At 37.9% G+C, this 144179-nt stretch overlaps 1 protein-coding gene across 5 annotated transcripts; it reads left to right on the forward strand.

The window, feature by feature from the left end:
- Nucleotides 1-15742: 15742 nt before the first annotated feature.
- On the forward strand, nucleotides 15743-116991 carry FAT1 (FAT atypical cadherin 1). 5 transcript variants are annotated; one of them, XR_008483994.1, is made up of 30 exons: nucleotides 15743-15829; nucleotides 23756-27044; nucleotides 51387-51701; nucleotides 66634-66695; nucleotides 69465-69794; nucleotides 70304-70514; nucleotides 72688-72756; nucleotides 74725-74864; nucleotides 82285-82560; nucleotides 82765-82975; nucleotides 85463-89530; nucleotides 90109-90305; nucleotides 91661-91814; nucleotides 93228-93461; nucleotides 94696-95085; nucleotides 96272-96486; nucleotides 96887-97024; nucleotides 97323-97466; nucleotides 99855-100052; nucleotides 104087-104888; nucleotides 105844-105975; nucleotides 106084-106247; nucleotides 106805-107267; nucleotides 107784-107937; nucleotides 108169-108279; nucleotides 108493-109124; nucleotides 109371-109508; nucleotides 109990-110043; nucleotides 111561-111620; nucleotides 114362-114385. XR_008483994.1 is itself a non-coding variant. In XM_054290683.1 (30 exons), exons 2-30 carry the CDS (start codon nucleotides 23777-23779, stop codon nucleotides 115912-115914), a joined length of 13935 nt encoding a protein of 4644 aa, XP_054146658.1. In that variant the 5' UTR covers nucleotides 15743-15829; nucleotides 23756-23776; the 3' UTR covers nucleotides 115915-116991. The 5 variants fall into 5 exon arrangements, 4 of the variants coding, with proteins under 4 accessions (XP_054146658.1, XP_054146666.1, XP_054146674.1 ...); XM_054290683.1 differs by lacking the exon at nucleotides 109990-110043 and adding an exon at nucleotides 115292-116991 and having other exon boundaries at nucleotides 114362-114397; XM_054290691.1 differs by lacking the exons at nucleotides 72688-72756; nucleotides 109990-110043 and adding an exon at nucleotides 115292-116991 and having other exon boundaries at nucleotides 114362-114397.
- Nucleotides 116992-144179: the final 27188 nt, after the last annotated feature.

The raw sequence follows: 144179 nt of genomic DNA on the forward strand, positions 1-144179 counted from the left end.
ACTTCTGCAACTGTATCCCTTATTTAGAGGAACAGTATGTGGATCTGTAGCCTGAAAACAGTTGACCTTAGCAGAATGCTGTTTACAAGTCTGCTTGGTCAGTCTTCTCATATTATTCACAACAGGCACTTAGGTCACATGGTGCTTTTTTGCATCTCGCTGGATGATTTGAATTTATTTTAAACAGGAGGATAATAATAAACATCAGGCAGTAATTAAGACCAAATGCTGTTGTATCTACTAGTTCTTTTAAATGTGAAAATCAGATATGTTTGAACTAATTTGTATTTTGAAGTCTTAATAAGTTACTTGGATTCTAACTACACCTTTTCACCTGAGGCGAAAGAATATATTGTCTAGTCTTTGGGAAATATTTATTTCTACTTAGAATTAAACTATAGATTGAAAGTCTACAGATCTCAGTATTTGTACTGGAGAAGCATTCATTTTTCTAACATTCATTTTTCTCTTCAGAAATCCCATACTTGTTAGAATCATGTCTGTGAAGTCTGTGCTTCTCAGTGAGACTCTTCACTCTTCAAGATCTTCCTTCTAATTAAACTTCATATTAACAACTGAATGCAGACAGGTTTTCCTGCTTCCAGTTAAATGAAGTTAGTAATTCACTGGCTATATGCACATTAATTTACCTAGAACCTAATGGAATTTGCCTACCCAGTTTCAATTGATACTCACATTCACAGAGCTTTGCTGAAACTCCATTCACATTCCATATATTCTTGCCTGGTGAAAAAATAGTTGCACATGCATGTGATTGCCTCTTTGGATCCTTTTCAAAGCCTTCTTTAGGAATCTGAATACGCCCTTCTGTGGGAAAAACTGCAGAAACAAAAAAAGGAATGAAAACTCTTTAAGACCATCCTTCCTCCCAGAAGTTTCTCAGAACCTGACTGAGGGCTTCAGATATAAGTGATTCTAAAAGAGCAGGAACGATCAAAGCCTCCAGCATCAAAACATTTTGGTTTCACCTTTCACTGCACCTCCTACTTACAGCTACTGGTGTAGAAAGAGTAAAGCACAGAGATGGAGGAGATGCAGCTCTGGGAAATGTGTTTAAATGGGTATTCCAGCCTGGAGGAAGCCTAGCAGAAAGGTTATCTAAGCTGTACTATTTTTCTACTTTGATCCCTGCTGGGAAAATACACACCTTTCACTTTCTCAACGCCTGTTGTCCAGAAAAGCTGCAAAGTATCTGTAGCTACAAAAGAATTGTATGTTCTGTAGATGCATACACACAAACATTCTCTAACACACTGAGAGCATAAATCACAGTGATTCATTCACTGTGAAATCATACTCAGCCAAATCAATGAGTTACTGCACTGAGGGTAAACTTCACTCATTGTGTATGATTAATATCTATTGGGTTTGGCAGGATTATGTCAAAGAGTAATTGAAAAAAAATTGTGTATTATGCATGAATGGTATTGTAAACATCACAGGCTATATGGTGAAGAATATCTTAAAAAAATTAGTTCTGAACCATTGAATTTTGGAAACAGTGAAAGAAGTCAAAGCATTTGGCTACAAGAAAATTTTCATTAGAAAAGTGGTTTATTGCATACTTCCTTTTATACCTAGATCAAAGAAGCATGTGATGTTCTTCTTGATTCTAAATAATATTACATTTGTCCCCAAGGTGGTCACTTATCCCAAGGGAACTGGCAATATAAATCAATTGCTGTATAGGTGTAAAGCATAATAAATGGATCTCGGTGTACCAACTATTATAAATTATTGCTCTGAATATTTTACTGACTGGGATGAGAACATCTATACTGACTTATACATGAGACTCAGGGAAGTGCATGTATATTCTACCTGCTTATGAGCTGAATTTGAAAAGCTTTTGTAAGAAGAGTGCTTCTCAGACCTCACATAGCATAAGGAGCTGTGAAGAGCTCAGACATTTAGGCTCTTTCCTTATGCTTGAACTGTAGGTGTCTGTGTTTTTGCATTTGGAAGGGATGAAGAAAAAACAAACAACTGTTCATCCATTGTTATTAATCATTTACAGTGAAGTAACTATCCCACATTTGTATGAGCTAAATCTAGGCAATGTGCAATTAATTAGATGTGAGGATCAAAGCTGCTTGTTCCTTCTCATGTATTATTTTTATAATATATTTTTAAACGTTCTGTCTTTTCTTTTTATGCCATCAAAGACTAATAGAATGGTATGTGACATGTGATCATTGATGTTCACACTGTTTCAATGCAGCACATGCAGAGGTTGAAGCTAACTAAGAAATTTTGTAGTAATTTATTCCTTATGTAATTTACAGAAAATTCTGGTAAAGAAGGTCAATCAGAAGAACATAAATTTATTTCTATGAACTTAGCTCATAGGTTAGAATTTTCAAGGAGATTTAAAGGACAAAAGTGCTCAGCAGAAAAATTAAATAAACAACTGGATATTCATGAGATCAGGTTGGGGATGTTGGGTTTTGCTTTCGGTGGGGGACAGCTTGTTTTTGTTTTACGTTGTTTTAGTTTGGGGATTTTTTTGGCCAGGGAATCCAAAACATCACAGCTTTATTACTTTCCCATCTTTTTGATATCAAAGAAAGGGCACATTGGTCCAAGTGGTTCTCATTATGTGTTTGGAATATGATTACAGAAAATCCCTCCATGGCAGTTCTTGCTTTGCAGGCCTTGGGGGATGTTTGGGAGGGCAGATGATCTTGGGACTATCTGATTGAAAAACCATCTCCTTCTACCTTAGTTAGTAAGAGAATAATATAAGAATGGTCTTAATGGATCCATCTGGCCCAGCTGTCTGTAGTCTAACTGTGAATAGAGATGCCAAGGGAAGAACTGATTAGAATGAATTAAAAGAATTAATATCAGGCAACAGCTGAACAGGTGGGCCCAGAGGGTTGTGAACAGCAGTCCAGCTGGAGGTCAGTCAGGATATACCTGAGAGGCTGATACTGGGGCTATTGCTCTTTAACATGTTCATTAATGACCTGGTCACTCCTCAGGTCAGGAGAGGTTGAGAGCTGGGACTGCTCTGCCTGGAGAAGAGACAGCTCAGGGGGGAATCTTATAAATGTGTGTAAATGTCATATGTTAGGGAAAGATGAGGGAGACTAGTGAAAGGACAAAAGGCAGTGGGTGCAAAGTAAACACCTGAAGTGCCCTCTGAAAACAAGAAACACTTTCTTACTGCGAGAATTGTCAAACACTGGCATAGATTACCCAAAGAGGTCATGGAATCTCCACTGTTGCAGGCATTCAAGACTCAATGCACACAGTGCTGGACAATCAGCTGCAGCTTGCCCTGCCTGGCCAGGAGGGTTAGACTAGGTGATTTCACATCCCCTTCCAACCGCTGGGAGACTCTGTGCGATTCTGTGACAACAGAAATGTCTTGGGAAGAATATTAGTGCAAGGTAAGCATATAAAGATATTTCTCCTGACAGTCTATCTTAGGAATCTCTTTAAGGCAGAAGTGATGTTTTGATATACAATAGAACAGCCATAAATTTCATATGTTCCCAGAAAATTCTCTCTCTTTCTTTCTTCCACCATTCAAACAAAGATTATTTAACAGTCTAAAAAGGCACTAATTTCAACCTCCCTGCAGACTTGTAAGAACCACTCATTAATTTCAGTCTAGTATTTTTAACATTATCCCTGCAATCTGTAAGTATGTTTACAGTAGAATACAATTTATATATGTGTGTATGGATGAGTTCAGGGGCAAATCGCCATTTGCATTACCTTTTGAACAAGATAAATGCTTAACTTGCTATGGTACCTTTGGGTAACAATTCCTAATATCTTAGATAAGAGCATGCTAGAAAGCAACACATAGCAAACTGCACTGGCTTGCTGGCATAGCCTGTTTATTTAATACATATATTTGTGTCAAGAACACTTAATCTACTAGATCTATTCAAGATCGGTTATAGTAAAACCAAGCTTTATCAATCTGCAAGACTGCAAGTTTTTTAAAAGTTCTTAGTTTGAGAAAATTTTCATGGAATCTAAAATATTCTCTAGGGATTAATACAGAGTAAGTCTGCAGTAATATCTTGAGGTGTAGGTGCTAAGAAGGCAGACAATGTTTGATTCTTGCTCTTCATTCTTTGCTTTTTCTTGAATTATGTCACCCTTTAAGACTCCAGCCCCCAAACCATAAACCATCAGCAAAAAATGATGTTATTACACTGGAATAGCACATTACCTTCCTAAGTGATGGTAGTATGCTTTTCCAAAGCACGAGAGAAAATGTTTTTATTAAAATTAATTTATTATTTTATTAAATGTTTTATTAATCTTCACTCTTACATAAAAACATATAGAAACATGTAGTAGCTCCAAAGTTGTCTCCCATAAATGTTAATTATTGTTGTTCTGACTTTCCTGAATTATTTTTGGTGTCTCAATATTTCACAACTAATAATTTAGGTTATGGCCCTTAGGTGCTTGAATATCAATAGTATTCAGTGACATTTTGGCATTGAAGTAATTGTCATATATGACCTGGGCATGCTAATAAAAGGTGTTCCTTGTATTTCTCTTTCTCACAAAATGAATATACTGAAACCTTCTAACCACAAAGTGTTATTACAAAAATAAGCGCACTGAAATTGTGGAGTAAACAATGGTTACATAATATGTCTGATGGTGGTTACATGGACTCTTAGCACTGGATTTAGAGAGGGATCAATGATGTAGGACGGTTCCATGGTGAAAGGACTTATACTAGAAGGGTAGCTTTGCTACATTTTGTACTTTTCTTCTGCAAAGGAAAAGCAGAAGAAAAACTGCAAAGCTAAAGTGCCAATAGCATCAGACTCTATGCTACTGAAGCACACTTATTTTATCTAATTTTCCAATGAATTTAAAATTTCCATTCTTAAATCTTGCTATTTTTAGTCAGATAAAGAAAATACTCAAATTGTAAGTTTCTTTTGCCCAGATAACTTTCTATCCCACATATTCCCTAAAAACATTCAGGAGCCTTGTATCATGCTCAGGTAGTGATTTCATCTGGGTTCAGGGAGTAATGAAGAAGTGTGTTTCATGGCCACAGATCTAGGAAAAACAATGCAATGAGAGAGAATTAATTAAAACAGCAGGAACTGAGCTTCTCAAGAAATTGAGGGTCTTCTTGTTCAGATAGATCACATTAAAAAAAAATCTTGTCAAAGCAGACAATATATCAACCCAGCTGCAATTAGAAGAGCCAAAGGAAAACTCTTCACACAGACCAAACCATCCACTTCTTAATGGACACACCCAGGCCAATAGACATACCCAGGCCAACCATTAAATCCTAATCAATAACTGCTTTTCCTATGAGGTCACTGAGCATTACAGTGGTAGCAGTGAATCCTTGTCCTTATTTCCTGCATGTTCCCTGTCATGAACAAAACCCATTTGTATTCTGGAATTAGTTGCAAAGCTTTCATCAGTGGCATTGTCTTCCTCTTGGTTCCTCTCCTTTAAGTAATTTCTTCACCTTGATGACAGAAACATGGAGGAAATCATGGAGGCATCTCTTTTTAGCACTTTAGGACGAGGACCAATTGCAAATTCCATGTAATATATTGTTGCTTTTACAAACACTCACGCTGTCCTCTGGAAGGCAATGCAGGCAAAGGGAACACAATGAAAAATATTTCAAAGGACAAGCATCCCTTACGAAGTTTCTGGGATGGAGGGGAAATAATCAAAGAAAGCAGGGGTTTGATTTTCTTAAAAAAAAAAAAATTCCTGACACTTGAACTGCAAGGAGGAGCATAATTGTGTCTGTCTTTCTGTTATTGTGTCAGGATATATATTAACTAGTGAAAGGGTCACCATGGCATTAAGAAGACAAACAAAATATTTCTTTAATAACTGGATGAACTGCATACACAAATAAACTATGGAGGTCTCACTTAGACTAGAATGTATTACATAGACCAGCTTAAAGAAATATTTCAAGATCTTAATCAAACATGAAAAGGAAGTTAAATAAAGCTCAGTCATTGGCTAACTCCTTTTGTTTTTAATAATTCATTACTGGTAATCTTATAGATGTCATCTCAACAAATAAATCATGAAAAGATTTTCCTTGGGCTTGTATGTGACATTTTTCCTGAATTTACTTTAATCAAGAAACATTGATTTTTCTATGGTTTAAGACCATAATGAACATTTTTTGATCTTGAATTTCATTTAGGGTCTAATTCTGCAAATGGATTTTTCTCATGGAAGGAGCATTGTCCAGTAATAGATACAGAATTTCTCCTGACATTCAACCAGGTAAGTTTAAGAAAGGATTATTGTCTGTAATGATCTGCAAATAGTTTGAAAACTCAAGTCCTTGATGTCCAAAGCAACACAGAGGTATGGCAGCACAGGCTTCACTCTATTGCTATTCCCCATTTATTTGCATTTTCAGCAAAAATTTTAGTCTTTTGATAAAGTCTCTAGAAGTATCCCTTTTTGTCTTCTGAAATGTTAAACATGTATAAAGCCTTTTTTTTTGCATCCTAAACACACATCTACACAAAACTAGATTAATTCACAAACAAATTTCTTACAGCCAGTGATGAGCTACCAAAAGGTCAGTATAGTCAGTCTCCACTGAAATGGGCCACATTCAAGCCAGTGACTTGGCTGTAAAAATTCCATTCTCACTCCCTGGAGTATCCTTCATCTCAGATAGCCTTTTTACTATGTAATTATTTTTTTCCACTAAACTCTAAACTACTGAATGATGACTGGGAAGATACAGAAAATTTAACTTCTATATTTGATATTTCATCAAAATGCAGAAAAACTCTTCCATGATCAGAGCTTTCACTCTTCTGTGCAGTGATATTTGCAGTTCAAACACAATTGGAATAAATACAAAATAAGAAATACAGTCCACTGTGTTTGAAGATACTCTAGCAAAATATTTTAATCAAAACTGAAGAGAGAAGTCAGTGCTCCCAAATATTAAAAAGCACAAAATCTTCATAACATATTTTACAAACACAGTTAACATAATGCAATCAAGTAGTGCTCTGTTATAGCCACTGAAATTTAATTATGTATAATCTTTTTTCAATGAGCCTGCCTGATTGAAAACATTTTCATCAGACAGAAGGACAAAAACAAACAAAATTTTAATAAGTACTTTTATTTATGCAGTTAGATAGTTGTACAGCCCTTGTCACCACATAGACTAAGCAGTTTAACAATGTATTTTACTGTTTAAATCATGCAAGATGAGAAGACTTGAAGACAAGAAGGCAGCAATACAGTTTCACATAATGTAGTTTCTGCCTGCTGCCTCTGGTAATGAAAGGAGATAGACAGAATATTTCAAGCAGTTCGGTAAAAAACTTATCTCCTTCCAGCACAAACATAGTTACTTACTGAATAAACAAACTTTTTCCATTGCTGGGAAAGTAGCAAGTCTTTCCAGTCTGCATTTTACTTTCATTTTGCAAAGGACTATGAGAGTATTGTGGCAGTTATTTCTGACAGATAATCACTCAACTGCTTTTGATTTCCTGACATACTTCTACCCTGACATGAAAGTAAAGGTGATGATAAATTCTTGCATTTATTTTATATGGTTTTCTTTGGGTCACCAGTTAGAAATGCTGCTGTGAAAATGCTTCTAGCCAAACACATGCAATCCTTTCATGCATGAATTGTTTCATTTGAATGGTGTGTTGATAATGTAACACATAAAAATGGAAGTGATGGGCTTTACAGCTCAAAAATGTTAAAAAAAATCAGAATTCAGTGCATTTGCAGGAAGTTTCAAAACCAACACCTCCTGTAACAGAGAGGCTCTTATTTATAATGAGGAAACACTCGATAAGATATTTTTCTGATCTCAGTTAGATTTTCAGAAAAAGTTCAAATGAAAGTGCAATGGAGTGCCCTATTCCTGAACACTTATGGTGGTAACAGTAATAGGAGAGAAAACTAAGCAGGAAGAAAAGTCAATAACTTGAGAGCAGAGAAGGAGTTATCATCAAAGCCAGCCTTCCATCGTGTACTCGGATTCCTATTACAGTTATAAAGTGATAAGTACACAGAAAAGTTGAGATAGACGGCATTAGCAGAAATATCCTTAAAACCTGTTAGAATGGAAAGAAGGGTGGTTGAAGAGAAGAGAGAAAATACAATGCCAAGCCATGAAAAACAGGTTTAGGTATGAGTTTTCTTCAAAACCATTTTATTTTACACAATGCCTTGAAAATGCCAAATGTAAAGTTATCTTCTTCTTTATTACTCTGCTTTATTGGACTGATCTTGATTAACTGAAATATATTTTATTATTATTATTAATTGATCAGCTTATGTTGGATAAAATACATGTGGAAGTACTCTTTCTTCCAGATTTTGGGCAGCACGGCAGCACTGTGATTTATTTGGAATATTGTGATGGGCCTGGTAGAGCATTTGACTCATCAGCCTTGAATAATATATCTAATGCTGCTTCCACAGGTCTGAAAAATTCCATCTGTGCAAGATGCACACAGACGAATGAATCACCACAAGAATTTATTACTGGTTACATCTGCTTTCAAGGTACAAAAAGACCTAATTACATTGGCTAGTTGAAATATCTGCATGAAACCTGCAAAGATTCCCTAGTAAAAAGGTAAGTTCAAACATCTTAACTGAATGCCCAGCTCTGTAGCTGACACAGTGCCTTTTCTGAAAGTGAAAATATTTCCCTCTCTCTCCCCCAGGAAACTCATCTGTTGAACTCTACCCAGTCTACCTCACCAATCTAACTTACTTCTTTCTGCTCCCTATGTAAGACCCTCTTGGCAGATATGTCTTTCTCTGTAGTTTGGACTAAAACAAGGACAATTTTTTCTGAACTTAAAAAAACTGCTAAGGAGTTGTGTTTAGGTGGCATGCAAGTTTTATTGCACAGCTTCAGCTTCCAAGACACTAGCTTTATAAAGATTGTCAATATAAAATAATAGCACAGTAGAATTTTATTTTAAGGGCAATTCATGCCTGAAGGCATGCTCTATAACTCGCTGTGGGTAAGCAATGATGTTGCAATTACAAACAGAAAAGGACACAATATATTTCTTGTGACTGACACACTTATATACACTTATGTTGTGAAAATGGGATACATTGATATTGATTCTTAGTTAGATCCTATTTTGATATATGCATTTATTCAACAGGCATTGCCCTTTATGTGATCCCATTTATATGAAGGAATTTTTCCATACATTCAAAGGGATACAATATTGGGCTGAATGAACACTTCTATGGCATTCATTATTTGGCTAATTTAAATACTAATAACCTATCTGATGTGCCATAAGAATACTAAAGTTAGCAGAGAGTACTAGAAATAGCATAAACTAGAACTCAAATATGGCATAGCTTTATTATGGAAGATGATGCGTTACATTGATTTTAGACATTCTGTGAGGCTTTTAATGATTTAGCTATTTAAAATACAGAACTTTGGGGAAAAAATGAAATTGTTGAGAAGGCAGCAAATTATATTCTCTTTTTTCATTATGAAAGAGAGACAGAAGGTTAATGTGTGCTGAAATATAAGAGAAAAAAAAACAGGTTGTCTAGTCCTACTGAGTAATACAAAGCATATGAGACAATAGATAGTTTTTATATGGAATATACATATTCATCCTTTTATTTTGAAATTTTGTTTTGGCAACACAATTCCTTTGCATATACCAGAAAAGAAATTACACTGCTCTATGACAAGAATTGTGATGGAAAGCCAAGTCAGGTAGAGTGAAGAGACCAAGACTTTTTCCTTACACTGAGCTGCCAAAAATGGATAGTAAATTACCTTCAAATACAGGAAAAGTAGATTTTATTAGCTTTTAAAATAGAGCAGTTGACTTAATGGTGCCTAGGCAAGACAGAAAACAAATAAAAAGAGTTCATAAAAGATTCTTTCTCTGCCCATTGTGCTGTTGTCTCAAGGAGAGGTTCTTGTTTCACGGGCTGGATTTATTTCAGCTGGAGGAGCAATGTTTCCAGAAGTAGAGAACCACCCTCAGTACTCCTGGAGCCATTATTCTTTCCATGAGTCACGATGGGTAACTGTGTATCCTTTGGATAAACCATCCTTACAGCATGGTTTATCTTCTCCTTGCTATGACACTGTGCTTGAACTAGACAGCTGAAAGGAAAGGGAACTTGTCCTGCTGAGCACCTTGTTTTTGTCCCTTAAATATTCAGGTACTTCCAAGATCCAATAGCCTTTCATTGGACTCAGATTATTTTCATTGATTTAAGTTGGATTTTGATTAATAACATCGAGAAGAACACCATATAAGCAAAGGAAGAATGGATTTTTTAACATATACACTCTTTCTGGGCCAGACAACTCAGTTTACAGCAGATAGGATATCATGTGGAATGGGAATGTCTAGTTAGGAGGGTCCTCTGTTACACTGGATGAAATAATATTCCCAAATACATCGAACTTTAGAAACTGGATGCACATACCCAAAGCTTTATCAGAAATTAATCCTAATATTAATAAAATGGGATAAAAACTACCAGTAAAGACCTGGAATCTTAATCTTGACGAAATCTAAGGGCTCTTAGCTGTATGTCCAGATTAATTGTAGCAGAAGAATCACATATAATATTCTATTCTGTGGAAAAAACATTGAGCCTTAGTGACAACAGAAAACACCTACCTTTCTATCTATCAGATTTTTCAAAATTCTGAAGTTATCTAGGTTTTAACTATTTGGATTTGCAAATCCTAAACCAAACCTTAACCTAAGATTAATTAAATTTGGACAAATAAGCTATCTAGACTTAAAAAACCATGAAGTTTGTGACATGGTGGATGGCAGCACAATTAATATCTCTTTGAGACACACAGTAAACTGAAGTCAATTGGATTCTAGATATACATACTGTATACACTAAAGCTATAGATTGATAAGCTGTAAGCCTACAGCTAGTCTATTAAAAAGGACTGATGACCAAAATAAGAGACATGACTACTTGGTCTCAGTAGAGACCTATGCCTTTCCTTTTTCTTAAAACCTGAAGAATTTTGAGGATATTCAGAGTTTTACATTCCACCATTAATCATCCTATGCTAAATTAAAGCCATCCTACCAACGAAGGAACTTTAGGTAATTCCATTGCTTATGCAGAGTCCAAAATAATTTCAGATGTTTATGAGTACCAGTCACTTTGTTTCTCTACTTTTCTCCATAGTTCTTCACACCCTAATTTTGTATTTAGGAGCAAATTTTTTTTAGGACCGAAATCTTTTAAGTTTAATTTTTTTACCTCTGTTGCATTGCTCCAGGTTTACTTTACTAGTGCATATATGTGTATTTAACACATATCCACAAATAGTTCTAGCTTGTAGGCTTAATGATCGAGTAACCTCAGTAAACTCCTCTTCAGGTTCACAGGGCACACAATAGATTGTCAAGTAGCTGAGATTGCTTAGCATTTCATTATACCAAAGCTGATATATGACTATTATTTTGACATTGGTGCCTTGGAAGTCTTGAATAGCACTGTGAAAGAATACCTAATCAAACAGTCAGTGATATTTTACACAGTAATAATTCTCTAGGGTAAAAGAAAGTCAATAAAAATAATTAAAATATGAAAAGTTTAATATCCTTGCACAAATTCTGTCAGATAAAGAGATGTATGCTAAGGTAATCCTAAAGATTTTCAGGGTTTTTTAAAAAGTTTGGTCTATGTAAGAAAATGTCAGCACTCTCTCAAATGTGTATTTCACAGAACTTGCCCCCTTTCCCCCTGTAAATGGCAGATGGGGGGAAGGGAAGGGAAATCGACATTTGTAGTTCAACTCAAGTTTTCAAAGAGTAGACAAGAACTGCCAGAAAGACAGAATTAGTTTTTATTGCCCAGGTCTGCATTTACTAGACAGGAAACAAACTTGAGTGGTAAAGGAGTACATACCATTGACTGCAGGCCAGGGAAAGGATAATTATGAAGTTTTGGGAAGTTGTTTTTGTTTCGCTTTCCAAAGGCTACAACTAATTGAGGTCTGGGGAGCTCTTCCTAAGACCAGAAGAGGAAAAGGAAAAGAACCAGAACAGAAGTGTTACCAAACAGCCTCCTCCTTGTATAAATGCAGTTCAGATAGAGTACAGGTTTTGTGCTGGCCTTTTGTACTGTACAGAATTTAGTTCTTACTGTAAAACTAATCAGGTCAGTTCATATTTAACTGACAGAGAACTCACTGGAAACTGTGTCTGACCTCTTTCCTGAAAAGATGCTTTTGCCCTCTGTCACAGACAATCGATGTTTATGGCCCCTTTATTGCCCCTGAGTCACAGGCTGTTTTGTGTTGAAAAGTGCTTTTTTTTTTTTTTTTTTTTTGAAGCTGCACTTTGTGTAGGAATTGCAAGTGGTTTACCCTCACAGAAACCAAGAGAGAGTTATCCTTGCCTTGGCCATCTCTGAGCCGGTGCAATTCCAAGTGCCAGTTTTGATCTTCAAAGGTTTATGCAGCTGAAGTCACAACAACTTAAAATTATCTTCTCTTTAACAAAATGGGAGCTGAGAAATCAGTCCAAAGTACTTCAGATATCACTCTCCAAGTGCATACCTTGGGCTGGGAGCAGGAAAATTTCTCTGGAGGACACTTGAGTTTGGTGTTTACTTCCGATCTCACCCAGTTAACTCAATCAGCGCCTCTTGGTTAAAAATACAGCAAACAAGAGTTTAAATCTGCTAGGTTTTGAGATACATTATTAAGAAGAGTGTTAGTGCCATAATGCCTTAGAAGAATATGGTAATGACTATAAATATGATTATGTGGAAATGTAATTTCTGTTTAAGTGTTTGGGAAATTCCTAAGTTGAAGGATTCATATTTCTCTTGAAAGAAAACAGTCAAGACCAGATAGCTCTTTTTTTTTTTTAATTGACAGCTGAGCTGAAACTTGTTTCATCTTAGGCAATTTGATAAGGACAGATAAATGTTAATACATGACAGGGAGAACAAAACATACTTTGCTACAATGTTTATAAGATTGGAAGATTTTCAGCGATGTGGATGGTGTCCTACACACCCAAGTGTGATTTCAAGTATTGTCTTTAGTACCTTTCCTATAGGTTAGAAAAACATAACAGAATATATGAATTTTCTTTGGGATAACATATCACAAAATACCCTTTCTCGTTATAGTGAAAGTAAATGATAATTATAACAGGTTTATTGACATTATTTCCAAGAAAAAAAAATAAAGTGCAGAGAAAACACAAAATGAAAATGGAATATTCAGTAAGTATCAAAATGGCTTTGTCAATATTATTTAAGATGTTAGAAACCTGCTTTAGAAGGTAAACCTATCTATATTAAGCAGACTTATGAATACGCTTGCCTGGACATCATGGCTCCATGCCTTTATCTGAAGTGCTCAGCACCATTATCCACAATTGGACAAGGATGGCACATCCCTTTATTCTTCTTCTCAATTTCTTACTGTCAGCATAGCATGTCTCGTAGGAGATCCAAATCAGAAGCCTCTATTTTTCTGTTATCTTTACCAGATACTTTTCACAGATGTTCCTGTCCAACTTTCAGGACATTGTTGCAATTCTACCACTTCTCCAGGCATTAAGAATTAAAATTTAGACCAATATGTAAGCAATCTGTGGTCCTGACCTTTTATTACTTAACTCAGCATTCAACCACAATATGGTAATGAATCTGAAAGGTAGGAAATTTCATACTCCAAAATTAGAAAATATTTGCAACTGTAGGGAGTAGAAGTGTGGTTTACATTTGTTTCTAGCCCTTAGCTATAATGGTCTAAAGTGTTTCCCTTTTAGTCCTTTTCTGGAATGCTATTTTCAATGCAGTTTATTTTATGCAACTCACTTTGAAGCAGTTTTCACAGAAGAAAAGGTCATTTGGCCCAGTGGCACTTGGATAAAGACTCAGTATAATTCCATTTAGGGTCTTTAGAAAGAAGATGAGATGCTAAATAAATCCGTCAGCTGGGTCTGTTGTGGAAATCTATAAGGACAGAGAATTTTGACATTAAACTTTCCAGAGGTTTGCTCAAAGTGAACATTCCTAGACTGAAATGGCATGTATGCACTATTTGGAAATGTACTTAATATTTATATACTGCAGTTTGTATCTGCTCTTCCTATCCTAGAATCCTGCATGATCATTTGGCTGATAGATTTTAGTGGTGTATCTTATAGGAAATAATGATCCAATGTCTTCAGAAGTCAATTTGACTTCTGGAAGAAAGCCATGACTTTAAGGTCCTTAGGGATAAATAATTTAGAAAAAGAATATTTTACCTTGTGAGAATCTCGGAGTGCTTTACAAGTCTACTGTTACACTATGTCTCCCAGACAAATACCTTTTAAAGCATTTTCTGTAGTTTTCCCAAAATTTCATAAACCACACCATTCAGGACCTACTGAGGCTGCTCCTTTCAGCTGATCCCCGCCACTAGGCAATGCAGCATCTCCTGAACTTTGTCGAGGAAGAGTAATTGGTTGGGGCTGACTTTGGATGAGGGAGAACCACATTATAAATACATCGTGCTGGCTTGTGATGCATTATTTTAGGGAAGGAGATGCCATTCTGCACTTTTTTTTTTTTTTTTTTTTTTTTGCTGTGCTTTGAGAAATACACCTCCCTTGAAGAAAAGAGAAAGGAAAAGAAGAAGAAAAGGGGGGGGAAGAAAAAAGAAGGGAAAAAGGAGAGGAGAGGAGAGGAGAGGAGAGGAGAGGAGAGGAGAGGAGAGGAGAGGAGAGGAGAGGAGAGGAGAGGGAGAGGGAGAGGAGAGGGAGAGGAGAGGGAGAGGGAGAGGAGAAAGGACTGGTTTTGACTTAACGTGGCCGGGAGAGAGTGGGAAATTCCCGTGCTCGGAGCCTCCCGGGTGAGCTGGGGCTGTGCCCCGCCGAGAAGGAGCCGCCGGGCGCAGCTCGGGCGCCCGCAGCGAGCGGCGAGGGCAGCGCGGTCCCGCCGAGCCGAGCGGCGCTGCGGCGGCGGAGCCAGCGGGGCCCCCGAGCGGCGGCGGCCGCGGGGAGCTGGGGCGGCGAGGCCGTGCCGGGCACTGCGCGGCGCCTCACCTGCGGGAGGGAGGCGGGCAGGGAAGGAAGGAGGAGGGAGGGAGAGAGAGAAGGAGGCAGGGCGGCCGCGGCAGAGCCCGCGCGGAGCCGCGCAGAGCTGCGCGCTGCTCCCTCTCGCCCCGATTGCAGCGGCGAGGGCAGGGAGGGGGTGGTGCTGCCGTGAGCTCGGTCCGAGGGGGACGGACAGAGTGCGAAAGAAGACGGAGAGAGACGGAGAGAGAGGGAGGGAAGGAGGGAGGGAAGGAGGGAGGGAGGCGGGGGAAGGAGAGAGGGAGGGAAGGAGTCGGCGATCCGGCGCAGCGTCTCCACTCTCACTCTCTCCGCTGCTGTAACTCCTCAACTCTGCCCGTTCTTTGCCTGGACATGTCTTAAGAAAGTTGGATCTCTCCCTCCCTCTCGCCTTTCTTCATCTTCTTTTTCTTTTTATATTTTTATATTTTTTTCTTCTTCTTCTCCCACTCCCCGTGTATTTTTCCTTCCCCCCTCGTTCAAGTTTCAAGCAGCGGATGGGTCGGAGCCGACATGCCGCGCTGTGGCGGCGGGGCCGGGCGCCGCGCTGGCTGCGCGCCGGGGCCGCGCTGAGCGCCAGGGCCACCGCGGGGTTCACGCTCTAGAGGCGTGTGGGCACCGGAGCATTGCTCGTGCTTTCTCCAGAGGACAAAAAAGAAAGCGGGAGGAGGAAGCGTGCGGACATGAACTGAGCTGGAGCGGACTTTGTGAGAAGAGTGCCGAGTCCAGCTGGTCTGGTGAGTTCTTTGTTTAATGAGTTTATTATCAGCAGGGTGCTGAGAGGGATGATTCCCTTGAGAGTTCTAGTGCTCTAATTTGCTGCGTTACTGAAAACAGTAGGGTCTGCGATTCAACCCGTGGTTTTTAACTGTGTAGAGTCGGTATGTTTATGTATATATCTGTACGTGTATATATACCCGCACATCGACTCTGTGCAAAGCTACGTGTTCCTTGGAGCGGAGGTACCCAAGCTTTACCGCCCCCTTCACTTGAGCGAGGCTCAAGTTTCCCGACCCCGCAGCCGGAGCCGGGCTCGCCGCTCCGGGCTCGGCTGCGCTCCCTCCGGCGGAGCCGGGGCCGCAGCCGTGCCCGCCGCCCGTGCGCTGTGGCGCGGCGCCCCCTGCCGGCCGCCGCGGAACTGCACCACCGCCGCCGCCGCCGGGGGCAGCCGGGGCCGGGGCCGGGGGCTGCGGGGCCGGCCCGGGCAGGAGGCGCGGGGCTGCGGGGCGGAGCCGCCCGGCTGCGGGCTGGTGACCCTGAGAGCCAGCGCTCTCTGACCGGGTTGGCTCCTCCTGACCTGCAGCCCTGGGCGCGTGAGGCTGTGCTTGGAGAGGGGCTCCCTCCGCCGCTGGCTGTATTTATTTATGTGGCTAATGAAAGATGTGGCAGGGCTAATGCGTGGTAAATGCGCCCCCGCTGGCGGCTCCTACCTGCAACCCGGCTTCGTCGTGAGTCCGCTGGGACAGGATTCCCCAGACAAACATTTGATAGTTATTAAGTGTGATCACTAATTAATGAGCGGGGAATCCTTCAAGGACTTTTTCGGAGTATTAATCTTTAATGGGGGGCTGACAGACTGCCAGATATGCCTTCAGCATGAATCCGGCAGGGCGCTTTTCCCCTTGAGAGTACGGACTGGTAGCCCATACGGTCTCCGCGGGCCGCAGGGTGGTCGCCGCTGCGCTCCCCCCGCTGCATACCCGGCTCCGCGCTCCCTCTTATTGCCGCCGCTTTTCCCGACGCCGGAGCAGGGTGCCGTTCCTTACAGCGGTACCGGGGAACCGCGGGAGACGCCAGTGGCTTTTGGCCCCTGCTGAGACCTTCCTGCTCCGCCCGGCCGTTCAGCGGCGGCTAGCCCAGCCCAGCCCAGCCCAGCCCAGCCCAGCCGAGGTGGGGAGGCGTGAGCCCGGCCGCCTGCGGGAAGGGCAGCAGTCGCCGAGGCGCTCCTGGGTACCAGCGGTGCGGGCGGGCACCGCGGGACTTGTCCGGGCCACCCGCTGTTCCTCGGATAGCAGAGGACCGCGTGCGCCCGCCGGCTCTGATGGTCTCCCTTGCCATCCCCGTAAGACACCCCCGGCAGCAGCTTTCCAAAGTTTCTGAGTAGCCTTTCTACTCAGAAAGTACGCGAAGTCGCCCCCGTCCCTGGACCGGCACCCGATTCTCTGCCGCTCCCGTCGTGCGGGAGCGAACGCGGCGGAGGTGAGGCGTTCCCCGACCTCGGGCCACCGGGAGGAACAGCTCGCGGTTGTGGTTCGCCCTTCCCCCGCTGCTCTGTTCCGCGGCTCGTCCTTCCACGGCGGGGCCGGGCAGGGTGCGAGGGCTGCCGCCGCTCAGCCGAGCGCCGCAGAAACGAGTTCCGGAGGGGCGGCCGTCCAGCGCGGCGGAGGAATCCGGCGGCGGGGGGCGCCGCGGCCCGCGGGGGGCGGGGAGGCACCGGCGAGGCGCGCTGGTGGCCGGGGAAGAAAGGGGCAGCGGCGCGGCGGGCACCGTGCGGGGCTGGCCCCGGCCCGCGCCTCTCCCGCAGGCAGCGAGCCGCACAGAGGTGAGCGCTGGGCCGGCCGGAAAGTTGGGAGAAGTTCTGGCCGTGGGGGAGGGCGGCGCGGACCCCGGGGGAAGTTGAGCTCCGAGGCGAGGCCGGGACGGGGGCGAGCGGCCGCCTCGTGCTGGGCCCCGCTGGGACGGGCTGCGAGCGGCGCCGGCCCCTGCCCCGCTGCCCACCCTGCCCCGCTGCCCGGCCCCTGCCCCGCTGCCCGGCCCCTGCCCCGCTGCCCACCCTGCCCCGCTGCCCGGCCCCTGCCCCGCTGCCCGGCCCCTGCCCCGCTGCCCACCCTGCCCCGCTGCCCACCCTGCCCCGCTGCCCGGCCCCTGCCCCGCTGCCCGGCCCCTGCCCACCCTGCCCCGCTGCCCACCCTGCCCCGCTGCCCACCCCTGCCCCGCCGCGCATCGCATCGCGGGCCCCGCGCCCCGTCCCCCCGCGGCTGGCGGCGGCCGGCCGGTCTGCAGCGGGGGCCGCACTCCCCCGAGAGCCAGCAGGACTCTAGCGGGCAGGGTCTGCCTGAGCTGGGCAGAGGAAAAGAGCTGGCGGTGGTGCTGTTCCCCGAGGCAAGGTGTCTGAGTGCGTCTGATGGGCCATTGCAAACTTCATTCCCGGGTGAGCCGGCAGGGGCGGTTCGCGGCGGGTGAGAAGTACCTTAGGATGAATTTCTTCCTTTGTTTGCACTTCCACACCGCGTCCCTCGTTGCGTTCCTCGCCGGGTTGCTCCGAAAGGTAAAAGGCAGTGCCCGCCGGGACCCGGCGTTTGGCAGCGGCTCCCCGGAAGAGCCCGGCCGCACTCATCAGTCGGCTCCTGCTGCTGCTTTTATTCTTCGTTAGGGCAGTTGGAGCAGAACAAAGTTATGTTTGAAAGACGCACTTTTTAATCTCTCTCGTCAGTAAGTGACGCCGTGTTTTACCGCTGTTAGTGTCCCCCTGATGAAAACTTTTTTTCGGAAAAGCATTAGTAAGTTAAAGAATTGCTGCCTTCTAGCAGCAGGTTTTCCTGCGGTTTAAATACTTACATACAAGTTGTTCCTAGGGAGTGGCATAGGAAATACTACCTGTATTCTTTTACCACCTCTGCTGTCTCTATGTAAAAGAAAAGAACGTTGTATAGTAGATGTATATTTCCTATTTGCTTTTCTAACTGTGTGGACGTAATTCCACAGTATTCAGTGAGTAAATATCTTACTTGCACGCTGTAAGCTATTTTAAAACTTTTTGTTTTATTCACTGTGAAATCCTAAAATCTCGTTTAGGAGAATGAAAGGTGTGCCTTAGTAGTCATCCCAGAAGAACTGTGATCTGATTTTTTTAAATTAAGCATGCTAAAGAACTTTGTATGGCTAAGTTAGCTCTGCTATCAGTTCAAGTAAACAAGTGTAAAATGGTTTTAAACTCTGAAACTCTGGAAGATTTCCTTCTTTTTTTTTTTTTTAAGTTTAAAACTGAATTCAAAATCAGTAGAAATATTTTTGTTATCACAAATTTTAGGATGCCAGGCTAAATTTCAATCAAACTGTTATTCACAGAGATTGGAGGTTTGCTTTTCCTTGAACAGCTGATGAGTACACCAGTAAGTAACTGCCTACAGATAAACAGCTGAAATTCTCCATGTGAATCTTTGTTTCATTCTGGTTTCAGAATCTTTGCCTGCTGCTGGAGTATAGCTGCTGCATTTTCTTTTTAGCAGTTAATACTTGAAAACATAAATCAAAGTATCTCATGAGATTAACTCATGATGTGGGGAATACAAACATAAAACTTACTGGACTTTAGTCACAAGTTGAAACTGTTATGTTAATCTCTGTGACAATGTACATTTTTTGAATAACTCACCAGCTTTACTAAAGTAACACTACCATACACTCTCATCATGTGTTAATTTTATGAATGCCAAAACAGACACCTTCCCCCTCTGAAAAGCAAAAGACACTGTTAATTTGTTTGATTGGAAAGTTATGCATGTTGAAACAGCTAAACCTGGTGTTTCTTTTTTCCCAGCAGACTACATGAATAATTCCTTTTAAACAATTGAAAGGGTAGGTGTAACCACAATTAGTGCAGCTTGCAAAGTCTCACGATCTCTCATGGACTGCTACACTAGAAATCCTGTCATGACAGTTTAATTTCACAGTGCGTTTCTGTCAGACAGCATCAGTTGGGTGTGCTGATCAAAATTGACCTTTGTGGTAAATAAACATGGTTAATGTTTTGCTTGGCAGATAGGTTATTCTGGACTTAAAGGGTAGAGCTTGCACGTAGAAAAAGAAGAGCAATGAGACTAAGACTAACTTGGGTATATTGCCTGGTTTAGATAGTTTTTCTACCTGTGACTTCCATTGATGGGGGAGTCAATATCTCAGCGTATGCTGCCTATAGATACCTTATGTATCTGTGTGTGGTAAGTTGGTTCAATGTATCTATGGTAAGCAAGATAAGCCTGATTTGGTCTTTTTTTTGCTTGCCTGGCATCGAAATTGTTCCTTACTAAGTTTTGTATTTTATGCTTAAAACTTACAAATCTCAAACTATAAACTTTGAAATCTAAGGACTGTAAACTTCGTGCTAGGAGAAACAGTCTTTCTTGTGACTGCTGTCTTATCCAGTCATCTTAATTTGTAACTTATCACTTTGAGCTCTGCTTGCTCCAAAATTATGCTTAGACCTTTAATGTAAAGATAGTTCATATTTCTAAGTTGCATTAATACTTTTTTCCATGTACAAATTATGTTAATGTTTTAATACGTTAATAGTTTTGATGATGTTCTAACTAATTAGTAAAACTGTCTTACATATCCCAGTGCTGAATTTGCATATAAATAAAAATGACCTGGATATGCATAGAAATAAAAATTATCTGAATAATAATTTCCAGATAGGAAATCACAGTTTGTTTGAAAATAGCTTTTCAGAATAATATGGTGTGCATTTATGAGGTTAGGGCTGTGAAGTTTTGTTAAGCAAACTGTTGCCTTGTGTATTGAACATGGATACAGAAAATCCTGAACTGGTTGTATTCCAAAGATAATAAAAATTTAGGAGTTCAAAGTGTAGCCTTTGGCTAAAATGTTTCTGAAATTCAGTCATTTTGGCACGCTGTAATGAGCCATCTGAGTTTATATCTAACACATTATCACTTTATCTTAAAGCTTTCATACTTTCTCTTAGTAGTTAATAGTTTTTATATCTGGAGCTGTTTAATACTTTAGATATTTTCCAAGAATATACTATGTTGATTTTTGGATAATCTGAGTCAATGTTTTTTAGTTTCTAGTAACTGTGTAAATTGTGACAAGATGGAAATAGTGTTGTGTAAAGAAATTGCTAACTTTTTATCTGATGTGGTCAAGTGTTCACTTGAGAGATACTTTTACATTCTTGTTTGTAACTCAGCAAGTCATAGGGGTTAGTGCTGGGGAGGGGATTCTCTTACTGTGGTTGTGTTATTGTTTGTAATGGGCTGCCTGTTGCTGGTTCTGAGCAGACTTGAAGGTGCTACAAAAGAGCAGCAAAAAGTGCTCAAGGTATTATGGCACAGAAAAATATTGCAGTTATAGTAAAACCTACAGGTGTTCAACTTTGAATATTAATGAGAAGTTTGGATATCTCGATGCATCTTAGTGGTGTACCTGTCCTGTCTAATGTGCCTGAGATGTGAGCAGCAAAGGATAAGAGATACAAACAGATACAATGTTTTACATTATAAATCCACCACTTCAAATAGCCTGTTGCCAAACATAAACATAGGCAGTGAGTTAGGTGCTACAGCATCTGAAGTAAAGCTGGGTTTTGGACTTCAGTATAAATTAAAAATGATAATAATAAAAAATCCTAGTGTAACTGAGGTAGAAAACAGGGAAGCATCTGATCAGATCAACATAAAATTTGATCATTGAGTAATAGATCATTGGTAATAGATGGCTTCCAAAATTCCAGCAAGATGGAGGAAAAGCTGGATTTGTTGATTGCTTAAAACATCCTTTTTAAGCAATCTTTTTAACATTGCCTTTTAGGCCAGTTAGTGATACCAGTTATTTGTTGCAAAGATTTGGTTGTGTGTAAGAGTTTCTTTTGGTTTTTTGGGTTATTTTTTGGCTTTAAGCAAATATTTGTTAACTTGGCAGTATACTGGGACATAAAGCCCTGGAGACCCAAGTGCCTCTGTATTCCCAGGACATATCATAGCCTGGGAAGGAAAGTAGATGGGGGAGGAATAATACTGTTTAGCCATTGAAATGGTGACTGTTCCAACCTCAGCCATTTGCCCTCCCAACCTTTTCTTCATTCAGTGTTAAGACCTTGTAAGTATTGGTTCCAGCTAGTGACTAACTTCAAAGAGCTTTAATGCTTTTTATTGTTTGCTTATTCACTTTTTGTTTGCTGTGTTTATAGTTTTAATTGTGCAACTTAATGCCTAGATTTGGAAGACAGACACACTTCTTTTTTTCTCCTTCCAGAAGGATATTCCTTTTCAGTACTCCTCTACAATACTTCGTATGGTTTGTGTGAATCTGAGTCTTAAATTCCTGTCAAACTCATTGACTTAGGAATATCTGTGACTGAATTCCCTCTGAGGTTTTGAAGTGAACTGTTGACACAAGCAGATTAATTTGCTCTGATGTTTGCTAATGGGCAGAGTCAGTCCATGGAATGTCAGCCAGTGTGATCTTTCACAAATCTACCTGAGTACGTTGGAAATAGGGAAGAGAAAAATTACTGTAAGACAAAACATGAGTGGAGAAAGGAGACAACATGTGATATTATTGGTGAACAGAGCTAGCATGAACATAGGCACTTAGAGATTGACATCCAAAGAATAGGATGAGGGCAAACCAGGGCTTAAATGTGGGGAGAAAAAGGTCAGGAACAATAAAAAAATGACATAGTGAGTAATTAGTTTGATTTGTATAGCAGATTGGCCAGGGAAGAATACTCAGAACGAGAGTTAAGGGAAAAAAATAAAGCATAAATAGAGAAAGGAGAAATAAATGAATGTGTACTACTTAATCAAAGTAATCAAGAAAATGTTAGATTGCTTTCTACTTGCTGGGAAGAAATTTTGCCCCCAGGTTCTTGTTGAAAGCTTAGGCTTGTCAAGGGAGCCTTCTGAGGCTTTAATTTGTTGTACTGTGAGACTTGAAGGAGTGAAGACGGTTGCTGTAAACCCAGATGAAGAAGCTGGTCCCAGATGTCTTGTTCCTGAGGTTTCTGCCTTTCTTCCTGCTGCAATCTTGTCTAGACTTAGCTAGCAGAAATATTATACTGTCTTCAAAAGGCAAATCCAGTGAAGGTGTGCCTTTATGACTGTCTTGCTGTTCCAGGCTCTTTCTCTGTCATTTCTAGAGTGTGTTGGAGATGCCCAACTGAAATATTCCTCCAGTAATTTTGATAGAGTCTTGTTCTTATAGCTCTTGATACCTATTTGTTTCAGATCTGTTCTGAGAGGGGAATAAAGGAATACGTCTTATTCTTTATGGGCTTTACACCTTAGTGGTGCTTGACTTTTTTTTTTTTTTTTAAATGATAAGCACTACTCTTAGAAGGGCAGTTAGAGCTGCAGGGAATACAATACAGAATTATTCTCTGTTCTATTAATAATATTTATAATTCTTGTAAAGAATTGATGGTGATAGCCAGCCAACTCTTGCAGTTTACTTCCACATAGCTTCATATCAGTCATTTTACAATCTACATTTAATGAGGGAGGAGAATTTTCTACTAGACATAATTGTCATATATGAAGTAGAGAACTGGAGTGAATGTTCACTACTCCAGATTAGTTCTGACCTACTTTGTTTGCTCATAGCAGACAGCATTGATGTATTTCTTCTAGCATGTTGCTTCATGGGAATGTTCATTTGAACTTAGCTCTGTGTTCCTCTCGTGTTGTGTTAGTAATTCCTAGAATTTGATGTAATGGATTCTTGGCATTTTGTAGGAGTTTTTAATTTATCTGTGTTTCTGTTATTGCAAATAATTTTGACACTTTCTTTAAGAAAACTATATAGTCTAAATGTGTAACCTACAGTTTTCTTTCAAGCATGAATTCTGAACTAAGCATTATTGTTTATTTGATAAACTTCTGAACAATCATAAGCCTTACTACATCTCTTTCTTGTTTCAGGGTTTCTTTGTAATTGCTGCCATGGGAAGATACTTGACTATGCTGTTGCTGCTGTTGCTGCTGGTGCAGCATTTTGGAAACTGTGAAGGAAATCAAAGGCCACATCATGCTCCATCAATGCAATTTACAGAAATACAGTATAATGCCACTGTGTATGAGAATTCTGCAGCCAAGACTTACGTTGGGCATCCAGTGAAAATGGGCATTTACATTACAAATCCGCTGTGGGACATAAGATACAAAATTATTTCTGGTGACAGTGAGAACTTGTTCAAAGCTGAAGAGTATGTTCTTGGAAACTTTTGCTTTTTGAGAATACGGACCAAGGGAGGAAACACAGCTATCCTTAACAGAGAGGTGAAGGACCATTATATGCTGACTGTTAAAGCAGTTGAAAAAAATACAAATGCTGAAACGCGCACGAAGGTCAGGATACAGGTACTGGATACAAATGACTTGCGGCCTTTGTTTTCTCCAACATCGTACAGCGTTTCTTTGCCTGAGAACACAGCAATAAGGACCAGCATCGCAAGAGTCAGCGCGACAGATGCAGATATAGGAACAAATGGAGAGTTCTACTACAGCTTTAAAGAAAGAACAGATGTATTTGCCATACATCCAACTAGTGGAGTGGTGGTTCTGACTGGTAGACTTGACTACTCGGACACGAAGCGTTATGAGATGGAAATTCTTGCAGTGGACCGTGGGCTGAAGCTGTATGGTAGCAGCGGCATAAGCAGTATGGCAAAACTAACGGTTCACGTAGAGCAAGCCAATGAACATGCCCCTGTCATTACAGCTGTTCCATTGACTCCATCAGAGTCAGACCCAGATCCCACGTATGCAATTGTAACCGTAGAGGACAATGACCAGGGTTCGAACGGGGAGATAGCATCATTAAATATTGTTGCAGGAGATGTGCTTCAACAGTTCAAAACAGTGAGGTCTGTTCCGGGTGGCAAAGAATACAGAATAAAAGCCATTGGCCCCATTGACTGGGAGAGTCACCCTTTTGGATACAACCTTACCCTTCAAGCTAAAGACAAAGGGAATCCCCCACAATTTTCTTCTGTAAAAGTTGTTCATGTGACATCACCACAATTTAAGTCTGGTCCTGTCAGATTTGAAAAAGAGATATATAGAGCTGAAATAAGTGAATTTGCTCCTCCAAACACACCTGTGATAATGGTGAAAGCTGTGCCTAGTTACCCACATTTAAAATATGTATTTAAAAACACACCAGGAAAAGTAAAATTCAATTTAAACGCTCACACTGGTCTTATTACCACATTAGAACCCATAAAAGCACAATATGCATCCCATTTTGAACTTGAAGTTGTGACAAGTGACAGAAGAGCTTCTGCAAAAGTATTAATTAAGGTACTAGGCATGAATAGCAATCCTCCTGAGTTTACTCAGACATCTTATAAGGCCTCCTTCGATGAAAATGTGCCAATAGGTACAAGTGTCATGAGAGTGAATGCAAAAGACCCTGATGAAGGGGAAAATGGTTATGTGACCTATAGCATTGCCAACCTAAATCCTTTGCCATTTGTGATTAACCATTTCAGTGGGATTATTAGTACCTCAGAAGACTTGGATTATGAATTGATGCCAAGGGTTTACAATTTAAGGATTCGAGCCTCTGATTGGGGTATACCGTATCGCCGAGAAGTTGAAGTTCCTGTTACTATTATTTTAAATAACTTGAATGACAATATACCTCTTTTTGAGAAAATAAATTGTGAGGGAATAATCCCCAGGGACCTTGGTGTTGGAGAACAAATAACAACCGTATCTGCTATTGATGCTGATGAGCTCCAGTTGGTGAGATACCAAATTGAATCTGGAAATGAACTGGATTTATTTAGCCTAAACCCAAATTCTGGAGTACTTTCTCTCAAACAATCGCTAATAGATGGCCTAGGTGCTAAAATGTCTTTTTACAGTTTGAAAATTACAGCTACAGATGGAGAGAACTTTGCAAAACCATTGTATATCAACATAACTGTAGCTAATAGTCGCAAACCAGTGAACTTACAGTGTGAAGAAACTGGTGTTGCCAAAATGCTTGCAGAGAAACTCTTACAAGCAAATAAGTTGCACAATCGTGGAGAAGTTGAGGATGCTTTCTTTGATACTCACTCTGTGAATCTGCATGCGCCTCAGTTTAGAAGTACTCTTCCCAGTAGCATTGAGATAAAAGAAGACCAACCTGTGGGCTCTAGCATAATATCTGTGAATGCTGCTGATCTTGATACTGGCTTCAATGGAAAGCTAGTGTACGTTATTTCTGGAGGTAATGAGGACAGTAGTTTCATTGTTGATATGGAAAGAGGAGTGCTGAAAATTCTATCTCCCCTCGACCGAGAACTAAAAGATAAATATACTCTCAATATTACTGTCTATGATCTTGGAATACCACAGAAGTCTGCCTGGACCCTTTTAGATATAAAAATTTTGGATGCTAATGACAACCCACCGGAGTTCCTCCAAGACAGCTATTTTGTTGAAGTAAGTGAAAACAAAGAGCCCAACAGTGAAATAATTCAAGTTGGAGCTACTGATAAAGATTTAGGGGCTAATGGAGAAGTGAAATACTCTCTTCTTACAGATACAGACAAGTTTACTATTAATTCTGTGACAGGAGTTGTGAAAGTTGTAGGGGTCCTGGATCGGGAGGAGCAGCACATTTATTTGTTGAAAATTGAGGCTAGGGACCAATCTGCTGAAGAACCTCAATTATTTTCAACAGTTATTCTGAAAGTGGCTGTAGAAGATGTAAATGACAATCCTCCCAAATTTATTCCTTCAAATTATCATGTGAAAATTCGAGAAGATCTTCCTGAGGGAACAATTATTACATGGCTAGAAGCCTACGATCCTGATTTGGGCCAGTCAAGTCAAGTACGGTACAGTCTTTTGGACAGTGGAGACGGCACCTTTGATGTTGACAAAATAAGTGGAGCAATACGTGTTGTACAAAGACTGGATTATGAAAAGAGACAATTTTATAACTTGACCGTGCGGGCCAAGGACAAGGGAAAACCCATTTCATTGTCCTCTACCTGTTACGTTGAGGTTGAGGTAGTTGATGTGAATGAAAACTTGCACCCCCCACGGTTCTCCATATTTGCAGATAAAGGCTTCATAAAGGAAGATGCTCCTGTTGGCTCCTCAGTAATGACAGTTTCTGCTTATGATGAAGATGCAGGAAGAGATGGGGAGATCAGATATTCCATCCGAGATGGATCGGGTTTAGGAGTTTTTCGAATTGATGAGGAAAAAGGTAAGGTGGCTTTCTGTTACTTTTATACACTAAACAAAATCAAATGCCAGGAAAGAGAGAAGAGAAGCAGCATTGTCACAGTTGATGTAGGTGTTCTTGTTTGGACTAAAAGATGCCACCAACAATGTGTATAGTTCTGTCTGCTACTTAAGTGAAATTATTTTTCTACATTTAATAAGTAATTTCTCTCTAATACTCCCACTTCCATTCAGCCTACCTAGAGCCATGCTTAAGTCTTAAAATCTATACCACCCAGAAAAAGCAGGAATACTCTTGGTGTAAAATGGAGGTCTGCCTCGTGTGAGTGCATACACTCTCTGTCTTGTAGACAGTGGGGCTGTTATACTTTCCAATTAAATTACATTCAATTAAATAACATTATCTTTTGCTCCTTTTACTGGAGGTATGCATGGGTGTGATATTGCCATAGTGCTGTCTTAGTCAGTTACTTTCAGAGTTTACAGGTGCCCATCTAGAATTCAGTAAGCAGTGCCATCTTCATTGGAAGGCCTCTGCCAAAGATAGCATTGATGCAACCTTAGAAGAACCTCATGTGAATCAAGCACTGAACTGTTGACTTATTGCATAAATAATCCATACATTGATGAGCAGTGTGAGAATTTTTCCAGTGTCATGTGTTCAGAAGAAACATAATTTTATTTTCAGTAAAATTCTAGTGCTGTTTTTTGGCATTTTGGTGTGATGTCTATGTAGCTATCTATTCATTTATGTCTTTGATAAAGAGAGAGCATTGATATTTTGCAGTTATCTAAGCATCTTGAAATAAATTGAGGAGGAGTCTGGTGCACAATTTGTCTACAGGTTACATATAGGTAAATGATGACATATGTGATCAATGTCTTAAAGAATAAAAGCTTGTAACTGAGAATAAAAAGTGGGAATTATGTCTGATTCATCCAGTAGTCATTCGATGTGTTCTCTGTGCTTCCCACAATTGTGAATGTGGGTAATAGAGACTCATGAAGCCACTTTACTCTGTAGGGCTTTGGTGAACAAACTGTTGCTCGCTATTTTTCTTCTCTAGAAAGTCTGTGATTAAATTATGTGGTTTGTGGCCAAAGAACCAGCTCTACAGGTTGAAATATATCAATGCTTCTCTCAGCTTTGCTTTTAACAAAGCACCTAGTTAAGGTAGTGAAACAGACTTTGTAAAAGTGGAGAATTTAATACTGTCTTTCCAAGACCTTGTAGTTTAGCTTTTGGCCATTTGGTATGTGTGCAGAATATTCATTTGTGTATCATTATGCATTTCTTTTTACATAAGTATATTAAAGTTTCACTGTGTGTTATGGTATTATAGTTGTCCTATAGAATGAGTCTGAGTTGGGCAATGTGTTGTACATGTGACAGGTAACAGTAAGTGAGAATGAGCCTGTTTATGGGTATGTCGCCAGGTGTGTGTGTTTTTGTGATGGTACTACCATGGTATAATTTGTCTGCATGTGTTGCCTCTCTGCTTTTTTGGCACAAAGCTAGTTTACTTGACTAATGAATTGGTGTGAGTTTAAGTTGCTTTTTATCAGCTGGGTTTACAAAGCAGAGCCTGGGGCAAAGCCAGCTTCTGTTCAATAATATTGTCCAGAACAGTGGCTCTGTATTTTCAAGGCATGGGAGAGGCATTGTCTCTATTCATATCTGGTATCCAGTGTTTGCACTTCTTTGGGGATGGAAGTAGAAGGATTTGGTGGGAATGGGGTGGTGGTGGAGATAGGTTGCTAGTTTTTAATATTATTGAACAAATTAAACTTATGACACTGGTGTGGGGAAGAAAGTGTTTATTTTGGGTTGCTTGATGTGTTTATTCCATCAAATGGTGAGCTAAAGGAAAGAACATTGAGTATGTACAAACTTGACAGTGTAGCTTAAATTTTGGATTGACATTTTATTTTGGTGAAAAGCCATCAGAATTATTCTTGAAGGACTCTTTATACTGCCGTGTCTGAATATTTGTCATATTTTTCAAAATGGCCTGGCCTTGATACAGGGAGCAGACTGATTATCAGCCAACAAAGTACATTGAAGAATTTGTGAAAGAGAAATTTTTCAAGCAACTTGCTGACTTTTTCAGCTTGCTGAAAGGTTCTTTTGACTTTACCCCTGAGCTACATGTCTCATCCTGCTGTCTTTGAAGAGCATCATACTACACTGTCAGTTCAAAGACAGATAAATCAGATTTAAGAACTTATTTCAAGTCAACATTAAACTATTCAGTGGTTCAGAAGGGCTCTTTTATCCCTTGCTTATAAGAAATTAAGAACAACAATCATATTTGCAGGCAGACTGATGATAGAAGCATTGAATAGCTAGTTCCATGTATTGATTTTTGTTGACTTTTAGGTTGTCTTTCCTATGTTAAGTTTGTTTTAATTTTACAGTTCAAAAGGTAGGAAATAGTAGTGGTGTTTGATATTTGGACCTGTAATTCTGGTATTTTCACAAGGGACCTTAATACATCTTTGCCATTAAGTCTTGAGTTCTGTTTTCCAAGACTTACCTTTATTTTCAGTCACTGGTTTTCATAGGTTCTGTTTTCTGCAGTTGTGCCCAAACCATTAGCAGTCAATGTCTTAACAGGGAGCACCACGCACCAATATTTCCAAACTCAGAAGCTGCTTTGAATACTTAATTCCCTGCCTGCTCTGATGCTTTTCAAGTAGACATAGAAAAGTGTTTTCATGTTAGGGGTGAATTTGGTAGTCAGTCATATTTTAGCTTTCTTAGTATTCTTAAGCCCGAAAAGGCAATAATGGTCAGAAAAGGAGTAGAATAAAAGTCTAGAAAATTGCAATAGTTTCTGTAGCACCTATATCACTGTCTGTTTTTTGTAATGTAAAAAATAGGACACACACAGTTCACAGGTTTTAAAGTATTCTTCCTTTCCTAAGCTAAAAGGAAGTATTTTTCACATGAAGTGTAATAAAGTCGTGAAACCCATTTCCTCAGGAAGTTATAGAGATTTATAAAGTATGACTAAAGAAAATAAATTATACTAATGAGATTACTTTGAGGTTCAGCCTCATGCTTTCTTCAGCTCATAAACTGTTAACTGGAAGCCAAGGGGGTAAGGGAGAGAGATCAGAGGTCATCGCTCAATGTATGATTCAGAAGTACAGCAGTGCATTGTGCCTGATATTGTACAGAAATAAAATTTAAATTGCATGGTAAATGAAGACTTTGAGATATTATATCAGAGGAAAAATGTTAAAATGAGATTTTTGTGCTGTGAATTTATATAACAAAGCCATTTGTTTATCCTTTAGGTACGTATTCAGGAGAACTTGGAATTTAAGATAGCTTTTTATTTGTGAGTGGAACTGAAGGCTGTAAATTGAGATGATCAATTGGCTATATAAATTGCCTGCTAAAGCAGCAGTAAAATATTTTCTCAAAGAATTTGACAAGGAGTTGAGCACATTGGTGTGTATTAATAACAGAAGGCATTGTGTTGATGCAGATCTCAGTGTGCCACAAGAAAAACCCATGCACCATCTAAATCCCATTAGCACAGAACAGTAAAAGTGAGATAAATCATGTCAGTACCATGCTGCTACTTCGATTGAGAAAAACTCTAAAGAATTACAGAAGCAATTGCTGGAGCAGAACTGAAGCAGAAGCTCTGTGGGACCAAGGCAATACTGAAACTTCTTTGTCCCAGTTTTTATTCCAGTGGGCAAGGAGGGAAAAAGAAGAATGTCTTCCTGTTTACTTTTTGGTTTTCACTTACAAGAACGGAGCCTTTCCTTGGGTATTTGCACTCCTCTAAGGTTAACTGAAAGATGGAAGCTCTAGTTTGTAAAAACTGTGTTGGGAAGAGCTCACAGTACTTCTTCTAGTTGTTTAGGCAGGTGAACAGTAGCACTCACTGGGGGGGATGGGACATTATCATGGGAGCACCAGCATGTGCTGAGCAAATGTTCATACTGATTTTCACCTGTAAAAATGAGGCTGAGAAAAACTTGTAGCAGTTATCTGGCCTTCTCCAAAGAATTTTTCCAAGCAGATTGCTCTTTTCCTTGGGATATCAGGACTTCTAGCTTATGACTGAGTGCTGTTCTTATCATGTTTCAATGTTTTTTTTAAGGTTTTACTTTTCTTTCTAGTGCTCAAAATTTAGATAGCTAAGGGAGCCAGCAGACTCTGGATGTGTAGATGCCATGGGTTATTTTGCCTAAGAAAGGTCTCATTGAAATGCTTAGGGAAGATGGAAGCCCATCCTGGAAACTGATGTTCAGAAGTGAAGGAAGGTTTAAGTAATGAATTCCATCATGTCTGTTATAAATAAGCAGTTGCATTTACAATCCTTATACATGCAGACGCTGGATGTTTGATGTAGGGCCTGCACAGTAAGCTTTCAAGACACAGTGAATTATTATAAACTGATTATCAGAAACTTAGCAAGTAGTTCAACTTGCAAGGCTACCAGCAGGTGTTTTCTAAACTTCTGCAACTGAGGAAATTTCACTGTACATACCCTAGTTCCAGAATGGTGTGAAGGGTGAAGTGACAGTCTGAACCTCATACATGATAACCTTGTGTATGGTTACCTTATTTTTACAGTATGTAGTTACTTGATACCAGGAATCTTGCTGCTCTTTCATTAACCTGATTTGGAGTTATTAGGCCATAAGTGTTACAGAATAACAGTAATTCTGCTTTAACGATATGGACAAATTTTAAGATGATTAAACTAATTTGCTGACTTAAAAAGATGCATTACTGTGGTTTTTTAAAACAAAGATCTGTCTAGCCTGAGATACTGTCTCCAGTAGCACAGGCAGGGCTCGGAGATAATACTTTCTTCTAATACTTTCCCAGTCTCTGGTTATTTTGTATTTGGGGAATTTTCAAGTCACATAGTTGGTAACATTCACGTGCTTATCTTTCTCGTGTAGTCTTCCCTTGGAACCATATAACTTTGAAGTGTAACCTTGCTACTGTGATAAGGAAAAATGAATCGTTTTGGTAAAGAATATTAAAGGAACAAGTAAAAAAAAAATTAGCAGGGGCATATGGAAGAAAATTATTTTTATTGCACTATCTCTGTATGCATAAAATAGTGTCAATAAAGCTTAATGGCCATAGGATGCTATTTTTAATATTACTAAAACTATTTCCAGCTGGGAAAGCATTTATTAAGAAGAATGAATAGGATTTTAACTGTGTAGAGCAAAGTATTGAATTATATTCACAAAAGGAACAGAGCATGGCTAACATGTAATAAGTATGTCAACATTGCTTCGTAGTATTCATGTAAATCCATGAACTTAAATACAGGATATCATTAACATTTGTACATAAGGGATAGCTTCAGGCTCCATTTCTTCGGTGGTCCTTGGCTTTTGAGCTTTTCAAAGACTGGCATTAACAAAGTTTAAATGCCATGATCACCAGTGGAGCAGAACACATGAGCATCCAGTGGATAGCTGTTAAACCAGCACTATTTTCTGGAACAGGAACCAACTGGCCTGCACCTATACCAACAACTCTTGTACCTTTAGGAAGGGTGACTGTACCCAGATCATCTATTGGGAGTCCTAATCCTCAATTCACTCCTAGCTGTGACCCTTGCTCTTTGAAAAATGGTACAAACCAAAAGCAATTTAACAGTACACAAGTTCAAATGCTTAGGAATGTTTTCTGTCTGTTTCTTGTAAAGATATAATCATAAAATACTTGGAGATAGGGGAGACATTTCTAATCAAAACTGAGATAAGTGTGATTTGGTTTTAAGTTAATTGTAGTTAAGCAACCTTACAAATACAGGACTTTCTTCACATTCTCTTGTTGAATGCTTCATCTTGAAGTTGCTCCTTCTGTATACTTTGTCACTCTTATTGTATAAACCATGGATATAAACATCAGGATGTGCAAAAACTTAGTTTCAGTTTAAATTTAAAAAAAGGGAAAAAAAGACATCAAGAAGTTATTAATAATTTCCATTTTACTATACAAATTCCATGTTATATGTTGACTTACTGTTTATTCTGAATCTTTGAAGATCTGTCAGATTGTAGTCACTGAAAACTATGAACAGAAAAATATGTTGAGCAAATCTTATTGTAAGAAAGCAATGAAACATTAAATTAAAAATAGTAATTGATCAAGTGATGTTGATACTAGGGAAGGAATATTCTAGGTGGGTTTAATATGATTGACTAATTCTTAGAGTATCTTCACATCATAGACTAAGTTTGTTTACAAACATTGTGACAATGGCATTTCTGCCTGGCTTCTGCCCACCGATGCAGTCTCATTAGCACACAGGATTTGCAATTAAAATTCCTTGTGTGAATATTTTGACCAGTTAAAAGTGAGAAGTAACTAAGAAGAAGACCCTCAAAGAATGGGGTCCTCAGATAGCATTTTTTCCTGCAGAGCACAGTAGTTCTTCCCAGCAAAAGAGAGAGAAGGGTTGACGGGGTCTCTATTTCTGCAAAATGCTAAGTGCCTGCAGCCTTTTGCACAATGAGGTTTTACCCTAGCTAGCTCAGGTACAGTCATGAGTAAAGCTCAGAGCACAGACTAATCTTGCAGGTATCTAATTAGCTTTTCAGGCACATTTCTTTCATCCTACACTGCATTCTGTACAGCTGCATTACATTGTACTGAAGTTAATGATTTGCCCATGTAGCTGTAGCAGTTAAATTTCTTCAGTAGCTGAGGCATACGTGTCCTAGAATAAGAATTTAAATTATTCTGATGCAGTTTGAAGAAAACCCACAAAACCAACCTAAACTAAAAAAAATTCCCAAGAAACCAAACCCCAAACCTAAAACAACAACAAAAAATAACCTGAACAACCCTCAGCATGCAAAACAACCAAAACAAAAAAAAACCAAACCCAGAATGATTACTAGGTTCTGTAAACTCCAAGTTAGAGTTAAATTCTTAAGCTTATAAATGTTAATTTGGAAGGTTAATCGTTTAAATGAGGGGTTGCATCAGCACTTCAGTTTGCAATTAAGAGAAGACCTAATTCTAATGTATGCTGGAGATTTGAATGACATTCTAGTCAGCAGATGGGAGTTTTTTCATAATCAAAAGACTCAGATTATTTTTGGATTCTGGAGTTGGTGGTTAGTTGTCACACTGACATCTGGAACAGAATTTCAGGTCAACATCTGGAATTTGAACACAAACTGTTAAACTTATTTCTTTGGGAAACAGTACAAGGGCAAGGATCTATTTGTTTGAATACTGTGTAATTAAAGCTCTTGAAAGAGTTTGAGAGGTGTATTTTTGTGTGTATCTCTGTAAAAATGAACGTGGAGTTGGGGGTTTTTTTTGTGTTTTGAGAAAGTTTGGGAACGTACCTGTTCAAGAAGTTTTAGTTTATCTGTGCTAAATAATAAAAAATGCCGCTGTACTGGAAGCATTAAGTAGTGTAGATCAGAGATGCAGAAATAGTAATTTCTTTAGCCTTCTCTGTGAGGATAGTTTTGTAAAAATAGCACTACTTAAAAAAAGGGGGGGCAGGGCAAGTAAGGATTACTTTGGTAGTTAAGTGCTCTGGAAAGATATTTTAATGCTGATACATGTTAAGGATTTTTTTCTAGTGGTATATTTTGTTCTTTGTCTGGGCATTCTCTCCTTTTGGTGTTGAATTGAGAAAAATGAGCAGCATGAGAACATCTCCACTGACTCTAGACCAGGTCTGCACATTTCAACTCTCCTGCTGACACTTTTGTGAATCCTTGGCAGGAGAGTCCTTATCAAGCTTCTCCAGAAATACCAGAAAAAAAGGTTTTGTTGTGACTATAAATAATGAGGCCACTTATGGTACTGTGCCCACCCAAACACTATGACCTGTTTTTTAAAGCATTTATCTAATGTTTTTATGACCTCTGTTTCCTACCATAATTTTCAGTGGTAGTCAGGCATGCTATATATGGAGCAGAGGTTAAATTCTAGCTTAGTCTGCAAGATGGGAGAGACAACCATATCTGTGTGGGACACTTAAATTGAGGAGGCATACTTGTGGTTGTTAATTACAGATACTAAAAACTTGGGTAGACTATTTCTAAAATGGGGTATTATTTTCTGCTTTCTAATTAAGGATAACCCAGTGGGTTTGTGTTGTGTTCAGTATGATGTTGAAAAGAGAGTGAAGCTGATGCAGAAGATGGTCTGTTTAATTTTGTTTTTATGTATTTTTCTTCAGTGGCATTAAAGCAAACTTGTGCCATTATGCAAGAAAAAACAGTTATGTTTTAAAAAAGTAACTATGCCGAAAGTGAGTAGTATTTTGAGTTTAAAAAACATTTGCTTAAAATTTCATGCAACTAAAATATATTTTCCGCCAATTTGTTATGGTTTTAAAAATTAGTCCTTTGGCACATAGATTCTCTTTTATGAGACAGTACAAATAGTTGTAACACCAGCTTACTAATAATGATTTTTGAACTCCTAGATCTCCTCTAGTATTAGGAGAAATCTAGGAACTTTTAAGAGTATAGACCGAATTTAATACAATTTGTGTCTGAAATAAAAGAAATAAAGAAATAAAAGACCAAGGGATGCACTATCTGTTAGACTGAGGACAAGGCCTGAATTCGCTGCTATTCATAGAAAGCAATACAGAAAGTATTTTACTAGAAGATGACTAAATTCAGGTGTCAGATAGCCATGGTACCAGCAATCAAATAAAGTATCTCACATTCAAAAGTTAGTTTAAGTGTGTGTTAATACTCCAGTTCAGAAGAGGTTGCATGGTTAACCTGTCAGGGACCATCTGCTTTTGACTGCAGTGTGCAGTTTTCTCCTACTCTACTGAGGGTGTGATTATGTGCATTCTAAGGTCTAGAACTAATGGTGCCACTAGGTTAAACTGTGATATGATGCTGTTGCATTTGTGTTTCCTTTTAGGTGCATAAAACTAAGCCTGGCCTTTGGAACTAATGTTGAGTTTCAGTTTGGCAGGGGTTGAGGAGGCCTGGGTTTGGACCAAGGTCCTGAGCAGCCTGGAGCTAGGGAATTACTTTTCTTTCTTAGGCTTGAGGAAAACCATGTAATTTGCATTTGTGATGGTGGCAACTCCCAAAGTGCTATTAGGTTGTTAATGCAGCTTTTAGAATGTGTCTTTGGAAAAAGCTGAATTAGTTTTAGACAAACATATTCATCTTATGTTCTCTGTTGGCAGGAGCATCTTCCAAAGTAGTTTGAGTTTTCTTCGGTATCCTACTGAGTAAAACATCACCTTAGCTGCCAAATAGGGATCCCATACAAAAGCTGAGGCTCCCCTGCTCTGTTGCAGGCATGCTGAAAGTAAGGGATTGTTCCTTTCTGAAAGGTGTTGATTGGGTTACAGCTTGGTTTGATGAAAACAGAGCTGCCTGGGGCTATGTCTCTGTAGGAGATGAACTGGGGCTGAGCCACATGTGGTCCCAAAGATTTACCTTATAAACAGCAATCAGTTCAGGCAGCAGAATAGATACTAAAGGCCTATTAACTTACTTGGGTCTCTCTTTGACTTGAAAAGTACTTGTGAGCGGAGGAATAATAAAAGGGAACAGTCGCCAAAAGCTATGGAAGGTGCATCTTGCTATATCACTCTTGGGACATCTGTTAAATTGGGCATTTATTTCCTACTAAGCATCTGCTGAGCTTTTGAAGTACATATTAAGGTCAAAGGAGGGGAGCTTGAAATGATTGCATAATGTTTATTCTTTTCTTTGAAGATTTTAGACTTTAATCATACAGCATTTGGACATATTTAACAAAGGACAAACCTACATGAGCATTTGGCAAGCTTCCAGAACTTATTACATGTAGTAGTTGCAGCTTTAGAACTTGGATTTAAAAATACTTTGGGCTTTGCTGAAGCTAGGTTTTGCAGGTCCATTTTTTAATCCGTCTATCATTCTTACTGCATCTGTGACTTTATTACACTGGACATTTGAATGTGACCAAAAATGAATTTTCAATTCATCACTCTCCATGAGGCTCAAGAAAAGAAAATCTGTAGCATTCCAGTGCCATCAGAGAGGGATTTTTGGAAAAACTGAAGTATCCAAAGAATCTAGCAGCAGGAGTGCAACAAATCATTTCCATGTTCAGAAATGAGGTTTCCCCAAGCTCCTTGTGTTCTATTCATGATTCTAATTGCTGCTTCTTTTTAATTTAAAATCATTTGTGAACAAGGATAGTCAATATGTTAATGGTTCTTATAAGTAGTTGCATAGTTTGGATTGGCATTAGGGTTACAGAACAAACTGCTGGGTTAGTGGATATAAATTGACTTGACCTACTAGTAGTGGTGGTCATTAATAGTTTGTTTGGCTCAGAGTTCTGTCTTTGCAAACTTGTCAGTGTGGTATTGCTGATAACAGAACTGAATAGCTGCTGTATGTTGGGAAAGTTACACATAGAAAATACAGTAGTTGCATTGCTTTGTTGACTAATCTTCTACCAAGAATAATCTTTTCTGACATGAATCATTTCCAAAATCTGCATGTATCTTGAATCAATCATTTTGGGTGTTTATAATAAAGACAGTCTTTTATTTTGCTGATGCAAAAAGCCTGATACCACCTCTATACACCAGAGAGTGAAAATGACTGAATTTTGGTTTTGAAGTTGCTGATTATAGAGTGCTTGTTCATTTTTTTGTAGGATTTAAGGCTTAAAAGGTTCTTAGATTACAAATTTCAAAATACAAATTATGGATTAGCCTTCTAATTTTAGTGTTACTGGTAATGTACATGAGCATTACAGAATTGATACAGTCATGTGAGTGAAAAAATGAAGATTCCAGTAACATAATATGCTGTAAGTGAATAAGAGTGAACAAATAAAATGCTAAAAATGAATACAGACTTCCTGTATGTGTTGCCTGTAGTTCTGGTTGTATTTATGATAGAGAAGGAGTTTGGTAGCTCAGCTTGAAAGACTTTCAGTGCCAAGAAGTTTGTGATGGAGTTATGGATTATGGAATTATGAATGTGATTTTAATGTTGGTATGTTGTCCCCTCCAGTTCTCTAAACCTGTGAGAGTGACAGGTATAGCTCTTTCGCAGGGAATACATCTCCATTCTACAGGGAGTTTGTATTTATATTTTTTTAATCCTCCTCCCCCCTTTGCCTGTAGATTTGCCATGACAGGGTATATCCTGTCTCTATGAAAATTAGAGATTGCTGTGTAATGATAAGGGTTTAATCTGCAACGAATCAGACATGTGGAAACTTCTGTCTGTGGAATTTTCTGTTTGATCTGAGAGGAATGCCCTTGCTGTGCCCTTCCTGTAATGAAAGCAAGGTATAGTGAATCAAAGTGATTCTAGATAAGATTGGAATGTGTGCATTGGTTATGCCTCTATTATATTTGGTGTTGCAATTCTGGCCATATGTATTATCTTATTATTCAAGATATTAGCAACATAGTTCATCTTCTTCAAAGATATCTCTCTCTCTTTTAGCTGAAAGTGCTATAATTTTATTGATGAAATTTGAGTTAATTACTTAGGTTTGAACACCGAAATTCTTGCTTGCAACGACTAATACTGTCACCAAGATATTTAATGAGCTATGATAATACAGCATCTTTTTCTTACCATAAATAATTTTACAGTATTCACTTAATCTTCTGTTTTCAAGATTTTGTTGGTGTGCCGTTGTGAGAAATAGCTAACAGTTTCCCTCCATCATTATTTCAAAACCAGTTAATGATTAACAAATGTGCAGCTGCCTGTGCAAGGAATGTTACTTACTTTGGGAGGGGGGAAGGAAAGATTATTTCTTCACGTAAGAAGTCTGGTGTGATAGTTCACTTTAAAGGTAATTTAAATATTACAGGATCAATTTCAGCAGATTAATCAGAAATGGGAAAATGACCTGTGCCTTTCTTTGATTTTTGGTTATATCTATGTTGTTTCTACCTGTACTATTAGTTAGTATAGTAATATTTTGTGTTGCCTATGTTTGTCCAGACAGTAGTTTTAAAGTAAAAAACTATGTAAGAAGACATGGCAGTTTATTCTTAAGTGTATAGATATAGGCAGAACATGGCTTAAAAAAAAAAAAAGTGATAACATCTAAGCAGTTCATAGTCCAAGCTATTTTACACCATTCCTAATCAGATTTCTGAGTTGGCCTTGTCTGTTAAGTACAGAGACCAACAGATCAGGAACTGTGCTTGTAAATGTAAAAACAAAAACTATCATATATTTTGGGCTTTTCAATTAGCTTTTTGCTTGCTTCAGAATGTTCATACTGAATGGTGAAATTTTGTACTGAAATTTTGAACTGACTTGAATCTGTACAGTTAAGGTACAGTTAAGGAAAGTGTTCAAAAATTGTTAGTGGAAAATGAGTTGTCAAGTTGCCATTGACTCAAATGACAGATCAGCTTTAATGTGCATTGTTTAATAAGAAGTTAAGGGAGTGACAGAGTGAGAGCAAGATTACTGCTCATTATTGGAGTAAATGTTTGAGTGAATATTGATTCAGTATGTGATGATGGGAGGAAATGGAATAAGACATACATGCCATTCTATTTCTGTAATTCCAGGAATGATAAAAAATATTTGGAAACTGAGTCATTCAGTCTAGTCAAACACAAGAATGACCAACATTTGAGAGTCTCTTTTTGACAACAGCTATGGACAGATACAGAGATTTGAGAAGGTCTCCTGGTGCAACTCAGTCTACTTGCTGTGTATTCTGTGAATTTCTTAAACAAGGAAGAAAATCCTCAGTGGTGAGGACCAAAATGCATTTTGTGTCTAAATGGTCTACTAATTACCTACAATATAATATTCTTTCATTTACATTCTCCTAGCGTTGACTGAGTTGATCTACGTCTTTATGACAAATTATTGGTTTATGAAGCAATTATTCATTGTACTCATTTTATTTGGTATTGTTTTGAAGGATGCAGTTATCTTCAGCAAAAAATGTTCCTGTGGAGAATAACTAAAAGCTTTTTCCATGGAAATTCTGTCAGAGAGACTCTGTGGTCTTTGTTCATCCAAATGCTTGCAGGTTTGCCTAGTAAGCAATAAAATGAATTAAATTTATAGATTTTTATACTTTTTAACTGTAGCTTGCATGAATTTCTACTACCATTAGTAATTTTTTATTCTGGAGAGTGTTGATTAAGACTGCATGTGCAGTTGTCCATTGTTTATATGAGAAAAACTGAAACTATTTCCCAGCAAGCGTCCAGGGCCCCCACAAATAAGTATGCTTGACATCTGATAAATAATCTCTAGTTTTCTAGTTACAAGTCTTCTTTTTAGATGTTATGTATTGGTTCTTCAGTGTGCTCTAAGAATTTGCTTGCAAATGGAAGATTTCTCATTTGCTTGATACAGTAATCCTAACCAAAGAGAATAAGCATAATTTTATGATACCAAAACTCTTTGCTTTCAGGATTCCTCTGGCTTTAAAATTTTAATCAAAACCAGAGAAGTTCAGAAATGTTTCTCTGTATGGCCTTGTGTTTAATTTGATTCATATGCAAAGGCAAATAAGGCTAATTAAAAATTAGTTTAACAGGTACTCATCAATGTAGAATCCCCTCTGGAAACAGGACCAGAAATAAAGTCTGAATAAATAAATGGATACTTTGTAGGTTAATACATCTGACTTTGTCAGAGCAAGCATGAAAATGTCTTTTGATGTCACTGAATCCCAGATGCTTTCATTCCATGACTTTGTCAATTTGCTTTGTTCTCCTAGCATTAGCATGCCCAGAGGTGTATCAGATCTTCTTTGTCCACAGAAATCTGCTTGGGAGCAGCATTTCTGTTGGCAGTAATTACGTGCTTTTGTGTCTATAGCTACCTGGTGCAGTAACATGAACAGCAGTAATAGCCTGATTTCCAGAATTCCTCAACATGCTACCTCCTTTTTGATAGATATCAGTATCTTTTCTTGCTCAGAGCTGGTCTGGAAACTATCATTGCTAACCAGCAGTTTCTGCAACTGAAAATATTTTGGAGACTGAAAGCTTGAAGCAAAATTGCAGTAGTCCAAACCACAGCCATGCATAAATAACACACACATGTGCTAAACAACAGTTTTTTTTGTGGTGAGTTAGTCATGAGCCAGAGTTGTTGTGGAACACAGCTGTAACAGCTTCTTTCTGAAGGATAGGACTGCTCTGTTTGACTTGCTGGGCCTTCAGTGTTTCACAGAAGTAATAAGGGGTAAGCTGCAGTTTCAAATTTCCACCAAAAAGGGAATCTGAGAGAAATGCAGTGTGTACAGGAAAAGTATTCCTGGGATGCATGGAACAATTTTTCCTTATTTAAGATGGTCACTAACCCCTGAAATTTACAGAAAAAAACTGTAATCTGTAAAGTTTAATAGTTTCAAAGTATAGTTGTTGCAGAACTGTCCAGGTTTTAATAGCTTGCAGAGGTCTAAACAGCTAGATCCTTCTGGATCAACAAACCAGTTTCTGAACAATTAAATGTGTTGCTCTTGTGCATAATTGGCTTCCCATGCGTCTCATTATTTTCCTTGTAGACTCTTCTTCTGCCTAAGGGGGACCTAGGTTAATCTGTCAACTCCAGTTAGTTTTGAAATTCCTGGGTCCATTTGCAGAGGAATTTCCCCTTCAGAGGCTCCCCATTTCCTAGCTAAATTATGAGACTTACCACACTCATTGTCAACAATTCCTTAGTAGTAAGAAGACTAATAGAGAACTTAAGAGGGATTTCGCAGTCACTGGTGAAGCCAGAGTTCTAAAGAGCATATATTTTTTTCATTTGTGTGTTTAAGAAATTCTTATAAACTTTAACAAAGATTATAGAAATTCATCCTTTGTGTTTCTTATGCAGAGGCAAGTACACATTCTTTACAAAAAATTGATTAATTAATTTCCTTCTTTGTCCTTGATGTTCATAAGTAAACAAACACTGGACCTGTAAAAGCCTTTGCTTGTTTGTGAATCACCTACATTTTAGTAGAAATTTTCTTGGTCATGAAGGTAACTTAGCTTAAAACAGCTCAGCAATATTATCCCAAAATGTTTTGCTTAAATAGTTTCCTATTCTAATTTTATTTCTTGGGACATAGAAACTTGTTATGTCTTTATCTGAAGACAAAAAGCTGTCCTGAATAAGGGCTGGGTGGCCAGAGCAATGACTTCCCTCAGATCCTACAAACCTTGCTCGTGTAATGCAGAAACTGCTTTTGTGGGCTCTGAAATCCCACGTGCTGGCCCAGAACCTGCTGGCAGTTTGTCCTGCTTTTTCTAGTATTTTATGAACCTGCTGTAATGTTGATGTTGAAGTGCAGTCATGTTTTCTTCAACAAGTTTTCTCTCAAATCGTGATTGACTGGTCATGTTAACAGCAAAGCATGCTTTGCTTGCTGTCTCTTCAAGGCAGTGTAGATCCTATGTGGTTGTATTACAATAATTTTTGCTATTGGCAGAGGAGTTAACATTACATTTCCCTAATGTGGACGCATCAGGGGGTTTTTGTGTCTCTCCATATCAAGCTTTAGCAACATGGTACTGTTCCTCTGTATAGCAATTATATTGCCTGTCCAAAAGCTTGACGTACAAGCCGCCTAGCTGACAGAAATAAGCTGGAACTATTAAAATAACCATAAATGAGGCTGACAATGGGAGCTGTCTGCCATTGTCCCAAAAGATTTTTTGAACTGGAAGTAATCAGTTGAGTTCTAAGGCAGCGCCATCAAGGACCTTCTAATTGCAAAAATTCCCCCTCGCCAACCCCCAACTTCCTGAAAGGAAGTTTACAATCTTTGTGGACCTTAGGAGATTTATTGCTTGTAGCCCAGACTACCTAGTACCAAGTCATAATTTCTGGGCATAATATTTTATGTAGACAATTTTAGGAACATACATAAAAACTATTTTTCTTTCCTAAATGGTCTGAACACTGTGTTTTCTGTTCATTTGACTTGTTTTTTGTAGAAATGTGCAGCAAGTAAAGTGGCAGGAACTAGAAGTTAAAATGTTACTGCTTCTAATTATTTACAGTTCTCTTTTTGATAATTTCTTATTTGACTTTACCCACTTACATGATAATGGTACCTGATAAATCTGGCTTTTCAATGTTTTAAAATATAGTCTGTTTTTGGTGTAGCGCTTTAACTATGCACATCTTTACTTCTAGGTCTTTGTACAATCTCTAGATGCTTATTTAAGGGATAGCTGCACTTACCTGATGAACATTCTGTTTTTCTTCAAATCTGTCTACCTACCTACCTAGTTTTGCACATTGATATTCCTCAGATGTGTTTGCAGACAAGTCACCTCACTTTGAGGTATGGAAAACGCAGTATCGATGGTTTGTTGCCAGGTTACAGACTTTCTGTCTTTGCCTAATTAATGCTTCTGGAGAAGAGGCGAGTGAAAAGCAGTGAACATCTCTTGTTCATGTGTGGTTCAAAGTCAAGCAATAGTTGCTACAACTTTTCACTCTCCTTCAGAGCTGCAGGAAAGGATTATTTATATTCTGAGACAGTACTGTTTAGTCTGTGTGAATCTTCAGATGAAGAAGTCTGAGTAGCTTGCATTGTCACTGATAAGTTTTAAATTGCTATGGAGGTGAAAAGCAAATTGTATTTCTCTGGGTGGCTTTTGCACCTTGTTCCATAGAGGTGTAATCATGTAATGCTTCCTGTTCAAAGTGCACAAACAATAAAAGTAAGGAACTTTTCCAGCTCAGCTTATTTGTCAAAAATAATACTTTTCTTAAAAGAAGAGATTGTATGTACTTTTAAGAAGTTCACACTGCCTGCCACAAGTCTTTAATATTTCAGGAGTTAGATTGCTGTGCCTTTCTTGGTATTCTGCTGTGTTTATAGAGTGGATGAGCTGACATTTCACTTTTGCAAGAGGAATCTCATGCCATTCCTTCTTTAGAGGGAGATTGTTTCATGGACTTACCAGGATGGAGATTTGGGGCTTTTCAGATGGTGTTTTATGTACTGAATAGTTTTTTGTCTTTGTGGCAGGACAGAAGTAAAATTTTCAGTGCTTAAGGATAGCTGGTTTGTGTAAAATTAGGGCTGATGTGATATTGTGCTGTCTTTGTTTTGGTTTTACTAAGTGGTTATTTATTACACTTGAGTGATCAAATACTATTAAATTTTGTTGACATTAGCATTGGCTGCTATTTTAGAAGCATGGTAGGCTTAAGGTTTACTTGTCTCTTACTGGTGCTTGGTAGAGGCCTGAGTTAAAGTAGCACAGTGGCCTGGGGGAAAGAATAGTTTTTTTCTTCAGAGTTCAATAGGTTACATGTTTCAAAACCTTCAAATTATAAAACATTTTATGGTATATAGGGTTGTGACTGCTGTTTCAAGGCATTTCCCAATGTCAGATTACAGTCACGACCAGAAGCTTCAGTAGTTATCAGAAGGAAGTTGGGAAGTTAACAGAAACACAGATAGAGGGGTTTTTTTAATTGCTGTAAAAGTGGAAAGAATCTGAGCTATGACACTGGCCACAATTAGTATTACAGATGGATGTAGTACTTGTAAATCGTGCACTATACTCTGCTGTAGTCTGTTTTATCTTGCATAGGTATATACCATAACTATTAATGAATGCACTTTTTTTTTTCCAAGTCACCTTCCTCCTTCTTAGCATTTCTGACGGGGATCATAAAGTGGAGGGAAAAGAAACCAAGTGAAAAACCCTGTATGTGTAACACACAGGAGCACGCAGGGTTGCACTTGCCAACTGTCCTGGTTTGACTGTGCCTCTGGGAGTTACTCAAGGGGAAAAGGAGGGTAACAGAGTGTGGATGTGCTCCTCTTCAAGGCCTCTGGGGTCTGCTGAGAAACAGACAAGCACTGCATCTTTTCCTATGCCAGATGCTCTTTCCTGGTTTATTGTGGGTGCCAGTTTTTGAGGAGGGGGGGCAGGGACTGTTTGTTTTCTGGATTTTTAATCCTGTCTTCTCTGCTGTAGCCTCTGTGTTTATACAGCTCAGGAAAATGCTAATCACATCATGATAGGTAATAAGTAGGAAAAAAATCCAAGAAAAATAGAGCATATAAGAAGAGATGAATGGGAAGCAATTTGTGTTCATCTGTGTTTGATCTGGATGTGTTTGAAGAACTGCACTGTCACTAACAAAGTTATTGGTTAGAAGAGATGCTATTTCAAATAAAATGAGCTGTGCAAAAAATCAAAAGTTAAAAATACCAACTTTATAAAATATCTTTGTTTTTCTGGCCTGTTCTAGCCATGTAATTCTGGAGATTTTAGTAACAACCTGAAAACTGTCTGTTTTGAATTGGATAACATTAGAAGCTAAAATATAATAGTATTTTATTAAATAAGACTTTACTTAGGAAGGTAGCCAAACCACTAACAAATTCTTTGTTTTAACAACAACTTAAGCAAAGTTTCACAAAATTTAAAGCAGAAATTTTCTCAGAAAAACTGGCAAGTAAACTTCTGGGAGCTGGGATCCTTTAGACCCTTGTTCACATAGTAACTTCTGAAAAATATATGCTGCCTATCTTGAGGTAGCAGAGATTCACAAAGCAAGCTGCAGAATGTGCTGAGCAGTTTTATCTCTAGTTTAAAAGAGTGTGCAGGCCTTAGTGGTAGTTTACCCTGTAGTGACTCGCTGTTTGTTTAGAATTCAGGACAGTTGCAGTCTGGGTTGGTGTGCTGGCACTCTGGTGCCATTGAGGACAGCGTGTCTCCGTGTTTATAACAGGCTTAATCCACTGGCTTTTGAAACTTAGAGTTGAATTGGTTGTTTGTTGAAGGTCATATTTGATCAAAACTTTTGTTCGTGCAATTTGTAAAATACTGCTTTCCCCCTAGCCCTCAGAATGGCTTTTAAAGCAGCTGAAGAAGCTTTTTGATTTACCCAACTTATTAGAACTTAGATTAATTGAGTTTGTAATCAGATTTCAAGCATCATGTTCCAGGCCAGGGATTTCTTAGTTTGCTTCAAATGTCATTCCGGGGGCAAATTCTGCTAAACTGCATTTTCATGCTTTGCTGAGAAATGATTGCAGGTTTTGATTTCCATTATGGAATCATTAATATTGTTAATTAGAGTTCTTATGGATAAGCACACTTAAGGAGGATCATCCCTGGGAATTGGGAGTATTATAGTTTGAGCATTTGTTAATTAGATACAACTGGCATATATAAGAGTGTCAGATTTGAGGTGTATTTTAGGGTTTTCTTTTGAGAGTGACTTTGATTGTAGTGATTTGTCTTGTGGGATTTAAACTGGGGGAAGTGTTGCTTCCTGTTACCAATGGGGTTACTCTTTCGACTTTTTCCTCAGTTGCTGTATTCATATACCATCCTATTTCTCCACATTAAATTCTGTCTAAATTATATTCTACAGTAGTAGAATATAATTTGCCTTCATTTGCCTTCCTTTAATGAAATTGATGGAAAAGTCCTACTGCATCAGGTGGGAACGATATCTAGTCTAAAATTTCAGACATATGAATATTGTAAAATCAGTTCTGATGTCCTCTTACAGTTGACTGGGAAACATTTCATCAGAGCTCTTTTGTGCTCCCCTCTGGTGGTTAGTGACTGAATTTAAATTTCTTTTTATCCTGACCACCTGAAAGGTTTCAAGATTGCGCAGCCAGTCAAGTGAAAAATGCTTTTTGAATCCTTGCTTCACCTATGTTTTGAATAACAATGTTTGCAAGTCTTTGGGATTACCATTCATGTGAAAGATTCATTAGTAGATTTCTCAACTTGTCTTGCTACATAAAAAACAAATGGTTTGTAAAAGTCAAAATTAGCTAACTGCCTTAGGAGGGATGGGAAATCTGCTGACTAAGGATATTCTGTGAATGGGGGAAGAGTTAGAACAGAGATGTAGCTTTTACAGCATTGAAGATGCAGTAAAGGCACTTAAGGTGTATTCCTTAAATGTGCCTTGTACCACTTGAAGAGAAAAGAAAAAATTCTTTCTAGGAGCCAAAACATGCTCTTGAAACTGGCGATATGATCAATATCTTACTGATGCTTAATGGATCTAGATGTTTGCAAGATTAAAACAAATTAATTCTTATTAGATTGTTTTATTATTTCTGTTTGATAGAGGAGTCCTGATCAGTTTTTTCTCTGTTATCTTGAGGCCCACTGGAACTAGAAACCAGTGAATTTATTAACTCCATAAGTGCTGAGTGATGGCTTTCAGGCAGCCTACAGTCTTGTGCTGCCCTAAAATGTAAAGTAGGCTACTGCAGTCAACATTTGCAAAAGCAGAAAACTGGTGTGCTTAAAGGACTGGTTCTTGACTTGTAATTTGGTAGGAGAATGATTGTTATAATTGTTAACAAAAGTAATCAGTCGTTTTTTTTAAGCTTCTGTTCCTTAGAAGGTGTAGTATGCTACTGAAGTTTTCATGCAATTTTATTCATTATTGTTCAATAGAAATTAAAAATGAGGCTATTAGTGTTCTCATAGGCAAAATCAGGAAAGATTTAGTGTTAAACTTTTAGAAGCAGGAGCAATTTCAACTAGATTAACGACAATAGGATTGTGTTTTGTAATTACTGGTGTAAGATCAGATTGTTGAGGGGGCAAAGAAAAAACTGAAGTACTTCTTATAGTTATGTGTGTTTAGTTTTTATTGTACTTTGTGACATAAAAGCTGACATAGAACCAAAAGAAATTCAAGTTTTGATTGTCTGAGCCTGCCCCCACCCCTAGACATGTGCTGGATTAGTATATCTGTTCCATTTTATTGCCAGGTTCAAACATCATGAAGAAAGCTGAGTCATATTAATAAACCAGTCATCCCTTCCTTTGCTGTATTGCCTGCAGCTTTGAGCAATGAGCAGAGCTAGGTGTGGTGGCCTTTCCTCCATAGCTCTCAATATGTGAAGGTTGAAGGGAAATTTTTGTTCTGTACCTTCCTGTTCCCTTTTTCTTAGCTTTTATGATGCAGGAATGTTATTTTGAGTCTTCATTTTTGATATTGTCAAAGTAATTAATCCACTTACCTGCAGTGCCTGTCTCTAGTAATCATGGAATTGTAGAATGGTTTGAGCTGGAAAGAGCCTTTAAGTTCATCTAGTTCCAACTCTGTGCCCATGGGCAGAGGCACCTTTCGCTTTCAGAGACCAGGCTGTTTAAAACCCATCCAAGCTGGCCTTGAACACTTCCAGGGGTAGGACATCCACAAGCATCTGCTTCCCAACTTGCACATTCACACCTGTCTATTGCATCTATTTTAAACTGTGTCCTTTGTTCCTTTGTACCTTTAAAAAAAAAATCACTCAGGAATTAACCCGTTTATTAGTGTTGAACAGTTAGGTAGATGGTTTTGCGTAGGTGACTGATCATAAAATTGTTTTCCTGGATGTTTTTTATTTCAGATTGGAATTATAAAGGCTACATAAAAAAAAAAATGTTCACCCTCAAATTCAGGATCAGTTTAGTGAGAAACATGAGGAAAATGGAAAACCAATGAAATTCCCCGTCACTTTGAGTAATGCATGCTCAGAGTTTATGTGAGTGCCCCTGTAGGAAATTGGGACATTCCAATGAAAGCAGAGCTATCCTATTGGGGAACCTGTGTTAGATGGTGCATCCAGTGGTCAGATCATCAGACAGATTCTAAGCCTTTCTCTACAAAGTCTATGTAAAATACAGAAGTAACATTATAAATGCAGATCTAAATTGAAATTAAAAATTAACCAAAAGACAAAGTTGCCCATGTGCGCTGTATCATACTGTAAGTTTTCCCACATATTTCTTTTTGAGATACTAATTTTTCAGGTGTGGTACTTTTTTTCCCTCTTCATTTCATGTGATGGATGTCACTTAAGGGAATGGACATTTGAGAACTAATACACTACAAAAATAGAATAGGTTTAGTTATCCTTTTAGTTGAGGAGGGCTTTGATAACTAGGGAGGTAGAATTTGTAGATGTTAGGTGAGCATATTGCAGGAAGTGAGCTTCATTTCCACAAGAGTCTCTTTTTATCTTTCTTTAGAATCAGTCAAAGCTGTGTTTAAATTAATATGCCAGTTCTGATGCAGCTGCTGTTTAGAAAGTGGGATGTGTAAAATGAAAACAGTTGCTCTTTTCAGCACGAATCACAAATAAAAAAGCAGCATTGCTGGAACCTTCGCTAGAAGGGAGTTAATACAATCCAGTCTTCTTTTTGGTAGGACATGAAGGGCTTACAGAACTTTCCAAGGCATACATAGAGTCCATCCAGATTTAAGATGAAGTGTTTGTGTGCTACATCCATTATTTAGATTTAGAAGTGAGGCCACAGTAAGTAACAAATTTCATTACTCTCAAGCAAGTCTCCTGGCTGAGGTAGAGTCACACAAAAAGTGTGCCATGAGTTACAAAATAGAATCTGGGTAACTGAGTGCTCAAGGTTGTGTCCATTATTAAGAGGAAATTTGTGCAGAAACTATTCAGGTAACCAGTGCACAAATCCAATGACTACTGGATAGTATTACCTTTGTGTTGTAATAGTAAAACTGTCATCAAACAAAATGTAAATACTGAGGCAGAGAGACCGGAAATGTGAAATATCAGTATTAATTAACACCTAAACTTAGTTGTTGATGATGTTGTTCTGCAGAAAGATAAAAAAGGAAATTATAAAGCCAGTAGTTTACTTTCAGGAAAACTCTTATAGACTGCATGTAATGCATGCCTATTTTGGAATTGCAGTGCCCCTCCTTTTTACCCCAGTTTTGTAGCCTTTGGCGCTATATTAAACCAATTTCCACACTGACATCTGGTGGTAGTTCTGAAATGCTATGTTGCTTGAAATGCTATATATGGGAGTTTGCAGGTCTAAGCATTGGTTTCAATCCCCTCCAGCTCTTCTGAAGTGATCTTATTGACATCTTAATATTTTAACCTGCCATGGTCAGACCAGCTTCTCACAAGGCAAAGAAAGTAGTGAATAAATAAGTAATTCCTTAATATTTTCCTCAGTCAGTATAATGTATCCAAAAAAATGTCTGTAGTATGTGAAGCACACAATACTTAGAGTTAATTCCTTTCCCAAAGAATTCCTGTGAAAACAGTGGCATAGTTTTATTGAGATCCTGTTTGACTGACGGTGTGTACATGTAAGTGTATAGAGATATATGTATCTGTGTGAAGTACATGACCTCAGTAGAAGTGCCACATCATGCATACTCACATTATGTGGCTTTATCCAAAGTCCAAAACTGGCTGTCATGGTGATAGTTTGACTCATCTTGGCTCCAATTCTGATTAGTCCTGGTGTGTGAGTGTACAACAAATAGTAAGAGCCATGACAAAGCCCTTCAGAATTTCCACTGAAGTGGTTGCAAGGGCTTACTCTGTTCCTCATCCTGACATGTATCAGGTTGATCTTAAGTTCTCTTAAAAAAAAAACTCAAATCAGACACCCTGTAGGAGTGATTGGAGCAGGAAAACGAAAGTGTGAAGTTTTACTTTGCCATGGTTCCATGACTATTTAGTATTCATCCCCCATGGGTTACACCATAGCACATAGCCTTGTGACACATGCATAGCGTGGCTGTACATGTAGATTAAGTTGCTTGTAAAAATAAAGTTGTATTTCTTCATGCTGTAAATTCTTTAGTCATTCTTGCCCTAGACAATCTCCTGTAGGCTCAGCGGACAGCTTTTTATTAAGTTTGTGAATTACATAGTAGCTCCTTATTTGGTAATTCATCTTATCTTTGTAAGATTGAGCAGATTTTTGCCCCTATTTTTGCTGCCTTCCATTTCCAGAGTAATGGCAACCATTGGTTAGTCCTAATGTTGCAAAAGTTACGTTTGGTATAACATTTGTTTTTTTTTCTGTGACATGTCTGTGTGAATATAAATCAGCATATAAAGAAAGTTCAGTCAAATAATTCATTTGGGCACAGAGATAAAAATGTTTCACATTTAAGTAGTTATTCATTAATACAAATAATATTAAAGAGGTCAAGAATTTGGCATCTAAACCAGATAGTTTAATGTGGTATACAATTTACCGTAATGAGTACAGAGGGTCATTCAAGTCCCAAAAGATTGTGAATTACATATTTAATTTAATCTTTTAGGCAAAACCAATTTTATGAATAGTGCTGACTGGTCTGATGTATTTCAAAAGATGTTGGAAAGGAAATAAAGCAATATATAGTTTTAGTAAGTGATGCATAATTGCTTAAAACTCTTACAGTGATTTTATTTTTTGTGGTTCAGATTACTCTTAATGTGTGTGTGTGTATATTAGCACACACTGTGGAATCAATGTTGGTTGTTTTGAACTTGTATTCATTTTGATTTATTAATTTACTTAAACTTGTTGCTTACTGTATTTTTACACATTTCTGCATAGTTATTGAGCATTTTCTATTTATCTTTCTTCGTATTAAACAGGCATTATTGAGACTGCAGACCACCTGGATCGTGAGACTACTTCGCATTACTGGCTTACTGTTTATGCAACAGACCAAGGCGTTGTGCCTCTATCATCTTTCATTGAAATCTACATAGAAGTTGGGGATGTTAATGATAATGCTCCTCAGACCACAGAACCAGTTTATTACCCAGAGGTCATGGAAAACTCACCTAAAGATGTGTCTGTCATTCAGATTGAGGCATTTGATCCAGATTCGAGCTCAAGTGAAAAACTAACCTACAAGATTACAAGTGGAAATCCACAGGGATTCTTCTCAATAAACCCCAAAACTGGTAAGTACAATGCAGTGTTTTATTTTAGGTATTAATAAATTAATGTGTTTGCATAATTGCATAAACCAGGTGAAATCAAAATCTTTGGTTTAATGTTGAAAACATGCTTTCACAATAGCTGGAGTTAAGCTGGTGTCTTGGGCTGTGTCAGTAAGTTATATAAACATGTAGAAAAAGAGATATTAGAGTGGAGCACTTGGTTCCAAGTACTTGACATCTACATCAGGCATGTTTTCTGAAGGCTTACTTCTGAGTAGCTCCTCTCTAGACTGGTCAACGTCCATGCATTTTTATAGTACAGTAACTATACAGTAAAAACCCATAATTTAATTTAGTTTCATCCAAATTGTTTTTAGTTGTCTTTATAGGGGTTTTTTTGTCAGTTGTCTTTATAGTTTTTTTTAAATTTTTTTTGGTAGCCAGGGGGAGGATGTCATGTTAGTCTAAGCAAAATAAGCCACTTACTCCCTGCAGATTCACTTGTCCCACAGTCAGAAGACACTTTCTTTGTAATTAACTATTGCTGCTGCTAGAAATACATAATCTGGAGGATTATTTTCAGCTGTGGTTTTTATGCACTGAAAATAAAGAGTCTGAGTTCACTGGTTATTTGGAAAGCTTCGGGAAAAAAGCACTGAGGTTTTAATAGGGGAGCACAAACACAAGAAGCAGGTAACCTTTTAGGAACTGAATTGCAGGTACTGAAAGGTGTGTAGGACAGACAGATGGGAAGCAAAATAATCAGTCTTAACTGAAGCTACCTAGTAATTTTGAAAATATTTTAAGTGTTGCCTATCATCCCTTCCTTCTGAATGTAGAGAAAATAATACACATACTGGATGCTTTCCCCACAATTTATGTCTAGAGAAGAACTTGGGGTTTTTTTGCAAGGTTGTGCCCAGCTTAGCTTTTCATATGTTGTGTTTAGGTATTATTTCACAGTAAAAATTATGAGAGATGCTTTTGGTTCACTGAGCCATTTTTTTTTTTTAATCACAATTCAGAGAGTTTAAGATTAGAGGTCCTGCAGAGGCGCAGTGAGAGACTTTAATCTATTACAAACCCAGTAAGTACAAGGGAGCAGTTTTTAGTAATTTAGCTCTTGCCCATTCATGGAAGCAATTTCAGGGTACTTAAAGGAGCAAAAATGGAGTGAAAAAATGTTTTGAAGGATATGGCCTTCATTTTGTTCTGTAGTTATTTCAGCTCAGGGTATGAAAGACTTGTGTGCTTTATCAATTGCAATTGCTGTGTCAGCAAAGCTCTGAGTGCAAACACAGATATGTTATTTAGGTTATTTCTGCCAATAACTTCTTTGTCAGCATGTGCTGCATCTGTAAAAACATTGCCAAGAGGGGCATATGAAATAGCTATAGCAACAGAAGATATTTAGTATAGTTAAAGCCTTCATCTAAACACTGTATTTGCAAAATGTTGGTTTTAGAGAAAAGGGAGCCTGAAAAGTAAAGCAAGAGAAATTCAACCACAGTCTTCTGAAGTGAATGCAGAAAGTGTTTGCATGCTTTATTTCTATTTGCTTTGCTCTGTCTCTTTTTTCTCATTTTACATGATGCAAAAGGAAAAAAAAATCTGCTTTTTTATCTACTTCCTTGTGCTTTATGATTTTGAAAAAGTTATATTGCCTACCACTTTGATATTTTTTCATTGTCTCAGTATAATACTGAGAAAATGGAAATAAAATTGCCTGTGAGTTGGATGGAAAAAAAGTGAGTGACTGCAGTATTCAAATTGCAAAGGAACATAAGTTCTACCTCCATTCTTTTCATCATTACTCTATAATTGGCCAGTTATTTTTGGTTATTGTTTCCTTAAATATTCCTGCAAAATATACAGGATACAAAACTACAGGTCATTTTCTCTTTCTCTTTCTTCTGTTCTTTTCCTCCTCTTTCAGCCCCCTGTATCATCAGGTGGCATTTTCCAAACTGTGTTTTGAAAAAAGACACTACTGTACCTCCCTTGCTGAAGTTTTGACGTAAAGAAATATCTTTATTCCTATTTAATGGGTAGAATTAGGGCACTGGGAGGTTGTGACTTGTCTTTGGACAGAGTTTGCAGTTTTCTATGTCAGTAGCTTACTGTGATCTCATTTATGTTACAAAGAGACCTTGAGTGAGAGAGCTCAGCACAATAGATGGTGAAGTGATAAGGAGCACTTAATAGAAAAGGAATAAAGATTTTCTGTCAAGAGAGCTTCTTACCTGCCTCTATTGTAGCACGCATACACTGGAAGCAAGCAGTTCAATCCACAGTCCTTAGTTTGGTGTTAAAGAATAAAAAGCAAAAGAGCAACTGGAAATAATTAAATCATTATATTTCAGAACACAAGCACTGTGAATAAAAGAATCTCCTTCTGATTTACATTCAGTTGAAGAAATTTTTTTTCTTCCCTCAATATAATTAAAGGCCCAGGCTTAGGTATTCAGCTATCATGCGCCATTCATGCTATTACTGTTAAAATTGTAATGCTAAATAGACATGCTTCTAGACAGACATCTTAAACATAGTGAAAGGAAAAAGGTGGGCAGAGCAGAGAAGGGAAGCTTGTTCCTAGAGTGCACTCAGATAATTCAATGGAGAAATTAAAAAGCTAATTCATATATATATATTGTCTTCCCATTTCATGTGCTCTAATGGGACATATTGCCTATCCTGTACATGACCAGTTTGAAACTGTTAGTCTGCAGTGGGCACTAACATAGGGGCTGGGTTTTGACTAAGATTATCAAGTTCTTAAGTTCTCAATTCTCTCTTCTATCCATAAGATATTGAATGTATTTAATCTGAATAGATCTTACTTGGTGTGAAAGTGTTTTCAATAGAATTGACATATTAAAGATACTGGTTATTGTTCTAGTTATAACGCAGTGCATTCTATCTTCCCAATCACTTAAAAGAGGGCTCAGCTGAAGAGTACATTTGACTAGAATTGGAGAGATCAAGTCTTGTCTTGTTTACTTATGTGTGTATATTATCCTTGTTATCACACTGAAGTTATCACACTGTAAGGTATTTTTCCAAGGAAGAGAAACCTTCCCCAGGGCCCCCAGTTTCCTTTCCAACCACAGGGGAGATGGGGCTGGAATATTAATCAAATCTTTTTAACTGTATCCTGTTGAAACATTGACAGTGACAGTATGAGTTTAATATCTGCTGGTGTGCATCCCCAAAGGTGAATTGAGGACTGTAATGACATTCAGTTCAAGTCAACTAAAAGCTAGTGTTGGGATTCTTAAAATATGTGGTGACTGTTAAAATACAACTCAGGTGGTGAGGTGTTACTATCTCTTCTCCTGGTCAAGGATCCATTGTTTCCTTTCTCTTTATAAAATTTAATGCTATGGTACTGTGGTCTATGGCTGAAATTCCCACCCATAGTAGTAATAGGATTATAAATAGAAACAACCTACAAGTAGCACATATCAAGTGAAACACTGCATTCTGTTCTCCTGATGTAGCTAATGCATTTCTAGAACTTTGTGGGCCCCAGACTGAAATTGTCTTAATGCAATAATCCTGAATTTTTAGAAACTTGCTGACATGGATCTTTGTAGGATATACTTCATTATTCACAAAAAGAAGAGATTTCTTTCATGACAAGAGCTATTGACTGACTGATTAGTTTCTCAGAAATGCTACTGGTTTATGGAGCATCTGATGCTTCTTACTGCAATCTGTTTCCAAGTACCCCCTTCAGTAAATCTTCACTGACACTTAAAGATGTCTTTTATATTTCAAATAATTATAAAATAACTTAAGGAAACACTGCTAAGTTTTTATTCACACGCTATTTCACTTTTTGGAACAGCATATATGGCAAGGTACATCACAGGACATTTTGTAATCTTTTCACACATATTTGGTCTTTCATGAAAGCAAATGAAATAACGTTTTGCTTACCTTTGGAGTTCCCATGCAATGAAAAGAAAGTGCTGTACATATGAGCTGCCCAGAATAAAAATAGTTATCATAATATTATTAGCCAGAAAGAATGGGAACAGAGACTTAATTCCACAACTTTCATGCTCACTCGGAGCACAACTGTAGACAAACCTGCAAATTATGATAACAACTTTATATCTGCTGAACTTCTTGCAACATAGCTTGTAATTAAATACAGAAGTAACTGGCAAAGTGGAAAAGTTCCAACTCGTGTTAATACATTGAGGTGGAAAGGGTTGAAGTTGCACGATTTGGTGGCAGTTCTGAACACATGTCCTGGGACTCTGTGGTTAATCTCAGCACTTAACTCTAGAGCTATTGCACTGAGGCTCAGAAAAGATTCGCACATTTACTGACACTCATGTACAGCAGAGGATTATATAGCAGTAAACAAGTTCTGAGATTGGTGCCTTGGAGCTTAAAATACATATACAATGCTTTTATAAGCACACGTAATACATATGGTGTGTATAATAGTGCTTTAGTACTATTTCAGTTTCTTGCAGGTGTGGTTTATTTGCTTGTGAGCTATTTGGGTACTTGTAGAACTGAAAAGTTTCATGTATCATAGATGTAAACTCCATGTCTGTATTTACAAAATACAATTGATTATTTTAATGCTTGGAGTAAACCACTCAATGTTTCTATGTTACATGAACACAGTCCTATTGAGTAGAAAAATTTATGGTTTTCCTCATCTTTGTGCCTTTCATGTTAAAATACCTTAATTTGCTTTTTTGCTTTTGAGAAGTGTTGGAAGGATGACACTTGATAGCAGGATTGCTTTCTTAGAGAAAGTGGATCAGATAATTAGTATGGTATCTACAGGTAGTAGCTGATGATACCATTGCATATAAGTGTACATTTATGAGTCAATGAATTATGATTTTATAACTTCTAATATATTTGGATTTAGAAATTATATATTTAGAAACTGATCTGTTAGTTCCTCTTTAAAAGAGCTATTGTATTAATTTTACTAAAAGCTTTCAATCAAACCATTTAATTTCTTTCTCTCTGAGGAGAGTGGGACATGAATGAAATAAGAGCTTTTTGTTGTACTCAGTAAGAATTGTAAGGGTGGTTTGCAAACAAGCTCCCCAATTTAAAATGTGTGCTGACAGTTCCCCAGAATGACATTGTCAAGCAAATTCTTTTCCTATCATTGTTTCCCATTTCATATTTTTCTTCTAGCTTTACTTTTTAAATTGTGGGATGGCAAACATCATGTGAAATTAGAAGAAAGGTATTAACTTTAAATGACTAACAATAACTCAGCAAGTCATATGTAAAACATGGAAGTTGAAGAGCTGGGGAGAACTTCCTAAATTGCTGTAGAACTAGACATAAGACTGAATTCTCTCTTAACAAAAAAAGCTCACCGAATTCCCTGAACTCTGTATCAGTTTCCATATGGATGAAATAGTTTTGCTATGCCATGTTTTTTAAATATGGCTGCTGCTCAGTGTTACAGGCTCTGTATGATTAATATCTCAAAGATTGCTGAGTTAAGGGGCCTGAAAGAAGGTTATATTGCTTTATAAGTGCAGCAGGCACACTAGAAGGGCAAAATCTGCATTTGCTTAGAGAAAGGAGTTCCAGCTCTCTCTAGCATTACTGAGCAAGAGAACTGAATCCTAACCAGGTATCCATATAGGGCCCTTATAATCTTTTTGTATTACCTTGCACATATATTCAGGCTAGAAATAATTTCTGAACTTTTGCCCAATTAGTATGCTTCTTTCCACTTCCCTAGGACTTGTGTTATATTTGTTGTGCCAACCAGATTTGGCTTGGGGAGGGAATCAGGGCTGGGTAGCAATAAAACACTTTCTTGACAAGTCATGCCTTACCTCAGAAATTTAAAGCAATAATAGCAAATGAGGAAGAGAGGTACCGAATATTGTGCCATATAACAATTTTGTTTCAGATTGGCAGAAATGCTTTTGGCACAAAAGTATAACTTTCTATGCTTTTAATGAAACCTGGTATGAAACTGATGCATACCTCTGAAAACTAGACTTGAGTTCACAACTTGGACAGGAGAATGCCAAAATAAATTTTGAGTTGTTATTTTTCGCATGCTTAGGTTTTGCAGGTGTAAAATAGAAATAACTGTGTGACCTAATTGGGAGTGTTGTAAAGCTATAAATATTTATATATTATATAAACCATAATTTATATATGAAGCAGTTTGGTATTTATTATGAGAATATTATGGCCGTACCTTTGAGAAAACTAGTAATCCTATGGTGTAGGAGATAGTCCATTTAGATAAGGATATTAGTTAGGGAATTCAGCAGAAGCTTTGAGTAATTGCCCATTTCAGAACATAACTGTGTCCTGTGCATTTGACACAGTAACCTTTAATGGAGAGTGTGTGTGTGTCTGTCTGTTGGTCTGTCTGATTTGGAGACCGAAGTGAAACGGGAAATGGGTACAGCTGCAAACAACTTCCATGGGTTTCCGATAACACTGGAGAATTACTTAGTAAGGAAATGAAGGGTCAGTGACCACAGAGTAGTATTGGCTTCGTTTTAACAAAGGAAATCTTTGTTGTTTAACTACTTGTGGGTTTTAATCCCAATTGACGTAATGTTTTGGAACTGGGATAAAACCAGTGTTAGTATATTGCACGCTTATGTGATTTAAAATTCAATAAAGATCAAAATGTTGAATTCTTTCATGTAACTTCTGTAGCTGGTAAGCAATGCCAGGCTGAATTATTGTTCACTTATGTCACACAGCTCGATGTGTATGTAGCAGCTCAAGTGTTTACCTGTGACAGGCAGAGAAAGTAAAGTATTTGATTGTACTGTCTCTAGGACAGATTTTCTTCTTCACTGAAAATGTAACCAGAATTAGCCCAAATGTTTTTAAAAATAGTTTAATTCTGCAAAAAGCTACTTTGATTTGTCTTTTTAAAAGCACTTGAAGTGCTAGGTCTTTTTTGTAACTGGGAAAACAGGTTAATATCTGAAATTTCTAATAATATTTTCATTTCCACTCACTCTACACTATTTAGAGAGTATCTGCAAATATAGAAATTTTGCTATAATAGTGGCAGCTATTTTTAAAATTACTTGAAAGCATTTATGTAGAGAGCATTTCTTTTAACTGTTAGGTAGTGGTGTTCAGGCTATATTTATTTCTTTTATTTGTTCTCTTACGTCTCTTTGGAAGAAGAAAAACTGTTAGTAAATCCAGACTAAAAATAATGTAGTCAGTGGCTAATTAGAGGATACAAAACTACATGGTTTACTTTTAGTTAGATACATTTGTGGAATTTTCTACAATTATATGATCAATAAACACTAATTTTACACTTTATTTGAAATTTAGTTGAAATTGAAGTTGTACCGTGTTTGTCGTATTGTCGTACTGTTTATGAAAACTATTTTTTTTCCTTATGCTGTACATAAATAATCTTTGGAGAGTTGCTTGTCATTGCTTCATGTTCAGATCACAAATATGATTAATGAGTATTCTGCTCAGCAAATTCCAGTTTGCTGTTGAAATAGTTCAGGTAAGTGACTCAACTAAAGATGTGCACCTTCCAGTTATACTTTATAGTAGTAGGATTGAGTAGTTAAATTTCCTGGTTACAGACAAACATGGTGCCTCATGGTATGAAATATTAGCCATACTTTTTGATGCTGTATACAAAACTTGCAATCTGTCTTGGTAACAAGCAGCAAGCTCATAAACACTGAGATGGACTTGATGATCCCTGTGTGTCCCTTCCAACTCAGCATATTCTGTGATATTACTGTACTTCAGTAAATGTGCTGCACAAATACGCCCTTATGGACAGGGTGTTACCCCTTGTTTGATACAGTCCTGGGTTGGGTAGGACTGAGGTCTCAATTATTGCTTGACTTTTCATGGAGTACTATTCAAAGGGCAAGAAGTGTTCATCTGGGACAAATGTGCCAACGTTTTTTGTGGATTAAATCCGGAGCATATGCACTAGCATTTGAAACTGGAATAAGGAAATATCTAAGTAAAAAGAAAAGGTGATCTGAAGAGCAAACACAATGTAGTTCTTAATGTGTTTCAGACTTTTCATTCTGGAGTTTACTTAGGTGTCTGTACACTGTGGGAGTGTCCTGTTGGCTTTTGCTTGAATGGCTATACATGGGAATTGAAGGGGAAAAGGCACCAAAACTGTGAAAGACTCTACTAGATGAGTGCCATCATGCTATACTTAACAAAAAGGGAACAGTGACTTCATCAGGGTGTACTGCAGTAGGTTTCCATTGTAATTTTTTTAAAGCTAGGATGTTGTAACTCATTTGTGTAATTACCCTCATCAGGAAGTTTATGTATGAAGTAGAAAATAAGTCCTTTAGCCCCAAAAGTGCATTTAGGCAATCCAGGAAAGTCTCCTAGCCACAGGCTGTGCACTCTGCTAGGCAGAATGAATCTTTGTTCTACCTAAAGAACTGCATAGCAAAAAGTAAAATTCAAGAGGCCAGAGAGGGCAAGCAAACAACAGCAGAACTAAAGAAGAGAGTATGTGCCTAGGAGAATGGAAAGAGGAACCCAGGCTCTCAATTCTTCTTGGAAAGTGGCACTATTTTTGAGATCTTTGTTGAAAGAACTGTAATGATTGCTTTTAAGTGTTGTACTTGAGCAGAAGAGGCATTTGCAGCCATTTAAGGTGCTTTTAAATTATAATCCTAGTTTCTCTTGGGACTGTATATTTACAATCATATTTCAGCATTAGAAACTTACTGGTGACAATTCTGTCGCTGGTTTCGATGAGAGTTATTAAGGTGTGTAGAACAAGGAAGAGTTTAGGAATAAAAAGCAAGTGAAATTGCTAAGGAATTATCTTTAAGACTATGTAAACCAAAGTTCAGTCTCTTTATGATATATTTGCTCCAGTATGATAGCTTGTTAGCACTATGTTGTATCTTTTTTAACTCAGCAGTATGCCTTCATGGTGATGTAGGACAGTGGTGATATGTTGGACTTTGTAGCTTATAATAGTCATCATTAGTCATTACATGGCTCATAAGACAGTTGTTTTTTTGCCAGCTGCAAAGCTGGAATCTCGTCTTCAATCCTCTGCTATTAATTTTTATTGACCTGCTTTTATTAACCTGTTCATTTGGTTTGGTTATGAAGAGGATTTTTGGCTTATGTAGAAAACAAAGTTTGACTGTAGTTTTCCCAAAAACTTACCTGAACATCTTCAGAAAGAAAGTGTGGGCCTTTTCTGATGGTCATTGAGTGTATGATGTTACATGTAAAACACAGTTAACTTTTAATCAGTTGAAAGAAGACGGAATAAAAAGTTGTCTTTATGTGTGAAGTGATGAAATAATAATGGATTATTGTTTTATCAGTTATTTTATTTGTATTTTGGAAAGTGCTGAGATAGCAGAAGAAGTTTAAAATGATCTCATAAGAGATCTTTCAGACAGTGAGACATTCACTGTATTATGAGAGATGTCTGAGACATGATTTGATCACACCTAGTACTTCTATGAGGAGGAAACTGCTGATTTCTGTGAACTTCTTAGTCTGTCATACAAAAGAAAGATATATTCCTCTGTCTAGAAGGGAAAGCTGTCTTGAATTGGATATGATACACTACTTCTTAAATGACAAAGATTAGTAGGAAACCCTGCCTTGAAGTGAGACAGTATCTCTATCACTTGAAGAGGCATAATTGGTATTCAATTTACAGAATATTTGCTGTAATTTGCTCAGTGCTTTTGGGCTGTGTTATGCAGTAGTTAACATGATTACCATTACAGCCATGTGTGAATTTAAAATCCATGCTTCCTTCAAATCTTAAACTGATTTATGTATTAAGACCTTGTAAACAGATCTGAAGGTATAACAATATGTTGAAAAAAGAAAACTCTTTAACATTCACTAGTAATTTGTTGGTTTGGAGGTTGAAATGGGGGAATGAGAGCTAAAATAATAATTGACTAAGTTACAGTAATCATAACTGAGAGTTTAAGTGATCATTGACTGATGCAATCCAGAGCAGCCATTTCTGCTGGTTAGTTATGGTTTGCATTTGACATGGAGGACAAAAGCCACATTGACCAAATATGTCCTCATATTTAGTTTATGACCTGTATCTGTTGAAGTTAGTGATAAAAAAATTTGTAGCTGCTTCCTTAATTCTTCAATGCCAATGCATTCAAATATCAGAGAAACTGTATTTGTTTTTGTATGCTGCGCTGCAAATAGTGTTGTACTAATTCAAATCAAGTCTATCAGCTCGAACTCATTGGAGGCAGCATGGTACACTTGGCATCTGCTTTAGTCTTTTGGTTCATTGTGGGGGTTAGCCATGTCTTAAGAGGCAAACTCCTTCCCATCTCCAGAATCTTCATCCTCTCAATCTGAATGTGCAGTTGGAAAGTCTGCAGGTGTTTGTGACAGCACAAATGCATGGGGATGCATGATGTATACACAGCAAAATAATAAAAACTTTGAGCCTTCCTCCTCCCCTTGCAAAGACCACTTTTTCTGATGCCCCTTCTTTCATCACTGAGATCATCCATGCCATAAAGATTGCTAATAGGTAATTCTTAACACAATGCCCACCTAATATTATATGGTTTTTTTAAGGATATTGTCATTTTGGCATTGAATGAAAATTGTTGATGTGTTAGTCTTCAGAAACAGAGATAATGTGATGTAGCTGGGAACCAATGTGAAATAGATCCCTGCTAATATCTGATCTCTGGTGCTAATTTCTACTCCAAATGTAGAGTTTTATTCAGATTTACATAATTGTATGTTGCAGTTGCATTTCTGTATATTTGTTTTGCTGTTATTTAAAATGGAAATCTGAAGTAAGTTTTAGCTGAATGCAGCTGTAATTCTCTTAGTTTTTGGGTAGACATCAAATAGACAGCAGGTATCCCCAGAATGTAAACTCAGATAAGGAATGAAGAGAGAATAGAGTTGTATTTGCTACTCGTGCATTTTGTTTTGTTTTATTTGTTACAGATGTTTACAGTTAGTTTCAGTTGATTCTAGTCACTCTCCAGCTAGTGAGGCAGAGCAGCTCTGATTTATCCAAAGACTCTAAATTATTAAGCTGCTGTTCTGAAAATGTTTCTGATGAGGCAAGTTTTTAAATATTACTAAATACAAAAATGGCACCAATTCACTAGAGATACCATTTCCTCATTATCTTAGAAATGTTTTTTATGAACTTGCATTTCTCAAGAATGCTTGACCTATCTTGCCATAGTGACATTGATTTCAGGTGAAATAATAGTCAGTGATGTAACTTCCTGGAGCTTACTGTTCCTGTTGGTTTTGGGAGAGGGGAGCTGATAAAAGGAGGCAGAAGCAAAATGCAGGAATATGACTACAAAACAATGCTCTGAGTCAGTTTTGCTTTGAAATAGAATGGTTTGTCACAAGTGACCTGTTTCTCACACATGCTGTTATTTCATTCAGTAATAAACACATTCTCCCCACCTCATAACAAAGATTTCAAAACTGAATGTTTTACAGACTTCTTCAGAGCTTAACTGAAATATTTTACTTGCCACTCCTTTGGGGATGTGGCGTGTGCAAAAATGTGATCATGAATTTATTTTTGTAGAGGGAGGGGCACAGCAAGGATATATACAAAGTGTTACAGAAAATAGAAGGAGTTTCATCTAAAAAAACTTAAGAAAAGAGCAGAGTGGTGGCTTTTGTTGCAGGGAGCTAACTTACATTAGGTCCAAAGATTGTCCCCAACCCTCTTAACAGGCAGTTACAGTGCATAGGAACACTTGACCTTATTATCACAGCAGTAGTTCAGAAAAGCTCTTCAACAATGGATAAAATCTGTTGGTGCAGCATTAAACATTCTGTAATATAGAAAAACCTGGCAAAAATAGAAAAATGTAGTGATTGCAATAATCAAACCTTTTATAGTCTTAAGCTGAAGCAAGACACTTCACTGAAGCTAAATTTGCACTTTGGAAAGTGTCTATCAGTAAAGAGTTAAATAAAAAGAATGTCATGCATGTGTATGTGATTCTAAATCCAGAAGTGTTACATTTCCTTTGTTGGCATTAATTTCTGCTGAATATACAGGATATATATGGTGAAGACTAAGCCCTTCTGTTACTGGTCTGAAGTGTTTTAACAGAAGTGTGGCATGCTTGGCTGAAAAGACTGGAAGTTTTAACAGATCAAAGCATGTATATTTTGTTCTTGCTGGATATTTTTCTGCTTACCTATTTGTGTTGTATTGACCAGCTTCATTAGCAGGAATTTTATCTGGAGCCAGACTTCCTTTAAGAATCATTAGTGTGTAAAGTAGTGGTACATGGTAGAATTTTGTTTTGAGTGCTTAAAGCAAATCTTTTGATTGATATTTGGTTTTCTCCAAGTATTAATTGCCATCTTTAGGAGTGGCTCCAGTCTTCATGGCTCTTGATGAAAAATAAAATGGATAGGAAGCTATTGAAACATGCCATTTTTCTGATCTCATGTAATCCTCTACTTGCTGCTGTTGTGAGAGACAGAGTCGTCTTATTTTCAGAGGATGTAGACTAACTGTTGAACATTCATGGAAATGCAAACATCATGAGGTATTTCTGCTAGGTTGCTTTATTTTTCCTGTGTTTTTTTTTCGGTTTTCCCCATTTTCAACTCAGCTGTCCAACAGTAGTTCAACAAAGCTTTTAGTGGCTGTGCTGCAGTCTACCCTTTTCTCTTGTAACTGTGGTGAGCCTTGAGATTAATGCTTCATGGGAAGGCTTTTTACAGAGGTACTCAGTAGAAAGAGGTTTTAGGAGAACTTGTGTTTCCTGGAGTCACCTGCAAGTCCCTTTGCTGTAAGGAAGCAGATGAGGCGGCAGCTGTGCCACTTGTGCCCTTCCAATTAACAGTCCTATTCTGTTTCCCATAGTGCCTGTAAAAAGAAAATGTGTTATCTAGACTTGGGCAGAAAAGCAAAGCTTTTTAGAATGTGTGACAATAAATATTTTCAGTTGTCATTGTTCACAGCTCTGTAATATCCATGTGGACATATTACCTCAAGAAGGTTAATAGACAACTGTCACATCATATTCTCTTTCTTCCCTTACCCCTTCCTAAATTCACAGTAATGATGCAACCTTTTTCCTTGTAGTTTGATTTGTTTGTTTTAGAGTTTTGTATGTTTTAATTTTCATTCCCCCTTTCTTTGTAACAATGGACAATTCATAATACCAAAAGATATATCCTAACAATAACAAACATATCTTCTATGTGCTGTAAAAGCATAAAAATAAAGCAGGAGAAGATGACATATCATTGTCAAGAATACTAGATAAATAATACATTTGATATGATGGCAAACAAAATTGCAGGAAAAACAAGGGCAGATTTGACCATAATTGGAACAGCTGTTATTTGCACTGTCTGTTTTTTTGCAGGATAGTTGTTTGAACAGTTGACAGCTGTAATATCGCCTTATATAGGTTTTGTTCATATTATTTAGTGTGAGCTGTCTGTATTGTTGGTATAAGTAGACTACAGCTGTTTTTGTCAGAAGCACTGAGTAGCTATGCACCTGTGGTATACAGTCCTGTTTCTCTTGGCCTTTCTCTTTTAAGTGAAATTGAAGTCTTGATTGCTTTTCTTACAAACTCTGCTTTTTATCAGCTGAGAGAAAATTGAAGGCTTTTTTATTGTAGCAGACAAGCTTTGAAAACTTTTTAAGTGGATTTTAATTTTCCTTATATAAGGTCATATTAATAAAATCTCACTCTGTAGTTAAAAAATGGAACATGAAGTGTGCCACTTTATTTTGTTATATTTCATTCTTCATTGGGTAATTGCTTTTCTGTTTTCCAGTTTGACATTATGGATCAAGGTGGCAATGCTTTCCTCTCACAAAAGCTGAGATAGTTGCATAAAATGTCTTCTGGCATTGCATTTTCCTCTGTGTTGCTGCTTCAGAGAATATGGGATGTTTTGCTTAGTGGTTGCTTAAGCTGGGCAAATCCAAACCTTGGAGTTTGCTTCATGAAAGGCCAGGTTGGGTCTAGCAAGATTCACTAGCACAGGCTCAGTCCCATGTGAACACAGCAATGGTATTTGTGGGGCCAACTTGTACCTCTGAAAATGTTAATGTCTTTCTTTGCTTTTGTGCAGTAAAGAAACTGAATTCTCATGTAGCTGCACCCATTGCACAGTTAACTCCCCCAACAGCAAATCATTCTGCTATAACTGAGAGTTGAGCAAGTTTACTTTTTGTGAAACTCAATAGTTAAAATTCTGAACTAACTGTTAGGGAGAATGAACTCACATAAGATCCTTCTGTATTGAGTTTTACTGTCTTTTTGTTACTTCTTACTCTTTGATTTCCTTCATTTAAAGAAAAACCATCATGCCTTCCTAATCTTGCATCAGGAGTGTATCAGAGTCTTGTGATAGAATGTAGCATCATGCATCAAAAACTTGTGGTTCTTCTCTGCTATTGTCAACACCAACTGTTTGACTGCTTGTCATTGTGAAATTAAGTGAACAAATTGCTCTATTTTTTCTATTATTATTGCATCTCTTCAGGTTATCCTTCTTTTGCCTTTATCACTGATATTACAGATAGGTGTTTCTCCACAAGAGATAGGTAATTAATTCAGATAATGTCCCTCAGCACCCTTTGAAAAAGGCATTTGAAAACAAGATTTCATGTGGGAGAATTGCATTCATTACTCTGTCAGAAACATAACACACACACAGGTGTGTTGGAACACTGAACTGTGTTTGTCTTAAGTGTTAAAACAGCTTAGTTTTCAAATTGCAAAGAATATTTTCACAGCTTTTAAGGATTGGAAACACCTCACCCCTTCCCTTAATGAAAGCATAAATTCTACAAAAATGGAAGTGGCCACCTAAGAAGAAATTGATATTGAGAATACCAGTAACTGCTGATTTAACCTAACCTTCATTCAGATGATTTTCTTGCAGGATCTGATTAATTATTCTCTTACATTTGCAGGGCTAATTACAACCACAGCCAGAAAACTAGATCGAGAGCAGCAGGGAGAGCACATACTGGAGGTAAATAATTTATTTAGATTGCCGAAAAACAGTGACTGTAAGTTCATTGCTCTTTTACAGAGAATTAAGTTTGCCATGAAGAATTAAAAAAACTGGAATTCAGAAGTAATTTCCTTCTGTGTTCATTATGTTGCAATGCAGATAACCACCTATCTTATAAAAACTGTGTTGAGGCTTTTTTGCTGAAAAAGAGTAAAGGTACAGATTGAATGCAATTTTTTTTCTGTATCTCAAAACAAAGATTTACATTCAAATGGTACAAAGGCGTGATTGTTAAAAGGAGTGTGATTCCTCTTTTTATCTTCCTGTGTAATTATTGGAATAGCTATTTCAGCCTAACTTTTGCTGAGTATAGGCTTCTGCAAAAGAAGTGCAGAATGTTTTTGTAATACAGAGAATACAAGAGGATAGTATATGGGTAGCCTTATTTTTCTGCATAACATTTTTACCAGTCTCATCAGTTGCAAGACATGCATTGTAGAGCCCGAATCCAAGAGCATGAAACTTGAGACATAATGCTTTTATTTAACTACATTAATTAATTGCCTGGAGTTTATTTAAGAACTTTTGTCATTCTCTGTCAAACGACCTGAAAGGAAAACGCATAGAGAACTTTGTCATCCAGTTTCACAATGTTGTCAAGCAGTGTAACGGTGTGGTACTTCTCCTGTAATGAAGACTTAATATTCACAGTGATCCTTATGTCCTAAGATTTATCTGGAATGTTTATTGTGTCTCTTGTCCTGGATGACAGATACAAAACTGCAATGGGAGTTGGCCAAATTAATGTTAAAGACAGAGAAGCACCTCTAGACTTACTCAAAACTTGTGAAATCCTTAGAAAGGTGTTCCAATAGGAGACAAATGACTGCAGAGGCGTGGAGATTAATGTATTTATTCTCTGATAGCACAAACTATCCTTTTGCGTAATTGCCGTATATGTGCAGTCTTCCTGGGCCTTTTGTATCCCTTTGGTGCAGTGTGAGCTGGATTAATGCAGCTGTTGGACCAATTTTTTTAATCATTATTTTAATTTCTGTATCATCTTTGAAAAGAATGCTTTGTACCTAAGTAGCAGTGTGTTTCTAGAAGTAATAGTAACAAAATTAATTAAATGGCAAATCTGATATAGTACTAGACATAATATTCCTGTATATTTTAAAGTAATTATATAATTCTCTTTTCCAATTTGCCTCCTCAGATCGGGTTGTCTCAGTTTCCCAAAACACTTCATGTCCATTATGTCTTATTTCTTGACCACTGCTATGTATATTGGTTGTAAAATTGCTAAATCATGATTTTTACTTTTCCATATATTATACTGTATTTTTAAAATTAGATTTATTCAGTAAATAAAATGAGCTGTGGATTGTTTTCTGATCCTGAGGCGACATGGCCCATATGGCTTTGATTGCTTACACCTTATCCCTGAAACAGGGTGACCACATATTGAAAATTCTGTCTGAATTGTGTGAATTCTCAGGCTGCAGCTAAACAACATGTGTGTGTGCTACTTGTTCTGGGCCAAAACTTATGCCAGAAATCACACTCATGGTGTAATGTTATGGGCAGTTGTCTGCTTGCAGTCATGCTAATTTAATTTTAATTAACTTTATAACCTTAAGCTAACATGTACAGAACTCAGAAAGTTTATTTTTAGGACTACAATGTCACGTAACGGTACCTATATCCTCCTGCTTTCATTATTCTGTATAAAATAGCAACTTAAGCTCATTGCTCTTTAGTTTGGAACATTGTTTATTGCCTACTGGTGTAATTTATAATTCTTTGTTTTTTGTTAATTTTGAATCCCAACTGGTTGCGAAAGTTTTAACTAAAAGTCTGTGAAGTATGTGACAGAAGAGCTCTTAACTACAGAGCAATACTGACAGACAGCCTGGCCTAAAGTAGCAGTTTTCCCATGTGTTAGTTTTATGTTTACAACTCTGATCATAGGTTCACCTAATTCAGAATGGATCTTTACTCTGTCTCATTAAGAAAGCTGGAAATGCACAGATTGGTGGACAGACCCAAGTGCTAATTAAGCTAATTAATTGAGCATTGAAATGTTGACCAGATGGGTTGGTGGTTTTATTCCTTTTCAGTATTAAATTTGATCTTTGATTGAACTTCTGCTTACATAATAGTAACTAACATGCCCCATTTTTTTATTCCCAGTTTGTGTTTTTTGAGTTCCAATTCACACTTTCTTATGCAGTTATTTTAGGTTTGCTTCATGTTATTCTCTCATATCTTAGTGTACTCTTGGTTGTCAGTAATGCCTTCAAAACTGATGTTGCATTCAAATAGATGTTTCTCAAATTTGCCTTTGTTATTTGCTTGGTTCAGGGAAATGCTAATTTTAAGTTAATTGACATATTATCCCATTCGCCTTGTAATATCCTCATTTGGGATATGCTTTGATTTTCTCATTGGGTATGGTTGGGTTTTTTTTTGTGAACTGAAAGGTATGTGGTGGTGTTCCATTACAAGTCCTAAAGGGAACAGATATTCAAATATGTGGAAATCACCATCATCATCTGTTAGAGATGAATATTTGCGTTTCATGTTGCATTAAACGTGTCAAAATATTAGGATAATAGTTGAATATACTTTTGAGTACCTTTTGTAAATACTTAATAGCTTTCAGCAAGTGCTTTAACTGAAGTTAGGGGATAACTGTACAGTTGTTTAGGCAGCTGTAGGAAAACCTCATTTATGGAGGAGCATTGTTGGAAGCTCTAACTTTACCCTTGTTAATAAAAACAGGTAACAGTAACAGACAACGGTACGCCTGCAAAATCAACAATTGCACGGGTGATTGTGAAGGTCTTAGATGAGAATGACAACAAGCCACAATTCTTGCAAAAATTCTACAAAATTCGGCTTCCGGAGCGTGGTAAGCCTGAGCGAGAGAGAGCTGCCAGGAGAGAGCCAATCTATCGAGTTATTGCTGCAGATAAAGATGAAGGCCCCAATGCAGAGATCTCCTACAGCATTGAAGATGGTGATGAACATGGCAAATTCTTTATTGAACCGAAAACTGGAGTGGTTTCATCAAAGAAGTTTTCTGCAGCAAGGGACTACGATATCCTTTCAGTGAGTGAAAATCCTGTATATCATGAATATGTAACGTGTTCTTTTATCTGTTCATTTCATATTCAGTAGCTGTCAGGTGAGTGACTGCAGTATCTGAGGGAAGAAAGCTTCTACAAATCCAGAAGTATTGTTTTGTGTGTTTGTTTGGTTTTTATTGAGGGATGATTTGAGATGTTTGTATTGTGTATTAAGAACTGCCGTTCTTTCCCAGAACTTGGCAGATAATTTATGTGATGAGGGAACATAAGCAGTCAGTTTGACTCACCTTCAGGAAGAAAGCAAAATAAAAGTGAATTTATGGTAACAGTTTGTGCTGCTATCAGGTGCTGCATACTTTTTCTCCATTTACTGCCCAGATAATGAAGGGCAAGTGGCACTTTGAGAGACACTTAACCTTTGTGGAAATATCTCACACGAGCAAACATGCTTGGAGCTTATTACTGCTTTCTATTTATGTGACATAATGATTTATGTGATCCTGTGGCCTAAAAGATGTGTCTGTTTCGCAGATTAAAGCTGTAGATAATGGTCGCCCACAAAAATCTTCGACTACGCGGCTTCACATAGAATGGATTCCAAAGCCCGTCCCACCCACAGAGCCTATTTATTTTGAGGAATCATTTTTTTCTTTTACGGTGATGGAAAGTGACCCAGTTGCTCACATGATTGGTGTAATAGCTGTTGAACCTCTTGGAACACCACTTTGGTTTGACATAACGGGTAAGGATGCCTTAAGGGCCTTTATTATTAGAAACAAATGCATGGAGTCTGAGATACTGGAGGGCTCATTGCAGCTTGATTTTAATCACTCTCCAAATAAATAATGCAAGGTTTTGACATTCCTTAAGTGCAAATGTGGATTTTATAAGTCAAAATTATTTAATTTTTATCAGTGCCACTCTGTATCAAAGATTAAAATTAAGTTGCAAAATATCTGCTGTGTTGCAGTTTTAAAATTTATTTCTGAATATCGAGTCACTTCAATGAAAACTAATGAAGTCAATCTCATAGACTGTATGATAGGAAAGGAAGTAAGAGGCTAGTTTTCTGCAAAGCAGGATAGTACGCTCAAAAAGAAATTTTACTGTTCACATGGATTTCTTCTCCTCTGGGCTGCTTCTCGGTTTGCTGTCCTTTGATTCAGTACTAAAAGGAAAGCTTGCAATGTTCCTAACCCCAGCAATCTTCTTCTTGTACTTATTCTTTCTACTAAATCATATCTTAACCTCCACTATTGAAAGGGGATTTCTAACCAGTAATATGACTACATGTTGATGTCATGGTAACAAAATTAATAGTACCTGTTTGAAGTTCAGACTTAGTCACTAGACTTAGGAGCACCAGTAATACACAGAGTGTTGACTGTGTAGCTGATAGTCAACCCAAGTTCTGTTGTGTGCTAAGTGTGTTAGAATCAAGGAGAATGGCATAGCTTTGTTTCAGGAGAGGTGCCTTGTAATGAACTGCTTCTAGTCTTAAGTGAACTCTTTCTCTTAGTCTGCCAGATTTTTGATAGACTTGTGATTTTTCTACTACATTCACAAGAGAAGGATCTTTTTTGATCTTAGCTACTACTGAAAACTTTAGCCATTATTATGATGTTAAGCTGCTGGGAAGAGCATATTTTAAGTTAATTTATTATTTTAATTTATTTCTCAATAATTTAAGTATTTTAAACATCTGTTTTGGTGGTATATATTTCCTGAGGTGTACTGAGAACAACAACAGTTAAAAATATGAAACTAGCACAAGTAGCAGGAATATACAAATGCCAAATTTCAAAAAATTTTCAAGCACATCCAAACAGATACAATTCTTCCCTAAAATCATGAAATCATGCTTCATGCATGAATAATCTGTGATGATAGTGATAATCATTGCCAATGCATTAAATACTTACAGAATTACAATGTAATTTTTTAAATGGTTCTTTTAAATGTATTCTTGAAAAAAAAAAGTTCCTGTCCAAATAGATTATAATGGATAAAAAGTGTTGGTGTTTAGACAAACCTAGATCTGTATAACTCTCTAGAGGGACTAAAAAGTTGAGGATGCTTTCTTGCATTCTTCTAGGAGCAAAGTTCTGCATTCGATGTATTTTGGAACTGAGGCTACTTTTTCATTTTTCTCCCAAACACACTCAGGGATGTGGGAGTAGAAAAGCAGAAAGTATAAAAATAAGTGAGCAGGAGAAATGAGAAGGTATTCCAATTCGAATTAGGGAATCCATAGCAAACAAATATCTGTGGACCGAAATGAGTCCATTAAAGGAAAGGTTAAGAAAGTGACATTGTCAGAGAAAGGTGAGCAGTTCATGGAGATGAGAGAGAGTAGACAGAATAGGCCTCAGAGGCTTCTTGGAATCTGAGCACATTACAGCAGTGATTTTTTTCTGGAGCCTTTTATTAGCAAAATTTGTTAATTAAATTGGGGATGTACTTTCCTATTGTTCTTAGCGTGCCTCAGTTGTTATGCACTGTGAACAGTGTGTACAACTGAATAGAATTCTAATTGATAGTATTATTTTGATCTGCTCCTTCTAAGTGTGCAGCACAGTTGGACATTTACATATTTTTATTGTATGCCTAATGCAGAAAATGAATGATCTTTTCCTGCTCTTTTTAGAAAGACATATACAGAAAACTCCATGGGGAAAGAGCATAACTTGTCCAAGCATTGTTAAATAAACCATTTTATTTTGACTGTTTTCTTAGTAAAAGTGTTTTGGAAAATTTGATATATGATCATATTGTGAAGTTATGAGCTACTCTTACAGGTGGTCACTTTACCACCCTCTTTTACTGTTTCTAATAGCATGAATGAATTTGATTGACAGCTTTCCTTTGTGTTCTGTGCTTGCTTTCCATGCTTTCTTTCTTTTTGGCTGAGCCAGGAGACAAGCTTGCTAGTGAAGTATTTCACATCTTACAGATGGCTTGTGACCTGAACTGTACAGCAGAAGGTATCTGCTGAGATCACATAATTTATTACCAGATTATGAGATCTGAAATGAAAGCGTACATTTATAAACTATTTATTTTATTAACCCTTCGGAAATCAAAGTGCTCACGGTTGCATTTGTGACAGGTTCGTTTTTGTTTTGTTTTGTCATCATTACATTTATACAGCATCAATTCTGAGCATCCAGTTTTGGCTTTGGCCAAAATTGTTGCTGTTACACTTCCAGTGTACTAGATGCAGAAGTTTGGGTTGAGTTCTGCTTCAGCGGATCGCCAGAAATCATTGCTACTACAAATACAGGCAAGGCCCTGGTGATTTTCTTGGTAAGGAAGGGAAAAATGTTGGTTAGAGAGCTTGTCCTTGTGTCAGGAAAACTGACTGAACCAATTCATGCTCATTCACTTTACTCTTCCCTTAAAATGTAGAGAACTTCATTGAGACATCTGAGAAAATGGTTTTGCCTGCCAGCTGAAAGGAAAGGAAAGGAAAAACTAGAAAGGAAAAACTAGATTCATCTTCTAAAACTGGCATACTACACAAAGACCATTAAAAAAATTCATCTGTTGAGAAAAAAGCTGCTGCCTTTCGTCATGTCCAGTTTCTATCCGTTTGAGTGATTCAGAAACTGCTGCTGGGCCAGTAAGAGGAGTTGGCTTTCAATTGAACTAGAAAAATTATGTGATGTTGGTCATTACCAAATATCTCAAATCCAGTGAAGCAGAATCCAGCCCATCTTTCCTAAACTGATATGTTTGTCATGCAGTGGAACCTTCTAAAAGTGAAATCCTTTTTACATGTGAATGGGGGCTCATTTCAGTATTTACTGTTTTTTTCTTGGACTAAGTTCAAATTTGCAACCTTTGGAACTTCACTCTCTCACTTCTAAGCTTGGCTTTTCATAAAACGCATTTAGTGATTTGCAAAGCTTAGCATGTATAATCTTGCTAAAGGAAAAAAAGCACTCAGATGATATCTGAATGCTATCTGCTAGCCTTGTAAAATATAATTAGAAAAACACATGCCCATAATTAGGAAAAATTGGTTTGCCATATCTAGCACTGGCTTGACCAAAATAAGAATTGATTCTTCCATTTTAGGCACTTTATTGAGAGGTCTAAAGCAATTGTAGTTAAATGGCAGTATTCATCATCACTAATAGTATTTGGACTTAATGGACATTGCATTCTCAGGGCAGTCTGCTCCAAGTGGCAAGATGATGATCAATTAAATGTTTAAACAACTGAGTGTAGCTATTGATCTACACAGTTATTTAACTATATTTCAAAGAGTAATTTGAAAGTTTCACAAGGGAAATTAAGATAATTAGTTTCAGAAAAGGAACTTGACCATATTTAAACATTGGACATTTAAACATTTAGTACTATTCTATCTCAGTAAGACTGAGATAGTAATTCCTTAGATGCTCAACATTAAGATGATAATCCTTTGGAGGTACTGCAGCTTTTTCAGCCTTATCTATAATCACATATGAATATAAAAATATGTATTCTGATCCGAAAGACAAAAATTTGACTGTATGTCAAATGGGATTTTAATGTATTTTGATAAAAAGTATGTTTTTCACTTATTAGCTGATAATCTGCCCAAAGGAAACTTGCATTTGGGGCAGTAATTCTCAATTTCCTGCTGTATGGAATCATTAAATTCCATGGTTTTGGGTTTTTTTTATAAGTAGTGAATCTTGCTAATAAGAATGTCCCTGATGACTTCCCATGAGCTGGGCAAGTCAGCTTTGTCCAAAACTACTCAGTTTTAAATATCTATTAGCAGCATATCAGGTTACCAGGAAAAAAACCTAAAGTATTTAAACTAAATGTATGTAAAAATATATGTGTATATATATTTCCACCTTCATTAAGCATTGGAAGACAGAACATGATCATACATAAAAACGATGATACAATAATGCATTTTATTAACTTCTCCCTCTCACAATTTCCTGAACAAGGTGGCAACTATGACAGTCGATTTGATGTGGACAAGGGCACAGGAACTATCATTGTTGCAAGACCCCTTGATGCAGAACAGAAATCAAATTACAACTTGACAGTAGAAGCAACAGATGGAACCAGATCTATCAGCACTCAGGTAACAAACTTTCTGATTAAGCACTTATAAAAAGAGTATGTAGCTGGAGGGTGGGGAAGCTGTTGGGTTTTCTTCTCACCATGTTTTTAATCCTAGGCAATGAACTTAGGGACTTTGTCTAAAATAGAAGTGAATTCTGATATTCACTGACCCATGTTGTTGGGTGGCTTAGGTGTAAAGGTGGCGTGTTACTATAGTGTAGTCTGAACCAAGAGTTTTTAAGTTATAACATGTTCCTGCAGCTAAATAAATGAGAACAGAAACTAAGCCCCTGCAGACATGACTCTCTTACAAGAAAAGGATTTATACTACACATCTGAATTGCTCCTCTTTACAAACTTCTCCAAAATCACTACATGAAGTGATTACTGTACTTGAAATTTAAAGACAAACATTTTAAAATTTTGTGGTTCCCCTCCCCCTGGAAGATCTGTGGATGACCAGTTGTGCAATATCCAAGAAACTAAGCTGCTTTTTCTGCATAGTGTACATATAGAAACAAGGTTTAGATTATAACATCTGTTTTTATTCTCCCAAATACTTTATTTTAGTTTTGGTGAAAGTAGAGATTGTTTAGCAATCTCCAAAAAAGCAGCAACCTCATACAAACCAATGTTTTAAAATTACCTTTTTACTAAAGCTCTCTCTGATGGTGGCAATTCTTTGCAGTTGGACTAATAAGTTCACTTGAAGCTGCAGAACCCTTTTGTGACAGTATTGTCTAATTCATAGTAAAGTAGTTTATGATGTATATCCCACCTGCTTTTCCCATCTAGTGTCTTTCCCCAGAACCTGAATATATTTGAGAATACAGCTTAGCTGAGGTTGGTGTGAGTAGAGCCATGATTATAGAGGAGCTTCTCTTTTCTTCCAGATAGAAAGGAAAGGCTTTATTTACTGATTAAAGACTGTTGGGCTTGGCAGTGATGTGTCTGTATTACCTACCCCTATCATTGACCTTCCCTTCAGGCACTCAAAGAGCAATAAGTGGGTTGCTGCTGTCTTTTCTGTACATGGAGATCTGTGCTACAAATACAATTTCTTCTTGTTCAGCTTCTGTGCAGTGCATATGTTTTTCTGTAATCTTTTCTAATGTCCTGTATGTTGTCTTCTGCTTTTAGGCAGAAGATGTTTTTTGTCAATGTTAAGGATTTTAAACAGAATCTTTATTGAACTGACTGCATGTCTGGAGGCTTGATAGGTCAAATAGAGTAAATTTGATAGTCGAAGGTGACCAAGTTTAGCAATTTCCTTTCAGAAATGCCTTAAGAGGTGACAATTGTGAGTGATTTTTCTAGACCATGAATCTTCGAAGACAGCAACATGTTTCCCAGTAGGAGCTTTCTGCAGTCATAGCTGTGGTGCCATTGCCTCTGGTGCTGATAACCACCATAAACAGTTTGGAGAATCCTGCTGTAAATTTATTAAATTCGCCTACTTGTAGTAAAAATATTGAGCAGGTTCCCTTCTAGTGATTACAGAATGCTGGAGAGAAGGCAGGAATTTCTCAGGACAAAAAAATAGAGGAAACACAAATTCAACTAACATTCAAAATGACAGCAAGAGGCTTTTCCATACACACTTTCCCTCCCACTACCGAAAATGCATTCAAAGATGCCATCATACAGGGTGTTGGGGTAGCCTGGGGACTAGGCAAGGCTTAATATTATAGGGCCTTGGTGAATGCAGATAGCCTGTCCAGTGCTGCTGCTGGCGTAGCTGAATTTATGCACATGTCCTGAGCTGTCACAGTTGAACCATAATCTGCGTTGTCTTTTAGAACAACCAAGAATGGGAAGGTCAGAAAATTACTTTAACCCTCACCCCTTCTTTTCCTCTGAGTTATGTGATTCATTTAGTTCTTCTTAGGGAATGCACAGTGTACTTTTTGTTCCTTAAAGGAATTTGTTATTTTAACATTTTATAAAGCTAAGTGATCATTATAAACATTTACCCCACAGCACTCTTCTCCAGAAGAACTGGAGTAGTAGTCTCACATTTGTAATTTCTGTGATTGCTTTTTCTGTGATTGTTTTTCATGTCTTTCTCTTCCTCTCTCAGGCTTGGCAGGATCAGAGACTGTGGTTTCTGTTACAAACAAGCACAAAGGCTTCCTTTGCCTTGTCTTTCTTTTGCCCTACTCATGGGATAAGCACAAGTTATACTGTTGTTGTTGGAATCTCAGTGTGGTCTATTAGATTGAGGAGTGTGGATTAGTTCAAACTCTGCAACTGTTGGTGTATGATCCTGATTTTAATTGATTCTCTTATGTCCCCCATAACTCCTGGCCCACCCAAATGCACTAGTCTGTTAAAATAACCCTCAGGACTATCCCTCAAAAGATGCATTTCAGATCAGGCTTAAATTAGGGGGTTAAAAATGTTGATACAAAATCAAATTTGAAGGTGTGATTTATGGCTGACAGTGTGTAAACTCCATTACTCACTGCAAAAATACTCATGATTGAAGTTTAAGTGCTGATGTGGCATTGGATTCTTCTAAGAGCTGATGAACAGTTAAAATGGAGTGACAGGCAAAAGGAATTCTGAGTGAATATATGAGGAACAACAATATGCCACACAGAGCTTTTAGCTTACAAAGTAATTGCTATAAACACTGGATATAACCAATTTAACAGATCTTGATTAACAGCAGAGTAAGTAATTTTACATTAAATTTGAAAAAGGAAATGGCATTTGCAAGAAATTGGGGAGGGGCACAAGAAATGGAAACCTTACTGTGTAAAAGCAGTGTATTGAATCTGACTTTAAACTGGAAGGCATTTGCTGGCCTCGGGCCATTAACATCTGTAGAGCACTTGACTCTTTGAGGACTTCAGTTAAATAGCTTTTTTGAAAAATAAAGCCATAGTAGGCGTGGAGTCTATTAGAATTTTGCATGCATCTAAATGCCAAATGCATGAGGCAAAACAAGGGCAAACAAATTCCAGGCCTACAGTAGTGGTGTTTGACATGATGGTAGAAAAGACTAGTGCCAGGCTTGGAAGGATTATGATTAAAAATAAAATAAAAATACAGAAACTAAAGAACTAAATCCCACAAGTCAGCGTACCTATGTACTGAAGCAGAAAATGTGATTCACAGGCTCTAAGTAGTGATAAATGAACTATTGAATTGATTTTTGGGGGAAAACCAAAAGAAATTGTCCTGTTTCTAGCTATAGCCACTTGCAGTCATTGCTATATATATCAATTTCTTTCATTGAAAGTAATATTTCAGATGGCTTACAGCTAATTGCAGTATTTTACCTATTGCTTTGCTATTACAGAATATTTAATGTTACTTTTTTGCAAAATATATATGGACCTGATACTTTGGGAATGAAGTATAGAATAATCTTCATTTGCTACGTCTTTGCTTGTAATTTTGCCTGCAATTACATTGCTCTACAGAGACAGAGCTGGAATGAAGTTATATCATCTCTGGATAATACAACTTTTTATTTATGAAAATTATATAAACATGTCAATGTAACTGTAATGTAATTATGGGACAGGAGTAGATTTTAAACTCCACACAGAATCAGTAAATGAAAAATGATATTAAAGTAACCTAAAATCTAAACATTATGTTTAAATAGTGCACATTGAGTATGCTTTGTCAATGGCACATACCACTTCTTAGTAGCAATCAGTACATCCCTATGCAAATTTAGGTTTCACCTGTCAGATTATTAATAGATTTTAAGTCCTTCCTCAAAGTAATCCTGCTTTGTTCTCTTATAACCAGTGTACATTGCTCTCAGTGGGATCTGTGGGCAGAAGGCAGCTGTGCAACACAGCCCTTGCATATTTTTGCAAAATAAATGAAGTTTCTTTAGTTCCAGAGCATTTTTTTCAAAGATCATGTTGCGGTATGCTGATGTTAAGCTTTTCTATATTGTGCCTCTTTAATGTGCAACTCTTTCTTAAAAGATAATATTAGCATATTTCATTTGAATTGAATCTTGTCATTTGATTGAGAAATGTTCAAAAGCTAGTTTTATTTTATACTGCATGTTATGTTAGAATAACGCAAGTTCTTCATGTGTTCAGGCACACTAAACCATATTTTTCTGTATGGGTCTTTAAAACTGCACTCACAATTCTTTCTGCAAGTGCTTTCCATTTAACTTCAAGGTCTTAACAGTTTACATGAAAATTTGGTCCTCTTACAATTAAAAGGTAATTGCACATCTAGTACCTGTCACTTAGCCTCAGTAAGAGCTCCTGAATTGAAAATAGGGTTTCCTTACTAAACTTATTTAATATTTATTTAATAGTTCACATTGGAAAGAACTCGGGAGTTCTAGTTAAAACTCCTGGTCAAAGCAGATCAAACTGCAGAGTTGACCAAGTTTTTCAGTGACTTTTCAGGCTCTAACTGCCTGGGTTGACTTAGCACAACACCTCTCCCTTGGACTTGCTTTTATACTGATGTTTAACCACTCTCCTTGAGAAAATAGTTCTGTCTAGTTGTATTTTCTCTTATTGGAGCTTGTGGGTATCACCTCTTGTCCTTTCACTGAGCACCTCTGAGAAGAGTCTGGCTCTCTTTCCTGCACCCCCCCTGTGGAGAGATTGCTTTTCAATCCCCACTGATTTTAATGACCTCTCTCTCATTGGATTTGTTTCATTTTGTCAAGGTGTCTCTCCTGTACTGCAGGAGTGGAGGTAGTGAATCTGCCTTCCCACCAGTGAGTGTCAAGCAGAAGGGGGCAATTCCTTCCCCCTGCCCTTATTAAAGAAGCCCAGTGTGCCAAGTTAGACGAGTTACCAAAAGGGAACCCATCAGGTCACAATCATGCTTGTCCACCAGGATTTCTGCAGGGGCATAAAGTAATAACGTCACTGAGAGAAAAAGGAATCCTAGAGTGTGTGGATAAAACTCTTGAGTTTAAAAGAAACTTTGGGTTTTGCTTACATTTAAAATGACTGCACTAATATATGAAGTTGTGTATTTGTGGTGTTTGTCAGTGTGGAGAAAACTGCAACTAGTTTGACAAGTAATGGAATACCTGAGCTAACCATTTGTAGTGACTGAGTCACTATGTTTATTTCTTAGCAATATTTTTTTTAATAATTCATATTTAATAATGTTGTACATTTGGAGGAGCTAACTCCTTATCTGTTTACCCCAACAGTACTTTCTGGAGGATTTCTCCTTATGTCTCATTTTAATTGCCTTCCTAGCTAATACCAGATTTGATGCCAAATCCCGATCAACAACTCACTTTTCAGTTAAGCTGGTTCATTGGATATATGGCTAGTCCTGTAGGTACTGATGCTGGTTTTAGAGTCACTACATTCCTGGCATTTAACTTAGTTGTTTGCATGGGGATTTTGTGGTGCTCCATTCTAGTAATGCTATTTTTCCTTATTTGTTTTGTGTACTACCAACAGCACAGGTGGCCATGTCTTCTGCTCCAAAGATTTGCTTAACAGAATTGCTCTGTAGTTGCACACCTTCTCACTTCCAATTTTAACCTATGTTTCTGTGTTTCCTCATTTGGGAGTGGAAATAGACATGAACTTAAATAGAGATTTTAATTTAAATTCATTGCATTTGACACCTCATCTTTTCACTTTGGTGTTTTTTTTTTTTTATGAGTCTGGCCTTAATAGTTTCTTGGTGATGGAAAGTTAATAAAATAATTGGTGATGAGTTCATTTTGAAGGCACATTATCCATTAATGAAGTGTTGTAATTGTATATGGCCTTTAAAACTTTCATTTATGCAGAAGTTTTTTTATAGTTTGACTTGTATTGAGTGTTGGGGCTTCATATTAAATTGTTTGTTCATCTTCATTTGGTATCATTTTTAATTTTCCTGAGCACAGTTTTTCAGTGAGCAGCTATTTTTACTCAAATACTTTGTAAGTGTATTAGACCTTTTTGTCTTCTTCCACGAGGCATTATAATGTATTTCATTTATACAAAATTTTGCTTTATTGCATCCTGTTTAATCATGACAATGTAAAAAGATCACATTTTTTATGTAATACTTACTCTTCATTTTCCAAGTTAGTTTGTTAGTTAATGTATTTAAAAACTTGTCCTAATATGTATCCTGGATCACATACCATTAATATTTCTCCCCACTGAAAGTCAATATTTAGTCTAACTCTTTGTTTCTTTTCTTTAATCTGTTTCTAATCCGTGACAAAACCAAACTCCTTAGTCTCCATAGCAACATCTTGCAAGGGATTTTATCAGTGTGCCAAACAATTCAGTTTTAGAGTAAGATGCTAGTTTTGCAAGGTTGACATTTCTTCTTCCTGTAGCAAAAGCCCTACCATTTCCTAATTATTTGACACTATCAGGATTCATCTAATTTAGTTTCTACTGCATGCAGTTTGATACCTCGTCTAAATTACACCTGCAGACTCCACCAGTTAGCAATGGAAAGCAGTAAGTGTCTCCAAAGAGTAATTTAACCCACTTACAGAATTGTAAGTCCCTATTTTAAAAACCTGTTTATATATAGCCCTTAACAAATGTGTACAAAGCTCCTAACCTTTGGATGGATATTAGCATGGCTGTACGTGCAGCACATAAAGAACCTGAATTTAGCTGTGTGTTGCTGGAGCTTTGCTGTCTACTTGCCAACTCCTTTGCATTCCTGTTACTTGTCTGATGTTATCGCTGTGGAAGGAACAGGATGGTGGCTGTCTGTCTCACCCTTTTCATACAAAACTTTGGTGCTTTGTAAAGCAAGTGGGGCTGCAGGGATCTCTTGTGGGTCCAGTGAGCAATATTATACAAAGACGCAATTTGAAGCATCAGATTTAATTTAACTGTAACTTCAGAGAAATCGTGTCGGTGACCAGTGAGCTATGCTGAAATGGGGCTACATTGCTAGAGAATAGTAAACAAAACCACCTGCAGTTGTTCAAAATAATGCACTTCTATGGCAATTCCACCACTTCTCTATTCTTGCCTAGGCTTGCAGATGTGAGGGGCTGAAAGAGGACTGGTTTTATGTGAGGGCAAGGAGGAGTATTATGCATGCACTGCCTTGAGAAAACATTGCTTAAAATTGTAAATTTGCACCCCAAAGCAGTATTTTACCTACTCTAGGATCCATATTGTATATTTTAAATTTTTAATTCCAAAATTAACAAGGAATTTTTTTTTTTTGTCTTCCTTTGGACAAATATTATTCCCTTTAAGATGTCTTACCTAAGATGTTTCTGGTTGTATAGATTTCTTGTTTGGCTTTGGGGAAGGTGAGGCAGATTTGGCTTTAGTGACATTCTTCTTCCCTACACGTCTTGAATCTCTCCTCCTCTCAGCAAAATAAAATTGCCTTGAGGTGGTATTACTTCAGTATCATGGTCTAATTTTTAATAAAATATCCTCCTTTCATTTCTTTTTACCAAATATCATCAATGTTTTCCCTTTCCCTTTGTATCATTTCAGGTGTACATCAAAGTTATAGACACAAATAATCACAGGCCTCAGTTTTCTGCTTCAAAATATGAAGTTGTTATTCCTGAGGATACCTTACCAGAGACAGAAATTCTGCAAGTCAGTGCCACGGACAGAGATGAGAAGAATAAACTGATTTATACTATGCAGGGCAGCACTGATCCCATTAGTCTTAAGAAATTTCGTCTGGACCCTGCAACTGGCTCCCTTTATACCTCAGAAAAACTGGATCATGAGACCATGAACCAGCATATTCTCACAATAATGGTGAGTACGCATGAGATTTCTTCTGTTGTCAGTTACACACGGATACTTTTTAATGTCCTTTTAGTTTGTCCCCATAATTCAAACGCTTATTTGTACCTTCACTTTTTGTGCAGTCCTTGACTCTGTGGCTGATTGCGCCTTGAATTACTGCTAATGTCTGGTGAACTACTGAAATTCCAGTGCTAATTCCTGGTGATGTTGCAGGTCCGAGATCAAGATGTTCCTGTGAAGCGCAACTACGCCAGGGTGGTGGTCAATGTCAGCGACACAAACGATCACGCCCCGTGGTTCACCAGCCCTGCCTATGAAGGACGAGTGTATGAGTCAGCAGCTGTTGGATCAGCAGTGCTCCAGGTTACAGCATTGGATAAGGACAAAGGAAAAAATGCAGAAATTGTGTACTCTATTGAATCAGGTATAGTCACTTTCTTACATTTCCAGTCTGTTGAATTTGCTGGTAGTTTTTCAACTGTAGACGTGTGAAAGCATATCTGTGAAAAAAGGGAGACAGTGCAGGTTTATGTGCCATATTCTGAGAGGTGTATTGAAGACACAGCCTCACAGTATTTAAAAGAAAATCAAAAATATTCATCTACATCCTTTAGCTATTTATGTTATCCTCTCGATACATTTGGCATATTTTAGTAGTAGGGGAAGAAAAAGCCATCTTGGGATGCTCAAAAGGAGTAATTTCTTTAGAAATTACAGAATCTGTAATTTCTGTAAGAAGTCATTCCATTCAGGTCTAAAATTGCATTCTATTTTGATATTGTAGGTCTTATTTTCTGTGGCATAGGCAAAGCAAGGATTTGATGAATAGAGTAAGAGCTTGAGATAAGTGCTTTTGTGTTTAATATAATGCAGAAGTAAGGAGCTCAAAAATAACTTAAATATTCATGTACCAAACTCCTAATTAATCCCAGCTTTTAAGGTAAATTTTTTAATAGGTGCAGCAAAGAAGGGGTTGCTTTCTATACTTCCCTGTGGCTGATTTTAGTAGTGGGACTGCTATTCTAACTTATTAAAATATTTGAGAAATTCCTTAAGAGTTGGTCAGTTTGGCATTAAGACTCCTTCCAGATTGCAGGCCAGAAGAGAACTGCTCCTTATTTTTAACTTCAGTACATGTTTCTGAACTTGCCTACAAATAATGTGGCTCAAATAGTGGAAATTTTTAATATTAGAAATCAGGATGACATGGATTGAGTTCACTTACCAGACAGAAGTAGATTTTGATTCAGTCCATTAAATCTGAATTCATACAAGTTTGCCATTATCAAGGTCCTGAGTTTTATAGGTACCATGACTAGAAAAAAAAGAGTTATTTAAATTTCACTCCTTATGTGAAATACTGTTTTAAAGGTAAAAAATAATTTAAATAAAAAATCGCAGTAACAAGCATAAGAGACTATATATTAAAGAGGACAACAACAGGCAAAAGGTTACTCAGTTTCTGTTGCATGTAAAGTGATATGTGCTTTTTTTAAAATTTTACATAAATTGCTGTGTAAAGGATAGGAATTATTTACTATAAATATTTTCCTTTATTTCCCCAAAGTGCTGTTTTCATGTGAAAGCACACTTTAACACTGTATTAAAACAAAGCTGTGATTATGATACTCTGACAAGAATGAATGGTTTTGAGTGTCTCATAACTTGCTTAAACTACATGAGATTTTTCTGTCATTTCTAGAAATATGACATTTACTAAGCAAGGCACCAACGTCCATGAAATTTTTCTCTTTCCTTTCCATTTTGTTAGTCTTGTTTTCTGAATGCCAAACAATGGCAAGGAAAAATGTGTGTGCCTGCAGTCTAGAATGAAGTGACATGCTGTTCTGTTCCTTTCTTCTAGCTTTTTGTAGGAGTAAATGTAAGACCTGTAAGGTTTATTTTATAGGATGGTGATCTACTGGGAGGTTAAAGCATTATAATTGATATTCTAGGCAAATGGAAGGAACATTCCTTAAATGCTTGTAATGGCTGCTTAGATATGTAATGGGATATTCTAAGAATGCCACTGTGTTTAGAGTCTGCTCTAAAAAGCCCGAAAATACCCAACCAAAAAGAACCAACCGTGAAAAAAACTCAAACAAAACACAAAACCTCCTTCTTGCCTACTTGTGTGCAGAACTCAGAAGTTTTTAAAGAATTTTTTTCATGCTGAGATCATGGCTTTGGTAATGTCATTTTTTAGGTTAGTAAAATGTTAAATCTTAGCATATTTTATACATAAGCTGGGTCTTGTATGCAGTGTAGTTCATCTGTATATTTCAAAATTTGAAGCAAACAAGTGTTTATGTTAAATGGCAGCTGGTTCTCAGCAGGCATTATTTTTCTTTTAATACAGTCACAGGGAATAACTTGTCTGTGTATCAATAGGAAATTAAGAGAGAGGTAACTATTTGTCCAATTTAAAAAGTTTGGTTTTGAATCAGTCATTTAAACAATACTTGTATAAACAATTAAGATTCACAATTGTTTGTTACAACCCTTCTTTTTTTCTCATCCAAAACATTCCAGTTGTTTTAGATTATAAAATGTAACTTTTATTCCACTAATGTTAACTTCTGAATATAAGTTCCTTTCAGTACAGTTGACGTTTAAGTTTGCTAAAGGAAAACTTTTGCATTAATTTTCAAGTCCTGGATGGCTTTGCTAACTATATTTTATGCAGTATTCCCACAAGTAAAGTTAGAATTACTGCCAGCTCTTGATTACAGAAAACTTTCCAGACAGGCTAACAAGTGTTTATCAAGCAAAACTAAGAAATTTTCATAGTCTCTGTTCTGTCTGCTCATAGTCTCTGTTCCATCTATGTCTTTTTAAGTATAGAGCTAAATAAGCAGTCATCCCTTAAATTCTGTATTCCTCTTTTTAATTGCTTTTTCTTTCTTCACAGGGAATATTGGAAATTCCTTCCTTATTGATCCCATTTTGGGTATGATTAAAATTGCAAAGGAATTAGATCGTAGTAACCATGAAGAATACAACCTGATGGTAAAAGCTACAGATAAAGGACATCCTCCAATGAGTGAAGTGACCTCTGTGCACATATTTGTTACAGTTTCTGATAATGCCTCACCAAAATTCACAGCCAAAGAATATTCTACAGAAATCAGTGAAAGTGCCAACATTGGCAGTTTTGTTGGAATGGTTACAGCATACAGTCAGTCTTCTGTAGTTTATGAAATAAAAGATGGTAATTCAGATGATGCCTTTGCTATCAACCCCAACTCAGGTGTCATCATTACTCAGAAGATACTTGATTTTGAGACTTTGCCTTCTTATGCTCTTACTGTGCAAGGAACAAATATGGCTGGCTTGTCCAGTAATGCAACAGTTTTGGTACATCTTCGGGATGAGAATGACAATGCACCAATTTTCATGCAGGCTGAATATACAGGACTCATCAGTGAATCAGCTTCAATTAACAGTGTGGTTCTGACTGACAAGAATATCCCATTAGTAATTCGAGCTACAGATGCTGATAAAGAATCTAATGCTTTGCTTGTTTATCAAATTGTTGAACCATCTGTCCGCCAGTATTTTGCCATTGATTCTAGCACTGGTGCCATTCGGACAGTAATGAGTCTGGACTATGAGGAGACAAATATTTTCCACTTTTCAGTGCAAGTACATGATACAGGCATACCACGTCTATATGCGGAATATGCAGCTAATGTTACTATTTATGTGATTGACATCAATGATTGCCCTCCTGTGTTTTCAAGAGAGCTATATGAGACATCCCTTCTGGTTCCAACCTATAAAGGCGTGAAAGTCATCAGTGTAAATGCCACTGATGCAGATTCAGGCATTTTTTCCCAATTAATTTATTCCATTATTGAAGGCAACATTGGAGAAAAATTTTCAATAAACCCTAAGACTGGCGATATAACAGTACAAAACACAACTCAGTTAAGAAGCAGATATGAATTAACTGTGAGAGCATCTGATGGCAGATTTGCAAGCACTGCATCTGTAAAAATTAATGTGAAAGAAAGCAAAGCAAGCCAGCTGAAGTTCACACAGAGTTCTTACTCTGCAACAGTGCAGGAGAATTCCACAGAGGCAAAAACAATAGCTGTTGTTACTGCTATAGGGAATCAAATGAATAAGCCTTTGTTTTACCATATTCTAAATCCAGACAGCAGATTTAAAATAAGCCAAACTTCAGGAGTCCTTTCCACAACAGGAATACCATTTGATCGTGAACAGCAAGAATCTTTTGATGCGGTCGTGGAAGTGACAGAGGAAAATAAACCATCAGTTGTTGCACACATTGTAGTTAAAGTCACAGTAGAAGATGTAAATGATAACGTTCCATTTTTTGTCAATCTTCCGTATTATGCTGCTGTTAAAGTAGACTCGGAAGCAGGCCATGTTATTCAACGTGTGACAGCAGTAGATAAAGATACAGGCAAAAATGGAGAGGTGCATTACTATCTCAAAGAACATCATGAACATTTCCAAATTGATCCTACTGGTGAAATCTCCCTGAAGAAGAAGTTTGAACCAGACACACTAAATAAGGAGTATCTGGTCACAGTAGTGGCAAAAGATGGAGGAGACCCTGCATTTTCAGCTGAAGTTACAGTCCCAATTACAGTTATGAGTAAAGCTATGCCAGTGTTTGAAAAGCCTTTCTACAGTGCAGAGATACCAGAAAACATTCAGCTCCACAGTCCTGTGGTACATGTACAAGCAAACAGCCCTGAAGGACTCAAGGTGTTTTACAGTATCACAGGTGGAGATCCTTTCAATCAGTTCACTATCAACTTCAACACTGGAGTTATAAATGTTGTTGCCCCTCTTGACTTTGAGTCTCATCCAGCCTATAAACTGAGTGTTCGAGCAACTGACTCCCTAAATGGGGCACATGCTGATGTGTTTGTAGACGTAATAGTGGAAGACATCAATGATAATCCTCCTGTGTTTACAGAGCAGTCTTACATTGCAACACTTTCTGAAGCATCTGTTGTTGGAACATCTGTTGCACGAGTGAGCGCTACAGATGCCGATTCTGGAACCAACAGGGGAATTTCCTATCACTTGGTTGAGGATAATAGTGAAAGTCATGACTACTTTCACATAGATAGCAGCACTGGACTCATTCTTACAGCAAAAACTTTGGACTACGAACAAATTAAGCAACACAAGTTACTAATAAGGGCCATAGATGGTGGCATGCTGCCCTTGAGTAGTGATACTATTGTAACTGTGGATGTAACTGATCTCAATGATAACCCACCTCTTTTTAGCCAATTGCTTTATGAAGCCAAAATTAGTGAACTGGCTCCTCGAGGACATTTTGTGACATGTGTGCAAGCCTCAGATGCTGATAGCTCAGATGTTGGCAAGCTGGAGTACTCCATTCTGACAGGCAATGATCAGAAGAATTTTGTGATTGATAGTAAAACTGGCATTATCACCATCTCAAACCTACGCAGACAGACACTGAAGTCACATTATAATCTTAATGTGTCGGTTTCTGATGGTGTCTTTAGAAGCTCAGCCCAAGTCCATATAAGTGTAATCAGTGCCAACATGCACAGTCCTGTTTTCAGCCAGAATGAGTATGAGGTTGAACTAGCTGAAAATGCTCCACTGCATACTTTGGTTACTGAAGTTAAAGCAACAGATGAAGACTCTGGTACGCATGGCCGCATCACTTACCACATCGTAAATGACTTCGCCAAAGACAGATTTTATACAAATGAGAGAGGGCAGATATTTACCTCTGAAAAGCTTGACCGTGAAACTCCAGCAGAAAAAGTAATTGCCATTAGTTTGATGGCCAAAGATTCAGGAGGGAAAGTTGCTTTCTGTACTGTTAATGTCATACTTACCGATGACAATGATAATGCTCCTCAATTCCGAGCAACAGAGTATGAAGTAAACATCGGGACTGATGTTCCACGGGGTACTTCGGTCATTAAAGTCTGGGCATCTGATGCTGATGAAGGTACAAATGCAGACATCACATATTCTATTGAAGCAGAGTCTGAAAACGTAGAAGAGAATTTAGAAATTGATTCATTGTCTGGCATAATTACTACAAAAGAAAGCTTAATTGGTTTGGAAAATGAGTTTCTTACTTTCCTTGTTAGAGCAACTGATGGTGGATCCCCCCAGAAAGAGTCAGTTGTTCCTGTCTATGCTAGAATACTCCCACCAGAAGTGTCTACACCAAAATTTTCAGAACCATTTTATTCTTATACTGTCTCTGAGGACATTCCAATTGGAACTGTGATAGATGTTATCAAAGCAGAGCATAATCAGACTTTGGTATATAGTCTGATTAAAGGGAACACTCCTGAAAGCAACAGAGATGACTTTTTTGTGATTGACCGACAGACTGGAGAGTTGAAACTTGAGAAGAACCTTGATCATGAAACAACTAAGTGGTACCAGTTCTCAGTTCAAGCACAGTATGCAAATGAAGATTATAATGTTGTTTCCTCAGTAGAGGTTAGCATTCAAGTAAAAGACACAAATGATAACAAACCCATTTTGGAGTCCAACCCATATGAAGCATTCATTGTAGAAAACACACCAGCTGGAACAAGAGTCATACAGGTTAAAGGAACTGACTTAGATTCAGGACTCAATGGGCAGGTTACTTACAGCTTGGATCCTTCTCAAGAGCTTGACATTATAGAATCTTTTACCATAAACATGGAAACTGGCTGGATTACCACTCTGAAAGAACTTGATCATGAGAAACGAGACAAATACAAGATCACAGTGGTTGCATCTGACCGGGGTGAAAAAATCCAGCTGTCTTCTCTGGCTGTGGTTGAAGTTACTGTCACAGACGTGAATGACAATCCTCCACGGTTCACTGCAGAGATTTATAAGGGAACAGTCAGTGAGGATGACCCTCCTGGTGGGGTAATTGCCATCCTGAGTACAACAGATGCTGATACAGAAGAAACCAATAGACAAGTCTTTTATTACATCACAGGTAAGTCTTTTTGGGTAATGTCAGAATAACTGTTTGAGTGGTGCTGGAATGATGGGAGATACAGCTTAATCTTTGAAGAGATTGGAAAGTGTTTGAAACCATAGAGCTGCAAAGAAAGAATGTATGTGTCTTAATATGAATATTAAAAACTTCAGTGGAAAAATGAATTTTAGTTGGCTTTGTTTCATGTGTGCCTTGCTTAAGATGCCTTTCTCTATATATTATTTATATATCAAATTTTATTTGAAAAACTATGTAGATTAGAGATGCAGTTAAATTCACATAATAATAGGCTATTAATTTCCAGTGGAATATTTTATTATTTATTTATTTATTATTTAGTGTATGTCATGATATGATGGTTTCTATAATGCTACATGAATTTCTAAATTAATTTTTATGGATTTTGTTGGCCACAGCTGAATTGGTTGTGTGAGCATCTACTGACAATTTCTACCTGGGAAATGAAGCTGTTTCCTCATAAAGCCACAGAAAATGCCTGCTTTTTTCTTTCTTTCTTTTTTTTTTTCCTATACCTTAATTTTGATAGAGTAATAGTATTTCTTTTTATATTTCAGGAGGTGATCCTTTGGGACAGTTTGCTATTGAAAATTTACAGAATGAATGGAAGGTCTATGTCAAAAAGCCTCTGGACAGGGAAGAGAAGGATAATTATCTTCTAAATATTACAGCTACTGATGGGACCTTTGCAGCTAAAGCTGTGGTGGAGGTTAAAGTCCTTGATGCTAATGATAATAGCCCTGTTTGTGAAAAGGTAGGCAGAGTCTTGTATCTTCCATTACCAGCTGCTTTCATACATAAAATTTAAATTTTCTCTGAAATTGCTTCTCAGGAGACTGACAAATAGCTGTTCCTTTTAAACCAGTAAGAAAATTTGGACTACTGAGATAGATTGCTGTTAAATAAAAGATACTTCACAGACAGATTTTTTTAAAAATCCAAAGACAATTCATTGACACTCAGTGGGTATTTGAGAGATACAAGGAGAATTGTAGTACATTTCTCCTATGTTAATTTTTTCCAAAAATAATTATTTTAAGCTGTAGCCATCATTGTTTATATGCTCTGTTTTATGAAAGAAGCAAAGTTTTAAAGAAAGCTGAATCCCATTTCTTAGTTGAAATATGTGAGTATTTCCTGTGATAAAAGAGTTGAAAATAGTGGAACATTACTCTGCAATTGCAGTCAACAACACCAAAAATCTGTAAGCCATAAATGTTTTCTTGTTACAAAGCTGTCTACCGTACCAGATTTTTATAATCTGCAAAAATGGACATGAAAAATAAGGAATGGAAAAACTCAGGAAGATAGCCTCTGCAAATATGTTACTGCCTCTCTTGTATTTTTCATAGTTGAACACAGATTTCGTATTACTGGGTTGAAATCTTCCCTTGTACTAGGAAGGACAAGTACACAGTGATACAGGATTCTTTTTCTTACTTGATGTTTATGTTGGTTACTTCTGTGTAAATGGTTGCAGTTATACACAGACTGGCAAGTCAGTATTTTTAGCTTTTTTCCCTTTTATTTTCCCCTTTGTTAATATTGTTGTTACAAGGCTTAGTGCTTCTAATGTAATGCACATTCCTGACATGGTTGGGCTAAGCACTAAGAGTGCTTAGTGCCAGTAAATTCTGAATCTTTTTTCTTATTTTTAATTTAATCTAGAAGCTTTTGTCTCATTAAAAGGGCAGCTATCAATTTCTTGTAGATTGGGACAGATCTAGAAAAGATGATCCACCAAAAGAGAGAAAAATGAAATTAGCAAAAATTTGTAACTCCTATTTTGGGAACACATTTCATTATTAGCCTATTTATTTCATTATTAGTTACAAGTGTTTCGAGATCTGAGCAATGCACTAATGTCCAAAAATCCCTATAGCTGCAGTATTAAATACCTTTCTGAATAATCAAATAAATGTGAAGTAATTAATTAGAAAATCATAAGTTCTTTTAATTTTAAATTATTTCATCCTCTGGTTCACATGATATGTTACCAGACATTCAAGCAGAATATTATTTCCTCTATCATTCCTTTTTCCCCTCCCCTTTCCAAGTTTTGCTTACTTCATATGTTTAGTTTTTCAATGTAACTTTGAAATCTTGCAGACTTTATATGCTGATTCAGTTCCTGAAGATGCCCTTCCTGGCAAGCTGATAATGCAGGTGTCTGCTACAGATGCAGATATTCGTTCCAATGCAGAAATTACTTACACACTGCATGGCACAGGAGCAGAAAAATTCAGACTTGCTCCAGACACAGGTAATAATACTTATACATTATACAAGACTCCAGTCCACTCATTTTATAAAATGCTTTGCTATTGCATGAAGACATAAATGTCAGTTGTTAAAACTTTCCACTAAGGGTTGGTTTACTGTACATTGGTTTATGTGAATTTCTACTACACAAGTACAAATAATATATTGAATAAACTCAGGCAAAAGGCAAGTGTTTTAATTTATGAGGAACTAAAGCATAAACAGGGTAATTGCCCTGAAGCCAGAAACTTCCATGCTGAAGTGACTGGAATAAAAGTAGGCCATAAATTTTGCTCTTTTTATACTCACTGTAGTAGCAGCAATAATGGTTTGTAGCTGTGAAATATCTTCATTCAGATTCTCTTTGCCATCTTTTGTTTTGGAAAATTAAATGGGATGAGGTTAGATGGAGCAACAAATTTCCTTTCCATAGCAAACATCAAAAGTGTCCCCAGCTTTATTGGAATGAGATTAACTCAAAAGTATAAATGAGATCAACTTTTAACTTGCTTCACTTTGATCTTCATGGCATTTGTGTGTTTTGTATTACACTATTGCCAAAATCCTGTACTGTGCAGGCTGCAGTAGACAAGCAGTAGGAAGGTAAACAGTGTAGAAAAAATAGAATAAGATGAATACAAAAATGTAATGCAAGTAGAAGAGATTAGAAAACTTCAGTGACAAAATAAATGAGAAGGACCTTACTTCATGGGTTTGGGGTGTATTTTTGGCTTTGAATGTCACTTGTGTGATGTGCTACTGTGTTACATAAATTGAGACTTGGTAGGGCTAGAATACTCAAAAAAAGTGTTTCATAATACTTTTTTGACCTGTTTATAAGGTGACAATGATTACACATAGTAGTGGCCTCTCATGTTTTCTGTCACTTTAGAAAGAAAGTATGTGTTAGAGGTCTACAGGTTTGTCTGTAGTAGCAGTTAAGATCTCATTGTGAATAGCTGCATTTATGCATGAAATGTTAGAGGAGGAATTACCAATACCTATGGAAAGAATACAACTAAATAGCTGAGAAAAGCCAGACATGGATTTAACCTTGCATTTTTTTAATCTCAGAGTTCTAAAATTCACTTTGCACAAACACACATGGATTTTTGCATGCATACACATTGTCTCTCTGCCCTATCAGAGAGTTTAGCTAATTTCTATTTCAAGAGCATTGGGAAAAAATAAAGTGTTTTAGTTCTTAATCTTGTCAAACTGAAAAGGCAGGTCACTTACATGTTTTGCCCAAAGTGGAGTTCATTAATACAGTACAGCTGTTGATTTAGCCAGTGATGAAATTGCTGTAAACAAGAAAATTGTTGTTTAACTATTCCGATTTTAAGGGAAAACTTGTTTAGGGGTACTTAAGCCTTGCAATTTGTATCAACTTAATGTGTTATGCTGTTTGTAGGTGAACTGAAAACATTAATGGCACTTGATCGTGAGCAGCAAGCAGTTTATCATCTTCTAGTGAAAGCCACCGATGGAGGAGGAAGATTCTGCCAAGCTAACATTATCCTAACTCTGGAAGATGTGAATGATAATGCCCCAGAATTTACAACTGACAGTTACTCCATTACAGTATTTGAGAACACAGAGCCTGGAACCCTTTTGACAAGAGTGCAGGCAACAGATGCAGATGCAGGTATGCATTTTTTGACTGATACTTTTGTCATGTTCTCAGAGTTACAGTATTATTTCTTTAGTTTTATCCTGAGCGGTGTCAAGTGCTTCAATAGAGCTGACAGATGTTCAATACCATTCAGAATTAGACTCCTGAAAGATATATTTTGGTCTACTAAATCATTTTACACCTGACTTTCATGTGTGAATAGCTTGGAAGACATCCCTATGGTGTCTTTGCAAAAAAGAGGAGAGGGGGGAGAGACAAAATAGGGAATTTTAACTGTCATAAGGTATTAATGCTATGATCGATTAGGTTCATCCTTTTACTCCTGATGAAGTAATAGGACTATCAAGCCATGTCTGTTCATGTAATTGGGCATTCATGGATTTTTGTGCTTCTCAGGCCAGCCATTGACCATACCATCAAGAGAACACTGGTCAACTGTAGCTTTATGTATATGCTGTTAAGATTTTTACTGTCTCTTTGCCTTCATTGTTCAGTTCCAAATCTTAAGTGAACATGAACTAAAAATGACGTCAGAAAGAGTTTGCTCATAGGCTTTGTTGTAAGGAACAAAACAGCATTTAAGGGTATGATTTCCACATCTTACCAGTTTCTTAATCAAATAGTATTAATGAATAGTTGTCTCAGTTTTCTAAAACAGCTGGCCTGCTTTGTGCTATGGTAAAGCTCGGTTGCTCATTTGAAAGGTAACAGACAGTTGTTTTCATACTTCACCAGCGTTTGAGGCAGGTGGACCAATATACTTGCCCCTAAAATCTATAAGGTTTTTGTTTGTTTTATAAAGAAATGGTGCTAGAAATTATGCTCCTGTTAATTTTGGGGCACGATTCTTAAATAAAGAGTTTGGAGTCTAGTTAATTGATGCTACCTAACTCTCCCATATCCTCCTCTGTTATTATAAGCTTGGTAAGCAGATTCTGTTGTTCTAAAGTTATAATTACATTTATATTAACAATTGTTTCATATTAACTAGTGCTACAACTGAAGCAGAACCATGGTTCATGTTTTCTGTATGACAGAAAATCAGTGCAATGAAGTGTTAGCTTAATGTTTTTTTGGAAGTAATTCTGCCCCTCACAAGAGACTTTACCTCTTTCTGAAATGTACTTTTAACATGAATGGTAATATTTAGCATGCACATCTTATTTTCATAGCTATCAGATGGATTATTCTGTTGTTGTGTATTTTAATGGCTACTTCATACTTGAAATTTTCTTTCAAAATGCAGGGTTGAACCGTAAAATCCATTATGCGCTGGTGAACTCTGCAGAGGGGCAGTTCTCTATTGATGAATTCTCTGGAATTATTCGTTTGGAGAAGCCTTTGGATCGGGAATTACAAGCTGTGTACACATTAACTTTGAAGGCCACAGATGAAGGCTTACCTAGAAGACTGTCTTCAACAAGTAGTCTTATAGTTTCTGTTTTGGATATTAATGACAATCCACCCGTATTTGAGCATAGGGAGTACAGTGCAAGTGTGTCAGAGGACATTCTGGTTGGAACTGAAGTTCTCCAGATCTATGCTGCAAGCAGAGACATTGAAGCCAACGCTGAAATCACATACTCAATAGTCAGTGGGAACGAGCATGGAAAATTCAGCATCGATTCAACAACAGGTAACAGGTTGCAACTGTGAATGTTACTTGTGGCCAAGCAAGCACCATGCCATACTGACTTCCTCCATAGTTTAGCCAGGTTCTGTACAGTCTGTGTGCTTCATCCCAGCTGAGAAGTTGCTGCTGCTGTCTTTCACCCTTTTTACCAGCAAGCTTGCTAGAGGAATGCAGTAAAATGTAGAATAGGAACTTTATTTGTCGCTTCTATTTATTGGATTATTACTTGGATTAGGTTCATTTACAAGGGTTTCCTGACTGCAAATTCCCTACTCTGGGGGCAGGCAGGTGGAAAGTCATCGATCTGTAATGAGAAACATAATAGTCTTTCCACAAAAGGTATGTAATCAGAAGGAATGGCCAGGCTTGGCAAAAGAAGGATTAGAAATAAAATTGGTTGGGAAGACTAGTCATTGGTCCACAAAGGCAGTAATCCTAGAGAAGTTTGATATGACATTAAAGAGAGCTTGGAATTGTGTTCAACCATATGTCCAGCATGACAGTGGAGATTTTAGGCTTGTATGATAGTCAGACTTAGTCTCAGGGACTTTTTAGGTTATGTTGAGAATTTTTCCCTATTATTGACAATTCTTTGTTAAAAATCAATGAACACCTCAATTTTAGTTTTGTTTACTTATATAGTTCTTTTTCTAGAGCTAATTTCTTGCAAAGTTGCTTGGGTTTGGGTTTTTTTGTTTTTGGTTTTGTTTTTAATAAGATTTCTACCCACAAGTTTATTTTAATTGACTTTTAGTAGTTAGTTAAATAGTTTAGTAGTTAATTGCACTAGTGTAGTGGAAATTACAATTCTGCTTTTTCCAGTGGACATGCTGGTACTAAGGTATGGAAGATAAACTTCGTATATTTGAAAGGAGTAAAAAGGTTCCAGAAAAACTCATCCAGCAAATCAATTTGTATGCTAGGGACTGCACTATCTTAACTAGTCAGTTAAAAACTCACATTACAAAAGGTAAGCCTGGTTGTTTTAAACTGTGAATCTTTTGTGGTAATGGCAGGAACTTTACTTACATGTGTAAAGCATTATCATTTCATGGGGTAGCTCTAGCTTTACAGTGACAAATCAAGCGCTGAAGAAGCTGAGTATTTGTCAGGTCAAAATAAAAATTGGCAACACATAATAGTACAGCAGTAGCAGAGTTTGAGGCTTTTTTTTCTTCTTCTTCCCTAGGAGCCATTTTTATCATTGAGAGTTTGGATTATGAAAGTTCTCATGAGTACTACCTGACAGTGGAAGCCACAGATGGAGGCACACCTTCATTAAGTGATGTTGTAACAGTGAATATTAATGTCACGGATATCAATGACAATTCTCCCGTGTTTAGCCAAGACACTTACACTGCAGTCATCAGTGAAGATGCTATGCTTGAACAATCAGTTATTACAGTACGTATTGGTTTCTCACCTTGAAATACTCTGTCATGATGAACATGCTTTCATTCTTGAAGGAATAAGTATTGATTTGAAGGTTAACATCAATGAATAGATGTTTGCCACTGAATGAATGAAAAATTTACTTTGAAAAAGTTTCAGAAGTAGGGACATGAGATGCTGTGGGAAAGTAGATATTTTGTGATATGTTTATGTTCTCCTCATGAGACCATGACTTAACTTTCAGAAGAAATACAGGAAATTAAATGATGTTGGTATAATGTATTGAGATGGTGTTTCTCTTGTGAACTATGAAATTTGTTAGACCAAAAGAGCTCATCTTCAGGGTGACCTTATCTGAGAGATGCTAGAGTCTCTTTCAACCTGTTTTAACTGAGATTGTAATGTCCCTTAGGTTATGGCAGATGATGCTGATGGACCTTCCAACAACCACATTCACTACACAATCATAGATGGGAATCAAGGAAATCCTTTTACAATTGACCCTAGCAGGGGTGAAATAAAAGTGACTAAGCTTCTAGACAGAGAAAAGGTGAGTTTTTTGTGGTTTTAAGGCAGCTGGGATTAATTTACCTATGCATAATTGATGACCACCATTTTCTTACTCTATTTCTAAATTTCTGTGTCATGTTCCAGAATTATTATTGCTGTAGTAAAGTGCAAGCATTTGTTTATATTAGTACTTCTGGGAGGAAAAGAAAGGATTGAATATATGAAGGAAAGCTTTACTGGGGGTTGTGCTAAAATAATTCTTCCATAAAACAAAATCTGAGTTTGTTACTTTATTCCTCTTCAGTAAATGTTTTTAATTTTTTTTATTCATTTTTTAGATTTCAGGATATACCTTGACAGTTCAAGCTTCAGATAATGGAAGTCCACCTAAACTTAACACTACTACAGTAAACATTGATGTTTCTGATGTAAATGATAATCCTCCAGTGTTCTCAAAAGGAAACTATAGTGTTATCATCCAGGTAAATGCAACTAGTGAAGTAATTAAATCAGTGTTACTGGACTGCAAATTTGTGACTTGAATTTTTCTGTATTTTTAATTATTTAAGGTCTCCGGTGAGACTGCTTATCAAATAAGTGTTGAGGGTTTTAAAATTCCTGTTTGCATGTTTTGTAGAAACTTGCATTGCAAGTTGTAAGAGCCACAGAATGGGTGAGGTTGGAAGGGACCGCACTGAGTCATGTGGTCCAACCTCCCTGCTAAAGCAGGCTCATCCTAGAGCACATGATTGAGTCCAGTCCTGGACACAGGATTGAGTCCAGAATATTCTTGAATGTTTACAGTGAGGGAAACTGCATAACCTCTCTGGGTTCTTTTTCTGATTCCTTGTGTGTGTGTACGTGTCTATGTATTATAAATTCCTTTTATGCACAGAACAATCTTAGAATCATACAGGGATGTTAAAATACATTATAGTTTTCCTATTTCTTTTTAGTCTTAAGAGTTACTGCTTAGAGAAAGATCCTTTAGGTCCTTGTTACTATGAAGCTAGTGCTCTGCACCATGGCATCAGGTTAAGCCCTAATTCCCTGGGCTCCTCTGGGATCAGCAGCAGTTAGAGCAAGAGTGGAATTTCATATGGCTGCATACCAATCCTTTGACTAATTTTACACTGTAGCATGGTAGCCGTAGGCCACGTTGTCAAGGGTCTGGCGTGTACTTGCCTGATTCAGAAAACTGCTAAAGCAAAGACAGCAGGATCAGCATCTATGCTTTATGTCTTCCTGAATCCTAGAAGAAATAAATGGAAGTCAACAAAGGAATTGCACTAAGACCTTTGTAGACTAGTAATGTAAATGAGCTCAGTCCCTTGTGTCCTTGTGCTGTTTCCTGGCCTGGTGCAGTAGATCTGTGAGGATCACACAACGTTACCTGATGCACTGTGCCATCCTAACATACCAGTTGTGTTTGAGACAAGTGCGCATCATTTGTAAAGGCAGCTTTCCAAAACAGGACAAAGTGAATATGTACAATATGCACGCAGTATGTAAATAAGATGTCCTGGATCTTGTTCTTAAAAAACCCAACCAACCAAAAAAAAAAAACCCCAAAAATCAAAACAAAATAAACAAAACAACCCACAAAAAAAAAAAAAAAAAACCAAAAAACCCCACCAAATAAAAAACCAAACCCAAACCAACAGATTCCAGATTCATGTTTGTATGCTGCCAAATGAATCTTCTTTTCCCCTATTATAGTCTTTCTTGAAATAAATGTTATTTAATATCTCACTTAAACTTCAGACTGTGTAGCCAATGTATGTACTATTTCCCTTACTCAATTAAAGAGGAAGATCTCTTGTTTTATAGCTCATTAATATGGGCCTGCCCTAGTTGAAGGTGGCAGAGAAAAAGCTGGAGGAGTTGCCCAAGAATGCTGATGGACATTTCCTCTTGTATTTGAGATGGATATATTTGGACACAGTAGAAAATGTGCTTAGCTTTTAGGAAAGTCAAATTACTTTGGATGTCCAGCTGTAAATATTTGTATTTTAAAGCAATGGTCTTTGTTTTGCTGAAAGGGAAAAAGCTTCAGCTTTTTTGCAGTATCTGATAGCTAAATTGACTTACTCTCTCAGAAACCGAGTATTGTTATCAGGAGTTTTTAGATTTGTGAAAGGGATAGCATTTTGTTATTGTTGTACTTCAAAATAAGTTTTCTACTTTTCTTGCTTTTCTAATAAGTACGTATATAGAGAAATCTGGCTGATACAGTAGAGCACAAGTATTCTGGGAGAGGAGTTACAAGTGTCAGATAAGGTTATGTGTGTGTGTGTAACATATGTGATAAGCCAACATATGTGAAGAGTCTGTGAAACCTCAGACATCCACGTGATGCAAACTTGAAGGGATTTTATGATGCAAATTTTAAAACCTGGGTTTCATATTTTAACTGGATAGTGCCTTTAGCAGCCACAGCTGTAGGCAGAACTCTTAATTAGTGGCACAAGGGGTCAGATGGAGGCGTGTATTTTTCTAGTCCTCCCTACAAAGGCATTAGATTATTCTTAACAGGTGTTTTCTCTAAATTTCAAATCTTTGATGACTTGGTAATTAGGCTACAGTAATACTAATTCAGACCAGAAGTGGAAAATGTAAAGTGTCAAGGCTGAGCTACCTTTAAAAATACAATACCAAGTTAAAAAAAGAATGCCTTTCTCCTCTTACTGTTTTTGAGTCTTAATCTCAGAGGGTAGTAGTTTCCCTGAAGCAGTATTGTCATTCTGATTTCTCTTGTACTGATTAACTGGTTTGACAGTAATTTTTTGGGGTTTCTGTTGCAAGGAAGAAATCAGCATCAGACCATAGCCTCAATTATAACAAAACCAATGTGTATTATATATCTATAGGAAAATAAACCTATTGGATTCAGTGTGCTGCAGCTAGTGGTGACAGACAAGGATTCTTCTCACAACGGCCCTCCTTTTCTCTTCACCATCCTGACTGGAAATGAAGAGAGAACTTTTCAGATTACCCAGCAGGGAGTTCTGACCACAAGCGCTGCACTGAATCGCAAAGTGAGAGATCACTATTTGCTTCATGTCAAGGTAAGATGCTTCTGTCATGTTCCTCTTACTGTTTTGCATTGTAAGTATTTGATTAACTTTTCCCACTCGTGTTCACTCCACCACTTGTCATTCTGTTAGGAGATCCTGACATGCCAAGTAGTCATTTGAGGCATGTCCCATTTTGTCCATTTCTTCATAGACAAAATCTGTTGGTTTAAATACTAATCTACACAGATGTAATGGGAAGATCAGTTAAACTCACAGTTAGAAGTAAGGTGAAGTGAAATGTTAACTGGGTGAGTGGTCTTAATAAGCCCATTGCCTCCTGGTTGGAATGTTGAAAAACCAGCAGGGGACAGGTCCCTTGAGCCATTTTCTGTTGCCTGCGGAATTCCTCTTGCTGCTATCGTTTTGACCCTTGAAGCTGTGTGCTGGACTAAACTCACATGATGGAAGCAGGGATATTGCACAACACAGCAGTAATGGAAAATTTTCCTGTAGTGCCACATTCTTTTTTCAATGGCAATTGAAAACATCTTTTTTTGAGTTTGGACCTTTTTTCATACTATTTTCGGTAGGTGTTTTTTCATAGCATTGAAACTTGCAGTGCAGTAGTTTGAGATCTCAGGATCCTGCAGTGGGAGCCACAGTATAAAACTCAAAAAATGACCCTGAAGTTCTGTAATATTTGATACATGTGCCATTGTTGTGCGAAAAGACCAGACCATGTCCAAGGTTACATTAAACTAGCTAAGTTCTCTCAAATACTTTTTGTAACGTAGCGTGAGAAAAGTTCAAACCAATTGTTTTAATCTTATCTAGTCCTTTTAAATTCAGTTATAAATTAAGCAGCTAGGAACAGAGGACTAAAAATTAATAGGCTAAAAGTAGATGCCCTTAATTCTTAAACTTCATTTCCAGATTCAGGTTTTAAGAAAAATTCTTACCTTCATTTTCACATGAGGAATTTATTTTAATTTCCACATTATTCTTATGCATACTATTGCAGATAATTTATGAATAAACATTCAGTTGCAGTATTTTCAAGTAATGCTGTTTATAACAGTGTATGCTGAATTCTGCCCACATTGGGATAGTTGTGACATATTTACACAAAGTCTATTTTCTTTGGGGAAAGAAGAAAAAATTCACAGAGATATTGTAATTTGCTGTTTGAGTCCCTGAAATGTTAGTATCTAGGAGCCATCAATATAAGGACAGATATAGTTTCATTTAAGTGTAGTTTAGTTTAGGGTTTAAGGATTGGGTTGAAAATGGGGGCAGGTATATTATTCCTCTCTTAGCCATTTTTTCCTCAATAGTGATATGCCAATTCCCCCAAAGTCACCTTTTTGTTTATGGCTGTTTTTCCTGTATGTGGTATCAGTGTAGTGCAAGAGTCATATGTTTTCCTTTAGATCTTCTCTAACAGTAACTAATTTCTATTTATTTTGCTTTTTAAATGTATTCTTATAAATGCATGTACAGGCAGTTATATTTGTTCTGTATAGACTGTTACACTGACTTTGTTGCATTTCATGATTTAACTGCAGCTTTGGCCCTTCCTGATGTGCCTAGCTTTTTTTAAGTGTGAGATGCTTGTCTAACATCTTCCTCTGGGTGGAATCTTGCAATTCTTTTATTTCTAAGCCACTTTCTGGTGTCTAGTCTGCTTGTAAACAGCCTGTCAGTACTTCAGCTATCTTGTCTTCAGCACAGTAGCTGAAAAGGGCTTTTTTATTAGGAAATGAATATGGGCTATTTCAATGGCATCCAGTAGCTAAACAAGTGCCTTAAAACAAATGTACTCATTTAGAGCAAAGACTTCTCAGAGACTGTAAATCATTAAAGCAGACTTTACTAATGTGCCTCTTTTTGTCAGTATTTTGGACCTGTCTAATCAGTTGATTTCCAAGCTTCTCGACTGGATTCTTGAAATACATCACTGTCTATTAAATGCCATTTGTCATTTTACACTTTGCTAGCTTTTTTCAATAGACATACTGCTATTATTTGCTATTATCTTACAATGCACGGGTATGAAGGCATCCAAGACTAAAACTAGTATTTCCCTATCACAAGACTCTAGTTCCAATGATACACACAAAATTATAGACAAGGCTGTTGAGGAAAATTATTCTTCCTCTCTTCCTTTAAAACAATACTTTTTAAAGTCTGTAGGAAGGCATTTTCTCAAGTTTGCATTATGTTTAATTTCTGCATTTTGATCTTGCAAATCACAAGTTAATGGCTGTGTATGAACTCTTGATACCCATTTTCAGTTTTTAGCTGACCTTTACTAGTGTGCTTTTCAGTATTGACAGCTTTCACCTTAGTTGCTTTTTGAATGGATTGCAGAAGTAGTGATGTTTTTAATTTACAGGCATACTTCCATTTGAAAAACTCATAACTAAAAAAAACCCCACTAAAACTACACAAACTTTCCCCATATGCACTCTACCTCCAAAAGACTTTACTTTTGTCATTTTAATAGAAATAAGGATTTTTTTTCCCCAATGGTCACCTTATATGGGCATGCCAGTTGTATTTGCTTGTGCTCTCTCCAAAGGAAATAGATTATCCATTAACAAATGTCTCACAGCATTAGTGTGCGAAATCTTCAGCTATGAGTCATGCAGTCCTTTGTGCCACACTCTGAAGTCTTCAGTTTAAAACCACAGCACATTTTTAAATATCTGCACTATTGAAAAAACATTTCTCCTGGGGCTCTTCTTTTCTACTTGCTGTCCATTTGTTATAATTTTGCTTGTCTGGTTTTTTTTGAGCCTTTTCTGGTTTCCCCTGGCATTTCTTCTGTAGCTAAACTGCCTGCCTTGTCTTGTTTCCAGGCAGAGATCTAGGCAAAACAAAACTTTGCCAACTTGAGCTCAAGCTCTCGTTATTTATTTAGGTAACTGGAGGACAAGTTTCTAGCCATGCCTGTCTTTTGGAGTTAACAGAAACAGATGAGGACATGTAGTTCTAGGAGACACACATTACCTTTTAAAAATGCCATGTTTATGTGCCCATCCACAGATAATCTTGTGCCTGGAGTTACTCCTCTTGCTTAAATTTGTATTTAAAAAAAAACCAAAAGCAGCCTCTCCACATAGATCTTCAAAGTGTACTCTGTAAAATTATTGCAATATCTATTAAACAATGCAGAATATCTTCTACTTTCTGAGCCCTGTATATCCCCTCTGTACCTTCACATCTCTGATTCTTCTTTAACTAATATCTTCAGTGTCACTTTCAGTAACTGAGAGTGAGTTCTAGAAAAAGTAGTGGGAAATAAGAGGTAAGAAATAGAAAGAAAAACGTGAACCCAAGGGAATGCTCTTAGCTCACTTTTCCACTCTTCTTTTTTTACTGTCCTTGAACACCAAGAGTGTATGTCTTTGTCCAGAAGGGGTGGAGAAAAGGGTGTTCAAAAAGGATTTAAAATTTAATTAGACTGATACAGTTAAAGACAGTTGATTAACTGTCTGAAGCAAATAGCACTACAGGTACCCACCTCTTGTTTGCCTGTGACCAAAAATCATGAAAGGCAACATAATTAACTTTCTGCGTGCATTTTTTTCCTTTTGAAGTTCCGTTTGGCACGGTACATTTACTTTGTCTTCCAGATTACCTCCTAATTGTAGTGAAGCATGTTGTACATTTCTAGTGCATGACTCATTTCAAGTTTGTAAAGGGTTTCTGTGCTTGATATTAAAAAGCTTCAAGCACCATCTGCTGTCTGAAATCAGCTACTGTGCATTTCCTCTGTATTTGCTACCAGTGTTAATAGCTTCCTGACATTTCCAGGTAATAAGAGCACTGTAGGCTTTTAAATGTTGGGAGAAATGAAAACATGTTTGTGTGTGCCTGTTTATATAATCTTTTTAAATTTTCAGCGTTAACTTTTATGTTATGAATTGTGTTACAGAATTTATGTAAAGCATTTTCCTATAGGTCTTCTTGATGGGGTTTTTATGGGTACAAAAATACAGCTCAACTATATACAGGATAAATATCTGCAGTAGAATTTGAGATAAAGCAAAAATGTAAATCTGTCCTCATCTTTCCTTTAGGTGTCAGATAATGGAAAACCACCGTTGTCATCTTTGACTTACATTGATATTAGAGTTATTGAGGAAAGCATTTATTCTCCAGCAATACTGCCTCTGGAAATCTTTATCACGGCCTTTGGGGAAGAATATTCAGGTGGTGTCATTGGAAAAATTCACGCAACCGATCAAGATGTTTACGATACCTTGACATACAGTCTGGACCCCAAAATGGAATCCCTGTTCTCTGTTTCCAGTACTGGTGGCAAACTAATAGCACACAAAAGGTTAGATGTAGGACAGTACCTCCTAAATGTCACTGTTACAGATGGAAAATTTACAGCTGCAGCTGATATTACTGTACACATCAGGCAAATCACACAAGAGGTATTAAATCACAGTATCGCAATACGCTTTGCAAACCTGTCCCCTGAAGAATTCATCGGTGATTACTGGCGCAATTTCCAGAGAGCATTGAGAAACATCTTGGGCGTGAGGAGAAATGACATCCAGATTGTTAGTTTGCAGCCTTCTGAGCCTCCTTCCAATCTGGATGTCCTCCTGAATATTGAAAAGTCTGGTAGCTCTCACCACCCAATGAGAATTTTGCTCCACAAGATAAACTCTTCTGTGCCTGACCTAGAGGAGATTTTAGGTGTTCGGATAATTGATGTGTTTCATAAGCTCTGTGCAGGCCTAGATTGTCCTTTGAAATTTTGTGAAGAAAAAGTAACAGTGGATGAGAACACCATGTCAACGCACAGCACAGCCAGGCTGAGCTTCGTCACTCCCCGTCATCACAGAGCAGCAGTTTGCCTTTGTAAAGGTAAGAAACACTGTAAGGGAAATTGTATCCTTGGAAAGATTGTTCTAGTTTTAAAAAGCAATAGTCCTCAGAGGGAAATTTATATTACAGAACAAGATCAGGAATATTTGGTAACTCTCTCTATACTATTTGCCTAATTTTATTTGTAGTAAGGAGTAATTCTTTCTTATCTCATTACCTCATTTCAAGAATTTACATAGTACAAGTTTATGGGAGTGGGTATTTATTTTCTTTATAGCTACACCTTCATTTTCCATTTTATGAAATAAGTAAATTTTTTGTTGTTGTTGCCTATCCTATTTTGATGGCCATTTTCAGTCTTGTGTGCACAAAAGTAAGTTCCTGCAAAGTACCTGAATACTTCCCTGTTTCTTCTTAGAGGAGTAGCCCACACAATTTCCAAACTTGTTTGGGAATGAGAGGGTAATGTGGGAAATAAATATTCATTAAAATATATGTAAATATAAAGATTTCTGACAGAAGGTTAATTTATCTTTATCTCTGAGTAAAAAAACATTGCTTTTTAAAATCAGGACTTAACCTTGCTGGGTGAACTTGCACATATGAAGTAAATATTTAAAGGCTATTCCTTTTCTGTCTTAAATACAGACATGTTTTTCTCTGCTCTTCCCAACCTACTCTGTCTGTGCTTATAGCTACATGTTGAATTTTTGTGGTGAATGATTCGAATGGTAAGCCTTAAACCACAACACCAGTTTGCCAATTTTACCAATTGAATTGAGTACTCAAGATAAGGCTGAGCATCTGCCACTCTATATTCTGTTTGTCTAGAACGGAATGTCTGTGCCAGTCATGCCCCATAACTGTTATTCACTTCCTTGTCTGATAGTCAGGAATATCATTTGGGGCACTTTAACCTACTGTACTTAGCAGTCCCTTTTCACAAAATACCATCATCACCAACAAATAAGAAATAATGGATTTGGTTTCACAGAAGGGAAATGCCCCCTGGTGAACAGTGTGTGTGAAGGAAATCCATGTCCTGAAGGTACTGAATGTTTAGGAGATCCAAAGGAAGGAAAATACACCTGTGTTTGCCAAGACAGCAAAGCTGGACAATGTCCTGGTAAGGAATTAACTTTAAAAAACTCTCTAAAACTATATTACTTTCAATAAGTATAAATTTTATTCCAGTCCTGTGCTAATACTTTTTATGCTTTTCTGTATTCCTAAGCATCAGCTGGCTCCGCTGTGACATTTACTGGGAGCAGCTATGTGAAATATCGTCTCATGGAAAATGAGAACAAAGAGGAAATGAAGCTGACAATGAGACTTAAAACTTACTCTGCTCATGCAGTTGTTATGTATGCTCGAGGAACAGACTACAGTATCTTAGAGGTATATTAAAATCTCCTAGTGCGTATCTCCTCCTTTCTTTGTACCATCTTCTTACTATTTTTGTGTCAGGTTAAAAGATTGAGTCATAACATCTATGTGGAATGATTGTAACTGAAAATTGCTTTAAAGGTAGGTAGGGTGTGTTACACATCCAGGTGAAAAATTTGTACAGAAATTTTTACATTTGTAAACAAACAAAGCTTCCTGAATCATATATTTTAAACAACTTTAAATTTATTTGCTTATAATAGTGTAGTTCATACAGAAAAAGTTACTTAAAACACAAGATGAAAGGTATTGAAGTATTGTAATATTTTGATTATGATCTGTGATTGCTTTACTAGAGGAACAAAATGTACAAAGTGTACGTTTCAATTAAAAGAACCATATAGAATAAATCACAGTTGCTGTGACTGGAAAACAGTGTTATTAAACTGCTTTTTATGAACACCACCATCATCCTGTCTCTCCAGCAAACATAAACTTTTATAGGCATCAATATTTTAAACTCTTTAAGTGTGCAGACCATTTATTGATATTGTGGCTTTCCTCTGTAGATCCATCATGGAAGACTGCAATATAAATTTGATTGTGGCAGTGGACCCGGGATTGTCTCTGTTCAGAGCACTCAGATAAACGATGGCCAGTGGCATTCCGTGTCTCTTGAGGTGGATGGAAACTATGCACGCCTTGTTCTGGACAGGGTGCATACTGCATCTGGTACTGCTCCTGGTACACTTAGGACACTCAACCTGGACAATCACGTGTTCTTTGGTGGTCATATTCGTCAGCAAGGTACAAGACACGGTAGAAGTCCTCAGGTTAGCAATGGTTTCAGAGGCTGTATGGATTCCATTGTACTAAATGGACAAGAGCTGCCCCTAAACAGCAAGCCACGAAGTTATGCACACATGGAGGAATCTGTAGATGTCACTCCTGGGTGCTTGCTGACTGCCACAGATGGATGTTCAAGCAGCCCCTGTCAGAATGGAGGCATCTGCAACGCACTGTCAAATGGAGGTAAGCTGCTCTTTATTCTTCTGCTTTTAGCTTTCAAAACTGCTTTTCAAATTCTCTGCTTTGAGGGACGAAACAACTTCATGCATAATTCTTGGTTTCCCAGAGTTGTAGAAATTCAGTTGTTGAATAGGTAGGAAGGCTGTGTGTGCTTTCTAGATTCAACTGCTTGGGGGTATGAGGTAGAGGTAAAGTCCATCTGCCAAAGTGGGAATTTAATCTTCAGTGCTAACATCTAAGGTCCATCCTCTTAACAGCCTGCTTTGGAGTTTTTCTTTAAAGGCTCTGAAATCATTGGGACAACTTGTGTTTTGTGAGAAAAATGGTTAAGAGAACTCTTACTGTTAGACTTTGCCTCACCTTTCGATAAAAACATTTTTTTTTCCCATCCTTTCTCTCATGTAACAGCTTGGTGGGTAGGGAGGAATTTATCTTAAATCTGTAGGTGGGCAGGGAGGATTTTATCTCAAATCCAGTAAAGCTGTGTGCACCTTTCAAAACGACTGTATTTGATTTCAGGTTACTACTGCAAGTGTGCCCCTTTGTTTATGGGAACTCACTGCGATGTAAGTGTCAACCCATGTGCCTCCAACCCCTGCCTTTATGGTGGGACTTGCATCCCAGTCAGTGATGATTTCATCTGCCAGTGCCGAGGACAATATACAGGTCAAAGGTATGTTTCTATGGTTCATTGTATCAATGAACCCCTTGGAAAACAGGATATAAATGTAACACTTTTTCTGGGTTTTTTTTAATGTGTTTCCTACTTTAAGCTCAGATTTGAGACATACTGGAGCTGGCTGAAGTTAACAGCAGCCCCTGTGTTACAGCTCTGTATCCCACATTATGAAATTGCTTGCAGTAAGGTAATGTTCAGCTGGTTTTGTTTGTTTTGCCTTTGCAGATGCCAGCTGGGTCCATATTGCAAAGACAATCCTTGCAAAAACAGTGGCAAGTGTATTGACAGTTTGGATGGACCTGTTTGTGAGTGTGAAGCAGGCTTTCGTGGAGAAAGGTGGGTAGCATTCCACATACGTTGAATTGTAGTAGTATTAATTAAGAAATTAACAGTTCAAACTGGTTGAAGTCTGGGATGTTGATAAAGCAGCAAAATGCATGTTAGTGTGCAGTACCTTATATTAAACAGATCTAAAATTGTTGAGAACAAGATTACAACAAAGACTGCTGATGTAAACTAAACATCACTGCTGTGCTCTGTTTCTGATAGGTGCCTGACTGATGTCGATGAATGCGTAGAAAACCCATGTCTCAATGGTGCCCTTTGTGAGAATACTTATGGTTCATACCACTGCAACTGTAGTCATGGATTTGGAGGCAAACACTGCACAGACATTGTTCTCAATAAATATGTTTCGACATCTTGGAACATTGGCTTAGCTGAAGTGATTGGGATTATTGTTTTCATCGCAGGAATCTTCTTGTTAGTTGTGATTTTTGTTGTTTGCCGCAAAGTGGCTGGTAGGAAGAAGAAGCACCAGCCGGAACCTGAAGACAAGCAACTGGGAGCTACGACAGCCTTCTTGCAAAGACCGTGTTTTGATGCAAAATTGAATAAGAACATCTATTCTGACATCCCACCACAGGTTCCTGTTCGTCCCATTTCATACACTCCAAGCATTCCAAGCGACTCCAGGAACAATCTTGACAGGAATTCTTTTGAAGGGTCTGCTATCCCTGAGCACCCTGAGTTTAGTACTTTTAACCCAGATTCTGTACATGGTCACCGGAAAGCTGTAGCTGTTTGCAGTGTTGCACCAAACTTGCCACCTCCACCTCCCTCCAACTCACCTTCAGACAGCGATTCAATACAGAAACCCAGCTGGGATTTTGACTATGACAGTAAGAGACATTCCTATTTTTACTTTCCCATTAAATGGGTATGCTGGTACAATTTTATTATGAGTACAGAGTCTCTGTCTACACCTCTTAGAGTACAAAAGGCATTATGTCTTCACTGGGTTTTGTCTCTGATCAGCCTTCATGTTCTACTAAGTTTTGTAAAAATGTGGAGACCTCAACTTTAAGTAATATTGATTCTTTAAGCTAGAATCTATTCATTGTCTCACTCGCAACTTTTTCTTTCAGCTAAAGTAGTAGATCTTGACCCCTGCCTTTCTAAGAAGCCTCTGGATGAAAAGAACTCCCATCCTTACAGTGCAAGAGAAAGCATGTCTGAGGTCCAGTCTCTCAGCTCCTTCCAGTCTGAATCCTGTGATGACAATGGTACGTAAAATGCAACCATTCTGTACCGCTGCTGATGTTCATTTGTTCTGTCTTTGCATCTGTATCTCTTAGTAACAATAGGATTTACATATATTGAATATATATTAAATAGTAGCTTATTTAATATATATTTGCATTTACTTATGTTAATGCCCAAATCTGTTAATTTAAAAAAAAATATTTTACCTATCTCTATGCCAACTGTTAATTACTTTGATTTAAAGTTATAATCATTCTGCTGTTAAAATATTACAGTGAAAATGCAGCTCAAGTTGCTCAGAGCCTTGTGTTTAAAACGTATTAGAATTTGGTAAACTCTTCTAGGTTATCCTTAGTTATCATCTTATGCAAGAATACAGTGAATTTAAAAAATGGCCTCTGCACAAATATAACTTTCACTTTGCTGTTCAGCTCTCAGTAAAAAGCTTTCTGGTTTTACAGTTTCATTTGTTTCCTTCTCTTTTTCTTGCTGCGACCTCAGCTCCCATATGGATCAGATCAGTTCTGAGTGAGAGCAGAGTTTAAGGGACTGCTTGTAAGTTTGATTACTTTAGTAATGAAGGAAACTTCACAAAAAGGACTTTTGTTATAATAGAACAGTATATTTGGCTTTCACCATGATTGAAATGAATTCATAAAAACATTTCGTACATTGAAAAAAGCCAATATAAAAATATGACTATTTTGATCACATCTCAAGTCCATCAAAATATAATCAGCAGACATGCTTGTGGGTTTGATTATTATTAATTGGATGTCTTTTCCATTGTCATGACAGATGCTTTTGTAGTTGATATGAATGCATCTGTGTATTCAGAAGCATGTCATACTGATTGGACAAACCCACAGTTTTCTCATAACTTAATTTGCTAAGTTAAGGTGTGCTTTGACTCTTTATTCCACTTTCTGCTTTTGTCTCTGCCTGGTAAAAAAGAATTTGAAATTCCTTTAGCTTAGGAATAAAGAACATTCTGCTTCTTAATGAAGTGGAGTAATTTGTTATTAACAGCATGAAAGAAAACTATGTGATTTAATGATTGGTGAAAGTAAAATGGTATGCTTGCAGTCCTCATCATTTTATTAGTAGACCTGATGCCAACTTGCAACTTTTTTTCCTGTGGTTTTAAGTGTCGTGTTGTACGTGTTGTTCTCCCCTCCTCACTGTCTTATATGTCTAGTATATTCTTTTTCCCATTTCCTGTCATGTATTGATTACTCATTAATACATCATTTTAAGAGAAATAGCTGTAGCATCATAGATACTGTTCCTTCCTTCCATTTTGGTAGATTCAGAATTTAATAGCTTGATATTTAATCCCTGAGCTGTGCAAAACAGTTGCATGTGCTTACTTCATTTTTACCTTATAAGAATAAATCCTTCTCCATTCCAAAACTATCTTGAGGGGAAGTGAAGATGTAAAAAATACATTCAAGTTTGTTTTTTTTTAAATAAGTATGTAACAGCCTGAATTTGGTATTCCTACTGTGGTATCTCTACTTTATACAAAACTTAAGTAGATGAGTAACAGAAATTTTCAGTAGGTATTTTTCATATTCTATCCTTTTAGTTCATTTCAGGGAAAATTTCTTTCCCGTATCTTTTATTGGTAGGGAGGCAACATAGTTTACATCTTTAAGGGAGAAGTCTAATGCAACAATCCTTAATTCACTCAACACAAGCCTTGAGAAAAGTCTAGTTTGTTGCTATATAGATAAAGTATGATGCAAATGAGTATATTTAGGCAACATTTCAGAAATTCTAAAACAACTTAAGCAGCCTTGTGCTCATGCAAAATGTACTTCATGAGTAGTTACTTTTGTATGTTTAGCAATAATAAAATTGAGCATTAAATATGTGTTTTATGTGTTACATGCAACTACTCTCTAGATTGAGAGTGAATGTGCATGTACACTAATAATGTTGCTCTATAAAACAGTAACAAACTGCAATTTCACAGTGTTGATGGGGGTTTTTATGTGTATCTGTCTGCTGTTTAAAGTGATACTAACTATAGGTTTGTTTTAATTTGCTCCTTTTATACCTTTTACAAGCTTCCGTAGTGACTGTAATACACCTTGTCAATGCTGTTGTTGACTCGGTGGAAAAAGAAGGTATATACATGTTTTCATATTTATTTACTGCTTTGGCAGCATAATGCACGTTTGTTGTTTTACATTGTCTTCTAGTAATGTAGTCCTAGCCAGATGCGAGTTATAGAAGACTATTTACTTAGACTTTCTGATAAGTTATAGCAAAAAAATATATTTATCTTGTAGATCTGTTAATGTTTTCTTGAGTATGCTGTAGATGCCTTGTCAACAGGTTTCAAAGTGTATTTTCTTGGGGAAAAAAGGGATTGGCATAAAAAGATCTGGGTGCTTAGTCTCTTCTGAAAATATTAATACTAAAGCTGCCAGAAGAATTGAGACAACATCAAAGACAAATACATGCAGTACTGTAGATGACTGCAGCAGCCTCTGCTTCCTTTTCTTCTCCCACCCACACCTGTTGACACCTTGTCCAGCTGAGCAGAATCAAAATGGTCTGGTATCGGTGCTCACTTCCTTGGTCTTCAGATCAATCTGTGTCTTAAGTAGAAAAAAATTAGTTCTGTCTGCAGCTGAGATATGTAGGCATATACATCCTCCTCAGTTTAGCTAGCTTGTTACTATGCAGCCTTACAACAGTACGTAAAATGTGCATTTGGGTATAGGTACATACACATTTTTTATGTGTGTGTGTGTAGTATGTATTTGGAAGTTAGAAGGAGGCAAGGTAGGCATTTTCAATGGTATGTTATTTTATTTCTGCTAACATTTAAGAACTAACCACTCTGGGAAATACAAACTCTTTACAAAATAATAAGAGTAATAAAAGTGCCAGTGAGTCTATACAAATGCTAACTGTTGTTTCAATTGATTAAATACTACTTTAAGTAAGTTCCAGTAAAAGGCAAATGATTCACTCCATGACCATGAGTTTGCAGAGGTTTCTTCTGAAATAGATCCAGTCTATGCTTCCTATTTCGAATTACAGACTGGGAAACATAATGTTTTTTACTAAGTCCTACTTAAAATGAAGCCATTGTAAGAACATAAAATCGATTAGAGTAGCTGAAGTTTCACTTTAGTTTGTTATCTGAAGTGCACCCTTTTTAATTTACACAGGCACACAAAAAGTAGACAAATACAAGGACTTCCAATTACTTGAGAGTATTTCATTAATGAAGGCGCCATTTCATTAATGTGTACCTATAGACAATAGCCTGTGCAAAAAAAAATTGCAATGCACAGTACTTGGGAATGGGAGAATTACAGGACTAAAAGAGGCCAGATGTACCAGGGGAAATATTTAATAAGTGACTCAGATTTTCTCTAAGATTTTAATTGGTAGAATCTGAAAGGTATAGATGTAGTTTTCAAGTCAAAGATAAAAATATTGCCTGGTGTTTTAGTATTACCATAAGATAAATACAGACATTGTATGTGTTGCAGTTGTTGAGAGATTAAATATGTCCTACTCCAGCTGCTTCTTAACATTTAAGAGTTTCTGCTCTTAATAAACATTTCCTCTTAATAAGCATTTTAGGTAAGGAGTCCTGCTTTTGAACACCCTCAGGGAGGGTGTCAGTTTAAGCAGCAGAGATCCTTACTCAAGCCTTCAGCAAGAGTGTGTTCTGGGACAGATGGTCCATACCTTTAGTGTCCCCACGTGTTTCTGTCCAACAGGCATCCTGGAAGCATGAACTGTAGCTAATCTCATGTAGGACAGTTTTGGGCCTGAATTCTCTGCACTGCTCCTCAGGTGGTAGCAATGCTGAGCACAAGAGAAAATACAGCTCCAATCCAGCAGATTGTCACATAAAGATGGGCATGTCCAGTTCTAGTCTGTGTTTCTGCTATTTACATTAAAAGGTCTTTGCCTCAGAAGAAGAGGAAAACCTAGATGTCTCCATTTCTTGGTGAAAGTGCTCTAAATCATAATGTCTATTGGCTTTAATTTTGCACCCAATTTCCCAGGAAAAATAAAGAATGTTGTCTTCTAAGTGGACTAAGGATCAGAACCTTCTCCTGGAGTTGAGGCCAGAGATGTTTTACGAGTCTCAGAGCTCAGACTGACATCTCCATTAGTCTGAACAGTATGTCTGGGCCAGGCAAGCTTAAAAATAAAGGAATTTCTCTCTGTCCCTTCATTCTTCCAACAGATGAAAGTATGAATTCTTAGGAGAAGATTCTGCCATTAGGATAGTCATCACTCATCCATAGAGCCGTTAATAGGGAATATAGATTCCTGAATAGAGAAAGGTTTAATATTTGTCAGGGCTGTTCTCTGCTGAGTGTGAGTTGTTGGAATTGCTGTACAAAGGGGGAGGCAGGTTTCCCAGTGCTTATGTATGGAAGCTAGACACTAAAGGAAAAGTTACCCTGATACTCAAGAGATACTTCTAAGTGTAAGCACCAATAGATGGATCCCTGTATGAAAACACAAGGGTAGATACAAGGAAAGAAAAAATCAGATCAAGTCCTACTACCTTGTGTAGCAGAGGTCCTGTATATACCGATCAATATATACTGATACAAGGATTTCAGTAAACTCCAGACTGCAGATTTTACCACAAGACAGCCATGTCCCAGATGGGCTGTACATGAATTCAGTAGCTGTCCTACAGTTCAAGTCTTAACAAATAAGAAGCTCAGGAGAAAATTAAAAAAAAAAACTTTAGTGTTGCTAATTAAACTGGACAAAAACAGTGTGAATGTCATAGTGACTAGTTTGTCTTCATATTGGTTCTACTATTTGATTCCTAACTACAGATGTTTTCTCCTTTTTCTTCTTATTCTGCCATCTAAAGAATCTTTTGCTGTTCCTGACCTCAGCAATTCAAGAGGTGACTTCTGCATGCAGTTCATTGATGTTCACCAAAATTTCTGTTAATATTTGGTTTTAACACAGACTTACTATCAGTTGCTTGCTGTGCATTTGTCTGCAGTGATTTCTTTTTACTAGATTTGCACTATATCACAACATTGTATTTTTTTATTGGTGTTCAGATGAGAGAAATTATTGTTTTTTAGTTAGTTTAGGTTTATATCTAGTTTCCAGCAAATACAAACTTATTCAAAGGGAGCTTGCAAGAGAGGATCAAGTCCAGTCATTTTTGCATGATTAAGCTTGATTTTCCTGGTTTGTTCTTGTAGTTGAATGTGGAATGTCTTTACTAATAACGTAAGATTTTTGTCAGAGGTGTTCCTGTAGAGCTAACAGCATTTTGTGAAACTAACTTTATAATGTGCTTGAGCGGCAGAGTCACTTTAAATCGTCTGAAATACTTTACCAAATAGAAATTGCTTCTTTTATCTAAGAAAGGTTTATATATGCTAACTATATTCTTAAGAAAAATAGGCCATTGTTATCACCCTAACTAATTACTCAGCAACCATTAAGTATTTAGCTGCACCAGGTAGGGTGTTGATTCTTTGCTATCCATTGAACAACTATGTATTGTGACAGCACATTCCATAGGTGACTACAGCTCTTCCCATGTTAGGTGTGATGTGTGGGAAAATGTAAAAGTTCAAGTTGTGAATGATGCACTATCTCATGCATGGCATAAAGTGAAGTTGTGTTGAATGTCTTTGTGCAACCAGGGCAAACTGCTGATTAACAATTGGTGTCCTAATCACAGTGACTGCATTGTCTTAATACATGTGTTGATTTCTCAGTTCAGACTGACTTGAATACAAGACAATAATACTATTTTTTTCTTTAATTAACTTTTCAGGTTATCACTGGGATACATCAGATTGGATGCCAAGTGTTCAGTTGCCAGGTATCCAAGAGTATCCAAATTACGAAGTGGTGGAGGAGTCAGCTCCCCTCTACACAGATCCAAATGCCATCGATACAGACTATTACCCTGGTGGTTATGACATAGAGAGTGATTTTCCACCTCCACCTGATGATTTCCATGCACCCGATGAGCTTCCACCATTACCACCTGAATACAGCGACCAGTTTGAGTCAATACAGCCACCCAGAGACATGCCAGCCGTAGGTAGCTTGGGTTCTTCCACAAGGAGCAGGCAGAGATTTAACCTTAACCAGTACCTTCCCCATCACTACCCTGCAGACATGTCAGAACCTCAGACCGCCCCCGGCGGCGGCGGCAGCTACAGAGAGCCGTACGCTCCGTACTCGCTGGGGTTCAATCCAGACTTTGAGGCACCCCCTGCAGACAACATGTCCATGTCTGTGTACGCTTCCACAGCCTCCTGCTCGGATGTGTCGGCATGCTGTGAAATGGAGTCTGAAGTCATGATGAGTGACTATGAGAGTGGAGACGATGCTCACTTCGAAGATGTGAAAATTCCTCCGCTTGATTCCCAGCAACATACAGAAGTCTGACACACTCAACAAAAGTGCCTGGACTCTAACAAACTTTATCAAATCTAGTACAATTTTCAAGAGCTTTTTTATTTTTTCTTTTTTTTTTTCCCAACCACGGTGAATGCTTTTGTTTCGGTGAGCTAAACTGGCATGGCAGCATTGGATCATGCAATTCATTTCACTAAATGAACCTCTTTCCATTTCCTGACCTACTGTATTTGGAAAGTTCTAAGATTTCCATTGGCTGTGCCATTTCTGAACATCCTTTATGTACTTACATTTTCTATGTTAAAAAAAATCACGTACCACTTCTCCATGTTAGCATGATGCGTATATTTATATAGTTCTAATGCAATTAATTTTCTCCTATTTTTTGTAAATTTTATGTACAGTTTTGATTTTAATAGTTTTAACTAGATTTTGTAGATATTTTGTGAATTTGTTTTCCACTGAAACTAGTGGTGTTAGTGTGCCATTAAAAATGAGCACCCTGACTTATAATCAGGGCATCACTTGTATGTATTCCCCTGAAAACTAAGGTTTGACATTTCATTGTAAAACATGCAACATATTCACACAATTTCAATTGTACATACATTAGGTCTGATATTTTTCTGGGTCAGCTATATGGAAATGTCTTAAATGGGTTGCTGTATTTTAGAACTGTAAACATTTTTTTCCCTTCTTGGAAAGTGTGTTGGGGACCCTCTGCATACCAGTTTAGAACCAAAACCACCATGACACAGTTTTTATAGTGTCTGTATATTTGTGATCCAATGGTCTTGTAAAGGTTTTTACTGAAAATTACCATTAGCCAGTCTTTCTTACTGACAATAAATTATTAATAAAATACTTTAGCTTTGCTCTGTGTATCTCTATTATATAATATACCATTGACAAAGCATTCAGTGCAGCATTTTTTAAGTCTGTATATGTTTTGTACTGTATTAAGTTACTTGCTCCAAGCAACTCCTTTTCCTCTCCTCTGAAATCAGCCTGCAGCTGTGTTAGAGATGCTCACAAGATGGCAGTGTGTGTCTGCTTAATGGTGTTTTTAAAAGTAATCGGGCCAGCCTGAATAAAGATTGATGGGTATCAAACTGCAGCAGCCTTCTCGGTAGTTTGCATTTTTCTTTAAACATATAATATCAGCTATGTAAGTTGCTGAATATTTTTTCTCAAGTCACAAAAATATATACAAAGAAAATCCCCAAGATCTTTAAAGCAATTTCTCCCCTCCTTTGTCACCTGAATACTTACTTTCATGACTAGTTACCCCTTGATGGTGCACCTGCATGCTGAAATGGCCATGCCATTGTCTGACTTTGTGCTAAATAGTTGGTGGTTTCCTGCAATTATGTTTCAGTTGCAGTTTCTTACATTAAGTTCACACTAGAATTTCACCTTGAAGAAGTAAAGGTGGAATATTGTTTTCCTGTGTATTATCCAGCTGCTTTTCTGACTAGAAAAAAACAAAGCCTTTAACAGAGTTCTCTAGCATAAATTTGGCCTGATGGTAAGCTAAAGGAATAACGTAACTGTCTTCTGCCTCTTGCTTGAGGGATGCTTTTTAAGTTCAGAACAGATTTCTTGGCACATTAGTGAATTTTTAATATAGCCTGGAATCCTTTCAGCTCCACCTCCATTTTGTTCCTACTGTCATAAAGTTCTGTAGCCTAGGAATATACAATATTAGATTCTCCCCCATCATGAGAGCTAAGCCTCAGCCTTCTACCATCTAGGGGAACAGGGTACTGTATTTGGAGTGCTATTTATATACAAAATGGAACAACTCCCAGCTTGGCAGCTGTATAATGGAAATTGGGTGGATTACAGGGCACAGCCAGGCACTGACATTCCTGTGTTAATTTGCCTATATACAGGTTAAGGATCCCATGACTTATGTAAAAAGACTAAAAAAGTAATTTTAAACCCACATTCTGGCTGTGCACTGCAATATTCACCCTGATAACTAAGAGCATTTTGTACATCAGACTGTTAGAATGTTCTTAATTAATAGCTTTAGAAGAATCTTACAGGTAACTGTAAGCAGAGGGTGTCACACACTGTAGTAGTTCACATCACTGCTTAAGGCCCATCTTGAGTGAGAAAGGTTAAACTTACTGGAAGTTTTGCTCAAGATTTCTTAATATCTGCTGCCTGGTAGGAATGACTCTTAGGTGACAGCAAGAGGAAGATGCTGCACAAATTTGCATCATTTCTCAGTTGATAAGGATTCCCAGAAAAGATGAAAACCTGCCCTACAAATGCATTTTATAAAGTTACTCATTTACAGAAGGGTTTGAAGACAGTTTTTTAAAATTGAGACGTGAAGAACAGGAATATCAACATTTAAATATACTTTTATTTGTAGTACTGCAAACTGAAGGCTAACACAGAGCATCCAAACTAAAAAGGAGCAATGTCACATTATTCTACAATGAAATTCCCTGTCAGTGTAAGAGAATGCTTTGTTGAAAGTATTAGAATATATATACATATATGTACATATACGTATTTTTTTACGTTTTCACAAGAATAGTGGTGCTAGGCAACACACAACACCAGGGTTATACTTCACAGCAGAAAACAAGGCTGCATCATAAGGCGCACTTATGGAAATAGCAGGCATTTTCAACTCCACAGCTTTCAACAGCTTTGTTGTTGGTGTGTAAAGCAAGGACACATTGGACAAATGCTCCCTTTGTGGGGAGCTCTTACTGCCTAATTCAGGCCCAGTAAGTGCAATCAAACCTATTTTCCCACACAGAGCTACAGCAATACACCAGATGAAGCTGGTGACATTTTAAACCCAATTAAAACTGATACAGCAGAGCTTAGCTGTTTGACTCAACAGTAGTCCGGCACATTCAGAAACACTGCCCATGTGATTTACTTTACAAGCCAAACATTTTAAAGTTGGGGATTTCAGTGAAGTCACACATTCACTATACCACTGTTGTATCTGTCCTCATGTCACAGCAAGAGGTTTAAGTTGAGATGTAGTTTCATGTGCTGCAATTTGTGCCCATTCCAAAGGGTACCACTGAGAAGAGCCTCTCTGTCTTTACAGCTTCACATCAGGTATTTATAAACAGCATCAAGTTCCCCACTGAGCCTTCTTTTTTCCTCAGATTGATCAGCCTCAGTTCTCTCAGTCTCTCACCTGAAAGCAGCTCCAGTCTCTTAATCATCTTAGCAGCCCTTTGCTGAACTGTAGTTAAGGCCCCCATGGAAGTATTTTTTTTCTATTTTAAAACATTTACGAGCTAGTAGAACTTAAAGTTTTATTGAGCAGATTTGAGTCAAGCTCATTGCATTCTACATTTTGAATGAATGAAATGTCACTTAGTCTTGAAGCAGAGAACAAACCGCAATTCTACCTGATTAAGAGTAATTGAGGCAGAAACAACAACAGACAACCCTATGAAACTTCTTTTATTCAATATTTAACAGTCCTGGTCTGAGAACTCCAGGATGCAGACATATACACTTAGTAGAAGGAACGTGACCAGAGTACCAGATTTGGGCTCCTTGCCCAAGGATATTTACTCAGATGTTTTTTCCACTGTTCCTGTTCTACCCATGGCCTCCATGAAACAAGTAGTCCCAAGAAACCACAGCAGAGTTCTTGCACTGCCCAAGGGATGAATCCAGCCCTTGGTGGATCCCACAAATCTGAATCCACTCAAGCCAAAGAAGATATGGAATCTGTCTCTAACTGCAAGCTCCATTTTGAGGTGGAGGGGTAAGAAGAAATGCTCTATTTCCACTTTGAATCTGCCTGTTAAGCCCTTGAAGAAAGAGAACTGCGGGAATTAGTCTGTGTTGTATGAAGGGGTCATGACTGACACCTGTCTGCAGACAGACCATTGCTGAATATGTTCACAAAGTGCCTCGCATGACTCCTGACTCCTCTTTGCCCTGGAGAAGCAATGCTGATTGCCTTGAATCACCTTCCTGAGCCTTTAGCACAGCTTCTAGGATGATCTCTTCCATGACTTTCCCAGACACAGAGGTGAGGCTGACAGGTTGGTCTTTCCCAGGATCCTTCTTTCTATCCTTTCTAAAGATGAGCACTATTGTTTCCCTTTTTCTAGTCACCTGGGACTTGAACTCACTGCCATGCCTTTTTAAATGCCATGGAAAATGCCTTGGCAACCACATCAGCCAATTCCCTCAGGACTCTGGGATGTACCTCATTTGGTCCTACAGACTTTAATACATTCAGGTTCCTCAGAAGATCATGAACTTGATCTTTACTTACAGTTGGAGGGGCTTTGCTCCTCCAGTCTCCATCCTGCTGTCCATCCTCTTGAGAGGTGTAAGAAAACAGGTTTTCATTGGAGACTGAGACAAAAATGCTCTTGAGTAACCCAGCCTTTTCCTCATCCTTTTGTGCTGGACTGACTGTGTCAATGGACAAGGCAAGAGCTACAGCTGTCATTTTTCTGGATTTCTGTAAAGCCTTTGACAGGGCCCCCACCAAATCTGTCTATATTGGAGAGAGATGGATTTGATGGGTGGGCTGTTAGGTGGATAAGGAATTGGTTGGATGGTCACATCCAGAGGGTTGTGGTCAACAGCTCAGAGTCATGAAGGACATTAGAAGTGGTGTCCCTCAGGGGCCCATACTGGGACCAGTGCTATTTAATATTTAAGTAATAAATAATAATGCAATACTTAACATTCAATAACACTTTATATTTAAATATTTTAATATTAATTATTTAAGAATATTATTAATATTTTCATGACATGGATAAAGGGACCAAGTTCACTCTCAGAAAGCTGAGTGGTGCTGTTCACACACCTGAGGGATGGGATGCCATCCAGAGGGACCTGGACAAGTTCCAGAAGTGGAGCCCTAGGAATTTCATGAGGTTTAAGAAGACCAAGTGCAAGGTGCTGCACTTGGGTCTGGGCAACCCCCAGTATCAACACAGCTGGGTGGGGATGAACAGATCAAGAGCAGCCCTACCAAGAAGGACTTGGGGGTGCTGGGGGATCAGAAGCTGGATATGAGCCATCCATGTATGCACCTGTAGCCCAGGAAGCTACACAGGTCCTGGGCTGCATCCAAAGCAGCGTGGGCAGCAGGGCAAGGGAGGGTATTCTGCCCCTCTGCTGTGCTCTGGTGAGACTCTCCCTGTGTCCAGCTCTGGGGTCCAAAACACATGAAGGACTTCAGCCTGCTGGAGCAAGTCCAGAGGAAGCCACCAATTTGATCAGAGGGATGGAGCACCTCTTCTATGAGGAAAGGCTGAGAGAATTTGGATTGTTTAGCCTGTAAAAAGAGAAGGCTTTGGGGTGACCTATCTAAGGTCTTCCAGCACCTGAAGGGGGCCTACAAGGAAGATGGAGAGAGACTATTTACAAGACCCCGTAGTGACAAGACAAGAGGAAGTGGCTTCAAATTGAAAGAGAGTAGGCTTAGATTAATTATTAGAAAACAATTTTATTTTCTTTTCCTACTGTGAGTATGATAACAGACTGGAAGGGGTTGTCCAGAGAAGTTGTGGATGCCCCATGTCTGGATGTGTTCAAAGCCAGACTGGATGGGCTCTGAGCAACCTGGTCTAGTGAAAAGTGTCCCAGCCCATGGCAAGGGCTTGTAACTGGATTATCTTTTAGGTGTCTTCCAACCCAAACCATTCTATCAATCATTCTATTCTATTCCCAAGCACTGTCTGGATCACTGCTCTGCACGCATCATCTGTGAACATCCGCACCAAGGTACCTGCAGGCTCCACACGAGGAGTCACACGTTTCACTGAAAGCTCTGCGCACACTCCACGCATGTCAGACGACAAAGAGGGGGGTGCCTCAATTTCTTTTCATAGCTCTTGCCAATTTTTAGTATTAAATGGCTTTCAAGCCCACACAAGCCTTCATAAAAATACTAAATAGGGAAAGCCCCCATTAAACCAAGCATGCTGAAGCAGACATAAATTCTGGCAGCATTATTCTTTCTTCCACAGCTGCACTAGGGTTGAATAAAAATCAGAGAAGCACAGTGCAATATCCAATGAAATTGCAAAGCAGGAAAATGTGATCTTTGCTTTGATCTTACAAAGATTTAAGATACAATCATTTCCCCTCACATAAGAAGGAAACTTGCTGATAATCAAAAGCTTATTAATTATCAATGCCCAACACCCACTGCTAAACCTGGTAACACACATCTAAACCTTCACACACACACAAGTTAAGCACTAGAAGCAGTCACCCAGGAGTCAAGGCTATCAGTAGGAACATGACCTTAGAACAAGAGCAAACACTCTCATTTAGCATTATCAAAGCTGAGCCACATGCCTTTCTAGACTTTTTGCTGCAGATGGTCATTTCTCAGTTTCTTATATTCTTACATGCTTTGAGTTGAAACCTTCGATGTGAGGAAAAAGCACTGAGAAGCCCAATTAGGTGAATGAGTCATTCCATCCTTAATCCCCAGGGTCCCAGTTGGAAAACATGCTAAGCAAGATGAATTGCTTTCAGAGCTTGAATTTAACTTTGAAGACATACATAGGGAAAGATTATGCTGCTGCATCAAAAAAAAATATTTTGCATTTTCATCTTTTTCTAGAGAACTTGAAGCACCCACAGTAATTTATAGCATAAAAGATATAACCTTTTTAAACAACTAATACTTCATGATGGCCATTTAGGTGACAAAAACTTCTGCTTTAACTTTCACTGGGGAAAAAATACCTCAAGTCCCAGAGAAAAAGGCTAAAAATATAATTAGCCTTACAACTGGAGCCTGATTGTATGCGTTGAGCTTTTTTTGGTTGAAAGCCAAACATTGTTCAGTACCACTTGTGTAAAATTTCACAGAACTCACCTCCAAAAACTTAGTCTAGCCATTCAGAAACGCCTAGAAAGTGTAAGAACAAAGTCACTTTGGCTGACTAGGACTAGATACTTGAAGTGTTTAAATCCACATTTTTCACTGACTGCCCACCTCAAGAGCTGGAGGAGGCTGAGGAAGCCAGAAAGCCATCTAACCTGGGCAACAGAAAAGATAAAGATGCACCTGATGTCCCAAGGAAACAAAAGCAAGTACAGAAAAAGAAACCACCAAAACCACGCAAACACGCACACAACAACAACAACAGGAACTTACCAGCTCAGAGTCAGGCATGCATAGAAGCAAAATGTGAGGAATTTTGAAAATCAGAGGAAGATGGCTACTAAAAGTAGAGAGCAGCTGGGGGGAAGAGAGGTTTTGCTTTAGGTCCAAGAAAGTATATCCTAATAAAGGTTTCAAAATCTTTTATTAGACCATGTCTTAAGTATTTTAGACACTTAAATTCATAGACTCAAGGCTTCCTCTGATTCAGTGTGGGCTAATTCTTGCTCAGTGTGGAAGCTTTTCCAAGAGCTAGATGTGAAGCTGTGTTCCTCAAGTTACAGTCCTGTCTTACTTGGGAGACAACAAACCTTTCTAAGTTGTCCTCAACAGCCTTCCTAAAAGGAAAATATTTCCCTCCTTAAAAGGCTACTAGAATCCATATGCAGCACTATTGCTGCCAGAATTTTCTATTGGCCACCATAAAAATCCCACAATCAATATTTTAACACTCTGGGGAAGTGAGGGAGACTCAAATTTAAGCCTCTTCAGCCCCACAGGGACAGTAGCTCATTCCCCCTCCATTTCTTCAGCTCCAGTTGAGGTTAAAAAAATTCTGTTGCCAAAGCCCTGTAAATAGCCTACAGCCACTCTGTCCCACAGCACAAGCACACAGGAAGGAGGGTTGGATTTGTATCTCCAGAAGGCAATGGTATTCACACTTATGGTTGAAACAAGTGGAGAAAAGATCTTGCATTAAGGGGTAGACATTCAGGTCCAGCTGTATCTGAATTCAGATATTACTGAGTCACCTCTCAAACAAGGAAAATATACAGTTATGCTGTGGTTTAAATGCTAGAGGTTATTTCCCTGAACCTGGAGTGAAGCATGTTCTTTTAAGCACCCCTGAGGTTTAGAGGGTTTTTTGGGGACTCTGTTGCAGGGTTTTGGCTATAAGTAGTCAATTTTCTTGTGAAAAGGCAGAAATATCTTCCCCCTATTCATATTTGCTTTAACCCCTCTGCCAAAAATTTGTTCAGCATTTATCTGAATGATCTTCAGGTAAAATACTCAAGAGCATCTTATTTAGCCAACCTCTCACAAGAGGGTTAGAGTCTAAAGGAAAGAAAAAACCTGTTTGCTGCAAGGTATCACTTTGTACAGAGTTAAAGAGAAAAAGATGCTCCAAGCATGAAGGGTATATTGAACAGTTCTGTCTGGGGACCAGTGTAAAAAGTTAAAAACTATTTCATTCCTACATTGTGTTTAAGTAGGCTTTGCATCTGAGGATGGCTAGATCTGTTGATATCCATTAACAGACACACATACAGATTCTCAAAGATGACAAAATTTAAGGAATCCTCTGAACAGAACTTCTCAGGATCATTCAAAATTAATGGTTTTGTTTCTCCATATTTACCTGGTATTGTTCATCTCCCACAAGCTTAACTCCACAGTAGCTTGCCTCAGGCTCAGCAGGGTCCCCATGGTCTCCCCTGTTCCCAGCTGTGTGGGTATTTCATGCCCATCCACATGATGTACCACACCTTTCAGCAGCTCCTTCTTTGCAGAAAACGCTTTGTGAGCCCCTAAGAGCCAAATCAGCTTTTTGACTTGTGCTTCACAGTACCCAATGACACTGACGAAGAAACAGCATTTAACAAAAGAGCTTAAAAATGAAGCTTTGAAGGAGCATCAAAAGCCAGAACATGTAACTGCCATGATCAAAACATCTAAACAACACAGAAGTGAACAAACTTTTTAAAGAGAGCCAAGAGAGGCAGCTAAAAAGGCAATTCTTAGAATGGAGCACAGAGTGTACAAAGATATCATGTTGGCAAGCTTGTACCATTTATTTCAGCAAAAGCTGAAAGACAAAAAGGAGAATGGCACAGTACAACAGGAAAGCAAGGGAGGCTGAAATTGTACAAAAATGAGGAAAAGAAGGAGCAAACTCCAGCAAGTAAGATTATCCAGATGTGTTTGAGGACCAATTTGCAAACATCAAAAATTGAAGTTTATTTTAAAATACATTAAAAGCAGAAAGTTCTGCCAGAGAAACTATAAACACAAAAGTAGTAGAAGATCAAGGTGCAACAGGAACCTTGGAGAATTCAGGACTAGCAGATATCCTCCCCACCGGGTCTGTGTCCACTGAGGGAAAAGTTGAGATGTTTCACTGCTTTCCAAATGACTTAACATGTAACTCACACAATAAAAAGATATTAGTGAAAAGAAATAAACAGTATCCAAGTCAATATGGCACTGTCTCAGCAATTCTAATCACTTAAGGTGTTGCAGCATATGTCATAGTTGAGACAGCCACAACACACGAAATACCATCCACCATTCAATTCAGAAAGCCTCAACCCATGCAGAGTAACACCATACCACTTCAGGAGGCTTCAAGCACCAGCTCATGAAGAGCAACATCATCTCACTTCAGAAGACTGCCAGCATCTGTCCTTGTCCTTCAGCCTCACCTTTTATACCCTCATGCTGATGCACTGCACCTGTGTGCCCTCTGCTCCCTTTGGTGGTTGGTCAGTGCCCTGGGCACTCCAGGGCTCATTGCTGTCAGTGCTGCTCACCTGCTGCTCACAGCTGCACCCATTGGGGATGAGGCTCAGCCACAGCCCCACTCCCAGTGACCACAAACTGTGCACCCACACCCAGGGCTTCAGAGTCACAGCCAGCTAAAACCTCTTCAGGCCCACATGACTAAAAACTGGCAAAGACACGATCCTGGGCAAGATGAACCAAGTAGCAGCTTCTCACAGATGCATACTCTCTTAAGAAAGAATGAAAACACTCATAGAAGAAGCAGCAGCAAGCAATTGAGACAATTGAGACTGTTAAACTGAGATTGTTAAACCATCAGTGTGGTCCACTGCTTGTAAAATGAGAACTGAATCATATCACATGGCACCAGTTTGGGCATTCGTGCATTCTCTGTACAATCTTTTAATGTTTTCTTTGTTCCCAAACGTAAGAGACAAGAGAGCACCTGCCAACATGACCATTATCAAAAATATTCATCCAAACAAGATGAATAAGCTTGGTCTTATCTAAGAAAAAAAGCAGATCTCCCATGGGCACTGTGACATTAGGAATATAATCAACATCAGGGGACAAAAGCTATTCATTTCTGCTGTCAACCAGACAGTAATGGAACAGGGACAGAAATTTAGGTTCAGGTAGAAAAAGCTGATTAGAATTACTGCCTAAACATAACCAGATTAGTATTTCCTGAAAGACAGGTTTGCGCAGCAGCCAGTTCTAGAAAAAAAAAAAAAGGGGGAGGGGGGGGGGTGGAAGTCTCCTTTATGTAAAACAGATTTTTAACCAAGATTTCCCACTAAAAGGAAAACCATTTTAGCAATTTGGAGCTGTCAACAAAGGTGTAGAGGAGCTGTACTAGTGCCTTCTCTCAATTTTTATGAATTATTTTAGTTCTGCTCCTTCACTGCTTTATTAAATAAATGAAAATAGGTGTTTTCAAGATGGACTTAAATTTCACGTGACCCATGGGTGTTTTGGATTGGCTTTTTCCAGTGTTCATTTCAGCAAGATACAGGAGCTTTCTTACAGCTGTACTGAAGGAAGTTTTCAGTTTGGTGTTTGAACAAGGGAGAAGTTATTTTTGCTGCCCTGTTTCTGAAACTGCTCTTCATCTTTTTTACTATATGGCAGTGCTGTCAGCTGTGTCCTACAATGAAGTTCATTCTATGCTTTTTTTAAGCAAAGGCAACCAAACACTGAAGAAATGTTATTTCCTACAGTAGAAATCACTGCTGCTGGAGCACTCTGGCATAGTTTCCTCAATGTGTTAATTTGCACTGTCAAGTTATAAAAGAAAGTCATGGGCAGCAAAGTATTGGTTGTAATTGAAAACCTCTGTTAGTGCTTCAAGGCTCTAATCACACCTTCTACTACCCCTCCTTTGTCTAATTTTAAATATAAAAATTACATGGGCAAAAAACCAGGTGAAGTTAATATCAAATTACAGCCTGAAGTTAGTAATTCAGTCTCTCAACAGCATATGGACTATGAGGATGCATAAAATAAAACTGAATTATGTCTTCTTCCCCTTTCAGGGAATGTCACAGGTGAAAGGAAGAGTTTTCCTCCTCATCATATTCCTTCTAAGTATTTCTATTTCGACATAGTAGAAATTAATCCATACTCAGCGAAGTGTCTTTTCATTGGGATTCACAAAAAGCCAAATCTACCTTCTATTCTGTACTAGCAATAAATAACTGTTAGATACACTTATGACTCGGTAAGACCTTATCTATCAACATCTTTGTATTTCAGCTCCACTTTCGTTCAAAGGAATGATGTGACAAGTGCAGATCAACACACAACAGCCGCACAGGGCAATGGAGCAGCACCGACAGCACAGGTTTGGAATCCACTGGCAACCCTAATACAGGCACTCAAGACCTTCCTACCTTTTCAAATTCCCTTTCTTTTGTGATCTATTGCAACTGCTTCCTCCTGAGTATTTCAGAAGAATCTCACACAGCACAAAACACACAGTATGTGGAAAAATATTTATTGCACTTGATAAGGTGGGACATTTCTCCAACACCATCTTCATTTGATACAGAAGTGCTACAGAATACTCTACTGGACCAGCAAACCCACCAACAAAAGAGCCCAACAGGAATCTCGGAGATTTTCCAAGGGTTCAGTGCCAGGCGTGACACTGACTGTGCATGCTCCTGGAGGGGTCAGGCCCCCAAAGCTGCCCTTGCTGCTGGCCAGTCACTGCCTCCCAAAATGTCTCTTTGTGACACTAGAGAATCATAGAAGGAAGTAAGTCTGAAGGAGGATAGATTTACACTAAATACCAATAAGAAATTTACTTACTAAATACCAGTAAGAAATTTACAGTGAGGGTGGTGATACACTGCAACAGGGTGCCCAGACAGGTTGGAGGTGCTCCAGAACAGGCTGGATGGTGCTCTGTGTAACCTAGTCTAGTGGAAGATTTCCTGTCCATGGGAAGGAGGTTAGGACTATATGATCTTTAAGCTCCCTTCCAAACTAAACTATCCTATGACACTTATGCTCACACTTCTCCCCTCTAGAACTCCAGTTCAGTCCCTCCTTCAAGTATTTCACTTCCCTAGTTATACTTCTAGGCTGTTTTCCAGAGCAGATCAGCACGTGGGGCAGAGCTGGGGGTCTGGCATTGACAGACTCTGACCCACACCGCTGCCCTAACTCAGCTGTGGATCTCGCACACAGCAACAAGCGCCGTCTCCCCGAGCCCACCGTGCTCTCCATCCCGCAGCATCAGGGAGCGTGTTTAACCAGCGCTGCCCCTATGGAGAGCCCGAGTGCCAAAGCTCCTCTCGCAGTCACACGGGGCCGCTGTTCGCTGCTGCAAGCCGGACAGGAGAGCCTGGGAAGCCTCCCATCCATCGGCACCAAGCAAAACTCTCGGAGCAATGAAACCGAGCGTTCAAAGATGCAGGAACAGCTCCTGAACTAGAAGACATATAGGTTTCTTCCAGGCGAGAAATGTCTTTTTTTGCTTATTTTGGTACAGGATTTAGATTACTGCTACTGTTGTCAGGGAGCGGAACCAGCGTACCACTGCGCTGCTTATTCAGAAGCCACAGAATTACAATACTTGAACTGACCTTTAGATAGTGCAGATGGCATGCCAGGCTGCATTAGCGAAACTGGATATTGTCGTGGTTGCCCAATATACAAATTAGTGAGGAAAACTATTCCCTGGGGAAATCAAGCACATAAAGACTTTAAAGTAATGTGCGTGCAAGCTTCAGTCATAGCCAAAATATAGGATATGATGCTGAATGACACTGGACAGACAAAAGAAATCCAGGGGACTACTGTATTTCAGATCTTAGGATGGCATCAAACTGTACAGCTGAGAAATCATCACCTAGTCTGACACACCTAGAGCAATACTACCCTTATGATTATTTGTATTTACTAAAGCAGCCAGACAGTAAGGGAACCTCAGTCTGAACCCGATTCATCATTATTCTCTGGAGCATCTAAAAAAAAGCATGTATTCCTAGCTCAAATTAAAATATAAATGGATTTTAAAATGACTGCAATTTCTCTTCAGCTTGTGATCACAACACCAGCCTGGTTTCTTGTGCTTTAAGGATCTGTTCAAAAATGTCTCTGCTATTCTGGTTACACTATTAATTTCAGAACTTGCCCAAATGAACTGCCAGCCTCTCAGGCTGAAGGAGCCTGCACCCAGCCTTTTGGAACACATTTCTGGTTGTGCTCTCTGTTGCTTGGGTAGAAGAAACACCCAAGATGGCACTCACAATGAGCTAGGATTACAGAACATTGTTTGGTAACTTCAGTGCATGGTGCTGCTCCCATATCAGTAAACTTGTGGTTTCATCTGCAGAGAGGGGCCCCTCCTCCCATTTTAGAACCAGGCATCAGTAAGGGTGAAACAAGTGATCACAGTATTCCTCTGAGGTAACAAGGATCTAAACTGAAAATCAAATTAGCAAAGACTTGTCTTATATAAAATTGCCACACAGTCCTGACTGCTGCACAGACTGACTGGAGGTGGGCATTACAAGGAGCAGTAGTCAGTCCAGAATCTGCATTAGTGAACAATATCCAAAATGTGGCGAATTTTCTTCTCCAGGACAATAATAAAACCAACACAAGGAAATCACAGTGAGACCTGGACAAATATCTGTTCTTTCATCATGCTTACACACATCTTCTCCACCTCCTTTACAGGAAACTGTATTAGAATATAGAGATTTTTATCCCTTGGTCAGTCTGGCCTCTCATACAGGCTCATGTTCCTTCAAGTCAGCCCCCAAAGCAGCTCAGCTCTTGGCAGGGCTCCTACTTCACACACAGCTCCAGCCAGACACACAGCCCTTTTGCAGCTCACCTCTGGTCGGAGGCATTACCCCCAACAAAATTTCTCCTCTCTGCCTGCTCCCAAATGAAGGCTGTGCCAACCTTCCCATATCCTCACTTTGATCCTGCCCAGCCTCAGGGACAATGCAGGACACTGAGGACAGACACACTTATTAACCCTTCATACCAACCTACAGGACTTCATGCTAAGATTCATAGGAATAAATTTTCAGCAAGTGTCCGAAGAAAATTCACATGACAATGTGGATGGGGGCAAGAAAGGCAAACAAGGGTTTCAGGAGTTTGTGGCTTCAATTACAAAGGGAAGAAATAAGAGGCCTTTTACAATTAGGATTGTGCACAAGCAGATCAAAACCAACTGTAAGATAAAAGTGTAGCCCTTTGCTTTATTAGTCATCTAAACAGACAGAAGCTGATGTCAGAATGAGACAGACTAATTCCCTTCCAAATACATGCACTGCAGCTTGCTTAAAGCCTCTGTGCATTCCCTTTAACCATGACCCCTCTGCTCGAATTCTTCCCACTCTGGCTAATCTCCAGCTTGAACACATCCTTCTTGCCACTGTGTATTTGCAGTCTTCACAGAACAATAAGCAACATCACATTATCCTAGAAGATTTAGCCCCTGGTAAATCCCCTTGTTAGACTCATCTAGCTTGTTACAGAAATTCTCTTCCTACATTAACTGCAGATAAATTTGGGTCAGCAATAACAACATTTTTTATGTACATATTTGTTTGTTTAGAATTCCTTTTCTTAAAATGTTCACCTTTGTCCTTGTTTACTCATCACCACATATGCTGGCTCCTACCGTCAGGTTGAAAGTTCACAGTTTTCCAGTTCTGTCAGCCAGCAAATAAACCTCCAAAATCTTAATACCAATTCTCTCGTGACTGATTCAGCTTCTGAAACATACAGTTCATTGGGTTTAACAGCACATTTTCTTTCACACCAGATATGCTGTGCAGTTGCACATGACACTAAATGCAGAACAGTTTTCCTGAAATAGCAAAATAACAGTTGTAAACAACATAGTATTTGTATAGTATGTGCTCAGAAGTTGTTGCTTTATTTAGAAGACGAAAAATACACAAAATCTTTCTGGAGGTCTTTTGTTGTCCATGCACATTTGTGTGTGTGAGCATAAGGGCATTTCTTTGGTCTGAAAATTGTTTGCTTGTTCATATCATTTTTTAAACATGCTGCATTGCTGAGTGAGAGGCACCTCGGGGTTTCATCAGCTCTTTGTTGTAATTGCTGTAATTGCTAATACTCTGCTCCACCATGAAGGATATCTGTTTACTGTATTGTAACAGCATCCTTAAGGGTGCACAGTGAATACGTATTTAGAGAGAGAGAAAATTACCTTGAAAAGCAAATACAAAGATGGAGGTGGACAAAAGGCTACAGTAATAAGACAGTCCACTAAAAGCACAGTTAAATCAATAAAAAAAGGCAGAAAAATGGGATAAGTTTCTAGAGCATCCACCAACACTTAATAATGTGTGCTTGCAGGGGACAACTACATCAACTAGGGAAAAACATCTTTTTTTTTTAAGCTTTTCACTATTATGTAACTTCTTTGCAGTTAAGTTGTGCCCAAAGGGCTTTGCCTGTAAGAAAGGATGCAGAACTATTCTAGGAGACAGTCTTGCAAGACACATGGATGCTACATTTTCAGGGACATCTTAAAGCCAGTAAAAAAATCCCATAACCGACAAAAAAAAAAAAAAAACCCAAAGAAACAAACCTACAAACAAAATAAACCAAAGAAAAAAACAACCACCCAAACAAGCAAAAAGCCAACCAAAAAAACCCCAAACAACAAAATGACAAACAAAATAAGAAAAAAAACCAAACAAACAAGAACACAAACAAAAAAAATCCCGCAAAAAGAAAAAACAACCAAAAAACAAAAAAACAAAAACAGAAAATCCCAACAAAGAAAACTCCCCAGTTCTGAATGTGTTCAGCCAATGTAATCAAGAAGAGCAGACATGTGCAGTGGGCTGTGCTGGAGTACCAACAGTGTGTCCTGGCCAGCTCTGCTCCCCTTTCCCTCACCTTCCCCTGGGAAATCCAGCTCCCCAGCTCTCTGCTACCTTCTGCTTGTACAGCCTCTAGAACCAAACCAAGGAGTCCATGTGAGGCAGCAGCTGAATTTACCCACAAAAAACAAGTACTACAAACGGCTGAACGAATGAGATTGATTAGAGGGCCAAAAGTTAATTCCCATTTTTCTTTATGAAGAGCAACAAAGTGGTTTTGGCACACTCTAAACCAGTGAAGCATTGCTACGATTCAATAACCCACTGAGATTTTTTTACCTTTCATAAGTATTTGATCAGAAGAGACACATTCTCTTCTCCACCCCATATCTGCCTTGTTTCAAGCACTCATTCCTCCTTCTGACTTGTACCTACTGAGAGGTCTTTGTCACACTATTCTACTGCAGAGGATGAGATCTTCTTTCTCCTTTCACACAGCATCTGCAAATCATGGGTTGCTTCATGTCTCCAAGAAATAGTCTGTCTTCTAGTACATGTCATAATAGGACTAAGGCTCAATTTAAGAATTTTTCTCAAGAATACTGTTGTGTGTATTGATCCAAGCTTTAAGGTTCTTCTGGTCTACTTTAAATTTTCTTCCTTAGCCCTGGAGAAAAATGCAAAGTTAACAACATCCAGGGTAATAAGAGATGGACAATGCTTTCCTTATGATTAAATATATGTTTAAGCTAGGGTTTATCTCCCTGATTCAGCTGTTTTCTTGGTTTAAGCAGGAAGTTATTTTCGTTGATTCATCTACTTTTTTTTAAATTTTTCTTTCTCCAGGACTTAAGAAATCCTAAAACAATAGCTGTCCAGAGTGAGATACATAAATACATCTAGTATTTAAACTCTCTCTCACACTGCACAGGATTTGCTTTTCCAACTCAACTATCTGCCTCTTTGTTTTTCAGTTCCCAAAGCACAAGAGGGGCCTTAGAGGAGATGATTACAAGATCCATGTTCCCAGTATATCCAAATGCCACTTTAAATCCAAATTCCATTTTAAAATTTCTTCATTCTAGTCAAAATCAGAACACAACTAGATTACTAAGGAAGAGCCATAACAAGGCTCTCACGCTGGTACCAAGAACATTTTATTGCTATTAAAGCCATAAATCATCACACAGAAGATGAACTTCATGTTGATTACTTCATTTGCTATTACCTGAACTAACAGGACAGGTGTTGGGAATATTACAACAGAAAAGGCGAAAAGATCAAAGAGGATGTGATATCTATACACGCCTTATCCTTCCTCTTCTACCTCATGGGGTGGTTTCCCTTGCAATGCTGACATCAGGCCAATTGAGTCCCTGATGGAGTTGTGTCAGGGTCCCCGACACTACTCCTGTCCAAATAGATCCTACTCCTTGAAGCATGACAGGAATTGCATATTTTGACAGTAGATCTGCCTCCTTTCCTTCTAGAGTAGGTTGTCCCAGAAGTAGTGCCCACAGAAAAGTCATCTTAAGGTCCAGTCACCTAAACCATATTACTTTTTACTTTTTTTTAGGTATCTGCTTTTACTGAGCATAGCTTTACACTCATTTAAACAACAGGAACATGCAGCACAGCTGGCAAGTTTGAAGAGGCGACAGTAGTCAAAAAGGAGTGAAAGAAGAAAGAAAGAAAGAAAGAGCTGCATCTTGTATAGCCAATGACAAAGATGGTTTTGTTATGTAATTGAGCACTCTCTTTTTCATTTGAAAAGAGTATTTCTCTCCCAAAAGAAAATTATTGTACATCAGAATGATTTCAACACAAGGCATATGACACAGGGACAAAGGGCTCATGTGAGAGGAAAGCTCTCCTAGATTTTTTAACCTGCCTCTCCTGACAACTTTAAAAAGCAGAAAGGATCTTAAAAAGAAAACTCACCTTGATTTGGTGCTATCTCATGTCCATGAGCTCTATACATGAAATGAGAAGATTGACGCAAAACTTCCAGGCTCTGGCATCTCGGTCTAGAACAGACTTTGCCTAGAAGCACAAGCAAAGCATCTAAAAATACAGGTTCTCTATTTTCACACAAAATCTCATTTAAGACTTCATTAAGAATAAAATGTAATTAATTAATTCATTAATTCATTCATTTATTAAGAATAAAACATGCACTCCTCAAGAAATCTTGACAAAATCTAGATACCCTTTCCTAGAATGGGGACACCAGCCATTGTTTCAGTGTGGGCCGAGTCACCTCTCACAGGAAGGATAGGGTTGTGGAGTTCAGGGTCTCAGAGCTCCCATGCAATCCTACAGCTGCCCTAGGAAGCTCCCTAAACACTGGTTTGCTCATTAACAGGGTAGGGCACCAGGCTTTACATTGACCCAGCAGTGCAAGGTGGTCTGCTCCTTGACCCTGGTTTTATCTGCAGGGGACAGCAACTCCTTGTAGCCCAGTCTCCAACCAACAACAGGCTCCACACCCTGCTCTGCATAACCCCAGGGATCCCTTCTGTTTGCTGGTCTACATGTATGCCCAAATCCCAGTTACCTACTGTGTTCTTAATGCCTAAACTCAGAATGGAATCTGTAGAAAACAAACATGCACAAAGCAATAACAAGCCCCTGCTCTCCCAGCCTTCTGTAGTACCCGCTGCAGACAGTGTGTGTGCCTCCTTGGTTTTTCAGCAGACTGGGAATATGTGTAACCATCTTCATTCTTAATTCTACTACACTGAAGTTCAACTTGCACTTCAATGGCAACGTATTTTCTGGGTTGTGTCCTCCAGCTTTGCTCTGAAATAAGCCAGTGTGGTGCAACTACAGCTCAACATTGCATGTTATTTAAAGGCAATGCTGCACATGCACCTGACATGGTCATGCAAATGCAGGCTAACCTGAACAATCACACAGAAATGAGACATTAAACAGCTCAATGAAAAACAAAAAGAAAGAAAAGGAAAAAACCCAACTTATTTCCAAGTGTGGAGTTGGATCACACGATGGAACATGTTCTACAATAGTGGAAAATACACACACGACTTCACTAGACAGTCCTCTAAATTTAGGTTGTCTCTTCTATTCACAGAATAAAATAAGGCACAGGTTCTCTCTGGACTCATCAGCAGCATGTATGTCTGTGAGGAAAGCCTAACAATTTAATTTTGCCCTGTTTTCTCAAGACTTTTCCATTTCCTGTTTCTGTGCTGCATGGCAGACATGTACCTTACATTCAGTGATTACCATTGCTGCAAAAAACACATGGGGAAGAACACAGGGGAAAAATGGCTCTGCTCTCTTCCTTAAGGGTCACCCACGTTTTAGCCCCACTTCTGTGATGTAGTGATCAATTCCATCAGATGTATTGGTATTTTTTATGCAGACTTCACTAGATTGGAAACAGATTACACTTAAGCTTTCAGATTCAAAATATTTAAATAAAAATGTTCTTCTTCTGCCCATATTTTTATTTGCCACCAAAAAGATGCATGACAATGGAACACACCTGAAAACAATTTTATTAATCACTGAAAGGGGGACAGCAAAATTTGGAATCTTCCTTTGAAGAAAATCACATTATAGATGACAAAACCCACTGAAATAAGAAAAAACACTATAAAATCAAATGCATTTCATTTTCTTTACTCTCAATGTACTTGTTGCTTACATGCAACAGGCATCCAACAATGAAGTAAGAAAATCCAAAACTGTGTCAAGGATTTAATGAGTCATTTAAATTACAGATCTGTTTCCACTGTTTCTTTGGTTTACTCCTCAAAAACTTTTAAATATCAAAAGATCTGGGAGTCCATACAGTAAGATAGATCAGCATTACATAGTGAATTCTCTTAGTGATTATTGAGGCTTTAGTAGAACTGACAAAAAATTTACTAACACTGCATATGACAAATGCATCATAAACAAAACCTGACACTTGTTCTATTTGCAGACCACAGAGCTATATCAAATTAAGGAAAAATAATAAACAATAGAAAAACATCAGCCCATAACTTAGTGAACATTGTTGTTCTTAGAACATACATGGAAAAAAGAGTACCTTCAACCTACTATTTAACTTACAAATTATTTCAGCAGGTTAATCAGTAAGAGAAGAAAAAGTCCATCATTTTACTAACTATGGATCCTTTCTCTGTACTGGCAGTTACAGGTAGTTACAACAGATTAGAATTTTTTTGTTCATTTTCTTATCTGGGATAATTTGCTACATGAAAACAAAACTCATCATAAAACACATGCCCATGCCAAGAAACACCACTCAGACCAAGGCCTAAATGTCTGGAGAGAATCAAAGCAAGAGATACAAATATATCCTCTTGTAAGAAAGGAGAGACAGTTCTTCATAACTAACAATCCACATGACAGGCAAAATGACAGATATATTTCTGTATGATAGGGCAACCTGGCAATCTGTTTTCTCATGTAAGGAAAAACCTTCAGCACCTGAAAAATGACAGACAAAAATAGAAGGGATAATTAATAGCAGTGAAAGAAGCTCATTTTTTATGAGATTATATACAAAGATAAATGAATACATCACTCAAGACTTTAAAATTGTGATTAAAAAAACAACAAACAAAACCTTTTGCAAACTTCTCTCAGAAAATAAAAGAAGAAAAAAATCCACACAAATTTCCAAACTTGTACTGGAAGGTTTTGTACCTTTTTTTTTTTTTATTATTTTACTGTATTCAGCAGACAACTTTTTTTGCTGCTTTGTATTTTGGGTCATTTCCTCCAGATATATATTTTAAAGTGTACTCTAATTGAACAAAACCAGTCAATAATGCTACATAAATTTTGCCAAGAAAAATTGTATTGTGTTCAAATTATCCCACATCATTTGCAAAGTAAAAAACTCAGAAATTGGCTTTTAGATTACTTCTTCCCCATAAAATCACAGAGTTCTTCAGTTATAATGAAATAGCTGCAAGTTCAACCATCTCAATTAAAACATTTTAAGTATTATATCTGGATTCTTTATTAGTCAGATAGTTGTTCACCAAAAGTCATTTTAAGTGGATTCAGATTACAAATACATTGTTCGGTCACTAGCTATAGAATAGAAAATTTCTCAACTGACTAATTAAAAATCTCTCTCTCACACATGCTAGCTCCAACCTTGAGTTACACTCAAGGATAAAAGAGCAAGTAATTTTCCACCTCTATTGTTTTCTTATTGTGTCAGCTGAATTTCGTACAAAATGCTAATAAAAGGAGTTTTTCTTCTTTGAACATTGCTTTGATCCATTAACTAGATGAAAAGCACTAGTTTATTTCATATAAAATGCTGAATGGTGAACATTTATCAAATAAGTCAGATAGAAGATAAGGAAAATAAGTCTTTTTAGGGGATGATACATTTTTATGATGTCACAACTACTGAAGTTCAGAAAAAGCTTCAGGGTTTAATGCCACTGAGGTGTTATTTTGTATTCCCCCCACTTTATAAATTATTAAAAAATATACAACTTTGGAAATCTTCTTTCTTATTAATAGCTCCACTGTTTCCTCCTCTCTTGAAGAAATAATAAATATGATTGGCATCACTGGCATTTATCTCTTACAATAGGCTGCAGACCAGTTCCTCACACATAAACAGGGGAATATCACAGGAATCACAGTCAAAATGCTGGTCACCCATTTTCAGCAATGAAATTACACATTTGTTCCAAAACAAATCCAAAGGATTTGTGCACCTAAGAAATCATAATGACATAAGTATAGCTGAAATCTGCTATGAAATTCTAAATCCAAAAAGCTTCTCTGAAATTGATCACTATATCAATTTCAGTAATAATTCAGATAAATTCAACAGTCAATGCACAGCATCAAAGTGACAGTCTTTATTCTATGTCCCAGATCACATAAAAAGTATATGACAACTTTATATGATGTTTTACGATATTTAGATTTAGAAACAAGCCTAAAAGGAGCATGTCTCTTCTTAATGGAGATCAAAGTTATATGAAAAGTTCTAGAGATTTTATCAATGGCAGAAAATTCAAACTTTAGAGACAACATACCTTCAGCAGTCCTTGTAGCAAAACACTCCTGAAATTAATCACTCATGTCAACAAAGAAGATGTGGATCTAATCAACATAATTGAAATTGATGGTACTAACATAACTTTGAGGTTTTCCACCAAGAGTGAAGTAACTGTTCATACCTGTTTTTCAAGAGCTGTAAAAAAACATCATTTTGACCACATCAGACTAATAGGTATTAAATCACAGGTTGAGTTACAAATATTATAAATTCTGATTTTATATAAAAGTTTAAAAGAACTTAGCCCAGAAGCCTGGTGCATATAAATAATTATACTCTTGTGAATAGTTTCTAGCATTTTCATGTCTAGAAGCTAACTGGGCACCTTTTTAAAAAAAACTAGTGAGAATAAAAACAGGTTATGGTAACCATCAGAATTCTCAAGGAGTAAAGATGTTTATACTACTTTTGACTCTTTCATTATGCATGCTGTCTTCTCATGCAGTTTTGATTTGCATTTTGTCACTTTTTCTATTTTGATTTAGAATGCAAAAGTTTCAGCAAAACGAGAATTTTTATTTTCAAAAATTAATCATGGATTAATGATGTCAGATTTCTGAGCCAATAGATTTAAATGTATCCCCTTAGTGAGTGTGTGTACTACAAGTGGTGCTTATTCACTGATTATTCATCAGATTTATTTTATTCTGTTTTACTGCCTTCCCATTTTTCTTAATCTTTTCCAAGAGACATGGGAAGTTTCTTGTTGAAAGAGGGGAGTAATTACCGGGAAAGAGCATGCTCTGAAGAAATAGAGAGCACAAAATAATAAATACATTTGTCTTGCTGTCCCAGGCTGAGGATTCAAGGATGGAAGTGAAATGAAATCTGTAAGAGCAGAAGTTAAATGTTAGGGTGAAACTGCCTCAGAACTGAAGAGAAATTCTGGGGCTGAGCTTGAGGATTGTGACTAAGTCAGACAAACAAACTGGATTTCTCAGCAAGAGGATGGGACCTGTAGAGGGAGATAACACAAATACTAAAAAAAGCTGCAAGATTACTAGGAGTTAGATAAGCACAACCCACACAAATATCTTGACATGAGGATGCAAAACCAGCAGATGAAATGAATACAACCACCCCTGAATAGGACTTGTGAGGAATCACAAGACACAGGTCATGCTACCTGGAACAAGCTGGACCAAGTAACAGTGATGTAGTGCTGATCACTGACTTCAAAAATGTTTTACAGCCTCCCATCACCACTTCAGATTTTCCTGAGAGATACAGGAATAGAGACATGTCTTACATGTTTGGTATAATATTAAATATCTCAACATAGCAGGTACCCTGGTTGCAGTTTCAAAAAAAATAGCAAGTTCTTCCTCCGAAGGCAGAATTGCCCTCTCACGCCTCATTGCCTCTGAAATATATATTCAGGTACAAGAGTAATAGAGATGGCATTTCTATTCCCTGGATGTATTGTACATTTTCCACACAGAGGAAACATTTCTCAGAGCTGTTACTCGTCCCTTTGAAGAGCACTGTATTGAAAACACAAAAGTGTTTTTTGATTACTGAGCAATACTAAATGTGTCCAATCCTTTCTAAAGAACCTCTGATGTGTCACTTGTTTTGTCTTTGAGGAAAACATCAAGCTTTGAGATCCCTGAGAAGTAACCTTTGTTGAACTCATGGTTTATTTTGTGACTACTAGGTTTTATATTGACACAACTCTTAACTATCCGAGGAGTTACTGATACTAATATGGATGAAGTCTAGTGTAGCACACTGACAGGGAATTAAAAGGTTACAGCAGAAATTGTCACAAAATCCATTTTTTTGATTAGTGAAATGAAAAGAGTAGAAAATAAAAATAAATTAGATAAAGTATGATATAACCTGTTGAAAGAAGTAAGAAAAATTAGTATAAAGAGCTGCTGAGCAGTACACAATTGCCAGCTCAGAAAAATTATTTGCTTGGCTTTTCTAGCCTCCATTTCTTCATAAACATTCTCTCCTCCTAGATTCAAGTTTAGAAACTGCTCACAGTGGCATGTCATCTGGATGATTTAGTGAGACTTTTGTAATTCTCATAGGCAAATGGAGAAGGTAAATCACTGTCATGAACCCTATTATCATCTACAAACTGCATCCAAGCCTACCCTGGGAATACTGGGGGGATGTCTCTATATATGTGTGTGTGTGTGTGAGTGTGTGTGTGTGTGAGAGCAGGGGAAGAAGGGGGTGTGTGCAAACAGAAACAAACAAATTAAAAGCCCCCAAACCTAGAAGTTGTTATTTGCAGACTCAAGCCTGAAAAGATTTCTGGAAACACTCCAGACTAGGGAAACTATTTAAAAATCTCTTCCTGGATTCACTGATGGTACTCTAATTGAAGAAAATGGTTCAGCCCATATTTGCTGAATAAAAAAATATTGTTGCTGATTTTTTTTTTTTTTTTGGTGAGATTCTATAGTAACAAACCCATTCAATAGTTAGTACAGCATCTGAGGATTTTGATTCAGATTAAGTCTTTGTGTTTTCCCATCAATTCTAATTGCAAATGATTCCACATTTCTTAAATGGCCCATTGTGAAGTGCTCCTTAGCATTACATCATGGAATTGTGTCATCACTGTTTCAACCAAGTTTTATTCCACTGATTTCAGTTCATTAATAACAGCCTAAAACTAGAATATTGACTATGCACAACAATCCTATGCTTCTCCATTTTTAGCATTTTGACCCCTTCCAATCTCCCAGATTCAGCTCCCACCCTATCCCACCCTTGGCTCATTCTCATCTAGCTTCATGTCAAAGACTACCAATTTCAAGACTACCAATTTCAATTTTTCCCATTCATTTCAACCATTTCCATTGTAACTTCTCCATGCCTTCTCTGAGGCTGTAAGCATTTTTCTGCTTTTCTGCACTTGGTAAGAACCACACTGGCTGGATTTTAATACTTCAGCTTTACTACAGTCAATTCCTTTTGTAGTCCCTTTCCAGTTCAGTGATTTCAATTCAAGACATGTTCCCTCTATTCCCCATATTTAAACAAAAGGAAAGCCAAAGAAAACATTCACTCAGACTGACAAAAGAGTCATATAAAAGAATACGAGAAGATATTGAAAGGTTTTAAAGTCACTGCCAAGGAGGAAAAAAATAAACACACAATGGCAGAATATTCAAAGGTAAATACAAAAATATACAACAAGAAAGTGAATGTGAGTTCTATTTTAAACCATTCTGTATGCTTTGTTAAAGGAATATGATATTTCCTTGACTGTGATAGATTCCTATGCAGAAAAAAAAATACAAATCAAATTTCAATGTTAAGTAGACAGGCTGAATTTGGTCAGCATAGTGAAAACACCAGAGAAATGGATGGACTGGAGTCGGTGCAGATTTCTGAGTTTGCTTAATAAAAAAGCACTGTAACAGCATACAAAAACAGGCTACAGCCTTGCAAGAAAAGAATACCAGCTAACAATCTGAATGTGCAGGTACATTCTGGCTTTTGGCAGAGCTTTTATTTTATCACAGGAGTATTTAAACCTCTATAGTTAATGCAAGTAAATGCATTACCAGGAACTGTGGATCTGTGCTCAGAGGGCAGGGCAGAAGAGTGACATGTTGTCATGACACCATAAAATGCTAGTGCCATGGAAATCCTTATTCTTAACATTTTAAACGCAGACTTGAAGGAAGCAGAAGGCAAGCACAAATAATAGCACAGCTCTGTTCCCTCAGTGCACACAGAGTGCCCTCTCTCCAGCAGCCTTGCTTGTTGCTGGACTACTCACATTGTGGAACAATCTGCGTCAATCATCTCTCAAAAGCAGTGGCTGGGGACCAATGTCCTGAAGAATCACAGGACAAAGAAATGGACATGGCAAGCAAATAGACCAGAAGAACAGTCTGAGGGAAGCAACCTCACTCCATGTGTAGCAAGGTAGGTCTCTTACTGTGATCTGCCACTAGATGCACTGATTTAGAAGTCTTGGAGCCACTGAAGACTAATCTGAGTATTAATTCACCTATCTCAGTAACTGTGGTGTGTGACTGAGCTTCAAAAAGTACCAGTTCTGATCAGGGTTTATAGCCCTGAACCTTACCCATTGTCATCCCCCCAACTTCAAAATCAGCTCCAAATTAATCTTTAAAATCAAAATTATGAGGTAGCATGCTTAAAACTGTCAATTACAGCATTTCACTTTCCTACCCTAAAATACAGATAAGCTGAGATTAGTTATCTTTTCTGCTTTCAAACTTTCAAAGACAATTTTCTAATCATCCTGGAGAATGCTTTAACAATGATATAATATGCAATTCTAAAGTGAGAAGCTACTATTTCTTCCTTTTGAGACCATTTCTTATTGGAGCAGAAGAGAGTATTAATGCAGAGAAGAGTCCCAGGATGTAGTTCCATTTCTAAATTCAATTCCCTGTCCCAGCCATGTGGTGAATAACATCTCACCTTAGAAAGCCCAAAGCCAGAAGCAAAAGCAGACTGTGTTGCCCAAGAATTGTCATAACAGCACTCTCTGAATACAAAACCTCTGCTCTAAGGCAGTGCTGAATGAAGAATTAAAGAGCTGGCACATTTCCCATCAATCTCTTGCATCATCTGCCCAAACCGGATACTCATAGAGAGGATGGGATCTACAGAGCTGGTTTATGACTTAAAACATGTAGGTTGGAGATGCCACAGATTATAACTACGAAAAAACCACTGAAATAAAAGACTTGTCAGCAAAGGAAAGCTGCACATCACAAAATAAAACATGGCAAAATTTCAGCACTCTGAATCACTCCTCTAAAAGACAGAAGGAACAACAGCCAGCTTTTTGCTTTTTTTTGTAGTGCAGCATCACAACCAATGGTCTGATGATGTAATGAAGAGTAGATACCTCCTGCCGCAGGATGAGCTGCAACAAGCCTGCTGCCACAGCAGTTTAACTGTTGGGGAAGTGGAACTGCCCCAAGCAAGATCTGTGTACTGAACAACAGCTGTCAGGGCAGGGCTATGGGGAGAACTAAGTGACTGTGCCAGTGTGCTGGGAGAGCAGCCCAAGAGGCTGGCAAACGTAAAGGTGAAAATGCCTCTGAGCACCACAGTGGAGAGGAGCTGTGGGTTTCCCTTCTTTCCTAGAGTGCTCAAGAACCATCAGCATCATAACTGTTCTTCAGCATTACAGGGGAATTACGTAGATCTCAAAATAGTAAGGAACAGCACCAGACAGAATCTGTACCCACTTAATTTAATGCTAAGCATTCAAATGAGCAGCTGCTCCTACTCTCCGCACTATTGCTCACCACAGAAACACACTGCCAGTTGGCTTACCTCATTTTTTTCCACCTCAGTTCTAAGATAGTTTCAGCTTTTCACTACAGAAATACCTATTGTGATTGAGGAGAATAGAGCCTGCATTTATATATTTCATGCAGCTCTTGGGTTTTTCTGAAGGAGAGAAGGGCACCAAAACATAAAGTATGTCAGAAGCTGCTGCTTCTCTGCCACAGGACCACAACTTACTGACCTCCCTGTTCCAGTGCAGCCCTCCAAGGCCTTCCTCCCATACTTGTATTCTAGTCAGCCCCTTCCAAGATATCTTATCTGCTATCAGCTTCCACAGCTATTTCCTCTGATGTAATAAAACCACACTGTACCATGGTGAAAACTTCTCCTTAAGGAGACAAATGTTCTGCCTTTTGCCCTCCCAACCCATTCTCTGCCAGGCACCCACGCCAGCGTGCTCTCAGTACCTGCCCCTGTTACTGGGGATCATCTCAGCCCCACCTGCCAGGCAGTCTCCGTTCTCTTACTCAGAGAACCAGCTGAATTGTTGATGTCTTCTCATGTTTTCTATATTTCCATCTATGTTTTCAGGTGGGCGGTGCTCCTTCAACCCATCTAATGTCATTGCTGTGTAGTTTTAAGAGCTTCTCCATAGGAAAGCCAACCAGGAGCCAAGGAAAACCTGGGCCCAGGCTGTGGCCAGAGCACAGTCTCACAGGACCTAAGAGCAGCAGGCAGAGCCAGGTGCTGACAACAGGCTCAACTGCTAGCCCTAGAGAGGACAAAAGGAAGACTCAGGGCTTGCACTCATCCAGACAGACCAGGTTGCATCAACAGGAGACAAGACCAAAACCAAGACTTCAACATCAGTTCAAGATCTACCAGGAAACTTGGCTGGAGACAGACTGAGCAACAGGCATGTCCCAGACAACTCAAGCAAAACCAAATCAGGACTCTTTTATGACAGATCAGACAAGTTCCGTATTTCTTCATGTAATAAGAT

This window comes from Melozone crissalis, unplaced genomic scaffold, assembly GCF_028551555.1.
Source record: "Melozone crissalis strain CALT ecotype California unplaced genomic scaffold, PUWL_Pcris_2 ptg000006l_1, whole genome shotgun sequence".
Lineage (NCBI taxonomy): Eukaryota > Metazoa > Chordata > Aves > Passeriformes > Passerellidae > Melozone > Melozone crissalis.

Bases quoted from the DNA above. Each gene is read 5' to 3' on its own strand.
- FAT1 (XM_054290683.1), top strand. From the start codon at position 23,777: ATGGGAAGATACTTGACTATGCTGTTGCTGCTGTTGCTGCTGGTGCAG. The intron at 109,125-109,370 runs GTAAGAGACATT...TTTTTCTTTCAG, and splicing joins CTGGGATTTTGACTATGACA to CTAAAGTAGTAGATCTTGAC. The intron at 114,398-115,291 runs GTGACTTCTGCA...TTAACTTTTCAG, and splicing joins TGACCTCAGCAATTCAAGAG to GTTATCACTGGGATACATCA.